At 37.2% G+C, this 120740-nt stretch overlaps 6 protein-coding genes and 1 long non-coding RNA gene across 16 annotated transcripts; 4 read left to right on the top strand and 3 right to left on the bottom strand.

The window, feature by feature from the left end:
* Positions 1 to 6756: 6756 nt before the first annotated feature.
* LOC137002217 (uncharacterized) lies at positions 6757 to 9828 on the bottom strand. 2 transcript variants are annotated; one of them, XR_010891793.1, is made up of 4 exons: positions 9716 to 9828; positions 9511 to 9587; positions 8769 to 8838; positions 6757 to 7081 (listed from the first exon to the last, which is right to left on the bottom strand). It is a non-coding gene; the product is annotated as an uncharacterized lncRNA (long non-coding RNA). The 2 variants fall into 2 exon arrangements; XR_010891792.1 differs by having other exon boundaries at positions 6759 to 7081; positions 9511 to 9828.
* A 2535-nt stretch (positions 9829 to 12363) lies between these two features.
* si:dkeyp-92c9.4 (mucin-1) lies at positions 12364 to 55410 on the bottom strand. Of its 5 annotated transcripts, XM_067361734.1 has the most exons (12): positions 55335 to 55354; positions 54361 to 54435; positions 54158 to 54286; positions 50832 to 50890; positions 19556 to 19695; positions 18501 to 18682; positions 18288 to 18361; positions 17945 to 18093; positions 16349 to 16509; positions 14960 to 15115; positions 14562 to 14640; positions 12364 to 13104 (listed from the first exon to the last, which is right to left on the bottom strand). In XM_067361734.1, the coding sequence occupies exons 5-11, from the start codon at positions 19617 to 19619 to the stop codon at positions 14587 to 14589; spliced, it is 840 nt and encodes a 279-aa protein (XP_067217835.1). In that variant the 5' UTR covers positions 19620 to 19695; positions 50832 to 50890; positions 54158 to 54286; positions 54361 to 54435; positions 55335 to 55354; the 3' UTR covers positions 12364 to 13104; positions 14562 to 14586. The 5 variants fall into 5 exon arrangements, with proteins under 5 accessions (XP_067217835.1, XP_067217837.1, XP_067217839.1 ...); XM_067361736.1 differs by lacking the exon at positions 54361 to 54435 and having other exon boundaries at positions 55335 to 55410; XM_067361738.1 differs by lacking the exons at positions 54158 to 54286; positions 54361 to 54435; positions 55335 to 55354 and adding an exon at positions 53135 to 53242.
* polr3gla (RNA polymerase III subunit GL a) lies at positions 20984 to 28822 on the top strand. The gene is made up of 8 exons (XM_067411380.1): positions 20984 to 21524; positions 21665 to 21792; positions 22934 to 23063; positions 23281 to 23349; positions 24522 to 24578; positions 24751 to 24827; positions 27627 to 27752; positions 28093 to 28822. Exons 2-8 carry the CDS (start codon positions 21673 to 21675, stop codon positions 28177 to 28179), a joined length of 666 nt encoding a protein of 221 aa, XP_067267481.1. The 5' UTR covers positions 20984 to 21524; positions 21665 to 21672; the 3' UTR covers positions 28180 to 28822.
* Positions 55411 to 58232: 2822 nt separating the features above from the next.
* txnipa (thioredoxin interacting protein a) lies at positions 58233 to 62009 on the bottom strand. The gene is made up of 6 exons (XM_067411647.1): positions 61533 to 62009; positions 60987 to 61062; positions 60749 to 60896; positions 60163 to 60522; positions 59747 to 60061; positions 58233 to 59539 (listed from the first exon to the last, which is right to left on the bottom strand). Exons 1-6 carry the CDS (start codon positions 61786 to 61788, stop codon positions 59492 to 59494), a joined length of 1203 nt encoding a protein of 400 aa, XP_067267748.1. The 5' UTR covers positions 61789 to 62009; the 3' UTR covers positions 58233 to 59491.
* A 2400-nt stretch (positions 62010 to 64409) lies between these two features.
* Positions 64410 to 73395, top strand: LOC137037907 (uncharacterized). Of its 5 annotated transcripts, none has more exons than XM_067412298.1 (14): positions 64410 to 64985; positions 65137 to 65290; positions 65604 to 65838; positions 66749 to 67028; positions 67151 to 67405; positions 68299 to 68485; positions 68596 to 68838; positions 68953 to 69124; positions 71147 to 71286; positions 71644 to 71827; positions 72026 to 72134; positions 72391 to 72429; positions 72525 to 72649; positions 72866 to 73395. In XM_067412298.1, exons 1-10 carry the CDS (start codon positions 64641 to 64643, stop codon positions 71760 to 71762), a joined length of 2130 nt encoding a protein of 709 aa, XP_067268399.1. In that variant the 5' UTR covers positions 64410 to 64640; the 3' UTR covers positions 71763 to 71827; positions 72026 to 72134; positions 72391 to 72429; positions 72525 to 72649; positions 72866 to 73395. The 5 variants fall into 5 exon arrangements, with proteins under 5 accessions (XP_067268399.1, XP_067268401.1, XP_067268402.1 ...); XM_067412300.1 differs by lacking the exon at positions 72391 to 72429 and adding an exon at positions 72314 to 72390; XM_067412301.1 differs by lacking the exon at positions 72391 to 72429.
* Positions 73396 to 74186: 791 nt separating this feature from the next.
* On the top strand, positions 74187 to 86943 carry mtx1b (metaxin 1b). The gene is made up of 8 exons (XM_067412363.1): positions 74187 to 74287; positions 80577 to 80646; positions 80991 to 81070; positions 82873 to 82965; positions 83796 to 83978; positions 85193 to 85269; positions 85369 to 85526; positions 86418 to 86943. The coding sequence occupies exons 1-8, from the start codon at positions 74207 to 74209 to the stop codon at positions 86627 to 86629; spliced, it is 954 nt and encodes a 317-aa protein (XP_067268464.1). The 5' UTR covers positions 74187 to 74206; the 3' UTR covers positions 86630 to 86943.
* Positions 86944 to 92163: 5220 nt separating this feature from the next.
* Positions 92164 to 112711, top strand: thbs3b (thrombospondin 3b). The gene is made up of 23 exons (XM_067410936.1): positions 92164 to 92427; positions 94435 to 94641; positions 94782 to 95035; positions 97214 to 97316; positions 98291 to 98317; positions 98434 to 98516; positions 98592 to 98643; positions 99074 to 99222; positions 102753 to 102890; positions 103089 to 103163; positions 103289 to 103441; positions 103573 to 103683; positions 105029 to 105136; positions 105286 to 105445; positions 105532 to 105650; positions 107083 to 107135; positions 107346 to 107539; positions 107881 to 108059; positions 108163 to 108211; positions 108565 to 108761; positions 111707 to 111879; positions 112003 to 112142; positions 112334 to 112711. The coding sequence occupies exons 1-23, from the start codon at positions 92340 to 92342 to the stop codon at positions 112387 to 112389; spliced, it is 2868 nt and encodes a 955-aa protein (XP_067267037.1). The 5' UTR covers positions 92164 to 92339; the 3' UTR covers positions 112390 to 112711.
* The last annotated feature ends 8029 nt before the right edge of the window (positions 112712 to 120740 follow it).

Here is a 120740-nt window from a genome sequence, read left to right as displayed (position 1 = left end):
ACCTATTATGCAAAATTCACTTTTACATGGTGTTTGACCATAAATGTGTGTTGGCAGTGTGTGAGCAAAACCACCCTAGAATGAGAAAAATCCACCCAGTGGTTTTTTTACAATCTCAATAATTCATAAGCACTGTCTCAGAACGCCCTGTTCTAAGATTGCTCTCACTGTGACGTAGAATTGCGCTAAGCCCCACCCACGTGGTTTGATTGACAATCTGGTTTTGGCATAGACCCCGCCATCAGTGATCTGTCAACCATCCTCCATTGTTTCAACGACAGCCGGTAATGTCTCCTAAGAAACATAAGTGTTCTGTTGTGGGATGTAATAATGAACATAGTAGTTTTCACTTACTTCCGACATCAGAGCCACTGAAAACGCAGTGGATGTATTTTATTTACGAAGGATAGGCGCCACTCAAAATTCCAAAATACGTTTATGTTTGCGCAAATCATTTTTTGACTGACTGTTTTGAGAACGAAGGTCAATTCAAAGCAGGTCTTGCTTCAAAGTTAATCCTCAAGTGTGGATCGTTGCCTACTGTTCGCGATCCAACGTCACCTCCAGAAGAAGTAAGTGTATTTAATGTTTTTTGAGCAAATAGTCATTTCAGTCGATGTCAGCCAATTCAATAACAAATGCGTCTAAAGTTGTTGTCGTCGTCGTAGAATGTCTGTGTATATAATTTAAACCTTGTTTGTATAGTGTGTATCTAACGTACTTAGCAAACGTTATCACAGTATTTGTGTTTGTAGTTTCAAAAAATTGCGCAAACGTTATCAAAGTGTGTGTGTGTGTGTGTGTGTGTGTGTGTGTGTGTGTGTGTGTGTGTGTGTGTGTGTGTGTGTGTGTTGCACATCCATAATTGCAAAGTGGACGCGATTAAAACTCTATAAGTACATAAATGTATCAAATAACCATTCAGAGACGTCCTGCTCCATTCTCAATTGTGTTTCTTCTGCCGGAGTCTCTTCATCATCTGGGTCTGATTCCGGTTCAAACATGTACGGCTGAATGCCATACAAAACGTCTCGGTTACGTATGTAACCCTCGTTCCCTGAAGGAGGGAACGGAGACGTATGTCAGTAGTGACCGACGAATTGGGATATCGCTAGAGAGCCCCTATCAGCTTCGAGAGAACTAAAACAAGCCAATGGACATTGGCGTGCGATATTTGCATAATGCGCACCTCCCCTAACAGGTAGATATAAAAAGGGGGGCAGATGCAATCGCACTCTGTTTTTCGCTGAGGAGACAACCGATGTCCGCACTGCAGTGAGGGTACAGAAACTGTGGCGACGGGACGTACGTCTCCGTTCCCTCCTTCAGGGAATGAGGGTTACATACGTAACCGAGACGTTCCCTTTCAGTCGGTCACGTTCGACGTACGTCAGTAGTGACCGACGAATTGGGATCCCAACTAAAACGCCACAGTTACGAAACCCCTTCCAGTGCCCAGCGCAGGCTCTAGCCGCCCGTCACACCAAGGGGACGGAGAAGGGGGCGAGCTTACGCCGGGAAGTCTACTGCTGTTCCGATATACCCACTAAGTAAACTAGACTACACTGGGGAAGCGAACCCGCAAGGAACGCTGCGGAAACCACTACCTACCCAGAGGGGAAGGAATTTACATGGAAACATATGGACTGGCCCGCAGGGCAGAACGCATATGAGTCCCTGGGATGGCTCCACCTGAGTAGGGGGAGACTCATCTGACAGGTGAAAGCAGAAGCTCTGCTAAGGGAAAGACACGGGCTCACCGTAGGGAGTAACCGTGGACAATACACATATGGAATCACTCACGTAGAGGGATTGCAACATATGGAACCCAACCAACAGACGACATCGAAGATGGATGTTGGTCTGGCATCAGACACTCCGCAATGTCCGAGCCGAAGGTGGAGGCGGAGGAACTCGACAGGGTTCACCGAACGGGGATCACGACTGGAGTCAACAGATGCACATATCCGGCCCAGGGGGCGGGAGTGGCATTGCAAGCCGACACAAAGAACAGGTTCAACGCATCTACCGGCTGGTGGAAGCGAGTACACGGGAAGAACCGGCTTACACGTAAGCTAAAAACCCTAGCAAACGTGTTGGGTGTCGCCCAGCCCACAGCTCTACAAATCTGTCAGCGAGGCGCCATGAGCCAGCGCTCAGGAAGAGGCCACTCAGGTGGAGTGGGCTCTCAACCCGAACGGGCAAGGCACGCCCTGGGAACGTAAGCCAGGGCGATGGCATCCACTAACCAGTGGGCCATCCTCTGCTTGGAGACAGCCTTTCCCTTCTGCTGGTCTCCGTAACAGACAAAGAGCTGATCTGAGGTCCTAAGCTTCAAGTTCTATCCACGTAACACGCAGGGCGCAAACTGGACAGAGCGAAGCCCGGGCTGGGTCTGCCTCCTCCGAAGGCAGCGCTTGCAGGTTCACTACCTGATCTCTGAAGGGAGTGGTAGGAACCTTGGGCACATATCCAGGCCGGGGTCTCAGGATGACGTGAGAATCCCCAGGCCCAAATTCCAGGCATGATTCGTCGACCGAAAATGCGTGCAGGTCCCCTACCCTCTTAACATGAGGCCAATGCAACCAGGAGGACGGTCTAAGAGACAGTACTTTTAACTCGACTAATTGCAAAGGCTCAAGGGATGACGCCGAAGTTAGCTAAGAACTAAGGTGAGATCCCTAGAGGGTAAGGAGGGTGGGCGAGGAGGATTCAGTCCCCTTGCCCCCCTCAGGAACCTGATGATCAGATCGTGTTTCCCCAGGGCTTGCCATCAACTGCATGGAGATGTGCAGCGAAGCGGCAACATACACCTTGAGGGTGGAGGGAGACAGCCTTCGCTCCAAGCCCTCTTGCAGGAAGGAAAGCACAGATCTGACCGAGCATGATCGGGGGTCCTCTCATCTTGCGAGAGGAGCACCATTCAACGAATGGGTTCCACTTCAACGCATAGAGGCTCCTCGTGAAGGAGCTCTAGCGGAAGTGATGGTGTCTACGACCGCCTGCGGGAGATCACCCAGAACCTCCGCATCCCGTCCAGGGACCACACGTGGAGGTTCCACAGGTCGGGACGCGGGTGCCATAGGAAGCCCCATCTCTGAGTCAGGAGGTCCTTCCTCAGAGGAATCGGCCAAGGAGGGGCTGTCGTGAGGAGCATTAGGTCCGAAACCCAGGTCCGAGTGACCAATATGGAGCCACTAACAAGACCTGCTCCTCATCCTCCCTGACCTAGCACAGGAGCTGTGCGAGAAGGCTCACTGGGGGAAAACGCATATTGCGTAGGCCCCGGGGCCAGCTGAGCGAGCGACTCGCCGGTCAGGGAAAACCACTGGCCGAGGGCAGTTCCTGGGGAGGAAACAGGACTACCTGGGCCTCGCCGAAGTACTGCCAGATCAGCTGGACCGCCTGGGGATGGAGCCGCCACTCGCCCACAAGTGGAGGCTGCCGTAAGAGCTCGTAGGCTGCACGGTTAAGCACACCTGGGACATGAGTGGCCTGAAGCGACCTCAGATGCTTCTGACTCCATAGCAAGAGATGGCAGGCGAGTTGCGACATGCGACGGGAGCGTAGACCAGCCTGATGGTTGATGTACGCAATGGCCGCAGTGCTTGTCCGAGCGGACCAGTGCGTGCTTGTCTGACAGCAGCTCCTTGAAGCGGCCCAGTGCAAGACATACTGCTAGCAACTCGAGGCAATTGATATGCCAATGCAGTTGAGGCCCCGTCCAAGACCCGAAACCACATGCCCGTTGTACATGGCCCCCCATCCGGTGGTAGAGTCATCTGTGTGGACCACAGCGTCCAAGGGGCACTCCCGCCCGCAGGAACAAAGGGTCCGACCACCGGATGAGGGTAGGGCGGCAGCTCCGTGTCACGAGGACACTGAGCGTGCTGCGCTGCCACGGCCATCTCGGGACCCAGCCGCGGAGCCGGTGTTGAAGTGGCCTCATATGGAGCAACCTGAGCGGCGTGAACGCGGCTGCAGATGCCATATGCCCCAAGAGCCTCTGAAGTCTTTCAGTGGGGCCGCCGTCCTGCGCTTGAGCGAACTCAGGCAGTTCAACACCGACTGGATGCGCTCCTCAGAGAGGCGCACAATCCGGGCGACCGAGTCTAGCTCGAGACTGAGAAAAGAGATCCTCTGCCCGGGGGCGAGTTTGCTCTTGTCCCAGCTGACCAAAAGACCCAACAGGCTGAGGTGAGCTAAACCATCTCCCTGTGTACGCACAACTGCTTCGCGAGCTGGCCAGGAACAACCAGTCGTCGAGGCAGTCGAGGATGCGAACGCCCTGTTCCTTGAGGGGAACAATGGCCACCTCCGCAACCTTGTAAAGGCGTGGAGCGACAGGGCCAGCCCGAAGGGTAGGAGTTTGTACTGACATGCTCGACCCGAGAGAGGCAGAATCGAGACATGAAAGTATGCATCCTTCAGGTCGAACGCTGCAAACCAAACCCCGGGATGGATGCACTCGAAAATGCGCTTCTGCATGAGCACCTTAAACGGCAGCCTGAAGGTACCGGTTCAAGACGCGCAGATCCAGGATTGGCCATAGCCCACCGCCCTTTAGGGTACAATGAAGTAGGGCTGAACCTGACTTCAAATCGGCTGGAGGGACCAGCTCGATTGTATCCCTCGCCAGGAGGACAACAATCTCCACTCGGAGAACAGGTGCAATGTCCAACGACACCTAAGTGAAGTGGACACCCCTGGACGCCGGAGGACACCGGGCGAACTGAATCGCATAGCCGAGTCTGATAGTACGAATGAGCCAGCGGAACGGGCTGGGGGCACTAACCAGGCCTCCAGACACCGAGCCAGCAGAACCAAACACACCACAGACGTACCGGGGGTGGGGCAGCGAACCAGAGTACGGGGACCCGACTCGGGCGGCATGGTAGCGGCCCAGAGTGTGATCAGACTCTGCGAGGTAGCAGTGTGTATGGGAGACGGCACACGGGGCGCTGCCTGCACCAACACACTGACACCTGCTGGCGAGGTGAGAGGGGGCTGGGAGTAGCAACGCGGGGCGCTGCCCACCGCCAGCCACACTCTTGGGACGTAGAGGATCGGAAAACAGTTCTTAGTGGGTACCGCTGGACTCCGGAGAGCCAGCGGCGGAACAGACCAAATTCTCCACCCGGCCCTCCTCCGGGGGAGGGAGCGATGCGAGCATCGTCCCCCGAAAGAACCGTTTACGTCAGCTCCAGGTCGCCCATATCTCCAGGACCGTCTCCCGCTAGTCAGGTGACTGCGGGTTGAGCGGGCTGGGTTTAAGGCCAGTTTGTGAGATGAATGCATCGAGAAAGCACACTTTGACGACGGCACATCCCAGCAATACTCGCCAGGGGTGTTTCTGGACCACCATGGTGGACATTGTCTGGCCAGGGGCCTGCGCTATGATTTGCAACCTGCGTAGCTCAACCCCGACTCAGAACTACCCACATGCAATGAGTGCTTTGACCTACCACAGACTTGCCGGGGGCCAAGACTCATGCAGGGCAGAGGTGGTGTGCCCGTAGCACTGCCACCCCACCCTAGGGGGTAGTGAGAGAGAAAAAACTTGTAGTGCAGATTATGACCCTCTTGGCGTTCCATATTGACGCCAAAAAAGGCCAAAAACTGCCAAGTTTTTTCATGCACATCCGGGCTAAGCCAGGGGGCGGGGCAAGGCGAGTACGCGTCGCACGACACCCCCAGGGGCCCGGGAAAGCATGGTTGCCAAGTCTGAATCCGATTCGGCATGAGCACGCCACACTGTTAAAAATTGTCCTGTTAAAAAACAGTAAGTAACTGGCAGCACGGTTGCCAGCAAGTTACTGTTAAATTAACAGTGTCTTGCTGTTGTTGAAATTTACAGTTTGTTACTGTTTTTGTAAATACAGCATAAAGCTGTTATTTTCTACATTAACAGTAAATTACTGTCAAAAGTATTAACAGTTAATTAATGTTTATTTGCACTTTTTAACTGTAAGCTACAAATGTTATTATATTGAGAAATGGACTGCTAAGAAAAAAAGGTGTAACTATTTTTCTAGATATTTCTTTGATTTTATTAATTACCCCTTAGACGTCTTGTTTTAAAACCATAATACAATGTACAAATATATCCTTTGAAACATTACAAATTTAACACAATGCAGAGTAACTTCAAAATGTGCTTTATTAAAACTTTGAAAAACTTGAAAAATAAAGCCACTTTAAATCACAAAATATTCTCAAAATTACTTACCCCCATGCCGTTCCACACCCGTAAGACCTTCATTCATCTTCAGAACACAAATTAAGATATTTTAGTTGAAATCCAATGACTTAAAGAGGTCTACGGTTATCATTGAAATCCGATGGCTCCGTGAGGCCTTCATAGGGAGCAATGACATTTCCTCTCTCAAGATCCATTAATGTACTAAAAACATATTTAAATCAGTTCATGTGAGTACAGTGGTTCAATATTAATATTATAAAGCGATGAGAAATTTTTGGTGCGGCAAAAAAACAAAATAACGACTTATTTAGTGATGGTCAATTTCAAAACAATGCTTCAGGAAGCATCAGATCATTGTGAATCTGTGTGTCGAATCTGCAGTTCGGAGTGCCAAAGTCATGTGATTTCAGCCATTTGTCGGGTTTGAACTGCGATCTGATTCATGATTCGATAGACTGATTCATAATGCTCCGATGCTTCATGAAGCAGTGTTTTGAAATCGGTCATCACTAAATAAGTCATTATTTTGTTTTTTTGCCGCACCAAAATATTCTTGTCGGTTTATAATATTAATATTGAACTGATTTCGATGTGTTTTTAGTACATTATGGATCTAGACAGAGAAAGTGTTATTACTCCCTACGTAGGCCTCAAGGAGCCATTGGATTTGAACTAAAATACCCTAATTTGTGTTCTGAAGATTAATGAAGGTCTTACGGGTGTGAAACGACATGAGTGTAAGTAATAAATGACAAAATTTTCATTTTTGGGTGAACTAACGCTTTAAGTCCATTAGCTTCTTAAGTAGACTGGCAACCCGAGTGTGATAAGTCTTGTCCACCCTTGGTGCCTTTTTCAGGATTTATTCCAATGAAGTGTCTGAAAAACAAATGCATACATTCAGAATTAGTGTGGGTAAAAGTTTACATAACGAGAATGTGAATAGAAATTAAGGTAACACTTTACAATACGGGTAATATGCATTAATTCATGCTTAACTAATGCACAAATAATCAAGTTAATGTATGACTTATGAAGAACTAAACCATTAATTAATGATTACTGCATCAGCAACTAATAAAGTTTCTATATGTTTAATAGATTAAGTAATCATTATATTGTTATTAGTTAAATGTGTCATAATATATTAATTCCCTAATAGCATATTATATTAACTAATAATGTAAATGAACGTGTTAATTACCACAATCGGTCAAAGCCATGCATTTCAACTTCCAGTTGTCTGCTTTAAATAATCTTTAGCTAATGATTTACAAAGGTATCTTGTTAAGACTTTACTTGTTGAGGCACATGACTATTAACTAATTCAAAATTAATTCAAAACCCATAACCACAATGACATATTACTTAAACGGTAAGTTCACCCAAAAATGAAAATTCTGTCATTAATTACTCACCCTCATGTCGTTTCACACCCGTAAGACCTTTGTTGATCTTCGGAGCATAAATTAAGATATTTTAGTTGAAATCCGATGGCTCCGTGAGGCCTTCATAGGGAGCAATGACATTTCCTCTCTCAAGATCCATTAATGTACTAAAAACATATTTAAATCAGTTCATGTGAGTACAGTGGTTCAATATTAATATTATAAAGCGATGAGAAATTTTTGGTGCGGCAAAAAAACAAAATAACGACTTATTTAGTGATGGTCAATTTCAAAACACTGCTTCATGAAGCATCAGATCTTTGTGAATCTGTGTGTCAAGATCCATTAATGTACTAAAAACATATTTAAATCAGTTCATGTGAGTACAGTGGTTCAATATTAATATTATAAAGTGACAAGAATATTTTTTGTGCGCCAAAAAAACAAAATAACGACTTATATAGTGATGGCCGATTTCAAAACACTGCTTCAGGAAGCATCGGAGCATAAATGAATCAGTGTGCGGAATCATGGTTTGGATCGTGTGTCAAACCGCCAAACTGCTGAAATCACGTGACTTTGGTTCTCTGAACTGCAGATTCGACACTTTGATTCATTTATGATTTTGAAATCAGCCATCACTGAATAAGTCGTTATTTTGTTTTTTTGGCGCACCAAAAATATTCTCGTCACTTTATAATATTAAAATTGAACCACTGTACTCACATGAACTGATTTAGATGTGTTTTTAGTACATTAATGGATCTCGAGAGAGGAAATGTCATTGCTCCCTATGAAGGCCTCATGGAGCCATCGGATTTCAACTAAAATATCTTAATTTGTGTTCCGAAGATGAACGAAGGTCTTACAGGTGTCAAATGGCATGAGGGTAAGTAATAACTGAAAGAATTTTCATTTTTGGGTGAACTAACCCTTTAACAATTAGTCATGTGCCTCAAGTAAAGTCATAACATAACAAATATTAATAAAAGTCTTGAGGGCTTGGAATGACATGAGTGTGGGTAAAAGATGGCAGCATATTTATTTTGTGTGAACTGTCCCTTTCAGTGTTGTACAAAAGCATTTACCATGTTTGCTGAAATACAAAAGAAAAAAAAAGAAGAAAAAAAAACACCCTTAGAGGCTTATGTAATAAAATAGACTGGTTCTATACATACCAAGGAGTATCAGTCGAGGAGTTGCAGGTTGTTCAAGTGTCCTTTCTACATCAGCTGCAGTGGAAGAGGCCTAAGACACAGTTACAATGATGAGGACAGACTCAATACACTAACAATAATGCCTGTAATGTATGCATTTAATTTTTAAATTAGGAAAGAGCATGTCTATTTCAGTTGTTAGGACAATAATACCATGATAGAACATAAACAACAACAGCGAGTCAAATTGGACAGTCTTTGGGCACGAAAATCTCAACAACAACAAAGTCTCCACTGAAATAAAATGTCATTTAGCCTACTGTACTGGGCAAAGTAACATTACAATACAAACCATCAACATAATAACTTACTGAGTAGTAACGCGCAACTTATTCTATCAAGCTAACCTTGGTCGAAGTAATCCAAAATACACCCAACGCTAAAGAAGCAAAACAGGAACAAAAGAAGAACTCCCCTCATAATACAGTTATGTACAAATTAGAACAAGCTTACCCAAATTTGCAAGCACAACGTTATCGAAATCAAAGTTTTGTCTAATATAAACTAAATGTAGGCTATATTATCCAATAAATGAAAAGATCTTAAGCTAAAATTAGCAAACGAGATGACGACAATTTCAGCGCGTTAGAAATAACTTACATCGATATTACTTTGTTGCTATGATGTTAAAGGCTTACTTTGCAGAAGAGTTTATAGTATATCATATTTGAAAAACTTGTATAGGTATACATAGTGAACTCACCTCGTACTCGGGAAATATATGAATCCGAAATTCAGCTCCACTCTGTGACGCAGTTTGCACGGTTGGCAGGTTTGGCACTGAAATGGACGTATAAAACAGTTACAAGCTCAGCATCCACAATTATTACAGTTATTTGCACAGTTATTTGCAATTGCAAACGTGTAGCCTATCTTGTGTAAAAGGAGCAAGGCAAAGGTGCACTCACCGGTTAAATCACAGTGTAAAGACGGATAAAAATCCAGATGTGTTCGCTGCAGTTTTCAGTTCCAAAAATACTGTTAAGTACTGTTTTCTTTCCTTTGTGGAATAAATACGGTAAAATGCTGTTAAAATTTGTGTATGTCATTTCACCAACCGTAAAAAAACAGTAATGCGCTGCTTTTTAATATAACAGGATTATACTGTTAAAATTTTGCCGTAAATTAACAGCAATTTTTAACAGTGCACAACCGTGGGACGCTCAGCCTCATCTTCATGTTCAGAGCCCAACAATACTCTCTCCAATGTAGCAGTCGACATCTGATCCTCTGCTGGAGCCCTGACTAAGATGTTAGGTCCTCCATATTTATTTTAAGGAGGACCAGCAACACATGCAGAAGCTACCAGCCATGTTGGACAGTGAACGTGGCCGCCCAACTGGATGGCACCCTGGGCACCGACGTGGCCATGTTGTTTCTAAACATGATCCACCCACGAACATAGTCACAACATGTTTGCGATGAACTAGAGGAGTGGGGGGCCCACGGAGAATGGCTCGGCGAGTATTGCCCCACTGTGATCCTCTGGTCACCCAGGCTTATTAATCAAAGTAGCACTTTTCTGATTCAGAAAAATAACTAGATCGGGGAATAAGTGAGGGGACTCCACCTCATTAAAGGCAGCCGAGTCTCGACCGTGCATCTAGAGCGCCAGACAGCGCGCAGGGTTGCCGTGGCCCTTACGAGAAAGGCGAGCAAACAACGCGCCGACGTGGACATATTTTCATAAGAAAATATGACCACCCACAAACACAGTCTCAGCACGCTAAGCAGACATGAGAGAAAATGATCGTGGCCGTCAGAGAGGATAGGAAACGACCGCCTCCAGAAACGCACAGACAGAATGACATCTTGAAAAAGACGCAGTGTCTGTCTGTGAAGCTCTTTTAGAAGGGGAAACTTCAGCTCTTTTGTGTCGAGACACACAGGGAGCGTCACAACGTGTTTAGAAAAACACAGGAGGAACCAGACCAAATCGCAGACCAACCAGTGGAATTACAGCGGAACGCTGGGAAAACAGTAGATGTTTCCACCCGGCTCACTCCAACTCGCGACCTCGCTGCAGGCGTCGTCACACCAACACAAGCGCCGAAACTTCTTCAGAGGCTTGAAGTTCTAACAGCCACAGGACACCAGGTAGGCTCCGAAGCGAAAGACAGAGTGCGATTGCATCTGCCCCCCTTTTTATATCCACCTGTTAGGGGAGTTGCGCATTATGCAAATATCGCACGCCAATGTCCATTGGCTTGTTTTAGTTCTCTCTAAGCTGATAGGGGCTCTCTAGCGATATCCCAATTCGTCGGTCAATACTGACGTACGTCGAACGTGACCGACTGAAAGGGAACAGCGGGTCTCTCACTCTCAGCCATTCTGCTTCTACCGACTGTTTACGCCCTCATCCAAAGGCAGGGCGGGGATATGCAGCTCATTTATATTTAAGGTGGTACACACCAAAACAGCTCTTTTTAAAACAGGCCCCAAAAATGACATTTTCAAATGGTTATAATAAATTAACTGTGGGGTATTCTGTGCTGAAACTTCACAAATACATTCTGGGGACACCCAATACCCATATTACATCTTGTAAAAAGGGGCATAATAGGTGCCCTTTAAAAGTCGAAATTTGTAAAATTAGCAAACACCATTACAAAAACCACAAACTGACATAAAAAGCAAAGAGTGAAACTGTCCAACTAAATAAAACACTGATCAACATAATGGTGACCAGATATTTTCAATAAAATCAGCATCAACATCTAAATCTCTGTTAATTCTTGTGTTTCTCTTTCCTTGAGTGATTGTGCTTGTTATCATCAGGTGTCTTCTATTTTGGCAACTAAAAAAAAATAGTTCTTAATTCATCTTTGACCTCTGTTATTCACATATTTTTGTTTAAATTTTACTTAAATTTTTAATTTTAAACGGTTTAAGGAATTAATTTGATTACTTCTAACTCAAACCTATTTGTTGAATTTAATTAATAATATTGCTTTTAATCTGTTGTCAAAATTGTATGGAGTAGATATAGCGTATTACGTTTTAGTCTAAAACCACTACAGAAAATTGTTCTGTTGCAGTTTTACATTAAAATTATTATTATTATAACAATTTGAGTTAAAAGATGAGTTGCTTGGTTATGTTCTTTTATGCTTTAATGACAGCAGCACTTGAGCTGCATGTTATCAACAAGTTTGTGTGAAACCAGATGATCATGTTCTCCAGAATGATTTAAGAATTATCCAAAGAGCATCTTGTGCTGCTTTGGAAACAAGAACACCTGATGTGTTGCAAATTTCCTTTGATTATTGACCTAGATTATAAATCTTAAATTTTTACATTTCTCTGTTTAATTTATTTTCAATAAAAAAAGGCCCTTTCCCCCTAAAGCTTTGATATTTTTAGGTTTAAATTGAAAATTGATAATTGTTCGCAGACTACTGAACCCAATAACTATGTTTATAAGTGTTGCATAATCAACCAGAAGATTATGTTTAATGTTTAATTGAAGTACATTTAGAAATTCACAGCTATGTAATCAATACAAAAGAACAGAAACTGTATGCAGAATTGATTTATTATGTAACTGGTGTATATTGTATTGTATAATATTGTTTTGTTGACATTTTAAACTGCATTAAATATTACAACAGTTCTTCCCTCAGAAAGTGTAAATGATTATGTACACCATACAAATAACATGAATACAGATTTCAAATGAAAAGATTTATGAATTGATAACATCGTAATCTGGAGATACATTAAAGCAAACCACTAGTCTTCTTCTGTTGTCTAAAATATCAAAGAGACCGGGGCAGGTTGTCACACATGGGAAATGATTGTTGCATGTGTTTTACATATGATTTATTTGATACAATTTCATAATTGCAATTCCTGTTGGCCAAACCAATGCTTATTATTTTGGGCAAGTTTTTACATCATTGCTGTTTTATATATTATTTTTATTATTAACTTTTACCTTTACTGTTTGAGTAAATTTCATCAGCATGCCAATGAATATCCTATAGCAGAGTCTTTCAGTCATTTAGATTTCCAAATATCATCATCCCCGGCACCTCCTAAAAAGTGTGACAACTAACCCTGGTATGTTATACTGAGTTAGAGATGCAAAAGTTCACAGACCCAAATCCCCATATCTGTGTGACATAAATAGTCCAGAATAAATAAAGTAACATCCTCTGTTAAAATTGGTTATAATACTTATATTACATATGGTAATGATGACAAGTCCACATTTCTAGAGTCTTTTTGAAGAAACCAGCATGTTCTATGAGAGAACCCACTTCTGAACCTTCATAGCATCAGTAACTTCATGGCTCTGAAACAAAAAACACATTATTTGTTTTAGTATTTATTACGCCAATGCAACAGATCTCGACATGTGATGTCACTTTTCCTGAAAGATTTCTCAGAAGGTTGTCAGTGTTTCACTAAATACCAATGCTACGTCAGTTGATGTTTTGAACCAGTTTCAACATACTGATTAAGTTTTATTATTTTCAGTGTTTAATGTTAACAATATGATAAATCATGTCAGAGAAGCACTACAGTTGTAGTAGTAGGTTTAGTATTGTAAACTAGCAGTGTAAATAAAGTGTGAAGGGTGAGTTGTAATAGCTTAATCCACTCCCTGACTTATTATTTTAGTGTATTGTAAATGCACTGATGAATATGACTCATCAGTTTAATTATTTTTTTCGTTTATTGTTCACTGTGATCCTACTGAGAACAAGCAATGGATGGTTTTTATTCATATAGACACATTTTAAAAGGGATAGTTCACCCAAAAATGAAAATTCTGTAATCATTTACTCACCCTCAAGTTGTTCCAAACCCGCATACATTTCTTTCATCTGCTGAACATAAAGGAAGATATTTTGAAAGAAATGGGGACCTGAACAGTTCTGGGGCTCCATTGACTTACATAGTATTTTTTTTTTCCCTACTATGGAAGTCAATGGTGCCCCAAAGCAGCCTGGTTACAAACTTTCTTCAAAACATCTTCCTTTATGTTCAGCAGAAGAAAGAAACTCATACAAGTTGGAACAACTTGAGGGTGAGTAAATGATGACAGAATTTTCATTTTTGGGTGAACTATCCCTTTAAAATTCAGTATGACTATTTGTTAATTAAAGCTAAATAATCTCAAACAATTTAAATAACCTCAAATAATTACTTTCCACTTCACTCAGAAATCTGTAGCATGGAGATTTTAGCTGTAAATCACTCCCATTCATTATTTGACACTGCATATTACATATTAATCACATGTAAAAGAACTGCATACATTGAGTTTAATCCTAATTCAATGCTAGCTTTATGGAATATATTTACTAGCATTAAAGCCATTATTTGTGTTACCAATGGTAAACAGTTCATTGAATGGAGCGCTTCACCTCATGTTAACTAACCCAGTTTATGTACTTAATCTGCATTGTGTTGCTAGTGTCTCTTTGTTCATATTGAATAGATCTGCTCTCCCAGCAAATACGCATTTTCATACAAGCCTCCATAATAGGCAAACCTGTTAGTCACTCCAAACCTCACCCTTGGTTTCTGAGACCGGCTTGAGAAAATGTGAATTTTAATTTTTAATAATAATAATAATAATAATAATAATGATGTTGTTGTTATTAAAGTATTGTTTGTCATTTTGTTGATATGCAGGGATTATATGCCTAAAGCTGTAATATAACTTACATTAACTTGTATATTTAGAACTTATAGATGTCTAAAATGTTGTCTGCAGTAATTTTTTATTAAATTTATTTTTACCTCTCTTATAGTGGTGTTGTGGTTATCATCTCTGAGGGTTCATCGCGTACATCCCTGCATGCTGTACTTCCGGCCCTCCCTGTTGAAGAAACAATATAGCATTTATAAGAGATTATGTCTGTCAGCTATAATAATACAATCATAATGTCATTCTGAATATTCATTGTTTCATTCATTGAATAAGTCAATACAGTTCCAAGTTTTCAAATTGCGCAATTCATAGATTAAAAGTTTATTTATGTTTGAAACTCTGAATCACATTGTCTCATGCTGATGTAAACTAAACGTTTTTAAGATAGTGGTGTGTGTGACAAAATTTCTCAATATTTTTTTTTTGTTTTTTTTGTTTTTTACATATTTCAGCCATAAGAAATTAGATGTTGTAGAGATGTTCTTACCAGGACTGGGTAGTTTGGGCTTTTCTCAGGTGTGTGTGGCATATATGTGGGATTGGCAAGATGTTCTTTGAAAGATGTCCTCTGATAAGGTGCATGTTCTATTATGGTGGTTGTTTCTTCCTTTTTGTCTCTTCTTCTACAGCACCAACAGCACATCTGGAGATGGAAATGAGGTATTATACTATAGCATTTACATGAGGAACTTTTTTCCTCTTATTACTCTTAATTTATGATAAAGAATTTGAAGTACGGAAATAAGTCTAAGGTAATATGTGACCCTAAAAGGTATATTTTCATAAGGGTCAATTTTTTGAAACTGAGATTTATATATCATAATAAATATAGCTGAATAAGCTTTCCATTGATGTATGGTTTGTTAGGACAGGACAATATTTGGCCAAGATCTGGAATCTGAGGGTGCAAAAAAATCAAAATATTGATAAAATCGCCTTTAAAGTTGTCCAAATGTAGTCCTTAGCAATACATATCCACTCACAAAAGGATTTTTTTTTAAAATATATTTACGTAGGAAATTTACAAAAGATCTTCATGGAACATTATCATTACTTAATATCCTAATGATTTTCGGCACACAAGAAAAATTTATGTTTTATTGTTGGCTTTTGCTACAAATATACACGTGTGACGTATGACTGGTTTTGTGGTCCAGTGTCACATATAATGTTTCTGGACACTTTAATTGCTTGTTATTTACAGTTAAATGAAAATGTATTCTAGTTTAAAATGATTTTAAATGCATTTTGTTGAACCTAAGAGTGCTTTTTAACCCACTTAAGTACTTTATCTTTATAAGCAATTTCATAATTGCTTCTATTATCTTTGAAATATGGTTAAAGTGTACTGACAAATGTACTGACAAGCATTTAAAATACACTTAAATGTCATTTCTATTGAAACTTGTATTTAAATATACATAATTTATAATATAATGTACGTATTAGAAATGAGTACACATTAATGAACTTACAATTTAGTACAGTTAAAATATATTAACGTTAAATGTGATATTGAATAGTTAAGATTATAATCAAGTACTTTATGCTTTAGTATGCTTGTCAATACATACAAATAAGTGTAAAACAATTAAGATGTGCATTACAGTAAAACTTTAAATTTTAATTTCACATTATAAAGTGCACTTTTTTTAAGTGTGTTAAGTCTATTATAAAAATGTGTTCTCTTTTTCAACAGCCTTTTATTTTAGTAATATTATATTATCTGCAAATACACTTTCTTAACAATATACTTTTACAATTTGAAATACACTACAGGTGCATACTGAATACAATTAAGCTCACTTTATTTTCACAAAGAGTACTTTGTGAAACTGGCGAGTTTCTAAAGCGAAGTGTAAATGTTACATTTTACCAGTAGTAGGAGGATGAGGAGAAGCAGTATGATGATGCATGCTAACACCAGCAATGCAATGGCCCAACCAGGAAGCCAAAACCCACCACTTCCTACAAGGGGAGCTGCTGTATCCACAGGAGTTGTGGCTTTTTCAAAGAGCCAGGCAGGTGTGACTGTTTCTGCATAAAAAAAAAGTGTATATATATATATATATACAGTACAGTCCAAAAGTTTGGAACCACTAAGATTTTTAATGTTTTTAAAAGAAGTTTCGTCTGCTCACCAATGCTACATTTATTTAATTAAAAATACAGTAAAAAAGTGATACAGTAATACAGTAATATTATGAATATTATTACAATTTAAAATAACTGTGTACTATTTAAATATATTTGACAAAGTAATTTATTCCTGTGATGCAAAGCTGAATTTTCAGCATCATTACTCCAGTCTTCAGTGTCACATGATCCTTCAGAAATCATTCTAATATGCTGATTTGCTGCTCAATAAACATTTATGATTATTTTCAATGTTGGAAACAGTTGTGTACTTTTTTTTTCAGGATTCCTTGATGAATAGAAAGTTCAAAAGAACAGCATTTATCTGAAATACAAAGCTTCTGTAGCATTATACACTACCGTTCAAAAGTTTGGGGTCAGTAAGAATTATTATTTTTATTTTTTTGAAAAGAAATTAAAGAAATGAATACTTTTATTCAGCAAGGATGCATTAAATCAATCAAAAGTGGCAGTAAAGACATTTATAATGTTACAGAAGATTAGATTTCAGATAAACACTGTTCTTTTGAACTTTCTATTTATCAAATAATCCTGAAAAAAAAATATTTTACACAAATATTTTGTACAATTGTACACATTAAATGTTTATTGAGCAGCAAATCAGCATATTAGAATGATTTCTGAAGGATCATGTGACACTGAAGACTGGAGTAATGATGCTGAAAATTCAGCTTTGCATCACAGGAATAAATTACTTTGTCAAATATATTCAAATAGAAAACAGTTATTTTAAATTGTAATAATATTTCACAATATTACTGTTTTTACTGTATTTTTAATTAAATAAATGTAGCCTTGGTGAGCAGACGAAACTTCTTTTAAAAACATTAAAAATCTTAGTGGTTCTGTACTGTGTATATATATATATATATATATATATATATATATATATATATATATATATATATATATATATATATATATATATATATATATATATATAGAATTAACTTAGTTTCACAGCCTTTCAGCCTCTAGTTTCACACAAAATGTAGTTCTTCGAAGTGTAGTTACCACCATGAAACTGCATTCGAAATCGCATACTGACACTGGTAGGTCACATGATAATGACAACATGGTGAATGTAGTACATCCAGATTTCAATCAAACGTTCATAACTACATAGAACATACTTTTTTACGGTAATTATTTAATCAAAATAAGTACCAACTCAAGAGAGTATGCGATTTCAGACACAGCCTGTGACTCTGTTAAGTGTGGGTGTGGCCAGTTTAATTCAAATTCACATTGATAGTGATAAATCAAAAGCCAATTCATAAATTCTTAACTTTGTCTGACCCTGATGAATACTTACCAGCAGTGTACTGTCTGTTGAGTGCAAGACCATTTATTTGAGTTTTATTATTATTATCTATGGCTCTCAGGAACAAATATTTGATCACAACATGGTTGATAAAAGCGGTCTGAAACTGAATGGTACAATTCGCCATCATAGGCTCGCCCCTGTAATCAAACAAGAAACAACATTTTGCAAATTGACTGTAATATATAATGCAGTAATATCACTCTTGTGAAAAAGAAGTACACTTAAGCAAGGAAATAATATTCTCTTTAAAGTGTGAACTGAATTTATGATTCTCAGTTAATTTAGGACCAACTGACAAACATCTTTAGAAAAAGAATCAAATGAGGTTTACCTGAACTGCATATTTGACACACCTCTGTAAGTTTCTCTCGTGTCACAGTCAGAGCAATTAAAGGCCGTGTCCAACTGTGAAGGTCAACAAGATCATGTTTACAGATCTCTCTAGGGTCAACAGCAATTTACATGTAGCTACTTAAAATGTTGTTGCTATAGTGTAAAATCAGTACTGACATCTATTCATTGATAAATCACAGAAAACACTTACAACTCCAGAAACCTCGGAATACATCCGCTTGTACTGCGGCGAGTTTTTGTTAAGGAGGGAGTCATTGAAGACGCGGTTGGTGATCTCCATGCAGAGGGAAAATGAGTAAAGGGGTGTAGGGTAGGTCTGTGGGGCTGCCTGGAGACCCTCAACAATTTTTAAAATGCTCAAGGGCTGAGCACCTACAAAAGAAATAAGCTTATTCATTGCCATGTTTATTGCCATATATATATAAAACTACATATAGAATTTATTTATGTCATTTTTCTACTGAAGAGGTCTATTTATGCCACTCTCAGAAAAAGAAAATGGTTCAAAAGCTATCACTGGGATGGTACCCTTTAAAAAGGTTCTAATATGTACCATTTAGGTACTAATATATAGTCAATATGTACTTTTGAAGAACTAATATGCACTCTTTAGGTACAAAGGTGCACCTTTTGATAGCAGTGACAGCGTTTGTGCCTTTTATGTTTTGTGGCTGTGTATTTTTTTCTCAAAATAGTCATTATTCAGCTTTTGTCAATGTCAAGACATTTAAATTAAAAATGATTTGCTAATGTTAACTCCAATGACATTATGCACAGTAAAATCCCCAGAGTTAAATCAACTCTGCTCAGAGTACATATGGTGCCTCTCTAAATAGTGTTCAAGTAACACTGAAGCAGAGTTAAAGTTAATGAGATAATTAAGCAATTAATAAGACTGTGACTGAAGTCAATTGTAGTTCTTGTGTTTCTCTTTTCTTCAGTGATTCTGCTTGTTAACAGCAGGTGTTCATCACTAATCCACAACCATTATTTAATTAATTGCTTAATCATCTCATTAACTTTAACTCTGCTTTAGTGTTATTTTAACACTATTTAGAGAGGGACCATATGTACTCTGAGCAGAGTTGATTTAACTCGGGAGATTTTGCTGTGTGTTAGTTTATTTACGAATAAAAAAAGTGTTGATCTCCATGCAGAGGGATCTCCATGCATAACAGTTTTTCACATGAATTTCTAAAGTGATATTTTGAAGATATTTCATCAAATGTTAAAGTTTAAGCGTACCTGTTGCGGAAAACAGCAGGAAGCACAATACTGCTCCAGTGTAATGCAACTCAATGTGCCTCATCCTGAAGAAACTGGAACTGGATTAAAATTCACTGGATGTTGAAGTATTCCTCTAGAATGTCTTGTGTAGAGTGGTACTGATGGCAAATGAAGTATAATCTTTTATTTGCAAAGCTTTTATCCAGAGAAAGACTGCCAATCAATCAATCGTGGATGGAGGCGTGGCTTTATTGGACCTAAAGTTAGTAACAGATGATGAATCATCTCGATTCTTTTGTTTTGCTCATATCCTCTTTTTCATTGTTCTTCAGTGAGATCCATGGACCTCCGACAAAGCCATTTTGTTTGACCTGCACGCACTACACTACAGTGAAATAATGCTTGCGTCAAAACTGTATAACTTGACTGTGTTTAACCAGGGGTTAATGCGTCTGACAATGGTCTGCTGCACCCTATGGAGAGGGATACACATGCTACCTCACTGCACAGGATGTGTTGTCATGGAAACATATTGCAAACAAGAAAAAACTGGTTAAAAATCTTGTGGAGAGGCATGATTAAGAATTAGATTTATACTGATATATGTGAGAATAATAAAAAAGACAAAAATTATAATTATAATTAATATAATATAAAAATTATAATGAAATAATTTAAACGTGGGGGGGGGGCTAAATTGACATATATTATGATAACACTTCACTGTAAGGTTCATTAGTTAAACATTAGTTCATGTATTAACTAACATGAACGAATGAATTAATGTATTAGTAAGTGTTGTATTAGTAAAACATTAACAAAAATTAATGTGCAGTTCATTATTAGTTCATGTTAACTAATGTAGTTAACTAATGAACCTTATTGTAAAGTGTTACCTATATTATAGAGCTTTCAGCAGAATTTAAACTGGATTTCACATTGCAAAATTGTACAAGTTAACATGCAAATCAACAAAAAATCAAATAACAACATATGAATCTTTCCCTGACTTGACTTTTATGAAAAATGCCCTCATCTTTCAGTTGTATTCTGCCTTTATTCAGTAACCTCTTGTCTTGTCAGTTTGTTTAACTGAATTCACTAAATTGTACAACTATATACTGTACATAGTTTAAGGAAAGAACTTTCGATGCTCATGTAATTCTCTGCCTTTATTTTGGTGGTTCATTGCGGGGAAATGTATGTCAAGACTGTACTTACATTCCATAACTCAAGTTTCCACCTTACTATGTGACTTTAACAAAATTAATTTCTCACATACAGCTATAACAAAGTAACATTTATTTTTGCTGGAAATGCCAGATTCCTCTGCCAGTTTCAGTGATGTGAAATCATGTAAGTAGATACAACCATTCCGCCACCTTCTGGAATAAACATAATATTGAACTGTTTCCTAAGTGACACAAGCGTAGTTCTTCTCCTCCAGGGGGAGCTCGACGCTCTCAGAAAGGCACCTTCAAATCTCACGACGTTTTTGTCTTTAAAGTTTTTCACAATTGCAAAGACACATTTCTTGAAACCTTCACCCATTTTCACAAAACAAATATAATCGTTAAAATCTATTATGACACCTAAATCTACCAGGATTAGTACTTGTGAAAAAAACTGCGATCATTAATCTATATAAAATGGTAAAACAAAATATCTTGTAATCTTAACCAAAGACTATAGAATATTCTAAAATAGTTTACAACACCATTAAGACATGTTGTTGTATCCTCTTAATAACAGTTGTAATATCAATGCATGCTGTCAGCGCTAGGAACTCTTCACCCTAGGAGTCTTTCCGGTTGGACTGTAAACTGAGACGGACCACATGTCTACATGTGCCGGATGTAAACACAACTACCCACGTGTTCAAGTAGGCCCCTAATGACTGTGCCTTACACATGGCTCTACATTCAGCAGGCAGCTGTTGATCTGTGCACATATTTACTGGGAATTGATCCTGAAACACATTTTTAAGGTAAGCTATTCAGTGACTATTCTAAAAATTACTGCTTCAAATAAAGTCATCCTTGTGGTTATATATCTTGCAGGTTTCATCATAGCTAATGAATGTTTTTATTGCTATTGGCTAGTTATATACATGTGTTGACTTTATAGGTACAGTCATGGCAGGTAGGAGCAAAGGTCGTGGAAGAAGCCAGTTTACCTTCAGTGTGGACGCACTGGGTTTTGGAAGGGGAGATTCTTTACCCCAATCTACACATACACCTTCTCCTCTTTTTCCTGTAAGTGTTTAATGGTTATTCAAGCGTCTTTACATTGTAATATACTAAAAAAAAAAACAAAAAAAAAAAAACATAATTTTTACAGGAAACAAATCCTGGCAGCTGTGGTTTAAACGTTTACAGAACAACCTGTACATTATATAAACCTGTAAAAAACTGTGATTTTCAACAACAACAAAAATTATATAAAATAGTATTAGTAGGCCCGCGCTGCTTCTAAAATCTGTTTTGTACCTTTAAAATATACTGACAACCACCATAATAACTTAGGGGATAAAGAGAAAACACATGATGAATCAAAGTTCATCACAAATAGCTTATTTTTATGCAGGGTCATGCACACAAATACAAAAACACCATCATAGTAACACAGAGTCACTAAAATATTGTAACAAACATTAATTTAACAACATACAATGTGATACAAAACCCTATTGTACATAACTGATAATATGAAACCCTATTGTACATAACTGATGAAAACTAAGAGGAAACATAATTATTAAAATTAAAAATCATCAATTGTGAAGTGTTACAGGGAATTCTGGGAATGGGAAATCTTTATAAGATGACTTTGTCTTTTTTTACTTCCAAAAATGGTATTTTACTGTAAAATTACATGAAATGCAAGGTTAGATCTATTACAGTTTTTTCGTATAGGGAACTTACTTTTAACCAATTAGCAGATTATTACTGTAGCATTTTATACAGTTAAATTTACAATAATTTTTGTAACACTTTAATTTACAGTGTCCTTGTTACATATGTTACATGTATTTACCATAGTAATTGTGCATAATTACTTCCAAATAACCCTCAACCAAACCCTAATCCTACCATAACCTTATAGTAAGTACATGTTGTTCATTAATATTACCCAGTACTTAAATATGTAATTACACTGTAACAATGACACCTTAAAATAAAGTGTAACCTATTTTTTTTAGTCTAACTACAATGGTTGTTATTACACATATTGCTATGTGTATAAATGTTATAAATGTCTTATTACTGATTCGTTAGAATTATTTGTTCTGAGAAAAGCTTTTGTTTTGTTTGAGATTTTGTTTCTAATGCATTAGAATGTATGTATGTATGCCGCTGTATGTAACATTTGTTTTAATTTAATTTGTTCTTTCAGCCTATGCAATTTAGGCCAGTGCCTCTGACTACAGGAGAAGAGGTGGACTATATGCTCGCTCTTAAGCAGGAGCTGAGAGCCTCCAGCAAGAATCTGCCATTCCACATAAGAGAAGCCAGAACAAAGACAGGTAAGATGGGCTGAGGCAACATGTGGGCAGTACAGAAAGTGGACAATTCTGAGCACAAAGGATAAAGATCCAACATGACTTAGAGAATGAGGTCATGCAGTATCTGGATTTGCATTTGAACTGTGGGCAATCACAGAATTATTTAAAGCCGACGACCCATCAGGCATGGATGGTCGAAAATCAGGTTTGAACGGCTCTTTATTGTTTTCTTTTTTAGATGTGGCGCGTTACTCTGATAAATACCAAAATGGTGAGCCGAAGAACAACACAATTGAATGGAGTCCAGGTGAGACACAATAGTAGATGATAAAGCAGAGGAAATTCAACAGTCAAACATAGAAACCTGAAATCTGGGAGTTGAAACCTACACTCCATTTAGGTCCTAGGATGCTTTTTGTCTCTTTGTAATTTAAATGTATAAGTATTTAAAGGGATAGTTCACCCAAAAACGAAAATTCTGTCATCATTTTCTCACCCTCAAGTTGTTCCAAACCTGTATACATTTTTTTGTTCTGCTGAACACAAAGGAAGATATATGTTTGTAACAAAGAAGATCTCGCCTCCCATTGACTACCGTAGTAGGAAAAAAATACTATGGTAGTCAATGGGGGCGAGAAACTTATACAGGTTTGGAACAACTTGAGGGTAAGTAAATGATGACAGAACTTTCATTTTTGGGTGAACTATCCCTTTAAAGCTGTGAATTCCAAGGACTGGTATCTGGCTTTTTATTCAGCAAGGAAGCATAAAGTCAAATTGCACAGATGACATCATTCCTTTTTGTCAGATAGGTGAGGTCGCCACAGACCACTGATCAAAAGTGACAGTAAAAGACATTTATAATGTCTATATATAATTTCTATTTCAAATAAATGTTCTTTTTAACTTTCTATACATAATAGAATCACGTATCACTGTTTCCACAATAATATTAAGCAGCACGTTTTTCATCATTGATCATAAAAATGTTTCATGAGCAGCAAATCAGCATATTAGAATGATTTCTGAAGGATCATGTGACACTGAAGACTGATGTTGGAGTAATGATGCTGAAAATTCAGCTTTAACATCACAGGAATACATTTTATTTTAAAATGTTTTCAAATTATTTTAAATTTCATATTACTGTTTTACTGTATTTTTAATCAAATACATTTAGTCTTTGTGATTATAAGAGATGTATTTCAAAAACATTTAAAAAATCTTACCACAGACTTTGAATGGTAGCATACAAGTGGAAGTTCTTTATTAAATTCATTTACTATTAATCTTTTTAGAATTTAATTTTTAATGTAATTATTTTTAAGAAAACTTATTCAGCATGAATTAATTGGTCAAAAGATGTACCATTGTAGAGGTAATCTTCTTTATTAATTGTGTTACAACTGACTTATTACATGTTATAATCAAGAAAATGTGAAAGTCAGGTTTTTCTAAACATATTTGATTTCATTTCAGACTGGAGCAGACTGCCAAAAGAGCTTTGTATTAAAGTACGGAAACCCCGAAAAACACGTAAGAAGTTCAACTATTATTATTATTATTATTATTATTATTATTATTATTATTATTATTATTATTATTATTATTACCATGTGTGTAAGTTCACAGTCTAATGTACTAAATGTCAACCAATACATGTTAAAATATGAGTAAATCATGTTTTTTTAATACCTTTGTTCCATAGTCATAGGTGCTAAGCCACTACTTCAGCGAAAACCAAAAGTAGCTGCTGGCAAAGAAGAGGTTCTCCAAAAACTAGAGGTATGAGTTCACAGAAGCCATAATATTTTGTTATGTTGCATTAACTGCGCATAAGATGTTTTAAACATGCTTGGACATTCAAATAAATTGAAAAAGCAGATTGACCTAACTGAAAACTTTAAATAGAAACACAAAATATACTGAAACTCACACTGACATACTTTAACAAAAGAAAATACCCATTTGCTTTCTCCTTATTACCTGTTTTTAAAGGTGCCATCGAATTTTTTTTTATAAAAGATGTAATATCTAAGGTGTCCCCTGAATGTGTCTGTGAAGTTTCAGCTCAAAATACCCCATAGATTTTTTTAAATAATTTTTTTAACTGCCTATTTTGGGGCATAATTAGAAATGCGCCGATTCAGGCTGCGGCCCCTTTAAATCACGCGCTCTCCGCCCCCGGAGCTCGCGCTTGCCTTAAACAGTGCATAAACAAAGTTCACACAGCTAATATAACCCTCAAAATGGATCTTTACAAAGTGTTCGCCATGCATACTGCATGCATGCGTCGGATTATGTGAGTATTGTATACTGTTATATTGTTTACATTTGATTCTGAATGAATTTGAGGCTGTGATCCGTGGCTAACGGCTAATGCTACACTGTTGGAGAGATTTATAAAGAATGTAGTTGTGTTTATGAATTATACAGACTACAAGTGTTTAAAAATGAAAATAGCGACGGTTCTTGTCTCTGTGAATTAGTGTTGCACGATATACCGGTACTAGAAAGGTATCGCGATACCCTGCTTTTAGAAACGGTACGGTTCTTCATTTTATTAGTACCGGTACTTTGAGTGCCAGCTGTATTTCCTAATGTGCGACAGCAGGGAGCAGTGTGTGTGCAGCGCGCTGCTTCTGAGGCACATTGAGTGCGTGTTTATTCCTGTCAACTGCGCAACGGCAGATGCACAAAGCAAAATATGGCATTATTTTGCTTACATTGCCGACAGTCAGGGCAAGCCCACGGACACCACAAAGCCCGTCTGCAAAATACGTTACAAAATAACGCAAGCGAAGGGAGCATCCAACTTGCCAAACATCCCGATTTGTACAGAGAATTTAAAGAGCGACAGGTTAGTGAATGTGATACCAGCGTTATGTTTATGCTCTCAAAAATTAAATGAGTGTTATTTATATTACTCATGCAAGCAGACATCCGCAAAGAGGTGTATTATTGAGTCTAATAAGTGATATCTGGTTGCTAAAATAAAATTAATTTTAAAAAACAAATATGTGAAGGGACTATACAATTATATTAAACCAATTTATGCTTTAATAACATTGCTCTAATTATTTACAGTAATCAATATTCTCACTGTCAAAACACTTACATGCAGGGCTTGATGACAGCCACTCCCACTAGCCACTTTGGCGAGTTGAATATAATTTAAGTTTACAGCCAAATGGTCGTCGAAGATCGTCGTAGCACAAAATTACAATCCAATCACACAATTCGTTATTTACATGCAGTTAGTGAAGGAGGGATAGGCGGAATTGCGCTGAATGACACACAACAGAAGCGCTCTCGCTCTCTCTCTCTCTCTCTCTCTCTCTCTGTCTGTCGCGCGCGCGATCAGTTTTCCACGCGTCTGAATAGTCAAATACACGTGCACACAGATGTCTAAATGTCCATCATGTGGAGTATCTCGCGTGAATACAGTCGGTTATGGCTTAAGTGGACGTAAACAGGTGGGTAATAACTGGATATTTGTCAGTTACGTCCATGCATTCAGCAGCCCAATTAAATAGGCCTGTCCATCATTAATGTTAATCAAACAACAAAACCTGTTAAATATGTTAAATAAACTTAGTGTATCTGAAAAAAGATTATTTTTAATTTACTACTGTTTTTGTAATTTGCTTCTTTGTTCTTTTATATAGCATAACACAAATAACTTGTTCTCATACTAGCTCATGCTCATACATTGTCCACCTCTTGCCCACCTGTACATACCAGCTGATATAAAATGTAATCTTGATTTGGGTGGTCAGTCTGCATTTAAAAGTTTGAAAGTGTTTTAAATCTTCTAAATCAAGTAAAATGACTCAAAAGTAATTTAAGCATAAGAAAGTCAGCTTTAATCATATAAAATGTAATTTACCAACATCAAAATTGTGGCCAATAAAAATGCTAGCCACAGTTCTGTCATATGTTATTTATTTACTTTTCCTACTGTTTTAGGTTTTTGCCATAGTATCGTTTAAGTATCGGTATCGTGATACTGAAGTTGGGTATCGTATCGAAGTCAAAATTTTGGTATCGTGACAACACTACTGTGAATACAGTAAGAAACGATGGTAACTTTAACCACATTTAACAGTACATTAGCAACATGCTAACGAAACATTTAGAAAGACAATTCACAAATATCACTAAAAATATAAAGTTATCATGAATCCTGTCAGTTATTATTGCTCCATCTGCCATTTTTCGCTGTTTTCCTTGCTTGCTTACCTAGTCTGATGATTCAGCTGTGCACATTCAGACGTTAATACTGGCTGCCCTTGTGTAATGCTTTGATCATGGGCTGGCATATGCAAATATTGGGGGCGTACACCCCAACTGTTACATTACAGTTGGTGTTATGTTGAGAGTCACCTGTTCTTCTGAGGTCTTTTAAACAAATGAGATTTGAAGGAGGAAACAATGGAGTTTGAGACTCACTGTATGTCATTTCCACGTACTGAACTCTTGTTATTCAACTATGCCAAGATAAATTCAATTTTTAATTCTAGGGCACCTTTAATCTGTCTATACAGCACGTTAGTAATGTTCATTTTATGAAATGACATTTAGACACTTGAGAAAAGAGAACAAGAGCATCATTCTGAAGAAGAGGAGGAAGAGGAGAAGAAGAAACAGAACGAGGAGGAGGAGGAGCCAGATGTGGATGAAGATTATGATGAAGAGGAGGTTGAAGATGTAAGAATTTTTTACTGTCATTTATCCATGTGACTTTTCTTTCTTTCTTTCTTTCTTTCTTTCTTTCTTTCTTTCTTTCTTTCTTTCTTTCTTTCTTTCTTTCTTTCTTTCTTTCTTTTGTTTGATAGAGAATCTTTGCAAAATCAATGTTTATTATCATTGCATGGAAAAAGGTTGCTTAAGCATTATGCAGAGTGTATTCATTTGTGGCTCACATAGCAAAGAAAATCATATGGTAGCAAAATTGTCGGGGTTTTTTTCTGCAAACTATCTCTAAATATCCTAAAAAAGGGTCCTAGTAAAGCATTTTTAACAGCAGAATATGTGTACTGTGTTTCAGGAGACAGACTACATCATGTCTTACTTTGACAACGGAGAGGATTTTGGAGCAGATAGTGATGACAATATGGATGAAGCTGTCTACTAATGTATTTTAAGAGGATTTTTATCTGAAGTTCTTATTAATGGGGATGCATATTTCTATGAGTGAGAGTGAAAGTATGTATTTCAAGAAGTGTCTTAGTTCAAGTTCGTTCTATGTTTCAACTTGAAACATACCGAATCAGATCATGACAAGTGACTGAATTTAATTTAATGACTAATGTTTTTAAGATCAGAGAGTCAGTGCTGCTATTGAGATGCTGTTCTGTGGTTTCTCAGCTGCTTTACGCAAATGGCGTGATCGACAGATACTGCTGCTATTCTAACAGTGTGCTGGAATGTTACTGAAAGACTTTTAATTGTGCTTTTCATTTCAGTTTAAGTATTGTAATCAGAAAGCTCTGCTTAATAAGGGAACACACAGAAGCCATCATTCCTTTTTGCCATATAGGAGAGGACACTACAGACCGTTCAGACCAGTCTGCATATATAATGCATCTCATGTTTACACCTGAAAATGCCTTGAATTGCAAATTACAACTGTATAAGAGAAACTTCATCTGTGTTAAGTTTCTTTTTTGTTGTTTTAAGTGTGTGACAAAATTATATGTGTTACTTTTTATGATGCTTTTTTATTCTGGAGTTTGACAGACCTAGTCTTTATTCATTTCCATTATATGATCATGAGTGGCTAAGGGTGGACATTCTTCTTTTGTGTTCCACAGAAGAAAGAAAGCCACGTGGGTTTGTTATGACTTGAATATGAGTAAATGATGATATTTTCACGGGAGCTAGATTGGAGAAACGTCATACAAACATTTTTCTTACATATCATCATCTGGCAGCCGACAGATGGCGATATTTCCCTTCAGTCTATAAACAATATTACGAGCTCTTACAATAACATCACCTGATTGTAGAGCTTTAATTTCCCCATGTTTTGCATTCTGCAGTTTTCAAATGCATGCTTTGGCGTGTGTTCAGCAGAACCAATCTTGTTTTACTGCACCATAACAAGTTTATGTTGCAACATTTTGCAGTGCTAGCAATTAAGCTAACAAAACTTGTTGAAAAATATCAGTTGCCCTCTAACACTAAACCCAATTCACAATGTGTCAAATCAGATGTGCTCCTTTTCACAAATATATTTAAATCCCTGACATAAAAGTTTTACTAGAAATTACATTAAAGTATATTTTAGTTTACTATAAATGCTTGTCAGTACATCAACCATATTTCAAAACAAGACGAAATTATGAAATTACAAAGATAGCCTATTTAAGTCTCACATACGTGGGTCAAATTACAGTACTTATGGGTTGAGGTCACTGCAGACTATTTTAACGATGCCTTTTACCTTTCTGGGCCTCAAAAGTGGTAATTTCGTTGCTTTCTATGAGGGATGGGAAAGCTCTCGGATTACATCAAAAGTAGCTTAACTGTTTGGAATGACATGAAGGTGAGTAATTAATTTTTGTGGTGAACTAATCATTCAAAGTATGTTATTTCCATAATAAGTAGGCGACTTTTTTGCTGTATGCTTAGGTATTCTAGTTTCACAATTCACACACCTACACAACTTGCATGCAGCATTTTCCATCAGGGGCTGAGAGAACATGTTTTTCAACGTATGCCACGCACTGTGAAGGACAAGGGTGTGAAATATAAGTCAACAAACAGAAGCAAACTCACCAGAAGGTACTACCCTATCAAATATGATACAGAAAGATATAGGTTTAAGCTTGCATCTGACTGCTTTTTCTCCATTTCAGAACTTCTATATAATGCCTGTCATAAAATATTGAATCATAAAGTTGTGCATTAACCATTTTATGCTTTAGTAATGAATATACAACTTAACTTTTTATTATCTTTCTTCTTTTTAATCATGAAAATTGTGTTGCTGACTAAATTTTAGGCCCAAATTGTAGTCCCAGATCTAGTCTGCAAATGACTGCAGGACAAAGCAGCCTGTTGTTTGGGCGGCATGGAGAGGTCGTATGTCAGTGTAGGTCGGGGTCTGTGAACTTACAGCTTTGAGCAGCACCATATATTTCCCAACCATTCACCCTGTCAGCAAGCTTAATGTGGAGGATCCCAAAAATATTTCTCGGTATGCCATGCATGGCACAAACATATTTCATAAGCACGTATACAGCAGGCGGCTTTTAACAAGTAAGAATTGTAGAGTTTCTCTATTGGTAAGACTCATAATAGTAATTTTTGTGGGGCATTTGGTTACATAAATAGGTGATACAGCATGTTGACAACACGCATGAACATTTACGTGCTTATGTGCGACTTCCTCCTTCACTTGCTGTACTCAGCATGCCTTTGTGGTGAGATAAAGTACACAGTGTACAACCACAAACCCCATGCATGTATTGCATTTGGAAAGTTTTTGCTTTGTCCAGCCTACTTACAAATGATACAACTAACCTGATTTTGACTTTCATATTCTTTTGGTACATATATTTTTTTCAGAAATTACAAGAAGGATGCAAATAAAAGTAAAGTAAACTATTATAACATATTCTCTAGATCAGAATCAAGCTAGATGCTAATGCTAAAGATATGTTAAACTATTATGACTTTGTTATCTGGTATGTTTACCCTCCCAGTTCCATTTACGGCCACAAAGTGTAAACTTTACACTTTTCAACATCGACAAATTGCCACCAAAACTTGGATCAAGTTCCCAGGGTGGAACTAACACTATTATGTAACTCTGTTGTTATCCTAAGACACTGTCTGTTCTCAAATTGGTAGTCAACGTATCACATTGCTGCTCATTTGCATAAAGTTAAAACTTTGTTGCATTGTCAACAATCAAACCTACATTTTATGTTGAACATTCACAGCACTAAAAATAAATTGCAGTTGGTTTAATGTAGCCTGTACAAGTTAGCGTCAGAGCAAGATTCCAAAATGAGGTCAATAAGAGCAGATTTAGACCATCATTCTGTGCTGCATCAATCCAGTTAGGGAAATCAAGAAAGAGGATTCTGCTGTGGCAAGAAGGAGAAAGGCCTTGGAAACGGGCCCTCTAACATTTGATACTTTAAAGGATTAGTTCACTTTCAAATTAAAATTTCCTGATAATTTACTAACCCCCATGTCATCCAAGATGTCCATGTCCTTCTTTCTTCAGTTGAAAAAAAATTAAGGTTTTTGATGAAAACATTCCAGGATTATTCTCCTTATAGTGGACTACAATTGGCCCCAAACGGCTGAAGGTCAAAATTAGTATATAACAGTTAGTTCAAACTTTGGCCTGTGGAGGGCAGTAATACACTTAGCAGCGTCTACATTGCCGTAATTCTAATAGAGAAGAAGAAGAAGAGAGCTACGGTGCGTTCCAAATGGGATCTATCGCCTTCTGAAGGTCACTTCAGAGTGAAAACAATCATGGCCGCCATATTGAAGGGTCGTTCCAAACCGAAGTGCTCAAAACTGGCCACTTCAAAGGGCCCTTCGGAATGAAGGATTTCAAAGGGTACAACTGATGGAAACTTCAGGCCCCCATGACCCTTTGTACATGGAAGTTGTTTGTCATCACAGAATGGGTACAGGAGGTCGATTTTACCTATAAATGTATAGTATTTTTCTATACTACTGCAATATTTATAGTTAGTTATTATTAGATTTGGTACATTATTATGGTCAAAATGACATTGTACTTCAACCAAAATCTTTACAGCTACTTTTATCAGTCCATTCAAATGTTTCAAATACATAGACACAATATACATCATATTTAACATAAAAGACCGGCAGCTTATAATGTTACGACAGCAACAGATGTGCGTTCCAAAAAAATATTTTTTTGACCCTACACCCTTTATCCCTTTGAAGGGATTAGTGCACAGGGAAGAGCCCTGCCAAATGGAACACAGGGCCAATTCAATGAGCGTCTATGGTTAAAATGTATATAATTTGTAATTTTTTTTAGAAAATGGCCGATTGTTTTACTAGATAAGACCCTTATTCCTCGTCTGGTATTGTTTAAAGCCCTTTTGAAGCTGCACTGAAATTGTAATTTTGACCTTCAACTGTTTGGGGCCAGTTGAAGTCCACTATAAGATTAATGAATGTTTTATATATAATCTTGGAATGTTTTCATCAAAAACCTTAATTTCTTTTTGACTGAAGAAAGAAGGACATCTTGGATTACATGGGGGTGAGTAAATTATCAGGAAATTTTGATTTGAAACTGAACTAATCCTTTAAGGCAAGTGACACAGCTTAGTACAACACTGTCTTGAGCAAGGCACCTAACACCCAATCACTCCCCGGTCACCACAGCAAAACAGCTGCCCATGCTCTGGGTGTGTGTGTTCACTACTCCCTACTCCTATGTGTGTGCACTAACTTGGATGGTTTAAATCCAGAGGACGAATTCTGAGTATTGCTTACCATGGCCCTCATATTTCACTTTCATATACTTTTATACTTTCATCAATAAATTGGTTGGTTCTAATTATCGAAGAGCAGAAATGTAAAACTTTTAATTTGGCATTATTACAAAATGCACATTTATAAAAGTGTACTTAAGTGTTCTAAGAAACATTGTCATGAAGGTTTACTCTCTTTAAGTTCACTTAAGTGATCTTTTATTTCATTCATATTATATTATCTGCAAGTACAGTTTTTTGAATATACTTTTAAGATTTGAAGTACACTATAGAAGTGTGCATTCAAACTATTTTTTTTTCACAAGAATATTTAAATTTAAGTTCAATACTGTGTCACTGATTTTGCAAAGATTTCTCAGTTATGAGATCCTCCCTTCTGCTAATTCCGACTCTGATCACATGTTAGTCATGTGCTGCATTATTTCATTAACCAGTTACTGCTTGAATTTACTTTCCCTAGAAACAAGGATTCCACCAAACCACCAAAGATTTATATTTATAAACAGCTATCGCTTATCTACATTTATTTGCTGATTCTCAGAAACTGCCTCTAACTCCTGACTCCCATGGGAGAGCTGACTCAGCGCAGCCCTTTTCCTGCTTCCGCATATTCAGGGCCATTTCAGCTCCAGAATCAACCTCTCTTGTGCTCTCAGGGAACGTCAAGTACTGCAGTGTGCTTCCTCTGTTTGGTTAGTTAACACATCTTACTTCCTCCTCGCTTGTGATCTGTTATTCATTCTATTCAATGACACAATGTTCTTGTTACAGCAATAAACAGTCCAGTTAATGAAACTGAAGTAAAGCAATAAACAGTAAAAATGTCAGCAACGCTTTGCACGTATTGCTTTTTCATTACTTGTTTGCAAATTTAACAGTTAATTTTGTACTAAACAGAAGTCGTGACATAGTAATAAAAACTTAAAAGGATAGTTCGCCCAAAACTCCCCCTCAAGTTGTTCCAAACCTGTATACATTTCTTTGTCCTGCTGTACACAAAGGAAGTTATTTTGAAGAATGTTTGTAACCAAGCAGATCTTGCCCTGCATTGACTATACCATAGTAGGGGAAAACATACCATGGTTGTCAATGGGGGGCGAGATCTGCTTGGTTACAAACATTCTTTGTAACCAAGTTATGTAGGAAATCACTTGCTAGGAATAATGCAGTTTAGTATAATGTTAAATGATGCAATTGACCTGTTTAGTTGCTTTGACCCACATCATGATTGACCCTGTAGTGTAATCTCCACTAGATAAAGACACTTCCATCCACACACTAGCAGAAATTCCCATGTTCAAAAAGCACAACAATAATATGGAAACCACGTGAAAGCAGGGAAATGTGGTTATTGTTTGCATACAGCTCTCCGATTAGGGCACCAAAGGGTAATCAGCAGATTTTAGACTAAACACATGACAGGAGACAGATCAAGGGCATTATACTGCACATTATCTCTGACTTTCTCACTGATGTCTTTGTCTTTCAAGAATCTTAATCAAAGCTGCACTGCTGAAATGTTGACATAATGTAAAGGCTGACTCCACAAGAAAATGATGCACTGCCCATAATATTAATGCCAAACATAGTCATTGTTTTTGGTAAAACAAAGGGCATGTTCAGTGCCTTGACTTCCTCACTGTGTCACTGTCAGCTTAGTTGTTACTGACACTAGGGCTGTGATATATCTTCACGCAAAAGCTTGTCAGCAGTTCATCAGTCTGTGGTGTCACCCCTAAATGTGTTGGCAGGTGTTGCCATTCCTTCTTATATTGGCTTGAGGGACTGAGTCACTGCTCATTCAACGGCTGAGGTTACTGTGTGACCTGTGATCTGAATTGAAGCTTCACTGATTTGTGCATGTGCAGGAGATTTTATATTCTTTCAATTATTGAAATGAATGTATGCAGGTGAACAATTATGTTTCTACTCTATGACAGGGTTGCTGAACTGCATGGTGCACTGTGGCCCACATGGGTCGCTGGTCTGTTTAAAAAAATGCTTAATGCATATAAACTGCAACTATCCGACTTGCAAAAAGTTCTTCTAACAAATAAAGTAGCCTAAACAAAGATGTTTTAGTAGTAGTCAGCTTATTTGTTCGTTTATTATCTTATTTAGATACTCAAAATGTGTACAAATGTTGTAACAGTGTTATGTTGAACAATGTTTTGCAAGTTCCCAGCATGCATTGAAGCTTGGACATCACTTATTATTATGTAAATATTATTAAAACTTAATAATAAAAAGATTTTCTATACATATTTTGTCATTGTAATCAATCAATTTGTGTGTGTGTGTGTGTGTGTGTGTGTGATGCAATGAAACATGCCAAATCATACAGATATGATTTTTCATGTGAGCTTTTTGTTTTTATATGCATTTTTTTGTAAATTAAAACAAAACCTGTAGCGGTAGTTTGCCAAATAATTTTGTGAGATAAATACATTAACCAAGTTTAGTGTCTTGTTTTTCATTCACATTTAAAATATTTTGCTCAAATTTTGATCATTAATCTGAACTTGTAGGGTCAAAAAAAAAAAAAAAAAAAAAAAAATCCCATTTGGCCACTATTGTATATTAAACTTTGTCATTCACTGCAGTGGTAGTTTAATGGATAAAGTCACCATGAAATCAAAACTTATTGGAATATTGCAGTGTTTATTATAATTAATACATCAATGCATATCTCATTTTAAAAAAAAATAATTTCTGTATCCTTATAATTTTTAATTAAAATATCTTCCCCTCCCCTCTTGCAGCATCATCTCTTCTCTTCTCTGATGATGTGTTTACTGGTGTGAGGGCGGGGCAACCTGTCAATCACATGAGATGACAATAGCAATCCACAACCATCCAATCAATTCCTGATAGACCAAATGAAGTCCCGCCTTACATTTTTTTTCTTGTGTCGAGAAGCTGTTCCTCTCAGATATACATCTCAAAAGGGAAGAAAATACTATTGCAACTTTTGTTTCATGCTGACTTTATGAGTGGGGTCATGTTAATGAATTGATGCACATGATCAAACAGGTACATGATATATTTGTTTCAACAATACACAGCAAGAGCCAAATCCTGTAAACCCACCTTATTACAATCATGTGCTACTAATAGAAAGGGATGTGCTCTTAGACAGAGAGTGACCCAGAAACTGCAGGGTTCTATGATATCACACTCTTGCTGTCTCAACAATGCTCACTTGAGCCACTTAACCTTCGCCCAGGATTCCCCGCACCATTTGCTGAACCACTGTGACAAATGATTGAAGAAGACCCTGGGTTTTTAAGCACCCTAATATTCTGACCTTTCAAGGGAAAGATTGAAAAATACATTTGATAACTATTTGTACACAGTAAAATCCCCAGAATTAAATCAACTCTGATCAGAGTACATATGGCCCCTCTCTAAATAGTGTTAAAGTAACACTGACGCAAAGTTAAAGTTAATGAAATAACAATTAATTAAGTGATTGTACATTAGTGATGAACACCTGCTGTTAACAAGCAGAATCACAGAAGAAAAGACAAACAAGAACTACCACTGACTTCAGTCACAGCCTTATTAATTGCTTAATTATCTCATTAACTTGAACTCTGCTTCAGTGTTACTTTAACGCTATTTAGAGAGGGACCATATGTACTCTGAGCAGAGTTGATTTAACTCTGGGGATTTTACTGTGTATATTGTATTTGTATAAGATTAGGATGCTACAAAGTGCCAATCAAAAGTTTGAACAAATCTGACTAATTTATGTTTCTCATAACATTTCGATCTAGAGGTGATTTGCTACTCAAGAAACATTTCTTATTATTATCAATGTTGAAAATGGTTGTGCTGCTTAATATACTGTGATACATTTTTTTCAGGATTCTTTAATAAATAGAAAGTTCAAAATAACAGAATTAATTTGAAATAGAAATCTTTGATAACTTTATAAATGTCTGCTGTCGCTTTTAATCAATTTAATGCATCTTTGATGTCATTTGAACAAAAATATAAATATGAAACATCTTACCCACAACTTTTATTGTTTAATTGAATTTAGTTGAATTTAACAAAGGCATTCTTTAATTTCCACAAACTCCCTGTAGTTCCATTAGAAACCTCTAGGGGTTCACAAACCCTTTTTGAGAATCCCTGATCTGTTTTTTTCCAGAGAAGACTGTCTTGTAGTTGTGAATTTTCAAAGATATCTTAATTTAAAAGCCTAACTGTTACTGTTCCAATTTAAAAGAGAGTGTGCTTTCTATAACATATGCTAGTATCAACTCAGTTTGAAGTTTGTGAACAGTTACAATTACGCAACAATGCATTTTCTGTTCCTGTGCATCATGATATCTCAGTGTAGGCAATACAGCATAAGTCAAGGTTCCTCTTTCTCAAAGTGTTGTTGCTCCGCTCACTGTAAACAGAACATACCGATCTCATCCAGATGCAGGGAGGAGTGTGTCTGTTGCTTTTGCTCTACAGGCCAGTAGAAGTGCTTTGCAGCACAAAACATAGGCAATCGGAAAACATGTCTGTACATTTCTACAGCTCCAGCTGAGCCCTGAGGATGTTTTGATCATATCACATGACATCTGAAATGTGTCAATGGATGAGAAACAACATTGTTATGCAATAATGTGAGCCTGCGCAGAAGTCAAATTTGCCTATTTGTTTACAAAACTTTGTCTCTAAAGAAGTTTTAATAGATTTTAATCTTCTAATTGTATGTAACAACATGTATGCTAAGATTACCATGACTTGTTTTGAAAAATGAACACTAAATGTGCTGATCTGGACAAATCCCATTTCCCTATCTTTAATCAGTTTCTCTGCCTTGTTTCGGTTCTCTGTGCCTGAATTTGTTGAGACAGCTATTTAAATTTAACAACATGTAACGTGACCTTCAGTTCCCCTTTTAAAACATTCAGCGACTTCTTAGGGTTACTGCGTAGAACAGATTTTAACATACTGTTGGTTTTTACACAGAACTTCTTTTACACTCATTATAATAAAGGTGACCCTGGACCACAAAACCAGTCATAAGTCGCACGGGTATATTTGTAGCAATAGCCAACAATACATTGTATGGGTCAAAATGATCAATTTTTATTTTATGACACAAATCATAGGATATTAAGTAAAGTTCCATGATGATATTTTATAAATTTCCTACCGTAAATATATCAATATGAATTGCTAAGGACTTTATCAATATTTAGATTTTTTTGCACCTTTAGATTCCAGATTTTCTAATAGTTGTATCTCAGTGAAATATTGTCCTATTCTAACAAACCATACATCAATGCTTATTGCATTGATGAAAGCTTATTTATTCAGCTTTCAGATCTATGTATGTGATGTATACATTTCAAAATATTGACCCTTATGGCTGGTTTTGTGGTCCAGGGTCACAAATATATATCACTCCATTACACCAGTCTTCAGTGTTACATGATCCTTCATAAATCATTTTAATATGCTGATTTGCTGCAGAACCAGTTGTGCTGGTTCATATTTTTTTGTGGAAAACTTGACACATGCAAAAGTCTTTATACTGTTACTTTTGGTCACCGTGATTTTGCCAAGTAAGACATGTTCCTGGAACAATATCCCAACAAACAAAATTTAGTCATAACCCCTAAACCTAACTCTACCCATAACTTATCCCTAAAATCAGAGGGAAGTGATAAATAAATAGTTAATGCACCTATAATCATGGTTGCAAGTCTTAACTTGACATAAACTGATGTTGATCTAGGAACATGTTGTACTTGATGAAATCAGGTTCATCCATAGGACACATATTAGCCTATTGGCTTTTTCTAAAGCAAATAGGTAGTGCAAAACTCAGTAAATCACTATTCAAATAAATTAGATAAAGGGAAAAGGAGACCTTCATAGGCCAGGACAGTGCCGCTGCGCTCCTTACAAGGCTGATACCCGCATTTTACACAGAACAGAGAAGAGTCAGACACATCAGCCAACAGAGGATGCTGGCATGCATTCACAGCGTGATCACAGCATGCTCAGAACATCCAGCCTATGAGGCGGAGCGTGATCAGAGTAAACCACCAATCAGAAGTCAGACATTTCAGCTACAGTTACAGAGTGGGTGTACACAAATGTAGGGGAAGTACTGTTCTCAGCCTCAAACCAGGAAAGGATGATGTGGGTGGGGGAAAAAACTGCCACTTGGCAGAACACAGGAAAAATGAGAGCGAGGAAATGGAACTTTTAGTGGAATCTTTGGGTTTATCCAAATGTGCATGGGTCAAAAGTGTGGCCTCATAAATGTAGTTCAAATTCTCCCTAGATTTTATTATATTATTTTATTATATTATATTATTTTTTATATCATAGTGTATGACGTAGACTAAAGTCAGTTCTCCTCAGTTTCATACAGGTGTAGTTCATCACAAATTAATTCATTCCACTAACATATGACAACCACAAAGTATCACAATTTTGTTTTCCTTTAAAAACAATATATTTCTAAACTAAAAGTCTGCTACCTGGATTGATGATACTTTATCTAATACAGTGACAGTCTTACATTTTGTACGTGTTCAAATATCTTTTGGGGCCACTTTGAAAGTATTTATTGCAGGAATGTGTTTAAATTGGACACCATATGACAGTTGTAAGCCAGAGGAACAGTCCGTTTCAGCTGCAGCTTACATAAGCACATACGGCAGACCTTTATTTATTTTCTCACACATTATGATGTTGGCAAAGAACAAACATTTGGGATTCCTTCTTCAAAATAAGATTCAAATTAGAATCTGACCTTCTAACCTGTATTGTCTGTTCGAATTGTACTATATTTGCTTGAACAAACAGTAAGGTAGTCAAAGAGAAAAAAAGGGTGTGTAAGAGAAACCAAAAGAGAAACAAGGAAGAGATGGGAAATAACGAGCATTCATCAGGTGACTGAAAGCTCACAGAACACTGGGCTTAAACAATGACAACACGCATGATTATTTATGTTTAGCCAATCAAAGGAAGGCACAGTTTTGCTAGGCATCATGGGCTCATTATATGATGTGGCAGTTTTGAACCTTAACTCATAGAGTGGGACTTTTTGATCACAGCAAGCGCAAGTGAAAATGAGTAGTCTCTGAAGAATTCCCACTTAAGTTTAGTCATCAATTGAGAAAGGCTGGAGCACAGCAGATCTGACAAATGAAACTGAAATTGTGGTTGAAATAGTTTATAAATAGTTTAGAGTCATATTCACTTGTTGAGACAGTTGAGAACTTTTTATGATATTGTAGTAGCATCTGCAATTTTTTTATGCTGTGGTTTGTTGGGGTGGGGGGGTTTCTGTGAAGGACAAAAACAGACTTGACAAACTGATTAGGAATTCAAGCTCAGTTATAGGGTGCTCTTTGCCCTCAGTGGATGAAATTGTGCAAACAAGGATGGTAGGGAAATTGTCTTATACTGTATCATGAAGTGTATATCTCACCCCCTCCATGATACAGTGCAGGCTATGTGAAGTTCATTTAGTAACAGATTTATCTATCCACATTGCTCTAAGGAGGGTTATAGAAGGTATTTTCTCTCCCAACTGCTGTAAGATTATTTAATCAATTGTGATCATGACTTGTGTTTGATATGTTGTGCTTGGAAGGGTTTTTGGGGACAATTTTTCAGTTTTTATTTTTATTTTACATAATGTATCTGTGACGAGCAGGGCGGGCGAGAGCCTTGAGGGAACGGCGCGAATGAGCATCACCTGTGAGGCGCGCCGGCCTCGAGTCTCTCACGGAGGAGCTCCGGGAGCATAAAAGGAGGAGCGACGACCGTGAAGGATGAGAGAGGACCAGGCCTGGACTTTATGTTTTATTATATGTTTGTGCGGCCGGCAGACGTCCGCGAGGGTCTGCCGGCATTACTTTCATTTTGTTCTTTGTATTTTATAGATTATTGTTTCAATGCTCGCCGGTTCCCGCCTCCTTCTTCCCGTATATACGAACTGTGTTACACTGGTGCCGAAACCCGGGAGGAAGGAGGGATATGTTGTCGGAGAGTGTGAAGACCGTGAGAGGCTGCCCGAGGCGGTGGTGCTGGAGCATAGTGACAGGTGGGACGAAGAGCTCGGTGCCATGCCCCTGGGATGAGGTGGGGTGGCTGACGTCCAAGAGGGAGCGGAGGAGTCGCCGCCTTTCGCCGTGGGCCAGGGCCTGCTGCTGTCCGCCATGAAGGGGAGGAGCAGGGCACGGGGGACTTGCTGCCGGCTGCCCTCAGTTGGAGGAGCCATTGCCGGCCGCCAGGGGGCGGAGGAGGATCGAGCCGTCCACGGAGCGTCCAGTACCATCGCATGGCACCGCGAGGAAGAGCCTCCCGGCTGGCTGAGGGCCGAGCGGCAGTGTGTCTGGGAACCGGACCAAGATTTTTTTTTTTCTCTCTCCCCTCTCTCGTCCTGTCGCTCCCCTTGCTTCTGTCTCCTTTCTCTCGTCTCGTCTGTCCTTACTCCCAGGTGCTGCGGCCGCCGAGACAGGCCCCGGGGGGGAGTAGTGCACAGTCTCGGGAGTACCCCCCAGCCTGCGAGGGGTGATGGGGGTATGTGACGAGCAGGGCGGGCGAGAGCCGTGAGGGAACAGTCTCTCACGGAGGAACTCCGGGAGCATAAAAGGAGGAGCGACGACCGTGAAGGATGAGAGAGGACCAGGCCTGGACTTTATTTTATGTTTTATTATGTTTGTGTGGCTGGCAGACGTCTGTGAGGGTCTGCCGGCATTACTTTCGTTTTGTTCTTTGTTTATTTATTTTTTTTAACATTGAAATGTTTAATCTCTTTTGTCCTTCACACCTCACGCCGTTCCCTCACGGCTCTCGCCCGCCTTGCTCGTCACAGTTTCTATTGTATTTATTGTAGTATGTTGTGCTGCTGTGACAAGTGAATTTCCCCTCTGGGGATTAATAAAATAATCAATCAATCAATCAATCAAATCAATCAATCAATCAGTCAATATTCTGTCTATCAACCTTAGAACTCACACATTAACCTCAGATTCTGTTTTTGAGCTCCAAGAGTTGGCACCAGTACAAATTATTTTCCCTTTTCCTCGAAATAATTTCATGCGTGTAAATAGTGGAGCTGCTTTTTTTTTTTTTTGGTTACTGTAATACTGCCAAGTAAGCCCAGAGTTCAGGCATACCAGAACTGTTTTGAGTTTGGAGGTCGGGAAGGCCATATTTGGCCTCTGTATGCTACCAAAATGAACAGGGATTGTTTGAAAAGGATTTCACAGTGTACCATTTGGACTAAACAATGCACCTCATACTTAAATTATGTCAATAGCTACTCAAATTCTCCCTAATTGTCCCCAAATTCCTGTGAACATTTGGTCTGGATTGAACTTATTACAATTATCTGCTGTAGATTTAACAACATAAACATTTTCAAAAATATTTTAGTGTATAGGTCTGTCCTGAGCTAATGCTAATGTATAAAAGTTATAAGAGGTAAGCATATTCTAAACACTGTGGTCCAAATATTACAGTGTACATAGAATATGATGGTAACACATACCAAATATGATGTTTACACATACCGATTGACTTGTAACACATTAACACGGTAACTACAGCATTCATAACTTTTTTCTTTGAATGTTCAATCTATCAGCTTAGTAAATGGGAGTGTAGTATTCTCTGAAATTTAACGCAATTTAAGAATGACTAGATTAATGAAGTTTTTATTGTACATGACTAAAACAACTACTCATTTCCATCAACAAAGTAGTTTTTATATTGCGGCTGACTAATTTCTCCCTGATTGGCTGGATGGCAAATATCATATCCTCATCAGTTAGTTTGCACGTGGCTGGTCACTCTGTACTCTCATATTTAGTTCCAGCCCACAGTTCACACTTACTGGTGATGAATTATTAACGCAGTGGTTAGGTTTAGTCAGAATCTCAGGTAAGATAATGCTCTCTGTGACGTTTTGTTGACGCACTAGCACACGGTGAACCTACATTGGCAATGGGAAGCAGGTATAAAATAGCTTCAAATATAATTTACTGATTGGAAATTATTTTTGACATTTTTGACAACTATAATTAATAGATTAATTAGTCTGAGAGACATTTTTCAGAGTTTAGTTCAACTATATTACTAAATTAAATACATATATAGGGGTGCACATAACTTTTTTGGTCTGGTTCTCAAGGGAGCACCTGGAGATGTTGCTTGGTACTCACACTTTACACGACACACTTATCCTAAAACCTGTCGTCATCACTTTCCTCCTAACTGCTCTCCTCACTATCTTCTTTTCTTTTAAACATGGTAGATGATGATAATGACTTTTTTATTTTATTCTACTAATATTAATGACAGACAACAGCAAGAATATTAGGCTGCTGTCACTTTAAGAAGGAAAGCGCGGACCGAATAACTGACACACATCCGGTTTCTTTCTCAACTGTTCACTTATGACATAACCGAGAGAATACTTGCCGAGACAGGTATTTTGACATAATTTTGTGTTTGTGTCACAAGCGCAAGTAAATGCAAAAGAGGAATTAATTCAGTGTTCAAGCACTGTCTGACTGTCTCTCTCTCTCTCTCTTTCTCTCTCTATGTGCGTGCGCTTCGGGTGTGGTACAGATAACAGCTTGCGAGTCTCAATTTCTGCTGCTTCTTCCGCTTTTAAAATCCTTGGCGAGACAAAACACATCCAAATGATAAACTTTCACTCTATGATGGATACATTTAGCAGTTAATCCGCGAATCACATGCGTGCCGAACCATTGGACCTTATCTGTACAGATCACAGATTAACTGCGATCCGTTGCACACCTAATAATTAAAGAACTTATCATCATGATTGCTATTAGTCAACTATAAGTCAACGTGTCCCTGTGAACCGGTCCTCATATATGTTGGTACTCCATGTTTTCTGGTGCGCATCGTTTATTTTTAAATCAATACCAAAATTAGTTAAAAACACATATTTAGAGGGGTGTCTTTAGCTAGAAACTAGAATTCTATAGCTTCCTTCAGTAGTTTGACACTTTAACTCATGGTACATAAGCTGTTACTGGGACAGTACCCTTTAAAAAGGGTTCTAATATGTACCATTTTGGTACTAATATGTACACTTTTGGCAGCAATATGATTTAATGCATATCTGATGTTATGTTATGCTTTTACCAAATTCTTCGTGGGAGTTCCCCCCAGCCTGCGAGGGGCGATGGGGGTATGTGGCAACTAGGGCGGGTGAGAGCCATGAGGGAACGGCGTGAGGCCGGTGGCACGAGAGTTAATGAGCTCCACCTGGGAGGCGCACCGGCCTTGAGTCTCTCACGGAGGAGCTCCGGAAGCATAAAAGGAGAAGCGACGACAGTGAAGGACGAGAGAGGACCAGGCCTGGACTTTACGTTATGTTTTATTATGTTGGTGCGGACATCTGCCGGCATTACTTTCGTTTTGTTCTTTGTTTATTTTATTAAAGATTATAGTTTTAACGTTCACTGGTTCCCGCCTCCTTTTTCCCGTACATATGAACTGTGTTATAATGGGCATCAAATTAATATTGTGAGTTTTGGACATGTCACTTAAGGTGAGTGTGAGAATGTCAGAGAACTTCTTACTCCTCTTACCTCAGGGCACCAACTAAGAAATTTCGCCTTAACAGTAGGCCTAAATTAACAACCAAATGTGCTGCGTAACACACAAGAATGAACCCCATTAGTTACACAGCATGTTTGAGGTTCTTGAAGAGGTTTGTTCTCGTGTGTCATTCAGGTTCGGTTGAGCTTCTGTATATGTTCACTGATCAATGTTTATATGTGAGTAAAAGCTTAAATTCAATCTGTTCATCATAAAAAGTGATCAAGTCTCTTCAAAAAATTTGGACTAAATTGCTCAACTCTTTCTTATGGATTCGTTTTCCGATCTCTTTAAGAACTTTTTGAAAGGTCAAAGATAAAGTTACAAAGGCAGTCAATGGAAGGACAGAATGCTTTCAGATTTCATCAGAAAGATCTTCATTTGTATTCCGAAGATGAACAAAAGTCTTACGGGTTAGGAGTGACATTAGGGTGAGTAATTAATGACATAATTTTCATTTTGGGGTGAACTAACCCTTTACCCTTGTTGCAAATGTGTCTATGTGTCTTCTGCTTCTGGGCAAGACACTCAGAACTTGGTCAATCCACGTTTGTCTCTCTGGCACAGAGACTCTGGCAAAGTCCCTTTAAGACAAGTCATTTCACTCGGCGGCCATCTTTAAAACGCCTCTCGGGCATCCTGGGCATCATGCGATCTCTTTGAATGGGGAAACATCAAATTCTTCAAAACTGTTCGCCAACCTTACGATTAAATTTCATATTTGAAATCACTAATGAAATCTAACAACAACCGGCTCATAAATTTAGTTTCTAAACGCTCGAATCATGACAAAAAAAACTATTTGTCAGGCTGGATCAAGTTAATGCGCATGCGCAGACCTAAATGCGTGTCTCTTCGGAGGCGCGCGTCTGACTGTTTCTATACAAACCGGTGATTCTAACGGCCGCTGAAGTGACGCGATGACTTTACCAGTCGGCGATTGGCTCTTATTTAGAAGGCGGGACTTATTCCGCCATATTGCGCGTTACACTTTCTCCCATTCAAAACAATACGAGTGACACGTCTTGTGTTATTCTATAGTCTTTAGTTGTGTCCCAAATGACACACTATACAGTACACTATAGACTTATACACTATGTACTTGTGCACTATGCACTCATCCATGTAGTGTGTGAACTGTATAAGGTTATTTTGTCATTTAACAACGGAGTCCGATCCTCCCTTCCCCTCTGCTACGTAATTAAAGCTGCGACAGTTGAGTGCACGAAGTGTCCAACATTCCACACTTATTTTTTTCCGTTAATTTAGTGCATCATCCAGGTATTTAAAGTGTCCTTTTTCTTTTTGGAACTTTCAGTGTGAACGCACTACTCGCACTATTTATACTTAAAAACGTCATAGAATAGTGCACAAGTACGCAAATTGGGACGCACCTTTTGACACTGGATGTTACGGGCCAGAGGCTCAGAAGAAGAAGTGTCTGTTGAAAGTGTACATTTATCCCTTTCCAATGAGGAGGAGATTGCAATTTGGCGCTTCCCCTTTCCAGTGCTGCATAGAGGGGGCACACACCATAACCCTAACCATTCTTTCCCATGTGGAGGTCATTTGCATAATCTTAAGCACACTGTTACAGTTTCTTTAAAATTTTACCAATGCATTTCTCACTTTCCAAACCACCACCAGAGCACCTTTGACAATATTCTAAACAAAGTCAAAAAAGATGAAAAAAGAATGAACTGTCATGCATTCATTTGCATTGACAGCTGAATTTAACATTTTGAATTTTGAAAGATGTTGCACTACAAATAGCCGTCAATGAGAATATTTCTCTGAATAAATATAAAATGGATGTGTGTAGTTTACATCAGTTCTAAGGTTTCCAAACATAGTTATGAATGGATTGGATGGATCATTCATTGTATGGATTGGATTGGATGTGATCTCCCTTGGTTTCAGCCACTGCTCTTGCATCCAAAAAGACCTAAAGAATTTAAATGGAGGTTGGCTTAAACCTTAGGGATTAGTCTCATGTCGGATGCAGGGCATATGCAGACCAATGAGAATTCCTGTCCTTCAACGCTTGAGGTGTCTGTCAGTTGTCATAGCATCCTTATCTAAAGGTGTTTGTGCCATCCACAAAGATCCAATAGAAATGCAGCAAATCTTTCTCCACTGTTGCAGTAGAGACGGGCCCTGCCATAAAACTGGAAAGTGCTTTTCGCTACATGTGGTAGAATGTATTCACACAACAAGGTCAGCATTCTTTGCTCCTCAAATGATGTGCAATGTGCATCACATGCTTACAGAAGCTCTGATACAAAATATATGCTGAGCTACAAACAAGCAGAGGAAAAAGAACAGCTGACATATCATTACTGAACAAGGATATGAGATGAGTTTCCATTACAGTATAAGACAATGGAAAATCACCTTTGTTCCACTTGGCTTGATGCCAAGCTTGCATAATGTGACATCAAGACAGAGATGGCAACCTTGCACTGTCCCTATTGCTCAGCACCTGCCTCTACATCTAAAATTTTGCTATTTTAATTATTTTAATGCCACTTATGTTTTTTTTAATCAAAAATACACCCCTCACAGGCCTTTTAAGGCTGTATGTGATGACATCTGCTCACCTCAGCACTGTTTGACTAGATACAAAAAGAAAAAGCAAATTTAGAAATAGTGTCAAATTGCCTGATATTCAGCCTTACATTTCTGACACATGCAAGTGGTTGACCGGTTGACCAGCTGACCAACTGACAACAGACTTGGCCAGCTGACCAATCAGACCAGACTGGGCTTTTTGGAAAGGTATAGGCTTTAAAGAGAAGGGAGGTAAAACAGAATGATTCAGGCAGAGGGTGAACAGAGGTGCTGCAGCAACGTATACAAATTTTTTTTTATTTTTTTTTAACTTTAAAGGATTACTTCACTTTAAATGAAAATTACCCCAAACTTTACTCACCCTCAAGCCATCCTAGGTGTATGTGACTTTCTTCTTTCTGATGAACACAATCTGAGTTATATTAACAAATATATTGATGGATATAAATATAGTGAACAGGATCAACGAGTATGAAGAAAAGTGCATCCATCCATCTTAAACGTACTCCACACACACAGCTCCAGGGGGTTAATAAAGGCCTTCTGAAATGAAGCGATGCATTTGTGTAAGAAAAATATCCATATTTAACAAGTTATAAAGCAAGGACGTAGATTTGGTTTCAACTTTGGGGGGGTTGAACGTTAGTATGGTTGTATTGTATTGGGGGGGTTGTAACTGCTCCACAAACTACGCCCCTGTTATAAAGTAAAATATCCTGCTTCCGCCAGACCACCTTTCATATTCAACTTACGCAAAAAAGCATAACTGACGTTGCGTCAGTTAAGCTTTTTTCCTAAGTTAAATAGGGAAGGCGTAGGACATAGTGTAAGCTTTTTGAACTGCAAACGTTTTACACTTTCTTCGTAAGTTGAATGCGGAAGGTCTTTATAACTTTTTAACTTGTTAAATATGGATATTTTTTTTACTCAGGCCTTTATTAACCTTTCGGAGCCGTGTGGAGTATGTTTATGATGGATGGATGCACTTTCTTGAGCTTCATACTCGTTGGTCCCATTCACTGCCATTATAAAGCTTGGGTGTGTCAGGACATTTATTAATATAACTCCGATTGTGTTCATCAGAAAGAACAAAGTCATATACACCTAGGATGGCTTGATGGTGAGTAAAGCTTGTGAAATAATCCTTTAACTGATGTAAATGTATTCAGACCCCAAAAATAAAATTACGAATTTGTAAATAAGCACAATATCGGCACTTTAATACTAACATCATTGTTTTTTTGTACAAAAACAAGTGGGCAATCATAAAGCTCAATATATAGAGTCAATATACAGTCAATAAATAGCACTTGTACCATTCCCATACTGACTGGCATGACTCAGAGGCTAATCATGGAAACAAACCAAACAAACGTACCCATGGTGTATCAGCAAGACGTCTGAGCTGTCCTGAATTCAGTTGTTTGTTGCCCAATTAGTTTTTGTGCTCTGTAATGGAACATGTATTCAAACAGGTGCATAGGTATGATGTTCAGCACTAAAAAATCTGAGCATGTGATGATAAACAGCACATCATCAGCTATATATATCTAAATTAAAGGAAGTCATTTGCATGAAACTATTGAAGAGGTTGTGTACTTATTAGGCAGAGAGGAATGAAAAAGTGCCGAGAAGGAATTGACTTGGCCTCATAATGAGTTTTCCACTCATCTATAAATGGCAGATTAAGGACTGGCTAAGAAAAAATAAGAATGAGGGGAAAGGTCAACGGAAGAGAAGAGTTTTTGAGGCTTTCACATGTGACTTCCTGTTTTTAGAAGCAGCTGGCAACCATGTACACAGTAAGCTCAGGTTTCTTATGATGGACAGACATGAGTAATACAGGATCATGCAATGGCATCGTCTTTTGGGTGCTTTCCAAGCCATTTCTATGCAGTTAAGGTGTTTTAAATGTTTTAGGTTGCTTGGGTGTTATGGGCAGTTACTAATCAATCAATAGAGCCCCTCCCTTTGTCCCTCATGAATTTATGTGCTCACTCTGAAGTTTCGAAGAAGGGTGGAACTAATTTTCCATGCTCGCCTGGCTTAATGACTCCATGAATAGCATTTCCATTATGGGAAATGGATGGAGCGACAGTGCATAGTGAGAAAAGAGAAAGAAAGAAGAGAGTATGTGTGTGTACAAAACATTTAAGCTGATTAGTTTACATAACAAAGATATTCCCATAAATCTTCAGAGCATTTCACAGTCATAAAGTTAGAGAACATATCCTGTGCAGTTTGGCCACAACAAATAATGTCACATGCTGCATGCCACTCAGTGCTGCATTTCCAGGAATTGACAATGACATAAGCGAAGGTCCCTTCATGTGGATCCCTATTTACCCTTGTACCCCTGACTGTATAGAACATTCAACCATGCATGTATTAACCAATCAAGAGAGAGAATAATACTAACTGGGGTGCGGTCAAATATTCTGTAATATATTTGATACTTATGCATACTAAAATCTGATTCATTAATTTAATTATTTTTAATGTATTTCCATTTATTTAATTTTATTTACAAATTACATAAATACAATAATTTCTAAATAAATTAAATTAAGTAAGATAATTCAATTTAATTTACATTTATGGGATACATTTACATAAATAAATAAGTAATATACATTAAGAATAAGTATAATATCTATGTATTTATTTATTCGTATTTAATTTATTGATTAATGGCATTTCCTAATGTAAGCATATTAGCTCATATAGAGTTAATGGTTTGAACAAACATAACTCATCAACTATTTGTGCTAAAGATATGAAAGACACACACATCAAATTATGTGGCTTACCAAGGAAAGGTGTGCTATTACTTAAGCCAACAGATTTCCGCCCACAACACCCTAGTATCATGATGTCAAGTTTTGCATTAGCAGTACTCACATTTCTTTAAAAATGTAAAAATTTAGTTTATTATACTATAGGTTGAGCCCAAGTGAGTTACAAGTGACATTTCTCAGGCAGTAAAAATCAGTGTTGCCCACTGACACTATCTGTATCCTCAGGCTAAATACTAGGTGACTGAGTGTTATGGTTTTTGCATGTCTGGTCAAACTTTATGCTTCAGGCAGTGTGAAACTATGAATCTATTATTCCATATTAAGCACACATGTAATCCTTTAATGAAACTATCTCATGGTTCTATCATTTGATTCAAGGCACTCAGTTTAAAAGGTTAATGTGCGGATCCCTGTTGTTGAAGATAGTGATAATCTATAAAAACTATAATATTAATATATAATAATAATATTTCCATGTGCAGAACTAAAGAACAAGTGACTTTGCTTACATTTTTAGTAGTGAAAATGCTGGTCTATTGAGAAAACGCAGAGGAAGAGATTTGTTATAGTCAGTATTCAACACATGAACTGTCACATTGTTTAAAAAATTCTGTAAAACATTTCCAAATGCTTTTTACGGTCATTGACTTTTTTATTTGTAAAGCTTTAAATGGCAAGGGAGGGCTTGTTTCATCCCAGAGGTCAAGAAAATATTTGTTTGAAGTCAAAGGTCAAGAGTGACTGACCTGTCTAAATATTCCCACTGAACTAGTTTTTAAGTCATGAAACAATTGATCTGTTTGCTTTTTGGCAATAAAATAGGTGCACTGAATTTACATCAAAAGTGAAACCCCCTTGTGAAAAAGAACTGTGCTTAATTGTATTAAATGAGAACTTCAAATCATCAAAGTAAATGTTTAACTATACTTGCAGATAATATAATTTTAATGAAATAAAAGGCCACCTAAGTGTATTTAAAGAGAGTTCACTTTCAAGACTTTTTCTTAACACACTTAAGTAAACTTAAGTGTAGAAGAAGTACGTAGAAACAATGAATCTTCAATGTCAGAAAGGCAGTTATTAAAGTGTATTCAATGTAAGTTGCAGGCCTCTGAGCACGTAGCACATGTACCCCTGTGCTCCTGAGGCTGTTTCAGTTGTAGTTCTAGGAAATAATGCTAAGCATTTCCTGGAAGGCATGTGAAAGGTATCCAGCATATCATTGAACACAAGACTTGCTTGGTCTTCCAGGTCACCAGGTCACTCTGCATGGGCACTTATCAATGCCATCTACCTACCCACATTTGTAGACCTCCAATATGGCTGGCATGGTATCAAGACCGCATTCCCAGATACCCTTGTAAAAAAGAAGTACACTTTAACATACCATAATAAACTTTAAAATAATATACTTACACTCAAAAAATAACTCTTTGAACAAACATAAAAAAAATCATGGAAAGGATTTCCACATGATTAAGTTGCTTTATTTCAGCATTATGCAATTCTGTTATTCAAATTTAATGTACTTACATTGGGTCAACTTAATTTATTAAGGTTGATTCAACTTATTTACTATGGTTGGGCACAGCTTAATTTAATAGTGTCAGCCCAACTAATTTGCAATGTTTTGGACCAACTCATTTACTTAAGTTGATCCAATCTATTGCAATTTAACTTAGCCTAACAAAACTGCTTAAAGGGATAGTTCACCCAAAAATGAAATTTTGATGTTTATCTGCTTACCCCCAGTGCATCCAAGATGTAGATGACATTTTTTCTTCAGTCGATCACAAATTATGATTTTTAACTGCAACCGCTGCCCTCTGTCATTCAAATAATGGCGGTTGATGGGAACTTCATCTATAAGAGTAAATAAACCTTGCTTAGACAAATCCAAATGAAACCCTGCGGCTCGTGACGACACATTAATGTCCTAAGACACGAAACGATCGGTTTGTGAGAGAAACCGAAAAGTATTTGTAACGAGGTCAGTAGACGTGGGAAGAAGGAGGCGGGAACCGGCGAACATTCAACAAAACTTTAATCTCAAAATAAACAAACAAAACGAAAGTAATGCCGGCAGACCCTCGCGGACGTCTGCCGGCCACACAAACATGATAAAACATAAAATAATATCCATGCCTGGTCCTCTCTCGTCCTTCACTGATGTCGCTCCTCCTTTTATGCCTCCGGAGCTCCTCCATGAGAGACTCGAGGCTGGCACGCCTCGCAGGTGATGCTCATTATCACTCGCGTCACCGGCCTCGCGCTGTTCCCTCACGGCTCTCGCCCGCCCTGCTCGTCACAGTATTTATATCATTTTTTACCTCTAATACACCACTATGTCCAACTCTGTTCAGGACTCCTTTAGTGATGTCTGATCGCGCTCTGTCAATGGCAGTGATGTCTGACACTCATTGAAGTATATGCGCGAGACATCACTGCCGTTGACAGAGCGCGATCAGACATCACTAAAGGAGTCCTGAACAGAGTTGGACATAGTGGTGTATTACAGGGAAAAAATTATATAAATACTGTTCGGTTTCTCACACAAACCGATCGTTTCGTGTCTTAGGACATTAATGTGTCGTCACGAGCCGCAGGGTTTCATTTGGATTTGTCTAAGCAAGGTTTATTTACTCTTTAGATGAAGTTCCCATCAACCGCCATTATTTGAATGACAGAGGGCAGCGGTTGCAGTTAAAAATCATAATTTGTGATCGACTGAAGAAAAAATGTCACCTACATCTTGGATGCACTGGGGGTAAGCAGATAAACATCAAATTTTCATTTTTGGGTGAACTATCCCTTTAATGCTGAAAGAAAGCCATTTAATCACGTGGAAATCCTTTCCATGATTTAATTACATTAATTCAAAGAATAGCTTTTGAGTGTTAATAAATTAAAACCTTTTTACCATACACCATACTAAGGACGAATTTATGTAAAATAGTTATGTCCAACTTACTCAATTCAATTTGAAAGTTTGTTAGCAGGTCCTCAACCCAAGTACAAGTGCAACAATTCACCACAATGGTAACCCTAAAACTATTAATTAACAGAAACTTTTACATACCAACATAATAGAACAGTAAACATTAAAAAGTCTTTTCATTTTCTCATCTTCCTAAAAACTGCTTAAAATAACACTTTATTTCAACATTTACACTCCTAGTTCAGCCCCTTTGCAAAGCATGATGGGAAGTGAAAATCCTGTTTGATTGAGTCCTGGTTGGGTTTACTTGATTGAAACATTTTATTTTAATATAAAAAACATCAAGTTAAGTCAAAAAGTAATTGTTTCAACTTAATTTAACATGAAGCAAATGAATTTGAACCAGAAACCTAATACAATGGTGTTGAATCAAAATAAGTTGTTTAAAGGTCCCGTTCTTCGTGATCCCATGTTTCAAACTTTAGTTAGTGTGTAATGTTGTTGTTAGAGTATAAATAAAATCAGTAAATTTTAAAGCTCAAAGTTCAATGCCAAGCGAGATATTTTATTTAACAGAAGTCGCCATACATCGAATGGCCAGTTTGGACTACATCCCTCTACTTCCTTCTTTAATGACGTCACTAAAACAGTTTTTTGACTAACCTCCGCCCACAGGAATACGCAAGAGTTGCATTTGTAGAGTGTGTTTGTCGCCATGTCGTCGAAACGCCGTTATTTTCATCCCGCAGTCCAATCACCGGGTCTGATTCTGGCTCAAATTGATAGGGTAAAATTAAAGACATGTTTACAATAACACTGAGCGCGTGCATCTCCACGTTATGGTAAGATGCGTGACTTTTCCGGGCAAGATACGCTCTCTCTATGGCTCTGGGTGTGCTCAGAGCTGTCGAATCACAACACCGGAACCGCTGACACAATCAGAACTCGTTACGTATTTCTGAAGGACGGACTTCATAGAACAAGGAAGTCATCAGCCCGTTTTTTTGACAGAGGAAACAGCGGTATACAGATAAGTAAATTATGTGAAACATACTGTGTTTTTTTACACGCAAAACATGAACACATGTTATATTGCACACTATAAACACAATCAAAGCTTCAAAAAAACATGAAAAACGGGACCTTTAAATAAAGTGAACAGCATCAAAAAATCATCTTTTTCAGTGTAAGTGCGTACTGATTGTAATGTTTTCGGATCCTTAACTGCATGTTAATTGCAACTAAAATGTAAAATGTATTATAATTGAAATTTATATTAAATGCAGAACTTTACAGTGCTTTTTGACCCACTTAAGTAGGACTTTTTAAAAGTCTTTAAGAAATATAGACCCAGGATTAGGCCTTGATTCAATAATGACATTTAAGTAGCTTTTTTTTTTTTTTTTTTTTTTAATTCCTTCGAAAAACAAAACAAAAAACATTACTGGTGTGCTTCCTGAGACAAAAAAATGGCACTGACATATCTTAAGAAATGTCAATCCAAGTTGCTTTCAGTTAAAACAGCTTAAACATACACTACACACCCACGATCACGGATTGCTTTTCCCATCATCCTCCCTGCACCCAACCATGCACACATGAAACACATCTAGCCAGAACACACACACTCCCTCAGTCATGGTCTGACCTCTTCTGATGCTACAGAACACTTATCTTGCTACTTACCTGCTTTATGTTCCTGACTACCTTGCTAGATGTTAACTCATCCAAGTCGATTGCCAGTCATTCAAGTCATCCACGTTTTCTAGTCATCCCTCATGTTAATGTTGTTCCCTTGAATGTGCTCCAACGTTTCTGTAAGACAAAGACTCAAAGTTAACAATACAAGTATATTTCATGTGCTAACAATCTCAAGTATCATCACTTACCTGTTTATGCATTATGTTCCTGACATATCTGCAAATAAACTTTCCAGTTTGAGTTTTAGCTCAGTTCTGGTCAAGCTTGAGCATGACATTGACATTCATAATTAATAATTCAACACACCTTTTTTTTTTACAAGGGTAGTTTGAACCAACAGTAGTATCCCTACCAGATACCTGGTCTTCCTGAGCAGCAATTAAAATCTATTTCTAATATCTATAAAAATCTACACCAGAACTTTTTGTGGCATCATATTTTACAGTTGTGTACCCCAGGGCTTTCTACTGAGCTCGATGCTATACCCTGCTGACCCACGAAAGACATTCAGATTAAGCTTGCTGAAGTTTTTAAAGTTCAAGGACTCATCAGCAAAAATCAGTCTGATGACTTCAATTGCTCTTTTAATATCAGGAAAAACAAGGGAGCTATTTGTTGACTTTAGGCAGCATATAGTAACTTGTTCTCCTCTGCACATCAGTGGCAGTAACACTGTCTTCCTCACAGAAACTCCATCACTGTATAGTATCGGAGCTAACTGGAAGGTCCACACTTGATAACTGACATTTGCAACACTTGCATAACTTAAGTTGCAGTGACAAAGAAGATACAACATTTTTGCTTTAGGCAATGTTCTGGGAAACCTTGGGTCCTGCCATCCATGTGGATGTTATTTTGACATCTAAGCACTGTTGCAGACCATGTACAACCTTTCATGGAAAGTTATTCCCTGGTGGTTGTGGCCTCTTTGAGCAAGATAATGCGCCCTGCCACAAAGCAAAAATGGTTTGAGGAGAACAACGATGAGTTTGAGGTGTTAACTTGGCCTCCATATTCCCCAGATGTCAATCCAATCGAGCATCTGTGGGATGTGCTGAACAAACAAGTCCAATCCATGCGGCCGATCCAAAGTGGTCATAATGGTATGCCTAAATTTTATGTTTATGTTATGTTATGCATAAATTAATGAGAATCAACTCACCATGCACCCCTCAGATCAACCAACACCAATGACCTTTACACACAGGAAGTAGTCCAAATACAATTCCCCCTTTCCTTAAATGGGCAATATCCATTACTGTAACACCACAGAATACCACAAATATCAGATAACTTGATGTGTTTTGGATGCTAGTGTGCTGGTTTCCCTACAAGGCTGCTTAACCAGCAAGACTACCTTAGTCAACTAGCTTCAACAGCTAAGTCTTGCTTCTTTTAGGACCAAACACTGGGTACTTTACTGTGCTCTGCAAAACTGCAATATACATATTATGCAATTTAGAAAACAACATTAAACAAAAATAACCTGAAATAACCTAGCCCATGTATGTCAATTACACAATCTGGGGGAAAAACACACCATTGTTTGCATTCGGAAGTGTACCAAAAAACAAGAAACACTGGATTTGTCAGTTTATCCATGTCTAGACAAGAGATTCCTCCTGTCAGACCAGCTTAAACCTTGTATGTGTAACATGGAATGAATTCATCTGCTTTGAAACACATAATTCATACAGATATATAAGAGAGGTGGATTAAAACAGTTCTGTTGGCAGAAGAGTTTTGGATTTGGCCAATGCTTTAAATGTGGCATGGTTTTCCTGAGGAAGCAAAACGGAAAGAACAAGGAGTGGTCAGAGAGGGGCTCATTAAACAAGCGTTTTTGCACAAGATAAACCGTTTTGCCCTTATCACTTATTACTCTGTTGCAGCAGTGCACGTCTCAACAAATGCTTCTTGCGCACAAGTAAGTGAGCAGCACAAAAATGACGTAAATGACTTGATCACTCTCCAACAACTGTAAGGAAAACTGCTTAAGCAAAGAAAAACAAGTTCTGAAGACTGGATCTGATTCATGTAATATAAATTGTGCAGGATGTCCATTTGGAATCAAATTCGGACCTAATTTGGAATCGGAATGTCTCAAATTCAACAGTGTTGAGTGTTATGACATTTTTGTTGCAACAGAATATACTCTACATACAAAAGTCAATAAGCACAAATAAAAAAACACCAACATTATGGGTCGTTTGGATGTGTTTTACCTGTACCAGGTGCCCTAGAAACCCTAGCAACAGTCCTGGTTTTGTTGACAGAGCCTTGTTTTCTGCCAGTGATCAGGCATTTTGTTTGCCTTGAGCAAATATGAACATCCATGTCCATTTACCTTGCATTGATTCAAAATCCACTTTTGGTCTCCAGTTTCCACATTTAAACCTTATCTTTAGCCAACCACTGAAAATGAACAATGAGTTGGGATGAAGCAGCCAAAACGATGGATTTCCTATCAGCACAACTGTGTATTGGAGAAAGAGAGCTTTAAAGGGTTTTTGTAATGTGTTGCTTGTCTTCTGACATAGTCTGTTCTAACAGTATAAAATACATTTTTGCATTTTCTAAATTATTATGTGAACATTCTTGCATGTGAAAAACTTCCACAACAATGCTAATGCCAAGGAAATATTTGAATAGTCAACTGCTGGCCCAAGTCCATAGCTCACCTACATGCACCTACATGATTTAAAGTCAGCATGAAATCAAAATTGACCCTTTATACTTTGTTAGTACATATTACTAGTCTTGTGGTAAACAATTAACTTTTGCAAGTAAAAACACAGAAAACAATTGTTTGTCTTGGTAATCTTTAATCAAAATCTGAAAAGTTACTTCCAGTCTGGAATGGCCTTCTTTCTCTGACGTCAGTTTGATGGCTTGGGTTGAAAACGCGTGTCTGCTATGAGCGAGAGATGGAGAGGAAGAGCTTTAAAGTAAAACTCTGCCCTCTATTCAATATTCCGTTTCACTTGGAAATACGTCACAGCACTGGAAAAAAGTCATTTGCAACTTCCGGTTCACGCAGACTTTAAAAGGTCTCTAGATATACCTTCAATTAAGTATATGGGATTTTTTTGCTCTTCTGATTAGCTATGAGGCAATTCTGATTGTTTAGAAAACTAATAGTACAATAGGCATAACATTACCACCTTCCTAATATTGTCCACCTTTTGCTGCCAAAACAGCCCTGACCCATCGAGGCATGGACTCCACTAGACCTCTGAAGGTGTGCTGTGGTATCTGGCACCAAGATTTTAGCAGCAGATCTAAGTCCTGTAAGTTGCTAGGTGGGGCCATCATGGATTGTTTTGTTTGTTCAGCACATCCCACAGATGCTTAGTTGGATTGAGATCTGGGAAATTTGGAGGTCAAGTCAGCACCTCAAACTCGTTGTTGTGCTCCTCAAACCATTCCTGAACCATTTTTGCTTTGTGGAAGGGTGCATTATCCTGTTGAAAGAGACCACAGCCACCAGGGAATACCACTTCCATGAAAGGGTGTACATGGTCTGCAACAGTCTTAGGTGAGGTGGTACGTGTCAAAGTATCATCCACGTGGATCCTGATGCAGGTAAGCGACACACACGCACCCGGCCATCCACGTGATAGAAAAGAAAACATGATTCATCAGACCACGCCACCTTCTTCCATTGCTCCATGGTTCAGTTCTGATGCTCACATGCCCACTGTTGCCGCTTTCGCCAGTGGACAGGGGTCAGCATGGGCACCCTGACCCAGATGCACTGTGTATTCAGACAACTTTCTATCAGAACCAGCATTAACTTCTTGAGCAATTTGAGCTACAGTAGCTAGTCTGTTCAATCGGACCACACGGGCCAGCCTTCGCTCCCCGCTTGCATCAGTGAGTCTTGGCTGCCCATGACCCTGTTGCCGGTTCACCGCTGTTCCTTCCTTGGACCACTTTTGATAGATTCTGACCACTGCAGACTGGGAACACCCATTTTATTGATTAATAAAATGTCTCTTAAAGTGTGTTTGTGGTTATAATTTATGAATACTTTCAAATGAACAAGAGTACGCACAAATTATGTCTTAAAACTTTTATTGAAAACAAGTTTTCATACAAAAAACACTTTAATTTAGATACAAAAAGGATACTTTGCACAGTTTATAATAACAGTAACAGTCATCTTACACTCTATAAGAAACGAAATAACACATAGACACACACAAGAATTTAAGAAAGATAACCACAAGTGAAATGTTGATCAAAATGTCTTCAGGATATGTCTACACACAGTGCAGCTTCTGGTCTCACAAAGGAACGTGGTCAGGGCTTGAAGTCCAAACAGACCCCGATTTTGGCACTTGAAGTATCAAGTTCTTTTTTGGCCTAATGTTTAAGTCACAGTGGAAGAGACAACATCAGTGGAGCCCTTTCCTAGGACGAGGTTTTAAACGCATCACAGTACTGAGTCTTGAATTGAGCATGTAATGCCTGATCCCTCAGGAAGACAAATGAAAAACAAAAAGAAAATCTCCCTGCGAGTAGTCATACAGCAACTTGCATTCATAAAAAAAGTGCATTCAAATGAAAACCAAAACACTGGTACATTATAGACTGACACATGATTTTCCCTTGGATGAAAATATTGATATACTACATTTCTTCTTTACATTTAAGTAACTTAGAATAATATATCCCTGGCTAGCACATTGACTTAACCTCGAAACCAACATAAAAAACAAATGCATTGAAGAATGTTTCTAACAAATGAAATATTGCATTCCTCAAAAAAAAACATTGGATTGTTATGGAATGACAACGAAAAAGAGCTGAATGCTAATGAATATTATGTTGGGGACTATGGGAAAGTACATGACCACCATTCGGGAAAGCCTATGTGTGCTTAAATGGCTATAATGCGGCACAATCAGTTTGCACCTCAGCAGTAATCTCATATCAAGAAAGAGCAGCTCAAACATAATGAAATACAAATCGCCAAACAGTCCGTGTGCCCTCTTTCAGACCCTGAAATAGCATCAAAAATATGACAGAAACATGTTTAACTTGAGTGATGCATTATATAAGATGGCTGTCAGCAATGCAGGCACAAGAGAGCTTGGACTTCACTCCTTCTTCCTCTGAACTTCGACTAGCTCGTCCTGCAGAGGGGCCACTCGGGCCCCGAAATCCTCCACTTCATCTTCACTTTCATACATCCATACGACATTTCTTAAACCATCTCTGATCCGCATGGTGAAAGCCCGAAGTGCTTAGAGTGGATTAAAAAAAACCCTTTTACGATGGGCATCAGTTCAGTTCTGGAGCTGCTGGGTCGGTTCAACAGACAGGAAGCATGCGAGCATTGCCGTTGAATTCCTCTTCCACCTAAACGACAGAAAAACAAAAAAATTAGATTGACATTTATATTGATATTTAATAGCAACTAGTACTGATATTGTATACACCAAAGGTGTGATCACATTAGTGCTATTTTGGCAAAATTTCACGGCCCAAATGTGCAAATTCTTAATGAAATTTCGCCAAGCAAGTGTAAATGTGACCGCACCTTCGGCGAATATACTTTACACTCACCTCAGAATAAGCAGGGAGTGGGGGGAACTGGAATTGGGGTGCGTTCATGAAGATGGGACTGTCTCCACCATCATAGTCATCCAATAAAGGCGTGAGAGGTTGATCCAGGCTGCAGTCGCTTCTAACGTCACAGTAGCTTGGTGGGGCGGATGACGGCATTCGTAGGGACACCCAGCTCGCCGACGCTGTGCTGACGGAACCGTCCTGGCTGCTCATGCTGTTGGTGCGGCTACCAAATCCATTGTATGGAACGGTCCCAATGACCAGAGGCAACTCCAGAACCAACTTATCGCTGCCAGGGATGTGCATGTAAATCTGTAGATAAAGGAGGACAAAACAGATCTTAATAAGTACCTACTTTAAAGACGAAAAGCACAAGATCATGCAACTATAGTAACTGCAATATGCAAACTCACCATGAGCGCATATTCCACTCGAATGATGTTGCACCCTAAGATGGAGGGCTTGATCTTAGGCACACGAATGCTCTTCCCCTGCCAGGCGTCGCACATGCCAGAGATTATATGGTTGCCACGCACTGAGGAGAGTTTTTGCCTTAAGACTTTAGTGCGGCCATTGGCCTGGTAGGTGTGCTTGGCGACGATGGCCGCTTTGGGTACCACGATGCGAGAGCAGGTGTTCTCAAATTTGGCATCAATGCAGATTTCTTCGCCCTCGCAGAAGCCACGCCTGTCAATCTTGGCGTTCAGAGAAACCTGGCCGTCTGGGATGAACATGCAGGTGACCTTCTTCTCCTTCATGCCTCCAGTAGGGGACTGGTGATTGATGGAAAAACAGAAATTATCAACTTGCACTAATTGTTATATTCATGAAGGATGTTTCCCTAAATGGACAAGGAACTACTGATGGAAGTTAATGATCAGAACATCAGCCTCTAGAATTTGGATAAGCCCAACCAGAAGTTAAGAGATGATCTATGCCCTAAAGCTCATTTGTTTTGATAAAACAGTTTGATAAAAGTTAGCAATATGAGGAACTCACCAGCAAGTCTGGAGTGTTGACATCCAAGGGCTCTTCAACTTCGAAGTGTTTCTTACACTCCAGGGCAGGTTGAGAGGGTCTATCCATCAGAGCCTTCACAAAGTATTGAACGAACCCAAACTTGCCTTTGTAGGAAGACACCAGCTGCCTGTTGGGAAAATGACACTTGTATTAACTTACAGAAAAACATGACTTAAATGGAAATGAATGCCTAGAACTTGTCAATTGAATTGCATACCCTTGTTGAGGAAGCTCAAAGCCAAATGAGTATTCGTACTTGTTGCCAGGACGAAGAATGACTGAACCATCTGTGTCTGTGAGGGAAAAAAAGATAATATTAGTTTTAGACAGTTCCAAGAGATCTTCAAAACATGAGACAAAAACAAGCCCACTTAAAAGCAAAGGAATCCCCTCACTATGAATGTGACTTGGCTTTCAGTTTTGACTTGGCATGACGCACAGGACGACTTTCATATGGTTAACATGTGAAATATGGTTGTGGTATAGTTAGGTTTAAAGGTGGGTTAAGGGGTGAGGTTTTATTTTTTAAATATTAAAACAATGTAAAACATATATTCACGCAATAAGTGTATTGTATCAAATGTTTCACTTAAATGTTAGTACATAGTTGTTGAAGACACTTAATATAAAGTGTGGACGACTTCTTTTTGAATATCCAGTATTTCACAGTGAACTGCCACATTCCAACTTCAGCACCATCTCAGCAAATGCATCTACCAGAGCAAAGTCAACATTAAAAGCAAGATAAACCGTTTTAACTCACCGGCGGGATGGTCATCCAGGTGGACAACCTCTTCATACTTCAGATAGTCAATTTCTTCACGGCATCTCTGTTTGCCTTTTGCGTACTCCACTTTAGCGCATCCGACTCCCACGACCTTCATGGACATCACCCTGGTCACTTCCGAAACCTCCACCAAGATCTTCCCAGCCACTTTATCTCCACTACAGTAAAATGTCTTTGATGGATCGTTGAAAACGATCTCGAAGGCCTTGACTCTTTTTGTCATCGCCACCATTGTGATGTCTTGAAAATTGACACGCTAAAAAGAAATAAAGATACGCGTCTCTTAGCAACTAAAAGTTGTTAAATGAGCCAGGTATTTAATAGTCCTTCAAAAACGTGCATCCAATCTTCATCCAACACGAATTAAAGTTGAATTGCAGCAAACTAGTGCTTTATGCAGATTCACAATTCACAGACTCCAGCCTCGCATGGCTAGTATTGGAGATTTGTGCACGCTGGGCTAGGCTAGGGTTTTATACTCAGACACTCCAGTGACTCACTAGCCTTGTTTACCACTTCAGCTGTTCATGTGGAAGTAGAATGCACTGCATGTCTCAGCGCATGCACAGCGCTCCCATTGGTCGAAATTCGGTGTTTGTGTCGTCACTGGCCAATCAGCGCCCAGAAGCGGCGCGTGGACACCTCGTGGCTGAAAGCGCCGAGCGAGTGTGCACAGCAGCTGCGGGAAGGGAGGAGGCGCTGGAGGAGGAGTAAACTTTACGATGAGACGTCTCTGAACAAAGGAGCGGGATGTTGCAAGGGCATGCTCAACATAGTGGAGAACCAATGAGAAATTCAACCGAGAATTTACATGTTCTACGTGCAACGTTTTGGATGTTGCTGAGTGCTAGAACACAGGGAGGAGAAAGAAAGAGGCGGTTTTCCCCTCTTGATACATTGGGGTGTTTTGAAGGAAACTGATGTCTCTGCTGGTACAAACTAGATTAACAGGCAATGACTAATAAGAGGCACTTGACTAGTTTACAAGATTAGGGCTGAATATGTATGTGTTTACGAATTCAGCAGATTTGTATGATTTATGATGTGTTTGTCCCGTAAGAACAATCTCATGCTCTTTTATATTATCAACATGTCTGGCTGTCAGAGGTCCTAGTTCACCCCTAGCCTTGAGAAAGAGATACTGGGCTTTAATATGTAGCTACTGTTTATGGTATGACGCATGGCCTTTAAAGGGTTAGTTCACCTAAAAATTAAAATAATGTAATTAATTACTCACCCTCATGTCGTTCAACACCCGCAAGACCTTCGTTCAACTTCGGAACATGAATTAAGATACTTTTGATGAAATCAGTGAGGCCTCTATTGCCAGCAATGTCACCGAACTTCTCAAGATCCAGAAAGGTACTAAAACATATTTAAAACAGTTAATGTGAGTACAGTGGTTCAATATTAATATTATAAAGTGACAAGAATACTTTTTGTGCGCCAAAAAAACAAAAATAACGACTTTTCAACAATATTTGGTGACGGGCGATTTCAAAACACTGCTTAATGAACCTTCGAAGCTTTACAAATCTTTTGTTTCGAATCAGTGATTCGGATCGCGTATCAAACTATTCGTAAAGCTTCGAAGCAGTGTTTTGAAATCGCCATCACTAGATATTGTTGAAAAGTCGTTATTTTGGGGGGTTTTTTGGTGCACAAAAAGTATTCTTGTCGCTGTATGTTTTGAGTACCTTTCTGGATCTTCAGAAGTTCGGTGACATTGCTGGTAATACAGGCCTCACTGAGCCATCGAATTTCATCAAAAATATCTTAATTTGTGTTCCAAAGATGAATGAAGGTCTTACGGGTGTAGAACTAAATGAGAGTGAGTAATTAATGACAGAATTTTCATTTTCGGGTGAACTAACCTTTAACATTACAGAGGGGACTAGCAAACTCTTGTGAATGTACCTTTGTTAAAAAAAAAAAAAAAATTGTTTATATATATATATATATATATATATATATATATATATATATATATATTTAAATGACATTTGTTGAGTTTTTTTTATTAATTGTAAAAAAATAAATCATAAAAAACGTGGCATGTGTTATCTTGGGATCACAAAATGAAAATGCAGGCTCTGGAGCCTGGACCTCTATAAACACATGTAGGCACTGTTCTGACTCCATCTAGTGTTCACAGAAAAATACTACAATATCAGAATGTTTTTCTAAACTCCTTTCTAAACTAGCAATTCTTAATTTATTTAATTTTCACATAACGTATACTCTTGTCCCCTGTGAAACACCTGAGATGACAAATAGCTAGATGGTGACCTTGAGCAGTCTACAACTAATAAAAGTTTAAAAAACTGTAGGCCTACTTGTTGGAAGATTAATTATTCAAATAATAATAATAATAAATTTGGCTTTCAACCACCTCCAGATGGCTATTTTAGGCTGTGATAAAAGTTAGGCCATCGATTAAAAACTCATGGGAAGATATTATGTTTAATTTTAGATATTAAAGAGTTATTTTGGTGTTTTTTTCCCCGAAACAACTATTTAACTCTATCACTATCCTTAGTTTTGACCATAGACTGTAAAAGGTTTTGACCCAAGAGACCATTTAACGTGATCTGCTGCTGCCACAGAGAACAACAGCGCCTCCTACTGGAGCAAAAGATCAGGGCATTTTTGGGTTGAACGAAACATTGGCTCCCTCTGCTGTTCATAGCCGTATATAACACAATCATAAATGTAATACTGGACATCAGCCAGTCCCCCCAATAAGCTTTCTGCTTTCAAATTCATGAAATTCAAAATAATAGTAATAATAATAATTGTCGTTTATGCACTATATTACACTTTCAATTTTACTCAAGTCCTTGTAAAGGCAATTCAGAGATTTGTTTCTAAACACATAAATGTTAGAAATGTACTGCTGAAAACACGTTACAAAGACTGAACTATGTAGTACTGTTTCACTATTTTGTTTTCAGGTTATTTTGGGCGGACCTGTACTTGTGAAATCATGGCTCGATGACGCACTGCAGCCTCTGATCATGGCTCCTCCCCCAACACTAGAAAACATTAGCATTAGTAGCTCGCCCGTTCAGCTAGCTAGTAGTTATGCCTTCGACACGTAAATGCATAATACCTGGTTGCGAAAATGTACAAAGCAGCTCGGTCTCCTTATTTAAACTTCCTAAAAACGATGATATCAAGAAGAGGTGGATTAATTTTGTGAAGCGCCACATTGATGGAGAGCTGAAGATCACCACCAACACCCGCCTCTGCAGTGAACATTTTACACCGGATAGTTTTACAAACTTTCATCGGAGACAACTGGGATTCACTGATAATCCGCTGTTACTGGTGAATGGGGCCGAACCGACTATCTTCCGTCCCGGTCTTCATCCTCCTGTCCCGCCGACATCTGGTGCCACAGTCGGCAGTACGTGCCCACCAATGAGGGTAAGTTGCCTTGTCTGCTTATGTTATAATAGGTAGTCCTCAGTAACTCTACTAAATTTTGCATCCCGAACGTGATTCTTTTGTTTATATGCATCAGTATGTTCGACTCATTAGACTTTTAAGTAATTTCAACTGTTATCTGTTCACAAAGCACTCTCTTCCAACCACAAGAGAGACAAAGTGCCGGTGTGATAACATGCAGAAAGTCACCAGAGAAGTTGGATGTCAGACAGACCACTTTGAGGGGGAAAGGACTGTGGAAACACAACTGTCTAAAAGAACACTAAGCAGCGGAAAGAATACAGGTATGTTGAGAGGTCAAGTTTTTAGTTTGTCTTTTTGAATGTCTGTGGTGTTAACAGACAGATTCTAGGTATGCACAATATAGAAAACACTCCTGTCACACTCATGAAATGCACCTCACACTGATGTTACTGCTGTGGTAAGAACCTACAACTTATTCATTAGTCATTGAACACACAGTAAGGTTAGACTAGACTTCCAGTGTGATAATATTCTGATAGTGCAAGACAGAATGTCACGTGTCCTCCTGTTTGAAATCTTGCAAGTAAAGAGCTCTTATTACTATCCTTATTTGCATATATATATATTTTCCAGGTTCTCAAGCTATGGTAGCCACAAGCGTTGCTGTGGGCAACACCACATCCAAGCTTTCTCCGCTCTGTTCAACTCCACTTAAGCGGAAAGCTGTATCACCTGATAGACTGTCAAAGCGTCCTCTCTTGGAGTTTCCCTCTTTTCAGGAATCTGTAAATGGTTTCAACATGGCAGATCCCGATGACTCCACTTACATCCCCAGCATGTCTGAATTGGTTGACACCACCAGTGAACAGTAAGTTAAATTTCTTTGTAGCTCTTTGTTAATTAGACATAATAGGCTCTTTTCACATTTCCGGCTTTCTCAGAAGCAGAAGTCGTCGTAGTTGGGTAAACTTTTATAGCGGTGAATGAGAGACTTCATTAAATATATATTTTTTGTTCCATTTGCGCAAATAGCAAAAGAAAAACTCTACGATAGTGTTTTCGAAACTTTAAAAAAGATGGAAAAAATAGAGAGTGATTAATAACAGCAATCAGAAGAGAGAAAGAGTCATTTTTACCGTCACTCCCATAGCCGCTGTATTAGAAACACCCTCACAGCAGCGTTGACTAGTTTTGTAATTTGATGCATAATATAAATTAAGTTTAGTGTTATAAATATACATGTTTAAAAAAAAAAAAAATGTATTATTAAAAAATGAGACACTTTGCAGGATGTAAGATATTGGTGCATTGATATTGATTGGTGAAAACGGTCTATTGGAAAAATCTCTTCCTCAACATTATTTGATTTGATGCTGATGTGAGATTGTCATTTTACTATGAAGGTGAGAAATTAGAAATAATTTATATCCTTTTTTTTTTTTTTTTATAAAGCTGCTGTCCTTTTTTTTTGGTTAAAAATGATCCAAAATAAATTTTTAAACAAGTACATAACCAGCCAGAGTTCAAAACTATCTCCTTAGCCCGATTCACAACAGTAAGCTTGTCATAATGTTTTCTAATTTGGGTGGTACTGGTGGGATTCTGCAGGAAATTCGAGCATGCCGCCATTTATCTTTGTGTCATTACATCACGTCATAAAAAAACTAATTCCACAAATAACTGCAAATGCGGGTTTTGAACAGAGATGGCGACGAAGAGGCAACTTACAGACTGCAGCTTTACCAATACACCTTTTTTGTGGTTTTCTTTGTCAACAGAGCACCAACCAAGACACCGCAGGACATGGTGAAATACTTAGTATACGAGGATTGCCTGCTTGAGCTTTTTAAAATCTGCCCCACCTGCTCAAGTGTCTGCAAAGTAGTCACATTTGTAAAAGGAACATTCCTTTCTGTGACCCAGAAGTGCCTCCACCAGAGTTGTTCATACACCAGACAGTGGAAGAGTCAACCACTTCTGGGCAGCTCTCCAGCAGGGAATCTGCACCTATCAGCTGCTGTCTACTACACGGGCTCTTCTTTCATCCAGACTAACAAGGTTTGTTAAAATAATGACATAATATAAAAAAGTTTAGGGCCAGCGCATCCCACAGTGCTGCAGTGGGATGTAGTACATGCTATGAACAGTTACAGACTTTACTTTCTGATTTGACATTACAGGTGCTCAATGCAATGCATGTGAGAACCTTCACCAGAATGGCACATCGAAATCATGTGTATAACTACATTCTGCCGTCAGTGCTGCATAAATGGCGATCACACCAGACCGACCTGCTTGAGGGACTAAAACGGTGTGAAACTGTATCTCTTGGTGGTGATATGAGAGCCGACAGTCCAGGCTATTGCGCAAAGTATGGCTCATATTCCATGATGGATCTCAGCACAAACAAAATTGTTGATATCCAGCTCGTACAGGTAAATAGATTATAAAAACTAGAAAATGGGGACCTCAACCAAATAGGCAGACCAGGTATTTGCCAGGGAAACTCTTGGGACATTTTTGAGTAATTAGGGGTGAGTTCACACTTGTCATGTTTGGTTCGATTAAAACGAACCCTGGTGCGATTGCTCGGTTAGTGCGGTTCATTTGAACATATGTGAACGCTGCCATCCGAACCCTGGTGCGCACCAAACAAGCGGACCGAGACCACTGAAAAGATGGGTCTCGGTCCGCTTCCAAACGAACTCTGGTGCGGTTCGAATGATATATGAACGCAACACCGACCAAAGACATGTAACCGAACCATAAACAGGAAGATGAGATTCTAAAATGGACAGAATCCTCACGCATGTCGGTTTTTCTCGTCATAGACGCGAGTTTGCCCATCACAGACATCAGACGCGCGTCTCCACACAGCAGATTGTTTGTGTGTGTGACGGAGGGATACTCCCCGCTGTTTTGACTACTTTACACATTTTATAAACTCTTCACGAGTTTCCAGCTGGCCAAAATACCATCACATGCAGGCTACGGACAGCTACACACACAACGAGCGCATTTACCTCAGCACACAACATTGTTTTGGATGTTTAGTAAGTTCCGTCTCAAAATAGGCAATACGTCATAAAATCCGACCAATCACGTTGTGAATGTATCTCTGTGCCTTTAGGTTCGGTATCTTTTGGTTCGGTGATAAAATTGCCAATCTGAACGCTAATCGGACCAGGACTAAATTTTTTTTTTTTTTTTTTCTTTGGTCTGGACCAAATGAACCAAACGAACCAAACTACAAGTGTGAACGCACCATAGATTTCAGAGTTTTGAAATCTGTACTTAAATAAATGTTATGTCTGTTTATGATCCACAGAGCAAAGAAGTGGGAAGCAGTATCTGTATGGAAAAGGAAGGGCTTATCCGGAGTCTAGAATTTCTTGAAAGATCTGGTGTCAAAGTAGCTTCCCTGGTGACAGACCGACACACCCAGGTTCAAAAGTTTGTCCGGGAACAGAAACCAGACATTGCCCACTTTTATGATGTATGGCATTTATGTAAAGGTAGGATAATTTTGAAAATGTAGTTTGATTATTTGTAGCACAGCTAATTCTGTGCAACATTAACACCCACTGTAGAACAAATGTATTTCATCTTTTTTAACTCTTCTCAGCACTCACCAAGAAGTTGGATGCCATCTCCAAGAAGAAGGACTGCAACAAGATCAAAATGTGGCAAAAGAGCATCAAAAATCATCTCTACTGGTCAGCATCTGGTTCATCCAGTGGAGACGAAACCGTGGCAAAATGGACATCACTTCTCAACCACATCCAGAATGTGCATGTGCATGAAAATCCACTCTTCCCCAAGTGCCTCCACCCTCCTTCTTTTGATAAAAACAAGTGGCTGAAGCCTGGTACGCCACTATTCAATAGCAATTATGTCATTTAATTATAATCCTGTAATTTAATCTCAAGCTGCTATGTACTTATCATCTTTTGTGTATTGGTTATCCTCTGTCCCTCTCTAGCAACAAAGGCCTCCTACAAGCTTGAGAAGGTGCTAATGACCAAGCGTGTTCTTGGTGATGTGAAAAAGCTTAGCCCTCTCTACCAAACATCTGCTTTGGAGAGGTTCCACAGCGTGATTCTTCAGTTCGCACCAAAAAACGTGGCTTTCTCATACTTAGGGATGCTCTGCAGGTAAATTGTATAGTAATCATGTTGTCAATGGCCGAGCCACACTGTGTACATGAGCAGTGTGTGTGCGTTGCAGAAGCTTTTCATTTTGGTGCCCATGTTAAAGGTGCCATCGAATGTTTTTTTACAAGATGTAATATAAGTCTAAGGTGTCCCCTAAATGTGTCTGTGAAGTTTCAGCTCAAAATACCCCATAGATTTTTTAAAATTAATTTTTAACTGCCTATTTTGGGGCATCATTAGAATTGCGCCGATTCAGGGCTGCTGGCCCTTTAATTGCTTGTGCTCTCCGCCCATGGAGCTCGCGCTTGCCTTAAACAGTGCATAAACAACAAAAAAAAAAAAGCGGCTGTGCTGCTCCAGACGTTCTGCCCTTGCCTAATGCCTTTCATAATGTTGGGATCATGGGCTGGCATATGCAAATATTGGGGGCGTACACCCCGACTGTTCCGTAACAGTCTGTGTTATGTTGAGATTCACCTGTTCTTCTGAGGTCTTTTAAACAAATGAGATTTATATAAGGAGGAGGAAACAACGGTGTTTGAGACTCACTGTATGTCATTTCCATGTTCTGAACTCTTGTTATTTAACTATGCCAAGATAAATTCAATTTTTCATTCTAGGGCACCTTTAACAGATTAGAGCGACATTGGTAGAGAGAGAAGGGAAGTAACCCTTTACAATAAGGCTCCATTACTAATTCATTAGTTATCATAAACTGACAATGGAAAATACTTCTAAGGCATTTATTAATATTAGTTAACGTCAACATTTCAACAATAATGCATTATTAAAATTATTCAGTGGACCTTAGCTAACATGAATAATGATATTTAACTAATGTTAAAGGTGCCCTAGAATCAGAATTTGAATTTACCTCGGCATAGTTGAATAACAAGTGTTCAGTACATGGAAAAGACATACATTGAGTTTCAAACTCCATTGTTTCCTCCTTCTTATGTAAATCTCATTTGTTTAAAAGACTTCCGGAAAATACTCGGATCTCAACATAACACCGACTGTTACGTAACAGCCGGGATCATTAATATGTATGACCCCAATATTTGCATAATGCCAGCCCATTCAACGCATTAGACAAGGAAAGGCAGTATTAACGTCTGGATCTGCACAGACAAGGTAAGCAAGCAAGAACAACAGCGAAAAATGGCAGATGGAGCAATAATAACTGACATGATCAATGATATCATGATATTTTTAGTGATATTTGTAAATTGTCTTTCTAAATGTTTCATTAGAATGTTGCTAATGTACTGTTAAATGTGGTTAAAGTTACCATCGTTTCTTACCGTATTCACGGAGACGAGAGTCGTTGCTATTTTCATTTTTAAACACGTGCAGTCTGTATAATTCATAAACACAACATCATTCTTTATAAATCTCTCCAACAGTGTAGAATTAGACGTTAGCCAAAGAGCATAGCCTCAAACTCACACAGAATCAAACGTAACCATCTAAATAAATACTTTACTCACATATTATATTAGCTGTGTAAACTTTGTTTATGCAATGTATAGTCGAGAGCTCGTGGGGCAGAGGGAACGCATCTCTTAAAGGGGCCGTGCTGAAAAAATCAGTGCATAGTTAAAAAGTTAAAAAAATCTAATAAAAAAAAATCAATGGGGTATTTTGAGCTGAAACTTCAGACACATTCAGGGGACACCTTAGACTTATATTACATCTTGTAAAAAAACAATCTAGGGCACCTTTAATAAAGAATAATAACTTTATAATTCAGTTTAATCTGTGTGAAACATTTTGTTTACTTTAACAAATGTTTTGTGCATTGTTTTGTTGTATTTAAATGTTCAGAGTTCTTTTTGTTATAAGAAAAAAGTTATTAAAACCGTTATAGTGACAACACTTTTTTTTGTAACTTATTTCAGTATCATGATAATACCTTATACTGTGATAAAAGCTTCAGGAATTATAGCAACCTGAAAATTTGATACCATGCCTAGGTGTAACTATGTTGGCGTAATCCCATACAAATCTTTCTCATTTCAGACTTTACCTGGCCGTGTTGCATTTCAATGAAAATTCTGGACATACCCAAGCGAGGATTGCAGCAGGAGAACTGCAGCTCCAAATTAAATTTCCCAAGTCCAAGAGGGTTGTGTCCATGGTGAAGACCAAATATACTACTGGTTAGTTAATTCTCAATTGTCCGTCAGTATCTCCATACTAATATATGCATGATTTTTGTTTTTTTACATATTTACGTAAATAAACAAATAAACACGTGTTTATTTACGTATTTGCATTTACGTTTTTCCCCTGCTGGTGAGATTTTGGCACCACCTGAGTGACAAGGTGTAGCACATTTGCCAGCATGACCAAATTCTAAACAAGCAGTAAACACACAATTTCTATTGCAATTTTGTCAACAGTTGAGAGCATATGAAAAAGTTGTCCTAAGAAGAAGGCTTAAGGACAACTTTGATGAAAGATCCACTTCAAATGTTGACTATTATATATGCTATATGCTCTCTCCTGTGTTTTAGAATATGTGACTGAGCTTACGGACCTCCTCTTTAACGAGGTTATCCATGACCCTGCTCCCTTTGTGGCTGAGATGAAAGCCGTGGCTGTTCCTGGATTCCTGTGTTCACAGTACGATTGACCTGAGAAATCAGATGCAATTGCTAGCCATGTGTCCAGGTTGGATGGGAACAGCTCCTATACATGGTGACCTTACAAATCCTTTTCTAATCAATCAGCCATACTATTGTACTGTTCTGACTCTTACTCAAACTTTTGTTATTTGGGTAATATATACACTACATTACGTTTGTTGTGATAATTACAATTACATTATCAACGTACTGTTCGATTATATGGACATGATAGTCCAGATTTGACACCAGTGTTTTTCCCCATGTGCAGTTGTTGGTGTCTTCCTCTAGCATATCTGAATGCCTCTGTGTTCCTGTGACTTATTTCCTGCCTCAGTCCATCCCTGCACTAGAGCCCCACCAGCCTCCATTTCAGAATGGTAAGTTGTAGAACATACAAACATGTCATTACTCAAAAACTGATTTACAGAAGTCCAAGACTTTTATGAAATGTATTGAAAGTGTATTGAATAAATAATTGTGTGCATAAGACATTACCAAACAATTACAAAATAAAAAGACTTTTTAAATTTAAATGGGAGGTTTAAAGCCTGTGTAGTTCCCATCTTCATCAGGTACTCCTGATATACGGAGCATAACACAAGAAACTATGACAATCCTGTTGTGCTTTCCCAGGTAACCTCAGCACCAGGAAACAAAACATTTGTAGGCCAGGTAGCAAGCATGACTATAATGACAAAATAACAACAAAATATCATGTCACGTGATAATTTTATATTTATCTAGGTTTTTCTTTTTTTTTTTGGTAGGTGATCTTCTGTCTGATAATTGTGATGATAACTGACACTGTGGAGTTGTTATCAATATCTGGTGTCTTTGTAGAAGAACACCTGTGCTGACAGAATCATTCTCACCAGCTGGTGGTGCTATAAATGTAATAATGTGCCATAGCCTGAAAAATATGCTTGTTATTTTCTTCCAGTTTTACTCTGTCGACATTTTTTTTAAGGATATGTCTCAATAAAGAAGAGAATACACCTGTCATTTGTCGAGGAGTTTATCTGTCTGCTTAGAATATGCTTAGAAAAGAGTTGATTAAGGCTGTTTTTTCAAAACAAATAGTCTTATTTTTCCTCTCCATTTTTGTCAGCTCTTACAGAACGGGACTCCAGAAGATGACAGTTTGATTCATCAACCTGCAGTCTGCCTCAAATCATTTTGGCTGTATAGATGGACAAGAACATAGACAAGTTTTTTCTTTTCATTTCCTGTGAATTTTCATAACCATAGAGCTAATTTTTCAGAATGACTACTCATCCAGTGATTTCTTATGCTATTGATTAAAAAGAAGTCTGTGATGGTTAATTGTATAGGTTGAGAAGGACAGCTGCAGAATGAGCTGTTCTTTGTTTGTAACTAGTCATGACAGTGGATGTGGCTCAGGAAGATTAGGGATGCACACAGATGCCTCAGTTATTGGTCTGTATTCATAGGCTATTGTATGTGTTGAATTATATTTATTTGTGGATCTTTCAAACCACCTTATGTATGTACTGCTTTGCGCTTTAGCGAAAGTGGTGTTAAGCACCAAGATGCCTGCTCTTAACCAGAGATGCAAAAAACGCTGATGATGCCTTAGTTTTTAAACTTGTATGTTTCTACCTCACCCTCTTGCTGTTATTAAAGTAAATGCATTTTTATATTCCAGAATGCTGATCATCTTTGTATATAAAAGCACCATATAAATGCAAGCCGTTTATTATTAGTGCAACATCATTATGCTTTGTTTGCCTTTTTAAAGCAAATTATATTGTTTTCCTTGTGCATTGATGCTCAAGATACTGTAACGTATTGAACCCTCACGTAATTATACACAAATTCAGGTATACATTAATCAACATAACAAATATGATTGCATAAACTGTGTAACTTGGTTCTTGTGTCCTAAACCTTGTCAGTTTTTGAAAGGCATGCCATTTGATCAACACAAATGTAATTTCTACACATTCAGCATTAATATTTTGATTATTTTTAATTAATTATTTATTTATTTAATTTACTTGGCGTTTTTTTTTTATTCAAATTTGACTGGGTGGTTGATACATTTTTCTGTGGTGTGACAAACGCGACATATTTAATATAGCTTTACACGGACTTTAACATCTAAATGTCAGTCTTTTGAATAAATCTTTCATGTTAGCTACAGCCACCGTTGAAATGTTTATATATCAACAACTGGAGGAATATTGTATCATTGATATAAAACTGCCTCACGTGCTGTCTATTGGATTGGTGTCGTTTTGCCGTTTTATACTAGTAATAAGCAAGGAGTGTTTAGCGTTTATTGCTTTAATAAGTGGTTGAAAAGACATCATACAAAATACATAATTTAAATATAAACTTGTGGTACCACACATCAACTTACAGTTGCCAGTAGTAACCATAGAGCGCAGTACTTCCAGGTGAAAAGTCACTTAAAAGTCTCTCAAATATGGCTGCTCCCTTGGAGTTGTTCTGTTGGAAAGGCGACTATGGATTACCTTCAGTAGATGTCGAGTGTTTAACCGTGCTGGTAAGAAAAACACATTGGTTGACTGGATATCACATTAGTTTCCTCTGTTTTACGTTTTGCAGTATTTGTCGTAAATGTGTTGTACTTGTGTGTGTCGGTTCTCAGGAGAAATGGGAGGTGACTTTACAGCACGCGTGATTGATGGTGCCAAAATCACACGTTTATGCGTTCATACTTTAAACTATTTCATATGTCAAACCTTTCCTGTTGGTTCAGTGGTTAACAATTACAGTAATTTAAAGGGACAGTTCACCCAAAAAGGAAAAATCTGTCATCATTTACTCACCCTCAAGTTGTTGTAAACCTGCATGAATTTCTTTCTTCTGCTAAACCAGTGTTAATTTTGACAGCAAATTTTGATTTTAGTTTTAGTCAGTCTTCATTTTTTAGTCATATTTTAGTCATCAGAAATTGTTTTAATTTTAGTCTAGTTTTAGTCAACTAAATCTACAGTAGATTTAGTCGACTAAAATCTAATTTAGTTAAATTGTAATGCATAAAGCATTTCTCTAACAATACACAGATCCTATACACTGATATAGGTACATCTGATATTCCCCAAACTGTTTGTTCACCCAACTGTACTTTGCTTGCCAAAGCGGATGGTTTTTGACCGTTGAAGTGCAAAAAGACACAAAAGGGCAAAATTCAGTACTTTACACTTCAAATGTGCGCACCTTCCACACAGGACAGCAGTCCTGACTGGATATCTTCCCAAATTGTCCCCCTCTTTCCTTTTTGTCTCGTTTTTATTCTTTGACGAAAGTTAAGAGTAGATTTTAGTCATAGTTTTAGTAATTCGAAACACATTTTTATTTAGTCATCGTCTCGTTTTCGTCCGTGAAAAAATGTCGTTGACAAATTATGATATAAATTATTTGTCAACGTAATTAACACTGTGCTAAACACGAAAGAAGATATTTTGAAGATTGACGGTAACCAAACAGTTGATGGGCCCCATTGACTTGCATAGTATTTTCCCCAAACATACAGGTTACCCTATATTCTTTAAAATATCTTATTTTGTGTTCAGCAGAAGAAACAAATTTATACAGGTTTGGAACAACTTGAGGGTGAGTAAATGATGACAGAATTTTCATTTTTGTGTGATCTATCTCTTTAAGCATCATTAATAACATTACTTAACCCCCACAAGGCCCCCACCCCCTTCTGACAGACACACACACACACACACACACATATACACATACCCCTCTCTTAAAAGGACACACATACACATACCCCTCTCTTAAAAGGACACACATACACATACCCCTCTCTTAAAAGGACACACATACACATACCCCTCTCTTAAAAGGAGAGATGCTGAGTTTTCACATCTACTATAAAACTCCCATTGTTTTACAAGAAAGAAAGAAGATGTCAGTAATGGCATGCAGTGGCCATGTGTGTCTATTATCACTTGTCTTTGTTTGTGTATACTACTCTGTGTGGATGATAGTAGAGAAAAACAGGATTATCTGCCTGTCCGGCACAGCTGTCTAAACAGCCAACAGTTTGTGTATGCTAGGCAGTGAAGGGTCCCTTAGTGCAGATATCCAAACTCCCTAAACTCAAAAACAAACACTAACCGAGAAGTTCTCATGTTTCTCGAAAATGACAGAAAAAATAAAAATGAAACTTCAGAACAAGGATAATAACTGAAACCTATTTTCAACCTGAATGGCCATGCAGTGAGAGTGATAATAGTGATCCTGCTGTTTATTCATTCTGTGGTTTCTTTTTGATCGTGTAACATTGAAATAAATTCAATGACTGTTTCACTATGAATTAACTGCCTATATGTAACTAGGCAATTATACAAATCAAGTAATGGAACAAATCTAGTCGGTCACAACACTAGTGTTGAATACATTTTGCCTGAACTGGTTTCACTGCAAAAAATGCTTCTCTTATTTAGCATTTTTGTCTTGTTTCCAGTCTAAATATAAAAAAAAATACGTCAGAACAACGGCTCAGTATTGGCCGGCTCCTGCGGCAGCATCACACGCATGCATTGTGCTGCTCCTGTTCGGACATAAACACGGAAGCACTGAACTGTGTTCACTGCGTCAACTGCGTACAGAATGTTTCAATTCACCTATTTTTATGCGCATTTTGGGATGTTTAAAAAAAATGCTGGATGGAAATGCAAAGATGCACATAAATTCTAAAAATGCGCATAAAAAAAACGTATGCGCTCACCTAATGTGGATAATTTTCATGCTATATTGAAAACATGACTAAAACTATGATGGAAGCACTTTTATAGAATACATTTCTTGATGCGCATCAAAAAAGACTGCGATAGGACAGCTTAACTGGGCTTACCAATGGTCCGATCTTATTGCGATCTTACAACATCTGAAATGCTGGTTTGGTCACTCTGAGGCACAACTAATTTATTCTATAATAAAATTATTAAATACAGTCGCTGCTTCTGCAGCAACTTCCATTTTTTTTTCATGATATTTAGCCCAAATTATCTGGAAGTGACTATTTTGTTCTCTTCGACTCACTGGATGAAAACTGCTTTATTCGCAAATGATTTATGCGATATTCCAAATTTGCACACAAGTTAAATTTGCAACTTTGGATGGAAACATAGCTAATATCTTTTCCCGTTGTGCTTTGAACTTTCCAACAAGAAGACGCTGCGTGCTGTGTGTTGCTTCAAGCACATCATTCTGCACACGGGATGCGCATAAACGCTTTGTGCCGCTCTGAACTGGAGCCTTTTATATTATAATACTTTTGCGCAAAGAAAGGACAGAACAAGATTCTATATCATATATTGTTTGTTGCCTCATTAAAAAGCTGTGTTATACATTTAAAGGAAATGTCTTTTAATTTTATAGTATGTTAATGTTATAGTATGTTTAAATATACTTACTTGTTTTTCAGTAGATTTTTGACACCGCACAATTCTTAAATGCTTTCTTGACTAAGCATGAAGGTCCACCCCTCAACCTTAACCCTCACTGGGACATAAGCATATTGTATGGAAACATACAGATGAGATTATACGAATTTGCCACCAATTCACCAAAATGTAATATACCTATGAGAGTGTGTGATGACTATAAATAGCACTCTAAACATGCTTTGAAACCCCTGCATTCTGTTCCATTCCGTTCCATCCAGCTGTTTTTGTATACAAAAATTTATCTTTCCCAGGCTATGCCATATTTTTGAGTTTGACTTGATGTACAAAAAGAACTAAAAGTTAAGTAAAGTGACTTTTATTTATATAGCGCTTTATACAATATAGATTGTTTCAAAGCAGCTTTACAGTGATGCATGATGCATTTCAGCTGTTGTTTGGATGAAATCAGTGTTAATTCAGTTCTGTTGTAAATATCATCAATTATTAAATTAATTTATTCTATAAGCAGTTCTGCAGTAAACAGTGATGTCATTGCCCAGCTCAGTTCAGTAAACAGTGATGTCATCATCCGGCTTAGTTCAGATCTCATACAACAGCGTCAGTACAGTCAGATCAGTAATATTATTGAATGTTAAGTGTCCCCAACTATGCAAGCAAGAGACCCAAACTCCATCAGGTGACAGAATGGAGAAAGAAAAAAAACCTTGAGATAAACCAGGGTCAGTTGGGCGGCCAGTTCTCCTCTGGCCAATGAAAGAACAAGGTGCGATTATGATTCAGGCTGCATCACAAGTCAGAATTCAGATGGAAAGTGAAACACAAATAAAATATTAATAAAATACAGGCATAAGGCACAAAAAATTTAAAGGAACCACCTACTTGGAGTGTGAAATTTCAAATTTCAGACATTCAGAGAACCATTGGCTCAGAGTCAGACCGCAAATGTATGCATATAAATGTGCAGACGATGTTAAAAAAAACATGAATGAAGGTTTTAAGACCAGTAGCTCATGGATATAGGTGGGGCAGCTGGCTTGTGTGTGAGATTGAAAGACATGAGCATTGCTTTAACTGCATCCAGACGCTTTCTCGGGGCACTTCTCATGTTACCAGCGGTGCTTGCAGCCATGCAACTCGTAATCTTAAAGATGTTATGTTTATGTGAGCTTGTCTAGCATTACTGGTTTAAATTTTTATTGTCCCATCTCGTCTTGTATTTTGGATACACAATTCATTTCTGTTACAAACATGCTATTACACTTGTACTCTCTTAGTTTTCCATAAACAAAGAAAAGATAACACAATGAATTCTTTTCCTGCTAAATACCATCTCAGCACGGCAGTCAAGAGCCACAAACCACACTGGAATTTACAGAGCGGCAGCGCTGCTGTTTGATGTTCTTTAATGGTAGTTTTGTGACTGGTTGGAAATAAGAGCGACTACATCAGTTCTCTCTGATCTGATATTTTCTCCTTACCTTCGTCTTTGCTCAGACTTTCATAAATGTGTGAGAGTTATAATTGCCATGTTCATGTTCAATTTAATGCAGCTGACTGCAAAATTTTGTTTACTAACAGGACTTGGAGTGAGTCCAGAATTTGATCTCCCCCATTGGCAAACACAAGACCCTCCCAGACACTAACTCAAGTCAGCACATTTTTGGACGGCATAATTAGTGACTTAACCGTTGAGCCCCACAGAAATGTCTCAATAGCAATGTAGCAATGCTCAGATGATCAGCCCTACTATTACTCATCTATATGAAATTTCAACTCATTTGAGGACGCAATGACAGGCTTGCTATTTTTTTAATATTATAAATTAATATAGCTTTTTTTCATCAAATGCATAGCTTGGGTTTGCTAACTGGTCAATACAGCATTCCACCTGTGCCATAATACATATTATAAAACGCTTAGTTCCTGTCCCTGATTCTGATTGGTCAATAGCTGTGTTTTGTTCACGATAAAACACGGCTATGACCGCTTCACCCAACGGTTCTGTGTATCACTACACAACACCCTTAGCAACCACTCTTAGCAACATAAACTGTTCTCAATTTATATTGTTCATTGAAGCTTACTGTATTATGTAGAAGAGTATTGTGAAAAAAAGATCAAGTGAGCGAGTTTATTACCTGCATTCAGATTTAGCATTTTCCTTCAGGTCAGTCCTATGTTTATAATAAAAAATGTTTAAATGTCTGACGTATTATCTTGTCCTTTTAACAGTTAAGGGGTTTTCCCATGACTGATTACACTAGTCCAAGCATTTGTCAGTTGCGTCTTGTTCCGTGTTCACAACAATTTAGTCTTTTCAATGTAAAAGTCTTCGCTACTGACTGACACACTCATAAAGACGGTCTTTGCCGCCATCTAATGGCATAATAATGTAACTCCTGTTGCTGCTCACAGTGAGGGACTATTTATTTCAGCAGAAGGAAGGCTTTAGTGAAAGTTTACTTCATGAAAGTTGCATTGATACATATTTTTGGCTTTAATATTTGCATTGTGTGGTAACCGTTTTAGTGCTGTATCGTGAATAAGTCACGACTGAAGGGGTTGCAGGCGCTCCGCCTCAGGTTGTGCCTAACAACGCCGTTCAGCCGTGACTTATTCACGATACAGCACAGCAGTCTTGTACCTTATTGCTTACTTATATTAGGGTCAATTACATGACATTCATTTTATGTTCAATACATTAAAAATGCGATCCACACCAGGGTTATTGTAGTAAACTAAAACTAAAAAAAAAAGTGTTACTTGAAGTTAAATAAACACTAATTGAGAGGAAATAATTAAACAAAATTTAACGCATTTTGTCATCAAAGGCAAAATTTCAAATTTTCTCTCATTTTCAATAAATTTAACTTGATGTAATACTATTAAAAATAAAATAGAAAAATTTAAAAAAAAAATTAAATTAATAAAAACTATATAGACAATTAAAAAATAGTACAAATTACATACACACAACCAAAATATTAAAACTTAAGCTAAAATGAAAAATATGAAAATTAAATTAAAAAAATAATTAAGAATATAAATTAAGGACAAAAAGTAAAGGATAAAAAACTACTTTAATAAAAACACTAACTGTTCATATATAGCCTATAATGTTATAAATTATAGCATCTTGTATGTTTATATGAACATTTTTATGTTAAGAATATGTTTGAATTTTTTTTACTAATTACAGCATAATGATTGCTTCTCCAAGGACCAGATAATTTACAAATGGTTATCATAATTTGTAAGAACTACTCATGTTTATATGAAAAAAAATTCTCTGTGGATAAATAATTGGGATTTTACTTCCAGAACTCAACTGTTGTGCTCTGTTTATCTTTGCATGAATGATAACTGAGTTAATTCCATGTTCTTTTTTTCTCCCTCTCTGAGGCCTATGCAAAGTTTGCTGGTGCTCCTCTCAAAGTTCACAAAATCACCAACCCATGGAGAAGCCCTACAGGTGAGATTACCTGCAGTGCAGAAACCAAAATTCTGCCAGAATTATGTCAGACTTCAATGGTCATCTGATACATCAAGCTGTTAAAGTGAGCTACTGCCAAGGACTGAAGACTGAATGACAGGTTATTTATGTGCTGTACGAGGGAACCTTAGAGTCCTCATTACACCCTCTTTCAGTTTGGGTCAGAGTTCAACAGTTCATAGGTCAATGTGTCAAGCCTCCACTGATTTTTGGAACCCTGTGCGCGGAGTCTTAGGTTTAAATACGCTAACACTTAAGGTGTTAAATTTAAAGCAGTTTTCTCCAGTAGGGGTTAACTTGTGAGTTATTTCCTCCTCCAACAGGTACTCTGCCTGCTTTGAAGACTAGGGAAGAAGGAAGCATCTCCCAACCCAGTAAGATCATCATTCATCTCCGGAAACAGGTGAATGGCCTATTGACCTGAACACTCTCTCTCTCACTCTCTCACTCTCTCTCTCTCTCTCTCTCACACACACACACACACACACACACACACACACACACACACACACACACATACACACATACACACATACATACATACATACATACATACACAGTCAACAGGTGAGGATTAGACCCTAAAGCTCCTCAGCATCTAAATCAAGATCTGCATCCTCAGAAAACAGGTGAAGGATTTTCCTTGAACCAGTTTATGAGCAGATGCTAAGTAGATTGTGAAAGGGTGTTGAGTGATGTAAAGACAGCTGTTCTGAAACTTTTTTTAAAAGGAAGTTGTTTATGACATCTGGAGTTAGACCTGGAAACATAACCAGATATATCTAACATAACTTACAACACCGTTCAAAAATGTGGGGTCGATAGGATTTTTTTTTTTTTTAAATGACATGAATACATTTATTCCACAAAGATACAACAAAGTGATACTGAACTGAAAGTGATAGTAAAGACATTTTATAGATCTGTTAAAAGACAAACATATTATATATTAAGTAAACGCATATTAAGGATTTATAAAGATTTCTATTTCAAATAAATGCTGTTGTATTAAACTTTCTATTCATCAAAGAAAAATAATAAAATCATAGTTTCCAGAAAAATATTAATCAGCACAACTGTTTTTAATATTGATAATAAGAAATGTTTTTTTAAGCATCAAATCAGTATATTAGAATGATTTCTGAAGGATCATGTGACACTGAACACTGAATAATGGCTCAGCTTTGCCATAACAGGAATACTACATTTTACAGTATATTCAAATAAGAAACGGTTATTTTAAATTGTAATATTTACAATATTGTTGTTTGTACTGTATTTTGATCAAATATATCCTGAGTGAGTATAAGAGAAAAACATCTTACCAATCTTAAATGGTATTATTATATATATTATATATATTATATAATATATAATTCATTGCTGCTAGTTTATGCAGAGAAAAAACTAGCTTAATGACATCAGTCGGTCCACTGACACTCTTATTTGATAATATAACCCTCACCCATTTTTTACACTACTGAATACATCTGTATGCTAATGATAATATAATTCAAAAGATTTTTACCTGACATACAAATGGAAATCCATCCAAAAATCTAAGTAAAATGATTATTGAAAAATCCTAATGGAAAAATCTGGCACATTTGTTAAAAAAAAAAAAAAAAAAATTAACCCTGGATATGAAACATGGAGTAAAAACTTAATCTGCTAGACAAATGTGACAAATATTTGCAGGAAATTTTAAAAGAGTATCCTGACAGGTTGACAAATAAAATAGTTGAGATTATTTTTGACTTTGTTGGTCATATTGTTGTAGCTGTCGTGAGACTGAGAACGGTCTCCCAATAACAGCTTCTGGTTTGTGTTGTAAAGGCGGTTGGGTATGGCATGAGCCTTTATAGCTTGTTAGTGGTGAACTAAGAGCATGCACAGCATGTCTGAGTTACTCCCATGAAAGAACTCTTGAAATTGGCTAATTTTATTGCTTAACCTTTACTTATCTTATCCATTTAATCCTTGAGAGAGTTTTTGGCAACGTGGTAGACATTCAGAGATGTCTCAACACATCACGGTCAGTTAGATTCACTGTTAACAGTCACATTAACAACTGCGGTTGTACTGCAGCTGCTGCTTTGATTGTTAGTCACTTATTTCACCCTTACAGATGAACACATTCAATGCAAATGTGATGAGTGCTTTTGAAAATTGCAGTTAAATAATTGTCTGTCTCTTGTGTTTCAGAAGTACAACGCAGACTATGACCTATCAGCAAAGGAGGGTGCAGATACGCTTGCCTTTGTCTCTCTACTGGAGGAGAAACTGCTACCTGCACTGGTGAGGAGAGAGCTGCAAAAGACAATAAGGGCGTTTTCACACCCGGCTCGTTTGAAGCATTTGTTTCGGAACCTGGCAGGTTTTCTTCCTTTGTTGAGTTCGTTTAGGCATATCTGGGCATAAAAATCAGTCTGAGATTGCTTGAACGAGGTGTGCTGCATTTTTCAAAAGTGCCATGAGCCAAGTTGATCATAGAGACCATTGGTGGCTTATGATGCTTTTGAGAAATGCAGCCATTGTCTCGGCCCATTTAAAAGCAAAATCTAGAGTGGTTTGCTTGTTGAAAGAAAGCAATCCGACCCAACAAACCAGGCAGTATTAAAATGTATGATTAATTATGGAAGTTGCATAAAATGCAGCAGTGTTTGTTTTGCTAATGCTTTTCAAATTGAATCGTGGCTTAACCTAGAGCAAAGACGAAGTGAAAAGCCTAATTTAAATTTGGTTGAATGAACAACTGTCCTAGACACATAGAAATACATAAGTTTACAAAGTGTTTAGCGAGCGTCTTAAAGGGTTAGTTTACCCCCAAAAAATTAATTACTCGCCCTCATGTCGTTCCAAACTTGTAAGATTTTCGTTCATCTTCGGAACACAAATGAAGATCTTTTTGATGAAATCTGAGAGATGTCTGTCCGTCCATTGACTGCTTTTGCAACTACCACTTTGACGCTTCATAAAGAGATAGTAAAACTATTCCATATGAATAACGCGATTCAGTCCAATCATGTTTACCGATGTGCTGCACATCCTGTTTTTAACAGTTTTAGTGGAACTTAATTGGAATTCTGAGAAACTTCATATGTCCCTGAACCATTCTGTCTGGGTAGGTCTACACACTGTGGATAGATTCGAAAAACTATGTGGATGTTACACGATGCTGGTATGCAGAAAACATCCCCTTCCCTCTCAACTTCCTGCTACCCAACCGCATTCACAGCCAGCAGTTGGAGAAGTTGAGACTCGTGAGGGGAGACCCAGTCCTGGAGCCCGGTGAACAGCTGGAGAAAGAGGTGAGAGGGGAAGAATAAAACCTGAAGTTTTTAGTTCTGTTGAAATGTTCTTTTTCTATAAATTAAAATTTAAAATCTTCTTGATGTCATACACTTTTATAAGGAAGGAAATGTTTAAAAGAAAGGTATGAGGTATGGGATCAGTAAGATTTAAAAAAAAAAAAAAATTTTTTTAGAAATGAATGGGTTGGTTCACCTAGAAATAAATTCTGTCATTAATTACTCATCCTCATGTAATTTCAAACCTGTAAGACTTGTTCATCTTCGGAACACAAATGAAGATCTTTTTAATGAAATCAGAGAGGTTTCTGTCCATTGACAGCCTACACAACTACTACTTTCAAGCCTCAGAAATGTAGTAAAAACTATTTTGTACTATGTATTTTGTAAATATTTTTTATTTTTTTGTGCAAACTAAGCACTTGCGTCGCTTCATGAAATTGAGGTTAAACCATTAGAGTCACATGGATTACTTTAATGATGTCTTTATTACCTTTCTTGGGGCTTGAAAATGGTAGTTGCGTAGACTGTCAATGAAGGGACAAAAATTTTATTAAAAAGACCTTCATTTGTGTCCTGAAGATGAACGAATGTCTTGCGGGTTTGTACTGACAGAATTTTTGGGTGAACTAACCTTTTAATTATTTCTATTAAAAAAAAAAAAATGCTGTTCTTTTGAACTTTCTATTTATCAAAGAATTCTGGAAAAACATAATGCATCACATTTTTCCACAAAAAATTTGGACAACAGGTAAATACAACCTTTCTAAAATGCTTTCTCTATTTAATAGTGTAGTTTAACACTAATCTATGCAGTAAAGGTATATTGTATGCTAAAATAAAAGCTTATCCACATTTATGTGATTAAGAGATTCTTTTAGCTCAATATAAGCTGTTACATTCAAACCATGAGAACTTCTATATGTGGGCTTTGTTTTTGACAGTCTCTTGGTGGGTCTGCATTTGTTTCAAACACACTCCTGGACAATTGTGCAGTATCTCTGTCATGTTTACACAACATAGAAAGAATTGGGTCAGATCAGATGACTCATTGCCATAGCAACATGTCTTCATGTTATCACTGCTTTGGTGGGTTTAGAGGAAGGCTAGTGTATGGGAAAAAAAACTATAATTAATTTTGAATTATGAGCAAAAACAGATATACTTGCAGTTTTGATTGATTGAAACTTAATATTTGTGTTTCTGCTTTGTAGCTTTATCGCGATGCATTTGAATGTATGACCCTTCTATCGCAGAGACTGGGGTCACAAAAATTCTTCTTTGGAGACTCGTAAGCAACACCAATTGTGTGTAATTGCATAATTTGTGCATGTATGTGTTTGTGTGAGAGAATGTGCATATGTGACCATGATGTTTCATGTGCTTTCAGTCCCTCATCGCTGGATGCGTATGTGTTTGCACACCTGGCTCCTCTTTTGAAGATCAAACTTCCTAATGGAAAGCTCCAGCAGCACCTCAGCTCTCTCAACAACCTGCAGCAGTACTGCTCCAACATCCTAGTACTCTACTTCCCCTCTGATTCACGAGGTGGATATTGTTTTATTAAATTGTGATCTCTTCTTCTTCTTCTTCTTGTTATTAATATTAATATTAATAGTAGTAGTAGTAGTTTATAAATATTATGAATCTAATACAAATAATAATACCAAAGATTAACTTGTGATTTAATTTAATATGGTTAAATTAAATGATTAATAATACATTGTTGTTGTTGCTGTTGTTATTATTGTTATATGTGGTAGGCATTATATTATATTATATTATATTATATTATATTATATTATATTATATTATATTATATTATATTATATTATATTATATTATATTATATTAAATTACAAGTATTAACAACAACAATAATAATACAAATTAATAATTTATTGTAAATTGTTAATTTAAATGAATAATAATACAAATTATTATTAATAATAATCATATGAAAAACTAAAGGGTTATTTTGGTATTATTATTCATGTATATATTATATGAATAATAGTACCATAAACGTCCCTTAATTTTGTCATTATTAATAACAATGATATTGAAATTTAATCATTTTTAATTTTAAAATGGTTAACATAAATTAATAATAATTATTTTTAGTTGTATGTATGTATATATATGTGTGTGTGTGTGTGTGTGTGTGTGTGTGTGTAATGCTTCATAATTAATATTTTAATTTATTTTCATAAGGCTATAAAAACATTGATGGGAATGGAAAGTAAACTAAATAGATTTGAGCCTCCTTTTATGACCTCTGACAGTGTAAATGCAAAGAGAACTGGGTTCTTTTTATTTCTGTTCAATTTTTGGTCCATTAAAGGGGTCTAAGTTTGGTTTACTTAAAGAGGACTCAAATCAACATTAACCTTTTTTGCTGAAACTAACCACATTAAATTTTACCTTCCCCTTTTTCAGAGGCACCAGGTCGAAAGATTCATGTTCAGCCTGATAGCAACGACATCGACAATGAGCCCCACAAGCGCCGTAACCAGATTCTTTCTGTTTTGTTTGCTGTGGGAGCCATGCTGGGTTACGCCATCCTCACTGGGATTGTTACGATCAAACGTGAGCGGCCACAGCTGAAGAACTCTAGCCATGATGATGAGGATGAAGAAGAGGAGGACTAAATACAGGACTAAATGCAAAGGGAAAAGGGGGATGGGTGCCACTAGGGACAGGCACATTCTAGCTCACCTGCCATTCAGAGCAGAGCTGCACATATTACCTCAGTTCTTTTTAATCTCTCATCATACATGAGTGCGCTCTGCCAGAATCGCTCACTTGATGTAGCCTCAAGCGAGCCCCGTATTGGTGCTTTTCCTTTTTATTTTAATTATTGTTAATATAATTGTTACTATAATAGTTATTCTCCAATAATCTGTAAAATTTTGTCAGGTCTTGCACAGACAGGAATTTTGATTTTCAGGTCATTAAAAGATATCTCTCTGTTTTATCTCTTGGTCTGCATTCAAGTAAAGATACCACGTCAAAAAACCTGGAAAACATTAAGCACGTTTACATATAAGATCTTACTTATTAACATGATAATGTTTAATAAGCTGACAATGCATGTGGTCATGTAAATGGTTTTACTGTTTTTTTTTGTTGTTTTTTTTTGCATAAACCGATCGACACAGCTAGATTTTAGGCCCTTACCCTGATTTTGCCCAGCATGTAAACACATTACAGGTGCCGAAGAACATGTTTTCAAAAGCTGTAATATAAGTCTTAAGTGTCCCCTGAATGTGTCTGTAAAGTTTCAGCTCAAAATACCCCATAGTTTTTTTTATAAATTTGTTTTACTGTCTATCATTATAAATGTGCCGATTCAGGGTACGTGGCCCCTTTAAATCTCGTGCTCCACGCCCAAAGAGTTTGCGCTTGCCTTAAACACCATAAACAAAGTTCACACAGCTAATATAACCCTCAAAATGGATCTTTACAAAGTGTTCATCATGCAGCATGTCTAATCGCGCAAGTATGGTATTTATTTGGATGTTACATTTGATTCTGAATGAGTTTGATAGTGCTCCGTGGCTAAAGCTAACATTACACATTATTGGAGGGATTTATAAAGAATTAAGTTGTTTATGCATTATACAGACTGCAAGTGTTTAAAAATGAAAATAGCGACGGCTCTCTTGTCTCTGTGATTACAGTAAGAAACGATGGTAACTTTAACCACATTTAACAGTACATTAGCAACATGTTAACGAAACATTTAGAAAGACAATTTACAAACATCACTAAATATATCATGATATCAATGATCATGTCAGTTATGATTGCTCCATCTGCCATTTTTCGCTTTGTCCTTGCTTGCATAGATCCAGACATTAATACTGACTGCCCTTGTGTAATGCGTTGAACATGGGCTGACATATGCAAATATTGGGGGGGTTCAATTTTTGAATCTAGGGCACCTTTAAAGGGATAGTTCACCCAAAAATGAAAATTCTGTTTACTCACCCTCAAGTTGTTCCAAACCTGTATAAATTTCTTTGTTCTGCCGTACACAAAAGAAAATATTTGGAAAAATTTCAGTAACCAAGCAGATCTCGACCCCCATTGACTACCATAGTAGGATAAATACATACTATGGTAGTCAATGGGGGCGAGATCTGTTTGGTTACAAACATTCTTCCAAATATCTTTCTTTGTGTCCGGTATAACAAAGAAATTTTATACAGGTTTGGAACAACTTGAGGGTGATTAAGTGATGACAAAATTTTCATTTTTGGGTGAACTATCCCTTTAACCTACATTGTATATATGTAACAGAAAAGCGTCCTTACTGTGAATTTAAGCACATCTAGACAGAGTGAGCATTTTATGTTAGGGGAGGAGGAAATATATTGCAAACTCCAACTCTTGTCCTAAGAAATTATAAAAATGTGTTCTCATCTCATACAGCTGAAGTAAACATCACATCTCGCATAACAAATGGAATACCCAGTCAGATACCCAAATGATTAGGCTTACTGGGGAATAACCTGATTTGTGAATTTAAATTCTTGTTACTTGCAACTCACTCGGCTCCGAGCAGGATTCGAACTGGCCTTTCTGGCATGGGAGGGGGGTGCGTTAACAAGGACACTAAAGACTGCAGCTTCTAGTGTCTGTCGCTAGTGTGCCTTTTGAGATCAGGGGAGTGCAGTTTTTACCCACACAGCTCTTACTAGCTGGCCTCCTTTACACTCACCCCCCCTAAACGTTACTCCCATCCGGGTCACGGCACCAATGAAACCCCTCCGGTTCTACCTGCCCAATTCCAAGCAGGTTTCGGACCGGCGTTTCTGGCATGGGATGCAGGCACGTTAACAAGGATGCTAAAGACCGCAGCTTCTAGCGTCTGTCTCTAGTGCGCCTCTTGAGATCAGGGGAGTGAGTTTTACCTAGGTTACATAAGGTTATTAGTTTGCATGTAAAGCAGGACAATGGGATTATTCAATAGACTGATTTTTGGGAGTTATCAGCGGTATGTATGTAAATGCACTTATCAGCAAATTGGTCTATGCTCCATTTTTAAAGGGATGGTTCACCCAAAAATGAAAATTATCCCATGATTTACTCACCTTCAAGCCATCCTAGGTGTATATGATCTTCTTTCAGATGAACACAATCGGAGATATATTTAAAATTATACTTGCTCTTCCAAGATTTATGATGGTAGTGATAAAGTCCATTATAAAATAAAATCCATATGGCTCCAGGGGGTTAATAAAGGCCTTTTGAAGTGAAGCAATGCATTTTTGTAAGAAAAATATCCATATTTAAAACTTTATAAATTCAAATTAACTAGCTTCCAGTGGACAAGCGTACACATACTGCGCAAGTCGACGCAGCAAATGAGTAACCCCCTAACGCAACGTAGGAGTATTGTAAGCTTAGATGCCTCTCGCGGTTCAAACAATTAGGGCTGGGCAACAAACTCAAGCTCCTTTTCTTTTATACTGAAATCCTCCAACATTTCTCTTTAAAAATTATCGTTTTAGACTTCTAATTTGTGACCAGTGTTTTGTTTTGCTCTGTCCTCTGCGCTTCTGTGTTCGTCATTATGTCATGCTTTATGTCAGAGGTTACTCTTCCGCCGCAAATCGATGCATACAGCTGTTTGCCGGAAGCTAGTTATTATAGTTAAACAAGGTTTAAATATGGATATTTTTCTTACAAAATCCCATCGCTTAGCTTCAGAAGGCCTTTATTAACCCCCCTGGAGCCATATGGATTGCTTTTATGATGAAAGGATGCATTTTTTTTTTTTTTTTTGCTTCAAATCAACCATTCTAAAGCTTAGAGTAGAGAAGCAAGGATATATATTTTTTAAATATATCTCTGATAGTGTTTGTCTGAAAGAAGATATACACCTAGGATGGCTTGGGGGTGAGTAAATCATTGGATAATTTTTGGGTGAACTAACTCTTTAACTGTACAACGTAGCAATCCATATTCATGCTTGTATACTGTACACCATATATTCATCCTCATGGAAACTGTTACCAGCTCCAAAATTAGAAATACAGAATAAAGGCAACATTAACAGCTGCACTGTTGTGCTTTATCACTAACACTATAATTTGGTGCAGTGACCTGGTATGCTGTCCTGCAGACTAAACATACTGTCAAACTATTAACATTTCCAACACATTGCAGAGTAAACTTGTCACAGACTTCTTATCTTAATCCAACCATCTTGGAGCTCTTTGACCACTCAAGATGCAAAGTTTTATAAATCATCCAGATTTCAGAGCTCTCGAGAGAACTGCTGACGAGAACTTTATTATTTCATGCCAAACATTGCAGTTAAGTTGGAGACTCTGGCCATTATACAGCTGGTCTTCCCAATCCCAATATCTCACCGGAAACCCAAAGCACAGTGGGGTCATTCGTTTTGTTGCTTGAGGCCAGATCTACGCTATACCTCACAGGGTTAAAACTTCTCAAAATTTCTACAAAACAACTTCAATGTCAGTCATGACAGGATTCCACATTTAATGACATGATGTTTTGTTTAAGACATAGACATCTGGTCCATAAATAATAATTTTTAAAAAATCAACATAAGTGTACTTTGAAGCAGCGTTTAATGGTTATAACAACAAAGCATACAGTTTCCAGGTCATTTTTTCAGGTGTGTAGATTAACATAGAATGTAGATGGTTGTTTACACAGCTTGCATGTGTTTAACTTTATCATTTGTTTTATGATCTTCAGACATATCTTGATCAAAATTCTTTCAGTAGTCTTGTTCTAATTATGCTGCTGTTTAGCATCAAGTTTAAGATTTAGTTGAAAACTGCTGCCTCCTACTTCCCATGGGTTTTTGAGGTGTATGTGTTTTATATGTGAGAGTGTTTCAAATCAAATTTCATTAGAAATACTCATTATTGCTACCATTAGGGTGGATCAACCAAGGTCACGCTCAGGGGCGCGTTTCCCGAAGCGAACTATGGTCGCAAATTCCGTCGTTGCCATTAGAGTTCAATGGGACTTACGACCATGGTTCACCAACGATGCTTTTGGGAAACGCACCCCAGTTTTGTTGAACCAGTGAAGTGGCAGGGGTTTAAACTATTTTTGACATGATTGAAAAGTTGTATTCCATAAATAATAGAACTCGTTTACATGACACACCGTCAACTGAAAGCTGTTAATTTACTTGACAAGGCATTTTGGGGACCTAAAAACGAAACTTTTAAACTGTTACAAAGTGCACGTTTTTGAAAAATGATCGTTATCGTCTCTGTGTAAACTACAAAAACGTGAAATTGTGAAAATGGTGAAGTCATATGTATTCTTTCATTTTTTTTTTTTTCCATAGGCTATCCATAATGAAAAAAGTTCTGAAAGGCCTTAGCATAATTTGTCCTCCAGATGACTGTTAGTTGTTATATAATGAGACGCTGTCATTTTACATGTGAAGAGCACAGTCTATGGTGAAAAGACATTAACGTTAGGCCTATTTACCTCCATACTTACCTCCGAAGATAATAGGTTTGTGTAAAATGCAGTGGGGTTTTTTTATTTGTTTTTTTTTTTTTTTTTTTTTTGCTCTTTTTTTATTTTTTGGGTTGGTAATTTTTTTTAAAACGTTTAATACTAAATTAAGTTGTTGTTTCTTATTTATGTATTTGTTTACACGTTAGTAAAAGCGTGTATTTTGGCGCCAAACAAACGCTCGCGAGTAGGAGTCAGTAGTTTTTACCTGAGGTAACCATAGCAACAGTGACCTAGAGCTTTCCGTTAGTTTCCGGCTGTGACAATTAAACTTTTTTTTATACATAAATTAAATTAAGACAAGCGAATTGAGCTTCGATGGATTTCCTCCTCAAAATATCCAAATATTATCGTAGCTTTAATCTCAATGTATTGAACACAAACTCAAAATATCTATTTTAAGTTCTCCAAAAACAAAAACGTTCATAGATATTTTCATTTGTACAGTGAAATTCCATAGTCTGAGTGAGAGGACCTCATGCGGTAAGCTGTAGTCGCAGCGGGAGAGACCCGCAATAAATACTTGTAAGTTGATTGACAAGGCTCGTTATCTCTCCCCCTGCCGTCGCCTGCAGCTCAACTTCTGTTTCTCATTTGGGATAGAAAGTGTTGAGCGCTGCAGAGTCTCGGAGGACCCACAGTCAGACTCACCCGCTCAGACACTTTGAACCCCGGGCCGTTTAGGTCACAACGACTCACCGGCCAGCGGGGTTTTTTTGTTTTATGTGATGTTATGAAGATCTTGAGCGCTTTGAACTGTTCGTGTCGTTGGAAAACAAGACTTTAACTGGAATAACGTTATATTCTAATCGTTTTATTGAACAATATTTGCTGGACTTTATGAGGATGGAGTTGAGGAAAATTGTGCCAAACCTGCTTGTCCTGTATGTTGCGTTTGGCCACTTCTCCAAATCATCGGAAATTAAAGGTGGGCTTTTATTTAGATCATACAGTAGAACATCTTAAAATGTAAAACAAACACTAATTTGTGTGGGGGGTTTTTCCCATTGGATTGTAATGCTGCTGTTTTTTCCCCTTAAGTTCACTGTTAAAATTGCAATTGATGCACTTTCAGTAAACTGAGTGCTCTCACATTCTTGGTGACATAAAGTGTTCAGCTGGTTAGCTGCACTGTTAAACCGTTAATTCCTAATTCAGAACTGTTCTTTATTGTCTCACATAATGCTTCCCCCCTAGTGCTCAGACAATGCACCCAAACAAGTGAAAGCTGTTGCCTAGTACAAACTGATTGTTGTAGTGAACTTTTTATTGAGGGGCAACATTTGCCCCCTTTAATTGATTTTCATGGGCTTTCTTTGTCTCTGTGGCTTGTTTGTTCAAAAAACCTGTTGCAATTTTTTTTATTGCACATTCTGCCTTGGATAAAATTGTCTATTAAATGCATTTAAATGTAATGTAAAATGCAATTATTAACAAAAAATCAACTCAATTGAATAACCAATAATTGGTTGAAGGATGTTTATGTAGAAAATATAGATAATACAATGAAGTCAAAAGAAGAAAGTGCCTCTTTCCATTGAAAAGCATTTACATATTCTACCAGCAGATTAGAGATGAGAAATAAAGGACCATAGGTAAAATCTGAGGGACAGAGCCAACTTAAATTAAGTTTGTGGCACAAGTTTGGGTCGGAATTATATGACGTGGATTAGGAGGATTAAATATGAACTCAAAATTAAAATTCATCATCTCAAAAAGCTCTTTGTGTTTACATATGAGTTAGAATGTGCTTATAGATGAAACTATACTGCACAAATGGAGCATGAGAGTTGGGCTGTAGACGTGTATCATCACAAAGAGAAATATTCAGGAAAGATGACTAGATTTTATCAGATAGTGGCACTTACATATTTTCCAATTTCTTCAGTGTTGTCTGTACAGCCTGTAAAGTTGCATCATTATGTGGATGGATCATTAATTTGCATGTCAGTCTGTTATTTTGGTCTCAGCAATTCCAAGCATAAATGACTGTCCAAAAGATTTTTGTTGGTCAGATGCCACTTATATCTTGGCCAGTTATACTCAATCTTATACGAGTGGTTATTTATGTGCACAAAACAGTTTTTTCATTCATTATTTACACCTGTAAATATTAAGCATGTAAACTTTGTGCTATGTTGCTGTATCCGGATCCTAAAAGCGTTTTCTCAAGTAAATATTTTTTTTTTCAACAGAAATAATCAATTAATAAATGAGATTTATTTAATAATCGACACTCAAAAAAAGACGTACATAAACATTTAGGCCTAAATTGCACATATGGCAGTTTTTATATCAACTGATATAATTTTTATATGATATGATTTACTTTAATGATATTATGTGTCTATTTAAATTCATTGTTGAAATATAAACATTTAAATGGTGGCTGTTCTCATGATTTATTCAAACATACATTAAAGAGGACCTATTGTTTTTTTGTTGTTGTTGTTGTTTTACATTTTCAACTTTCTTTAGCATGTAATGTTGCTGTCTGAGCATGAAAAGGGTCTGTAAATTTAAAAAAGTCCACTTCAGAGGCGTTATAGTGTGTTGAAACTCAGTTATGGTAAGAGTCGTGACATTTTCAAAACACGCTCGCTCAAAGCTAAGCCAACCAATCAGAGCACATTGCGCTTTTCGGAAGGAGGGGCTTCATAGAGGCAGAAACTAAACAGAGCTTTACTGACAGATTGGGAAGGGGGGTGCTGCAACAATGTAAAATATGTGAAAAATGTTTTTTTTTTTTTTCTTCAACATTCAAACATGAAAACCTGTTCTAGTAGACCCCAAAAACAGAATCAAGACTTTTTTTTAAAAAAAGAGCATAATATGGCTTCTTTAAATAATGAAGATAACAGGTTAAGTAAAAATATAATGAATATTTTAAATATTTAACAAAATGCTTTTAAAATCTTTCCTGTCTCTCTCTTAGTGATTAATATTTTGGAGCTCCATGATGTACGTCAGACAGCTGCAGCTATAGAGAATCTGTCTGGAGCTCTGCAGACAGTGGGAGATCTGTACATCACCTCCACCTTCATGCTGCCAGCCAAACTCGGCGGCGTTTTGTTTGGACTTTATGATAAGGAGGACAACAAGAAGTACCTGGAGATTGCTGCTGTAGGCAAGATCAACAAATGTACGTGCTTTTTCCATGTTATACTTTTGTAAACATTCCCACAAATGTCATTTGTATTTCAATAGGTTCTCAATAGTTCAATTAAGTCTATGTTTATGATTCCTGTCTTTGGAAAAATTAATTCTTCTTTCTCTTCTCAGTACTGGTGCGATACTTGCGCTCTGATGGAAAAGCTCATGCTGTTAATTTACAAAATCCTGTCCTCGCTGAAGGACGTACCCAATCACTTATTCTCAGAATGGGTGGACTTAGACGGAGTCATATAAACCTAGAGCTTTATGTAAACTGCCGTTTGGTCGACTCTGCTCAGGGCCTCCCTTCCTTTGTCGGGCTTCCATCAGAGGCAGAATCTGTGGATGTTCGCACCGGACAGAAGTCTTATGCCAGGATACAGGTGATTAATTTAGGTCAACAATTAATTAACAGTTTTGTCTTGTTTTGCAATCAGTGTGAATCAAAGTAACTGTACAGCAAATCTGAAGGTAAAACTTGACAATTTTGTCATGCACTCACTGGCATGCTTTTCAAAACCCATAAGACTTTTTTCATCTTTGAAACATGAATGAAGATATTTTTAATAAAACCTGAGTTCTGTCCCTCCAAGTCCATCCAAGTAGTGACTCATAGTGTCTTTTTTTTTGCTTTTTAATGCATGAAAATGGAGTGAAAGGATGAGAGGATAAAAATGTCTTAATTTGTGTGTCAGAGATGAATGAAAGTGACTTTGGGACGACATGTCATGAGGGTGAGTAATTAATGACAGAATTTTAATTTTTTGGTGAACTTAACCTTTAAAATAGTTGCAAATCTAATAAATGATATTTTAAATTGTGTTGTTTGTACTTTTTAAGTGACATAAATGATTAGTTCACTTTAAAATGAAAATTACCCCAAGCTTTACCAACATAATTTAAGACAAGTCATTTCACTCGGCAGCCATCTTTGAAATGCCTCTCGGGCATCCTGGGCATCATGCAGCTCCTATCTCTTTGAATGGGGAAACATCAAATTCTCCAAAACTGTTCGCCAACCTTACGATTAAATTTCATATTTTATATCACCAATGAAATCTGACAACAACCGGCTCATAAATTTAGTTTATAAATGCTCAAATCATGACAAAAAAACCCTGTATTTTTCAGGCTGGATCAAGCTAATGCGCATGCGCAGACCTAATGCGTGTCTCTTCGGAGGCGCGCATCTGACTGTTTCTATAGAAACCGGTGATTCTAACGGCCGCTGAAGTGAAGCGATGACTTTACCAGTCAGCGATTGGCTCTTATTTAGAAGGCGGGACTTATTCCGCCATACTGCGCGTTACACTTTCTCCCATTCAAAACATAGAACAATACAGGTGCGTACTAGTGCACTATTCTATGATGTTTTTAAGTATAAATAGTGCGAGTAATGTGTTCACACAGAAAATTCCAAAAAGAAAAAGTGCACTTTAAATACCCGGATGATGCACTAAATTAACGGAAATAATGAAGTGTGGAATGTTGGACACTTCGTGCACTCGACTGTCGCAGCTTTAATTATGTAGTGGAGGGGAAGGGAGGATCGGACTCTGTTGTTAAATGACAAAATAACCTTACACAATTCACACACGATGAGTGCATAGTGCACAATTACACATAGTGTATAAGTGCATAGTGTATAGTGCGTCATTTGGGACGCAACTTACGAGTGACACGTCTTGTGTTATTTTTATAGTCTTTGGCTTTACTCACCCTCAAGCCATCCTAGGTGTATATGACTTTCTTCTTTCTGATAATCACTATCGGAGTTATATTAATAAATATTTATAATATATAATGGCAGTGAACAAGTATGAAGCTCAAGAAAGTGCATCCATCCATCATAAACGTACTCCACGCAGCTCTGGGTGGTTAATAAAGGCCTTTTGAAGTGAAGCGATGCATTTGTGTAAGAAAAAATATATCAAGTTATAAAGTAAAATATCTAGCTTCCGGTAGACCGCCTTCCTTATTCAACTTTTTTCATAAGTTGAATAGGGAAGGTGTAGGACGTAGTGTAAGCGTTTTGAACTGCGAGAGATTTACACTTTATTTGTAAGTTGAATATGGAAGGCGGTCTGGCGGAAGCTAGATATTTTACTTTTTATCTTGTTAAATATGGATATGTTTCTTACATAAAGGATTGCCTCCCTTCAGAAGGCCTTTATTAACCCCCAAAGCCGTGTGGAGTATGTTTATGATGGATGGATGCACTTTCTTGAACTTCATACACGTTGGTCCTGTTTACTGCCATTATAAAGCTTGGATGCGTCAGGATATTTATTAATATAACTCTGAGTGATTTCATCAGAAAGAACAAAGTCATATACACCTAGGATGGCTTGAGGGTGAGTAAATCTTGGGGTCATTTTCATTTTAAAGTGAACTAATCTTTTAAATATGGATCTGATGGATATTTTATAAATTTTCCTGTGTGCACAGGAGTGAAGGTCAGTTTGTAAAAACAGTGAAGTCTGGAAGAAGAGTGATAAGGATACGTGAAAAAAATATGTTAGTATTGAGCACGTTTCATATATGTACTTTATATATTTCAGGGCTCAGTAGAGTCTATCAAACTGGCTCTTGGAGGCTCTCTGGCTACAGCTGGACTCCTCATTGACTGCCCATTTCAAGGAGATACAGCTATAAATAATGCAGGTAAGGACTTCTTACAGCATCAGAGGTGTGATTGAGGTGCTTACAAGACATTTTGAAAAATACACAATTTACAGCAGAGCACACTGGGCACTATGTCCAACAATGCACTCAATTCATCCTTTCATTTCTAGTGTGACAAATAAACTATAAATAATATAACCACCTATCTTTATTTGACTGGACTAAATGTGAACACATTTTTAAACAAACTTGAGTTTAAAATGCACAACTGATTAAAAAAATTATTATTAAACATCCATGTAATAATGTGACAGCACTATAGCATGCCACTGTTTGTCAGACCTTTATCAATACATACTGTAATGTTTTTCACAGACTATTATAGTAGGCAGTATTCAGTGAACCCAGCACAGTATACTGGGAGCAGTAGGCTAGTATTCCTTTGTCATGACATCACACTGCCCTCTTGTGGCAATGTAGAAATTATGCCCATATATTCATGAACTTTTGAACACTACTGTTCAAAAGTTTGGGGTCAGTAAGACTTTTTTTTGTTGGTGTTTACTATTTTATCTCAAAAGTGTCAGTAAAGGCATTTATAGTGTTAAATTTAAAATAAATGCTGCTCTTTTAAACTTTCTATTCATCAAAGAATCCTAAAAATGTAAACAGTTTCCACAATAAAATATTAAGCAGCACAACATTTTTAACATTGATAATAATAAGCTGAAAATTCAGCTTTAACATCGCAGGAATAAATTATATTTTAAAATATATTCAAATGGAAAACAGTTATTTTAAATTTCACAATATTAGGCACTCTTTTTACTTTCATTTTGTAAACATAAGATAAATGCATTACATTTTTAAAAAAATCATTTAAAAATAGCATAATATAAATAAAAAAATAAAATTAAAAAAATCTTAGACTCCAAAATATATGTATGTATATTATTTTGTTTTAGAGCAAGAACATTTTTGAACAAGAAAATGTTGCTGTTATTTCTTTACAGTAACCAGTGACATTAACGCCATCCTTGGTAAATATCAAGTATTATTATATATTATAATCATGTGAATGTACTATCACAATTGAATTATCTGTATGCCTGCAATGAATTTTTGTGATAATAAAAAGACCCTCTCGTATGGCCAGGTGATCACACCAAAGCTCTGATTGGACAGCTGATAATCTTTAACCAGATCATGGGAGAGCTGAGAGAGGATATCAGAGAACAGGTATAATATTACACATTTCTGTTTTTTATTGGGATTTTATAAAATTAAATCCTCTCTCCTTTTCTGTGTTTTCAGACAAAAGAGATGTCTCTCATCAGAAACACCATACTTGAATGTCAAGTGTGTGGTAAGTGATGGAGAAAGAATGTGAACAGGATAATGGCAGGTCAGGTTTTGATAATTTGATAAAGACTGTCATGGTATTCACCTTATTTTTCAACATGGAAGCAAACTGTTTTCTGTGAATGTGTGAGACTTCCGATTCATTAACTGCTATAGGGAAATAAATAGAAGAATAACAAAGTACAGTGAATGGTAAAACTCTTTGCACTACAAACCAGTATGTTTATAATTATGACAATACATTAAAATAATATGGTAAGAAATACCAGTTTGCAATATCAAGCAGCATAATGAACTGTTTGGTACAGCTAATAATAACTGGAAGCGGATGACACCAGAAGATAGAGACATTAAATTTACAAATGGCCGCACCCGCTTTTTCGTAAAAAATAAGATGGATAGAGGTAATCTGTATGTTGCTCTCTCTTTATCAGGATTCCATGAGCCTCAGTCACGGTGTCATCCTAACCCCTGCTTTAACGGTGTAAGCTGCATGGAGAGAATGACGTACCCAGGATATCAGTGTGGCCCCTGCCCACAGGGCATGACAGGCAACGGAACACACTGCCAGGACATTGATGAGGTTCCTGCAAAGACTGCATAGCTTATTATTATTATTATTATTATTACAGTTTTTTTTTTTCACTTTGAAAAAAAAAATCACTTTGGTACTATTTTCACATCTAAGGTGTACATTTTCAAAACTCAGTACAAAAATCCAAACTGATCACAGTTGTAACACAGCTAGTCATTCTTTCAAAACTTGATATCATGCTTTCATTCTACATAATCACTGTTTCAAAACACAAGATCATTGTGATATTTAAAGCTGCCCTAGAATTAAAAATTGAATTTATATTGACATAGTTGAATAACAAGATTTCAGTACATGGAAAAGACATACAGTGAGTCTCAAACTCCATTGTTTCCTCCTCCTTATATAAATCTCATTTGTTTAAAAGACCTCCGAAGAACAGGCGAATCTCAACATAACACTGACTGTTACGTAACAGTCAGGATCATTAATATGTACGCCCCCAATATTTGCATATGCCAGCTCATGTTCAAGGCATTACACAAGGGCAGCCAGTATTAACGTCTGGATGTGCACAGCTGAATCATCAGACTAGGTAAACAAGCAAGAACAATAGTGAAAAATGGCAGATGGAGCAATAATAACTGACATGATCCATGATATCATGATATTTTTAGTGATATTTATAAATTGTCTTTATAAATGTTTCGTTAGCATGTTGCTAATGTACTGTTAAATGTGGTTAAAGTTACCATCGTTTCTTACTGTATTCACAGAGACAAGACTGTCGTTATTTTAATTTTTTAAACACTTACAGTCTGTATAATGCATAAACAACTTCATTCTTTATAAATCTCTCCAACAGTGTGTAATGTTAGCTTTAGCCACGGAGCACTATCAAACTCATTCAGAATCAAATGTGAACATCCTAATAAATACCATACTTACACGATTAGACACGCTGCATGACAAACACTTTGTAAAGATCCATTTTGAGGGTTATATTAGCTGTGTGAAGTTTGTTTACACTGTTTAAGGCAAGCGCGAGCTTGGGGGCGGGGAGCACAAGAATTTAAAGGGGACGCAGCCTGAATTGGCACATATTTAATGATGCCCCAAAATAGGCAGTTAAAAAAATGAATAAAAAAAATATCTATGGGATATTTTGAGCTGAAACTTCACAGACACATTCAGGGGACACCTTAGACTTATATTACATCTTTAGAAAACACGTTCTATGGCACCTTTAATGAGAACATTTGGTTTAATCATCGAAACAGAACAGTATGTTCTTCTTTCAGTTTAGTACTTTTAACAATCAGTTAATTCAATAGCAAACAATGCAAGACATAATTACACAGGCTACAGATGCCACAATACACTTACATTACCTAAATTACATAATTTACATAAAATCCATAATGTTTGTAATGTTATCTATTCAGTGTGTTATCAAATGGTGTAAAGTATGACACAGTCATGATGTTTTGTGTAGAACAGTGTTTGCTGCCAATACAGTAAATTATCTCACTGTATATGACTGAATCTATACTGTAGATGATCTTTACAGATGAAGAGTGAGTTACAGTAATGTGGCAGTCTCTATCATAGTAATCTGTTTTTACAATATCACATGGCATACTATAATGTAAAACGATGCCATCTGTCTCCCGTCTTCTGATGTATCTCTGATCAATCTGGAGTTCTAGTCAATGACTGTTTCTTTTCCCTTACTCTGTCCTGCGCTGTGTTCACATATTTCAAATCCCTCTGTATCTGTATGTGTATCTCTCTCTCTCACACACACACACACACACACACACACATTCGTTGTTTTAGATTTTCAAAAAAGGTCATTCTGAATGATTTATAAGCTGTTTTCCTCATGGGGACCAAAAAAAAATGCCCAAAATAGGTCTAAAATTGCCATCCTTGTTAGGACATTTAGTTCACAACGCAGTGTTTACCAGGACCACACAGACACACACTTTGAAAATTGTGGTCATCATCTAAGATAAATTGCATATAATTCATTACATTTGATTATCCATATCGGAAATTGATTAACCATTAAGCTCAGTTGGATTAGATAATAGACAAATGTATTTAACTGAACGAAAAGAGATGCAAATCAAAAGTTTGATAGTAATAGCATTATGAAAGTACTAACTTTCACTAACTTTTGTACTAACACAATTGAAAATATGCTGAAATGTTTGAAAAAAAGTGCACTTTTGATGATCTGTTGTGATATTAGTACTTAGAGTTTTGAAAATTTACCAGTTGCTTGTGAAAATTGCACCCAAGCTATTTAAAAAAAAATATTTGCCCGAGTCATACCCTTGTGAAAAAGTACACTTTAGCATAATTTTAAAAAGAGTACTTATTACAGAAATAATATACTTAAAAAAAAAAAAAAAAAAAAAATATATATATATATATATATATATATATATATTTCTTTCAAATGAGCTTCTTTTTTTTCAGGCTCCTATGTTTAGATTCAGTAATTTCACTTTAATGGCAATGGTTATTAATCAGTTATTGAAATGCCTTATTTTCAAAAATGTCACTTTAGTCAATTCAGCGTCATTTAGCAAATTTGATTGTCTTTTGCTGCAAAAGTCCTTGTGTGTTTTTTTTTTTTTTTTTTTGCAAAAATCTCTTAAGTTCACCTCTTTAGACAAGACAAAATAAACGGTTGCAAAATCACTAAATATAAAGTTATGCCCATTTCTGTCAGAGTTACAGCAGCACACGAAACACTGTTGCGTTTACATGCTACTCTTGAAATCCTGTCATTGCCACTGTAACGATTTTCTTTAGCCTTAGAACAAAAGAATTATGAGGTTGATGATGTTTCCTTTTGCCAGTAACTGAAACTACCACAGGTTCATCCATTTCATCATACTCATCCATCTTGTTTAGTTAAAAATCTCTTTAAACTGGATAAAAACTTTCAGCTCGACAACCAAAACTGGCTCAAACGCACTTATCCATTCATTGTGATTCATCTTGAAATCATATGATTCGATTCGCATCTTCTGATTGGTTCTGTGAACTTTTACTGGCAAAGGGAAGTGGTTTCTGTGGTAGAGGTTTCTGCCAACGAACCAGTATTTTGAACCGAACTGAGGCTGGGATTTAGCGATTTTTGATGAACGCATACTATGTGCTGAGAGCATTCACTCAATATTGTTATCTCATTTTTGACAGAGGTGGCGTTTAGCAGCTTCTATATCTGAAGTCTTCAGATATAGATATATAAACCAAAACACATATTATAAACATAGTATATGAACTTTAAGTGTAACAGACTACATTCAATAGATTTAAATAGACTTCTAGTTCTTTTTCACAAGAGTATCTGACCAGAATACTATAGAGGCTTGGGGGTTGGATCTTTTGACTTGGGCCAGTAAGCAAGCAGCTAGCAACTATATAGCCATACTCATGACATCTTAGCAAAGCATATTGATATAGACTGTGCTGCAGCAGAAAATGGAAGTTGCATTTAGAACATAAGTTCCATTTTTGCTGTACATTTCTTTTTTCTCTCAATATCTCTTTTGTTATAGTGTACTGCTCAGCCCTGTTTCTCTGCAGAGTTGTGTGTGAACACAGCTAAAGGCTTCACCTGTGAGTCCTGTCCCATAGGATTCAGTGGTCCAACACTCAGCGGAGTTGGTTTTGAGTTTGCCAAAAGCCACAAGCAGGTAAAAATGTGTCAAAAAAACAATTACAACCAACAATAATACGGATAACAAAATCACAATGTAAAGATATTAGCATATTCAGGCCTCACAATTATTAATTTCATTGAGCAGACTTTATGTCTGTGATTAGCTTCACTATTTAACTTTTTCTTAGTGTGAAAAGACTTTTACAGTGTGAATATTGTTTATTTTTTTCAGGAATGTGTTGATATAGATGAGTGTGCTGAGTACTCCAGTGCCTGTGTTCCCAACTCAGTCTGTATAAATACTGTGGTGAGTAAACTGTCAAAATTTGCACTTTAAATAAATTATCACCAGAATTGGCAAGTCAAACAGAGCAGCCATAAGTGATGAAACACGAACGTACCACTACCAAACTGACTGCTCTCTTTTCATAGGGATCGTTCAAGTGTGGCCAGTGTAAAGCAGGGTTTGTGGGTAATCAGACCGCAGGCTGTTTTGCAAGGCGGACGTGTGAAACCCTGGGCTATAGCCCCTGTGATGTAAATGCATACTGTGTGATGGGCCTCAGTAGTGACATTTCCTGCTTGGTGAGAATCTTGAATCCAAAATATTCATTTGTAATTGAAGCACATGCATGGATTACCTATTTGGTTCTTTCAACTAAAAAATCCAGAATTGTCCAAATGGCTGATCCTTCTCTCCGTTTTGTGTCCCGCAGTGTAATGTTGGCTGGGCAGGTAATGGAAACATTTGTGGTCCAGACTCAGACATTGATGGTTACCCTGATGAGCCTCTTCCATGCATTGACAACGACAAACACTGCAGAGCGGTACATACTCATTCAATAAGAATAAACTGGACCCACTGATAGTTATTTTAATTGCACACCTGCCTTGTTTGATCACCCAATTCACTAAGAATTATGCATCAGCAGACAAACATTAATTTTGTGCTGAACAAAATTGTCATGCCGTATTGCACAGGCCGGTTCACTCAATCCAGGCACCTGAATCAGCTTTTTTAAAATACTGGAAAATACTGGTTAGAACACTCTTCTTCATCAGTTGATGAATTACTACCATCTTGATTAATACAAGGTGCACAAACATCTTGTTTAAGGGTCAGTGATGTGACGGGTCATTTTTGTCCATAGGCCTTAATAATAATAAAAAACAAAGATATGACATCCAAAGTATGTGAGGTAGTACAACTAGATCTCTTTTAATGAATCTCAAAGGTTTTAATTATATTTTGCTACATATAAAGGTATTATAAAGATTTTGAAGTGTCAAAAAAAGGTAATTTTAACCGTCCAAAGGCCAATATAGCCATTTCATTTGTGATTAAAATATCTAAAAATGTAATAAATGTATATATTTTTTATTCTGGCATGATTTTATAGCATCATATATTAACATAGTGCAAAATGGTATTAAAAGTATGTGTAGATGTAGTTGCTTTGATATGAGAAAGAATGTCCGGAAAAATGAATTTCATTAATGTCATTCAGGTCAACATCAGGTCATTTGGTACAAACGCTATAAAACATGGAAAATGTTGTAATATTTTAAAAACTTGTACTAAATATAAAATATTTGATTGTCCATTTGCTATCTAGCTAGGAAGCTAACTAGCTAGATATCAGCCTGTTTAGCATTGTTTGAAAATATGGTCATTCGGTATAACCAAAAGTGTTTTTAGTGACAAATTTTGTCCACATTGTAAAAAATGACAAAAGCATGTTGATTATAAATGATTATAAAAACCACATAATCTCTTTGTTAACAATTAATGAATCTTCAAATTTAATTATATTTCCATTATGTTTTTTTCACTTTTAAAAACCTTATTCGTCAATGACCCTTAAACAAAATTACGTTGGCCATCTGAGTATTACTCGATTGCGTCGCAACACCAGTTCAAATAGCACCTGGTTAAATTAGATTGTGGGTAGTTAGTGAATGCGAAGCAGGTTTTAGCACTAAAAAACCCACAACTGTATTGAATTTGCCATATTTTGTCCACTTCATTGTTTGCAAACCTTTGAATAGTTTTCTGCTTAACTGATGGCAGTTTTTTCTTTAGCAAAACATATTTTTATCGCTGTTGTGATTTCTTAATCATGCTTTTGGCATAATATGTATATTAATAATTTGAATATTATCCCTGTGCAGGATAACTGTGTGAATACCCCAAACTCTGGGCAAGAAGATACAGATGGAGATGGGATTGGTGATCAGTGTGACGAGGATGCAGATGGAGACGGAATTAAAAATGTTGAGGTTTCTGATCAAGTGGCTAAGAATTGTTTAAATATTAAGCAATAATTGGACACCACACTGTTTTCATATAATATTTTTCAATATTTTGAAGCAAGTTGTCTGTGGGACAGATCCTAAGCAGTAGCTGTTCTAATTTGGCATGTTTCCAGGACAACTGTCGTCTGGTACCCAATAAGGACCAGCAGAACTCTGACACAGATTCCTATGGCGATGCTTGCGACAACTGCCCTAATGTTCCCAATGGAGATCAGCTTGATACTGATGGCAATGGCAAAGGAGATATCTGTGACAATGATATTGATGGAGATGGTACTGGCCTATTCACTTTTAACTCTTTCGTTGTTTTATAGCATTGTACCACATCATCTATTCTCACCACTGTATTCTTTTCACAGGCATCCCTAACATGTTGGATAACTGTCCTAAGATACCCAATCCCATGCAAACTGACCGAGATGGAGATGGTGTGGGTGACGCATGTGACAGCTGTCCTGAGATCAACGATCCTTTGCAGGTTAGACAACGGGATCAATTTAATGGTAAAGGGAAGATGGAGTACCATCCAGAGTTGAAGCTGAAGTTTCTTCATCCAGGTTGAGATGTCTAAAAAAGGCAGGCAGAGATACAACTGGGATAGTCAGGCTTGAATCACATAAAAATCTCTATCATTTGTGTAGAATCATAGAATTCGTGTACTTTTCTGACAGTGCCCACTGCCCAGTGAGATTGTGTATATCGAGAGGAGTAGAGGTCCAAACACTGAACCTTGAGGCACTACAGTTTTTTTAGGTTACCTGACAAAATGTTTTTGCATTAATCATTCTCATTGCTTTAATTTTAAACACTGCTCATTCATTTGAGCAGAGTTAAATTAAAATGTTACATTTTTAATAGGCAAATTCCACAACATGACAACTTGAAGGGTTAGTTCACCCAAAATTGAAAATAATGTTATTAATTACTCATGTCATTCCACACCTGTAAGAGCTTTGTTCATCTTCAGAACACAAATTAAGATATTTTGATTAAATCCAATGGCTCAGTGAGGCATCTATAGACAGCAATGCCATTGTAAACTTCAAGATCCATAAAGGTAGTAAAAACATGTTTAAAACAGTTCATACTTTTTGTGCACCAAAAAAACAAAATAACGACTTTTCAACAATATAGTGATGGGCTGATTTCAAAACACTGCTGCTGAGCTTTACAGATTGGATCAGTGATTCAGAGTGCCAAAGTCACGTGATTATAGCAGTTTAGCCGTTTGATAGGAGATCCAAATCACTGATTCGATTCGTAAAGCTCAGAAGCAGTGTTTTGAAAACGGCCCATCACTATATTGTTGAAAAGTCGTTATTTTGTTTTATTCTCGTCGCTTTATAATATTAAGGTAGAACCACTCAAATTAATGGTTTTAAACATGTTTTTAGTACCTTTATGGATCTTGAGAGTTACAATGGCATTGCCTGTCTATAGAGGCCTCATTGAGCCATCGGATTTAATCAAAATATCTTAATTTGTGTTCCGAAGATGAATGAAGGTCTTACGGGTGTAGAACGACATGAGGGTGAGTAATAAATGACATTATTTTCATTTTTGGGTGAACTAACCCTTTAAACTTGAATCATATTCCTAAAAATATGAAGCTTCAAAATGAACATGATCAATCTATCTATCATTAGTTCAGAACTGTTGATAACTACAGATGCAGTAACTCATGTTAGCTAACAACTGCTATTACCAAACAAGAGTTGAGTTGACATCAGTTGTGTCAACATTTGTTCCATAATTATTAAAGAATAAATAAAATGAAATTGGTTAGATTTTGTGAACAAATAGTAGCACTTGATCCACTGAAGGAAAAGGAGCAGGAACTATAACAACCCTGCTTTTCAAGTATAAATGCAATGATTAATTCTCATATTTTACTTTTTTTCTATTTTCAGTCAGATATGGACAACGATTTGGTGGGAGATGTATGTGATACAAACAAGGACATGTAAGTACTTGTGTTGATAAATGTTTATTTTACCCAAGAACAGGTAAAATGATTTTTACAGTTCTCTTAAAGTGTAATACTTGTTTTAAGTTTGTTTCCTTTTGGTATAAGCCAGTTTCAATGATCTTTTGTGGTGTATTTCATTCCTCAGCAAAATCTGCTCATCATTCAGTGTTTATAGACCTAGTGTAAATGATTTTATGTGTGTAGGGATGGTGATGGATATCAGGACACGAGGGATAACTGTCCTGAAGTGCCCAATAGTTCTCAGCTGGACTCAGATAATGATGGCATTGGGGACGAATGTGATGATGATGATGATAACGACGGAATTCCAGATATCCTCCCCCCTGGCCCTGATAACTGCAGACTTGTTCCCAACCCCAGTCAAAAAGACTCTGACGGTCTGATTCTTAATTCTGTATTTGAAAAAGCATACTAGCATACTACTCTTACTGTTTCTGCAGTATAAATATAGTGCACAGTTTGTGAATTTTGGATGACCTACTATATTTGCCAGAATGCAGTAACAGAGCACATTGCAAGAAATACTGTGTCCCACAATGCAGTGTATATGACTCTATTTCCAGTGTGACAAAGGAACTCAAAGACTTTTCAGATTAAAAAAATAATATTATGCGGTAACCAGTATACTAGTATTCATTACAGGTCACATATATCCTTATTGTCTTATTGACCCAGTCTAAAAATGAACATATTTGTTTTGTACCTTCTCTCCCGTCAGCCAATGGAGTTGGTGACATGTGTGAGACAGACTTTGACAATGATAAGGTGAATGACTTGTTGGATGCGTGCCCTGAAAGTGCAGAAGTCACTATGACAGATTTCAGGGCATTCCAGACAGTCATCCTTGACCCTGAAGGAGATGCTCAGATCGACCCCAGCTGGGTGGTACTAAATCAGGTGAGCAATAATTACAAATGATTTACATTAATAATAATTTTAGGCTTTTATTTTATTATAAAGTATTATAATAGTATTGAAGTATTATAAAACAACTTTTTAGGGCATGGAGATTGTGCAGACCATGAATAGTGACCCGGGTTTGGCTGTGGGTACGTACACTGAACAAAAATATATGTAAGATTTACTTTAAAACAATTTATACTCAGAAATTGCTAGTAAATGTCACAAATAATTAAACAGAAATGGCAACTAACACATTGAATTAAACTTGAAATTTTGAAGTATAAAGACTGAAATATTATTTCTTATAAAAACACACAACTTCGATAAAATAATATTTTTTTTAATTTACAATGTACATAAAACTCTTTCTCCTTTTTAATACAGACTGCATTAAAATCACAGTTGGTGTTTTGTGACTTTTACTATTCATTTATTTCACATCTAACAGATTGACATCTCTGTGTCTCAACGACTATTAACCTCTTTATTCTCTATTTAGGTTACACAGCATTTAATGGTGTTGATTTTGAGGGCACGATCCATGTGAACACGGCCACTGATGATGATTACGTGGGCTTCATCTTTGGCTATCAGGACTCTTCCAGCTTCTATGTGGTGATGTGGAAACAGACAGAACAGACATACTGGCAGAATTTACCCTTTAAAGCCTCAGCTCAGCCTGGACTACAGCTTAAGGTAAAGTAAATTTAAAATATGCATTAAGTGTACTATTAGTATACTACTTTAAGACTAAAAAAATAAGGTGGTTTACTTTGTCTACTTTTTATGTACTAATTAGAAATTTACTTAAAATTACACTTAATTGACATACTGACAGAAAAGTATATTTGGCTTATACTTGTACCTCTCTATTATTTGATCGAGATAGATATAAGTATTCTAAGTGTACTTGATTTGTAGTTGTGTTTACACTTTTGATTGAGTAGCCTATTGAATATTTTTTCACATAATTTTACATACTGTCTTATAAATAAATGTTCCTGATAATGTCAATTTTTGTATAGTCCACTGTGTACATAGGAATTATTTACTTTAAATATACTTAAAGTTAAAGGTATATTTGAAGTTTAAAAATTAACACCTAAATAGGAACATAGTAGTATACTTAAAGTGCAAAAATAATATATAAATAGCAAACTTTAAGTATGATGTTAAGTTCACTTAAAGATAATTTACAAGTATACTTGCAGTATAAAACTACTAATCTACTTTACTGAGAGTATACTTCAAAGTGCACTTCAAATGTGCTACAAGTACAGTATGTAACTATTAAACTCTCAGTATACCTAATAAGTTCACTGGTAGTATAGTTGCAGTACAAACAAAAAACGTAGTTGTAAACTAGTTGTGTACTCAAAGTTTACTACTGTTAAAGTATACTTAAAAGTATCACGTTCACTTGAGACATAACTGATAATGTTTGCATGAATACTCGCCAAGACAGATTTTTTGAACTACTGTAATTCTTTGTGTATATCGGGATCACGCGCTGTCTGAGACGTCTTTGTGAATGCGCTTTGGATCTGTCAGTCAGCGTGAGTAAGACTGTTTTGTTTACATCAGCATGAGTTTGAAAATCACATTTCATTTGTTCAGATTCATGCCATCAGGACTTCGCTATGAATATTCACAGAGCTGGAATGCTGCGCTTTAAAATTATACCAAACTTGCTGAGAGGAAGCACCAGTCGTAGAGAAGTGAGCAGAGAAACTTTAATTCCAAAATAAACAAGACCCTCGCGGACGTCTGCCGGCCACACAAACATAATAAAACATAAAATAAACTCCAGGCCTGGTCCTCTCTCATCCTTCACTGTCGTCGCTCCTCCTTTTATGCTCCCGGAGCTCCTCCAAGAGAGACTCAAGGCCGGTGCGCCTCGCAGGTGATGCTCGTTATCACTTGCGTCACCGGCCTCACGTTCCCTCTCTCGCCTGCCCTGCTTGTCACATACCCCCATCGCCCCTCGCAGGCCGGGGGTACTCCTGCGACTGTGCTTACTCCCCCCCCGGGGGGCCTGTCTCGGCGTCCGCAGCTCCTGAGGGTAAGGACAGACGAGACAAGAGAAAGGAGACGGAAGCAAGGGGTGCGACAGGACGAGAGAGGTCAGAAAGGAAAAAGAGAAAAAAAAATTCTGGGTCCGGCTCCCAAACACACTGCCGCTCGGTCCTCAGCCAGCCGAGACGTTCTTCCTCGCGGTACCATGCGATGGCACTGGACGCTCGGTGGACGGCCCGATCCTCGACCGCTAAACTTTTGGCACCAATGTAGCACAGTTCATAAATACGAGAAGAAGGAGGCGGGAACCGGTGAACATTGAAACAATAATCTTTAATAAAATAAACAAATAACAAAACGAAAGTATTGCCACACAAACATAATAAAACATAAAATAAAGTCCAGGCCTGGTCCTCTCTCGTCCTTCACTGTCGTCGCTCCTCCTTTTATGCTTCCGGAGCTCCTCTGTAAGAGATTTAAGGCCTGTGCGCCTCGCAGGCAGTGTTGCCAGATTGGAAATGTACAATTATTGTACCAGAAGCTCAAAATTATCGTATTTCGAAGAAAATTATCATACTCGACTTTTTAGTATAGGTAAATGAACTAAATTAATAACTAATGATTTTTACAACGGAAAGAATCAATACTGAACTAACACACTATTTTTGCTGCTGTACAGACAAAATTATGTTCCCTCTATCTCTGTAAAGCTATACTTTGACACAATCTGAAATTGTAAAAAGAGCTGTATAAATAAAGGTGACATAAGTCAAACGTACAGCTATTTATCTATAGACCAGCAACTTTTTGACATGAATTGTAAATTACCACAATACATAAATAATTATTACGCGTGCCTTAGTGGGAAACAACTGACCCAAGCGCCACGGCAGAAACGTTAACTTGGCCTGCGTCTCAATGTGCATACAATCCATCCTAAATAGTAGGCCTATGTGACATTAGTCATTTTCAAAACTATTTCGGACGGATTGGGTGGACATTATGCACATTGGGATGCAGGGTTGAGCTCGTGAGAGAGATTCATTCTCCACAATGATTGGCCGAGAAGACATAACATGAGAGGAGATGGAAGACGTGCCTAACAAAGTTCACGTTAGGATCCACACAGCTAGATCAATGAGCCAATTATAACGACCATCATTTTAAGTGTCACAAAATACTGAAATTATCGTACATTATGGGATTTTTTTCATTATTGATCGTACATCGTACAGAGGTCAAAATTATCAGACAAATACGATAATTATCGTATGTCTGGCAACACTGCTCGCAGGTGATGCTCGTTATCACTTGCGTCACCCTGCTCGTCACAAGACCATTTTTCACTTGTTTTGTCTGTAGCTCAAAATTAGCCAGTGCGCATTCCGACTAATTTTGCCAGTATGGGTCACGAATAGAAAGTTCAAAAGAACAGCATTTATTTGAAATATTTTTTCTTTAACAATGTAAAATTCTGTGTATCATTGCTGATTTAAAAGTATTAATTTCTTTACAAATCTAACTAACTTTAAACTTTTGAAAAGTAGTGTATATATTCTTGTTTGAATGTATTTTACTAACATCACCCAGAAATTTCTCTTTCTCTTTTTACCTCACTCTTCCAGGCAGTGAAGTCTCGTACAGGCCCTGGTGAGTATCTGCGTAATGCCCTGTGGCACACAGGAGACACACCAGGGGAAGTTATTTTGCTTTGGAGGGACCCAAGAAATGTGGGTTGGAAGGACAGAACGTCCTATCGTTGGCACCTCGCTCACCGCCCACAGGTGGGCTACATAAGGTGAGAGCTAATCTGATTTATCTTGGGGAGATACACAAAACACACAAGTATATCTCTTACTATTTTAACTTGAAATATTTAGTTTTGTAGAGTCTGACTGGGTTCTCTATATCTATGGTACAGATTACGTCTGTATGAAGGTACAGCCCTTGTGGCTGATTCAGGAGTCGTGATAGACACCACTATGAGAGGAGGGCGGTTGGGCGTTTTCTGCTTCTCCCAGGAGAATGTCATATGGTCTAATCTCGGCTATAGATGCAATGGTGAGTAACATGATGTGAGATGCATTCTGGAATCTCAGTATCTGAGGGTTTCAATCATTAGTTTCATAAATCAAAATTTAATATCTAAATTGTAATATGGTTCAGTGTGCTGTGTGCTGAGAGGGTGTGCAGCTCAATGCAGTGATTTAGTCTCAGAGTGACTGTTTTTTTTTTCCTGGTATTTTGTACAGATTCTTTACCAGATGACTTTACGCTGTACCAAAAGCAGATGAATCTGAGGACATAAGCCTCAAGTTACATCCCCTCATCATGTCTACCTGTGTGTTTTTGTATATGTGTGTGTTCAGGTAGGAAGAGATAGTGATTAAAATTAGTTTTTTTATCTTGTGAAATTTTGATGGGAAGAAAATTTGTCAATCAAAATTATACACTACACTGTACAAGTTTGCATCACGCACCATCATGTATGCTTGAAATATGAGTGTGGTATTTGTGTACTATTTGGATGAGAATCAGCAAACCTTAAACAGTTCACCCAAAAATGAAATTTCTGTCATTTATTACCCTCATGTCGTTCTAAACCCGTAAGACCTTCGTTCTTCTTTGGAACACAAATTAAGATATTTTTGATGAAATCCAAGAGTTTTTTTTTTTTTTTATCCCCCACTGCTTTCCATGGGGGATAAAAAAAGCAAAAAAAAAAAAGCAAAAAAAAAAAAAAAAAAAGCTCTCAATGGGGGATTTAAAAAAAAAGCTCATCAAAAATATCTTAATTTGTGTTCCAAAGATGAAGGAAGGTCTTACAGAAATTACAGAAATTTCATTTTTGGGTGAACTAACCCTTTAAAATACAAAGCTAATGGAATTAATGTCCTAAAGATTTAAAAGCAATTAACCCTTAAATGCATACCTCGGGTCTTTAGTGACCTGGGACGTCATTCACTACCCTCCTCCTCATTCATTTTTTAAAGTTAGACATCAACCTTCTTGGTATTCCTCAATAAATTTATTATAAACAATATAAAAAGAAAAAAAATCATAAAAATATAAAAGAACGCCTATTTTTGCGTTCATTTTGTGTAAAAATTGTATGGGGTCGCTAACAACCCGAGGTGTGTATGAGTGTACGTATATTTTTTCTGCACAAAAATAATTGAATCTTAGATGACGGAAAAGGTGCAATTCACCTTTATTCCACAAGGTGGCAATGTCTGATAAACAATGCTGAAGTGACGACTCATTCAGACAGAAAACTAAATAATAAAACAAACATGAAATGGCTCAGCGATTTACTGCAGAACAAGTACTGTACGCAATCAAATATGACTAACTGTTACTGGATGGATCTGGTGAAGCTGTTAGTGATGTTAGTGAAGCTGTTAGTGAAATATTGATTTTGAAGATGTTGAAAATTATATAGTTTTGAGAATACGTTTGAGATCGCGAATGGGCTCATATTCGTGACCTCAAACATAAAACTAGCCCATTATTTGCTGAATTTACTGGGAAATGAGCTCTGACGAGGACAATGATGATGGCATAAAACATCTGCTCAAACTGAGCCCTTTCAAGCTCAAAAATGTAACAAAATATGCTTTATTTTATTCTTCTGTAATTGTTACTCTAATATCAGAGGAGTTTTATATTATCACGACAGGTAGAGATCCTTCCATGTTAGATATTGATCCGGGTCAATAAAGACCCGAATATCTAAGAATGATTGGTGAAACAGTCATGCATTTAAGGGTTAAGCAATTAATATGGTTGTAAATTAATACAGGCAGTAAATATGACTATATAAGTTTACTGTGAATATGGCGGCTTGCAAACATTGCTAATAAAAAAATCCTGATGTAGTTATACTACATTTACATACATTTAAAAATACACACAGTAGGGTTTTTATTATAAAACCACATAATGTGCTTTTCTCATGGTTTTCCCTGTCATGTTTTTCATCCAAAAAGGTTGTGATAGTGAGGTTATTTTGTTAAATTCAGCACCATGGACAGGGATCTACTATGTATTTGTCATTCAGTGTGCTGCAAGAATTTAGTGAAGAAAATGAATAAGGATTTTTACAAAAATGCATAACAGGTGAATTTGATTTATATTGATTGAATTATATTGATTATATTGATTTAAAATACAATTCAAGGGTCAAGTTGTGGACATGTTGTGTGATATTTCAAATATTAATGTAAAAACAGAAATGAACTCCACAGTTAAAGATGTTATAAGAATAATTTAGAAAAATACAATTTTGCTGCCTGGCTTTTGCCTCGTTCTGTCATGCAGTGGATGCAGCAAAAACGAAAATAAAAGGCTGAATCTATTTGCAAGCTTCATAAAAACAAAACTCAGAATAAACACTTCTCAGGGTATCAGGAAAAAACATGGTAAACAAATAAATCTGACAAACGTGTCAAACACAGGGCTATAAATACTCAGGCAAACCAATCAAAGAAAACAAGAAACAGGTGCAAAGAATCAACCAAAAAATGAATCACCATAGAAACAAATGCAAACACAGGAAACGGAACAGAGAACAGTGCAAAACCAACTCATACACTGTGGCGCATTTCAAAGGCTGCGTCCTCCAGAGGTTGCATTTAAAGGCCATTAGATTGCAAAGTAAGAAAGAAATTACAGTATTTTACACCTCACAAGGAATAACAGTCAATTTTTATGGTTACTTTTCTTAAATAAGACATCCTTGATGACATATGCAGTCTTCAAATGCGACCTCCGGAGGAACATCTTTTTTCTCTATCTAGTCTATGTAAACATTTCTATATTACTGGGTTACCGTTTCACTCATATCACATGATTTCATGTGTCTGATGTCACTGAGACAAGAACTAAGAGAAACACAGCAGAGTTAATGTTAGGAGTGTAAATATTTCTTATTTCTGATTAAGATGTACATAAGCTATAATAAAATACAAATGTCCTTCTTTCTCCTCTTTCACTCATTCATTCATTCATTCTCTCTCACTTTTGGTCAAACAGGCTTGAACTGCATAAATTACAGTAATACAGGCTTTTCTGAATGAGTGTCCCAGATTTAAAAATAAACTGTCCCAGATTATGAAAAAATGGGTCATATATATATATAATATGTACACACACACATATATATAATACAGCACAAAAAAGTAATAATAATAAAAAAAAATGTCACGGATAACCCTAATTCACTCTATCGTTATGTGCCTTGAAACAAAAAATCTGTTGTTGTAAAAGTAATTTTAATAGCACTCCTAAAAGCTGTTCGATCCTTAAAATTCGTTTGTTTTACCATTTGTAAGTAGTTAAACCTTTTTCCTTTAGATACTGGCCAAGGCAATCATTTAAATGTTTGGTCATGTTATGTTATATGATTTCAGCTGCAATTTCCAACATCTCAGAAAGCAGGGTGTGTTTTCCTAGTTCAAATCCAAGTCACAGGCTACATCCGAAGCATACTCTCTTGAGTAGGTAACGTTACTTATTTTAAATAAGTAATTGCTTCACAACCGCTAAAAAAGTATAAATGTGTGTAGTATGAATGTAGTCATTATCATGTGACCTACCAGTGACCGTTGCGTCGCTTCACTGCCATTTACAAATCCTCTCCCGTGGCCTCACATGATAGTAAAGTGTCCATCGACACATCTCGCCGAAAGTAGTACGCCATCTGGGTACATTTTGCCTACACTTTTATGAGTTCTGTGAATTCGGACATACTTCTTTTGTCACATACTCTTTTTCGCTTTACTAGAGAAGATTTCAGATGCAGCCACAGTCTATCGACGTTTAGGCTTTCTCGCACTTGGCCACTAGAGGGCAGCATATATCTGAATGTAGAAAACAACAATTATCTGTCAGTTTATTTAATTTCACTGTCTTTAAGATTACAAATTCAGTGGTCACACATGTCACTAGTGTCTTACTCGAGGGTGCTATAGTGTTTAAGGACTGAAGAATTGCAGTAGCTCCATTTCCAAAGTTACTCTTAATTATCACCTCATTACCAAGTCTACCCTTTTGAAAAAAAAATACTTTAGCTTACCTTTAAAAAGGAATAATATACTTTAAAAGAATATAATTAAGTGCAGACTCAATGTAATGTTTTTGAAGACTATTGCATGTTAAGTGCAATTAAATGAAAATGTATTACATTTGTATTAAATTGTATTAAAAGAAATCATCTGATCTTTAGAGTGATTTTTGACATACTTAAGTTGGACTTAATAAAGGACATCTTTATATGAAATTTCATCAGTTTATTGTTTTTTTAAAATGGTTAAAGTGACCAGCATTTTTGTAAACTAAAATATAATGTCATTTCTGCTGTAATGTGTATGTCATGTATTTAAATATATTTATAATTACACATTGATTATGTTAAATCAATGATAATGATTATGTTGCAATTTAGTACATTTAAATATTAAATGCAACTAAAAAAAACCCACTAAAGTTAAACTGTAATCAAAGACTGCTTGTGCTTTAGTATGTTAGTCAACACACCAAAAGTGTAGTTAGCCTACTGTAAGTGTGTTAAGAAACATAATCATGAAAGTGTACTCTTTTTAAGTACACTTAAGTGGCCTTTCTTCATTAATATAATACTGTCTGCAAGTACGTTTTTTTTAAGTATACTTTTAAGATTCAAAGTACACTACAAGTACACATTCAATACAATTAAGCACACTTCTTTTTACAACGGTCGAATCTCCCCTTGCACTCTGCCGATCCAACACCAACAGAAGGTGAAATGGCTTGACAACAGGTACATGTGGACTAAAAAGACAAGAGGAAGTCAGAGAGAGATTTCTTCACAGCTCCTTTATCATACTGCACGTTTCATGCCCCTTCAGTCTATAACTCACTGATCTGATTCATTAACTGCCATGTGCTGAACCCAGGTCATAAATCCTTCTTAGGCAGAAAGGGAAGCATGCGCCGCAACAACCACACAGAATTACTTGTTTGCTGAATGGTGAGAATGTGCACTCTGACAAAAACCACTCATACTGGGCACCTGTCAGCTTGAGCTGTCATGAGTTAACTCACTCTTTCTGAGGAACACTTTGTTGTATTTGCTGAGCCGTTTTGTAATCAAGTGATATAACAAAGTTTTTGTGCTGCTGTGATCTTATCAGCTCCATGTTATGCCATTATTACTCAACAAGGGGAATTGTTCTCTCTAGACAGATGCAAAACCTTAGAAAGATCCTACATTGAGATATTTAACATTTATATATGAAAAGCTCACAATGTGTGTGTGTGTGTGTGTATATGTGTGTGTGTAGCCTACTCACAGTTTATCTCAGCAATATTATTACAATAAAAAGTTTTCTATTTGAGTTCATTTTCAGCAGCCATTACTCCAGTCTTCAGTCACATGATCCTTCAGAAACCAGATAACACACATGTCTGCAAGATGTCTATTAAAGATCACTTCGTCTGAAAAGCATCTGCTGTTTACAAACATATGATAGACATCTTTAAGATGTCAGTTTTACATACATTCTAAATCATAAACATCTTAAAGACATCTTCTAAACGTCTATTTGACATCTGACAGGAAACGTCCTATAGACGTATTGCAGATGAGCAAACACTAAAAAATACGTCTCCCATATGTTTTAGGATTTTTGATTAATAGAAAGTAAAAAAAAAAACTAAAGTTGACAGTCTTTTCTTCCCTGTTATGGTGTAGGCTATATATGAGTGAAATGGCTTCTCGAACAAAAAAAAAAAAGTAGAGTTGGATTTGATTTTGACCATCAGGAATTGATTGGATGGTTGTGGTTCGCTATTGCTGTGATCTCATGTGATTGACAGGTTGCCTCGCCCTCACGCCAGTAAACACTTCATCGGATTAGATGTCACTGCAAGACAGAGGGGAAGTTATTTTGATTAAAGTTTATGAGGGTACATGAATTAAAAATAGCCTATATATGTGTGCATGGATAAATAATTCATAATAGATACTTTATAAATATTTATAATAAAAACGGCAATATTTCCATTAAATCCATTAGTTTTGTGTTTGTTTGGAGATGCCACTTGGGATTTTACAGTGAAATCAAACGTTTTAAAGGGTTAGTTCACCCAAAAATGAAAATTCTGTCATTTATTACTTACCCTCATGCCGTTCCACACCTGTAAGACCTTAATCTTCAGAACACAAATTAAGATATTTTAGTTGAAATGTGATGGCTCCGTGAGGCCTCCATAGGGAGCAATGTAGTACACTTCCTCTCTCAAGATCCATAAAGGTACATATTTAAATCGGTTCATGTGAGTACAGTGGTTCAATATTAATATTATAAAACGACGATAATATTTTTGGAGCGCCAAAAAAACTAAATAACGACTTATTTAGTGATGGCCGATTTCAAAACACTGCTTCAGGAAGATTCGGAGCACAAATGAATCAGTGTATCGAATCTTCTGTTCGGAGCGCCAAAGTCACGTGATTTCAGCCGTTGGCAGTTTGACACGCGATCTGAATCATGATTCGATACACTGATTCATTTATGCTCCAATGCTTCTTGAAGCAGTGTTTTGAAATCGGCCATCACTAAAAAAGTCGTTATTTTGTTTTTTTTGGTGCTCCAAAAATATTATCGTCGCTTTATAATATTAATAGTGAACCACTGTACTCACATGAACCGATTTAAATATGTTTTTAGTACCTTTCTGGATCTTGAAAGAGGAAGTGTAACGTTACATTGCTCCCTACGGAGCTCTCGGATTTCAACTAAAATATAATTTGTGTTCCGAAGATTAATGAAGGTGAAACGGCATGAGGGTAAGTAATAAATGACAGAATTTTCATTTTTGGGTGAACTAACCCTTTAACTGCCCAAATTCTTCTTGGGGTCGCTGTATTTTTGTATATTGGCTCTACATGTGTTCATGTGAATCTACAGAGCTGTTGTTTGCCAGTCAGTCAATCGGACGATATTAGCGGTGCGTCACATGTCGCGAGGAGGAGCCTCCGCTGAAAACAGACAGCCTGATGTGCAGCACAGAGGACCAGATCACAAACTCCTCCTGCTGTCAGTACCCGGGCTGGAGGCTCTAATATAAATGCTTATATGCGCAAGTGCGTCTTTGCATAATATAGGATATATTTTTGGCCCAAACTCGGATTCATCAGCTGTTTGTTCAAAGTGCATAAGGTGGACTATGAGAGATGGAACTGGAATTCCGTGAAAGTTTTATGTGATGTAAATCCTCTCCTTTAAATTCATTCGCGTTCAAATGAGGACACTTACCGGGCAGCATTTCTGGATAATAGACATATTTAAACAGGAACGACATCAGTGAACCTGAATGACTTTGTTTCTATGCGGAGCGGACACAGAGAACAGCTCCTGTTGGATGCGCTTAAGTTTACTATGTTGTCAGAGTCAGGTATAGTGGCGTGAAGGAAGGATTTAATGCAAACATTAATGCAGTAGGCGCGTGCGGCGCGTTTCAGCGCGTGTGTGTGATGTGCAACACGCAGTCAAGCCGCAGGGTTGAACTGATGCGCTCCACCGATGTCCGCCGAACAGGTGAGCAAAACATTGTAACCTAATGATAAGCTGAATAGCACAATGACCATTGTTACTAATGTTAAACCATAAAAGATCAAATTAGATCTCTTCTTCTTCATTTAAACTTTATTTAGAGTCTTCTAATACCAAATTTCCAGTTTTATTGCAGACAACTTTACTAACTACAATTTGGTCCAAGTATTCAGGTACTTTAATGTTGCTATTATTAAATATAATATATAAAATATAATATGCATACATGTTGATCAATGTAAAATTAAGTAATCCAGAAAATGGTGCTGTTTAGGGTTTTGATTTTACATGTTTGTGGTTCAGATTACCCTCTTGTCCAAGTTAAGTGGGTCAGATTCTGCCTGTTCCCTCAAGAGACTCAGCTGGTATTAAGAGTAAAGTAATTACCAAATATCTACAGTGCTAATCACAAAGAGACTGAGAACATTGCTATTTGCTTCTATTTTTATCATTTAATAATTTTATTTAAATGAGAAGTTGATTTTTTTAGTAGCCCTATTTGGTTTATCACCCTCATGTTGTTCCAAACCATATGACTTACTTTCTTCTGCGGAGAAATGTTAATAATGTGCTGTTCACTCTTTCCATGCAATTGAATGTGGGCTGCTAAGATTTCAAGCTTCAAAGTGGACACAAAAACAACATAAAATGATATAATAAAATTAACAAATCTGGTTCATATACAACTTCTCTTCTAATGTCATTCAAAACAGTAGCTTTGTGTGAGGAACAGACTGAAATTGAAGTCATTACTGATGATAATATGAGCTGTAACTGCTGCGACTGGATGATTGAGTCATCAGTGAGTTGAACGATTCTGTCGGATTTGTGAACAAATCATTCACATCAGTTTTGTAAACTGGTCAACTGATCCATTGAAAACAACAGACTCATTTGTTATTAATTCACGACTCAAATATAACTTCTCTCGCAAATTATTATGAACATACCAGGGAGATATGAATATCAAGATTTTTAAAAATTTCAATCTTTTTGTCACATAAAAAAACCATAGCATTGCTTCAGAAAACTCAGAATATAACACATTGTATGGATCACTTTT

Source organism: Chanodichthys erythropterus, chromosome 15, assembly GCF_024489055.1.
Source record: "Chanodichthys erythropterus isolate Z2021 chromosome 15, ASM2448905v1, whole genome shotgun sequence".
Classification (NCBI taxonomy): domain Eukaryota; kingdom Metazoa; phylum Chordata; class Actinopteri; order Cypriniformes; family Xenocyprididae; genus Chanodichthys; species Chanodichthys erythropterus.
This window is presented reverse-complemented; position numbering and strand designations above follow the sequence as displayed.

Excerpts from the sequence above, each read along its gene's own strand:
- si:dkeyp-92c9.4 (XM_067361736.1), bottom strand. The coding sequence starts at position 19,619 with ATGAGGCACATTGAGTTGCATTACACTGGAGCAGTATTGTGCTTCCTG. Across the intron at positions 18,094-18,287 it reads GTGTCAAATATGCAGTTCAG|GGGCGAGCCTATGATGGCGA; the intron begins GTAAACCTCATT and ends GTTTGATTACAG. Across the intron at positions 16,510-17,944 it reads CAACAGACAGTACACTGCTG|AAACAGTCACACCTGCCTGG; the intron begins GTAAGTATTCAT and ends TTTTTTATGCAG.
- polr3gla (XM_067411380.1), top strand. The coding sequence starts at position 21,673 with ATGGCAGGTAGGAGCAAAGGTCGTGGAAGAAGCCAGTTTACCTTCAGT. Across the intron at positions 21,793-22,933 it reads CACCTTCTCCTCTTTTTCCT|CCTATGCAATTTAGGCCAGT; the intron begins GTAAGTGTTTAA and ends TTGTTCTTTCAG. Across the intron at positions 23,064-23,280 it reads AGAAGCCAGAACAAAGACAG|ATGTGGCGCGTTACTCTGAT; the intron begins GTAAGATGGGCT and ends TTTCTTTTTTAG.
- txnipa (XM_067411647.1), bottom strand. The coding sequence starts at position 61,788 with ATGGTGGCGATGACAAAAAGAGTCAAGGCCTTCGAGATCGTTTTCAAC. Across the intron at positions 61,063-61,532 it reads CCTGGATGACCATCCCGCCG|ACACAGATGGTTCAGTCATT; the intron begins GTGAGTTAAAAC and ends TTTCCCTCACAG. Across the intron at positions 60,897-60,986 it reads TTTGAGCTTCCTCAACAAGG|GCAGCTGGTGTCTTCCTACA; the intron begins GTATGCAATTCA and ends TTTTCCCAACAG.
- LOC137037907 (XM_067412297.1), top strand. The coding sequence starts at position 64,641 with ATGCCTTCGACACGTAAATGCATAATACCTGGTTGCGAAAATGTACAA. Across the intron at positions 64,986-65,136 it reads GTACGTGCCCACCAATGAGG|CACTCTCTTCCAACCACAAG; the intron begins GTAAGTTGCCTT and ends CTGTTCACAAAG. Across the intron at positions 67,406-68,298 it reads TTGATATCCAGCTCGTACAG|AGCAAAGAAGTGGGAAGCAG; the intron begins GTAAATAGATTA and ends TATGATCCACAG.
- mtx1b (XM_067412363.1), top strand. The coding sequence starts at position 74,207 with ATGGCTGCTCCCTTGGAGTTGTTCTGTTGGAAAGGCGACTATGGATTA. Across the intron at positions 74,288-80,576 it reads TCGAGTGTTTAACCGTGCTG|GCCTATGCAAAGTTTGCTGG; the intron begins GTAAGAAAAACA and ends TCCCTCTCTGAG. Across the intron at positions 83,979-85,192 it reads GTGAACAGCTGGAGAAAGAG|CTTTATCGCGATGCATTTGA; the intron begins GTGAGAGGGGAA and ends TCTGCTTTGTAG.
- thbs3b (XM_067410936.1), top strand. The coding sequence starts at position 92,340 with ATGAGGATGGAGTTGAGGAAAATTGTGCCAAACCTGCTTGTCCTGTAT. Across the intron at positions 105,137-105,285 it reads ACGGAATTAAAAATGTTGAG|GACAACTGTCGTCTGGTACC; the intron begins GTTTCTGATCAA and ends GCATGTTTCCAG. Across the intron at positions 108,060-108,162 it reads GCTGGGTGGTACTAAATCAG|GGCATGGAGATTGTGCAGAC; the intron begins GTGAGCAATAAT and ends ACAACTTTTTAG.